Genomic DNA, 144179 nt, shown 5'->3' on the forward strand with positions numbered 1-144179 from the left:
TTTTGTTTCCTTTGTGGTCATTTTGCTTCTCCTTGTGATCTTTATGTGCCTCTTTGTAGTTATGCATCTTTCAGTAGCTTTGCGTCTCTTTGTGGTTCCCTTATTTCTCACTGTAGTCGTTTTATGTCTCTTGATGACCATTTTGTGTCTTTTGTGGTTGTTTTGCATCTCCTTGTGCTTTTGTATGTCTCTTTATAGCTGGTTTGTGTCTCTTAAAATAACTTTTTGCTGGTGAATAACTGCCCTTCAGACCCCTGTGCCTGTTCAGTAATCAATCCAAGAAATTAACGACAATTTATGTTGTCTTGTATACAAGTAGTTTTAGTGATTCAAATTATTATTTTAGGAGGCAAAAAGTTGTAGGTTAATAAAGACACATCTGAAGCACCACTTGGATGTGGAGGAAACATAAACATTTATCAGATTTTCTGTTGTAATTTTTGTGATGTTCATGTCTTTTCTTTTTCTCATAAAGTGCCAGTGATAAAAAAAAAGGCATTTTTAGTAGGTTAATATTAGGGCTGCAACTAATGATTATTTTCATTATTGATTAAGTTGTTGATCATTCACTTGATTAACTGATTAGTTATTTGTAGTAGTGGGAAGTAACTAAGTATAAATACTTTACTTACACAGATTTTTCAGGTACTTTAACTGAATATTTACTTTTTACTTTTGCTCCCTACATTTGATCACACATATCTGCACTTTCTACTCCTTACATTTTCCCACAGAAAAGCCAGTTCCTTGGTGTACCCGTCAGTGCATATCACGAATGACAGAACAAGACAAAAAAAAAAACCCAAAACAACGTGAAAAACGTAACAAGATGAAAAACAACATAAAAGATGTAACATGACAAAACAGACAGACAGACAGGGAGGCTCGAGAAGAGAGAAAAGTTGAATTTCTGTTTGCTTTTGCACAGAAACAGCTGATAGAAATGTCCTTTATGGTGTGACATTTCAGAGCCTGTATTTTTTTTTCCTTTTACTTGAGTAAAGAAGTTGAACCAGTACTTCTATCTTTTTTTTTTTTTTACACAAGTATCTACAACAGCATGTGTGTACTTTTGCCACCTCTGGTAGTTTGATCCCTAAAATGTCAGAAAATGGTGAAGAATATTCACCCAATGTTGAACCGATTTTCAGAACCTTCCTTTAATAAGATTCCTTAAAGATTTTTTGTCTCTCATTCAGAACATATTCAGGACACACAATCTGTTGAGTTTGTTTATGTTGCACTTTGGTTGAAGTTGACCCACACTTGTGAGTAAAATGCCTGGGCTATACGCAAAGTATCCCAAATGGAAGTGGAGACTTTTATTGATGGTCTCTCTCAGTGGTCTTCATCATCACACAATGGACGGATTATACCCTCCTCCTCCATTGTCCATCAATTCAGAGGCAGCAGCCAATCAGCAGCCTCTGATCATTGTGTACAAACACAACATCATGCGCCCTGCAGCCTTTAAATCTCCCTGCAGCTTTGTGCGGACCAGACCAGAGGAGGACACAGCAACAACAGCTTCACCTCAAACCAAAAAACAAAACCTCCAGCAGAAACATTTTCAGGATGAATCCCATCATCAGGCGCAGAGAGTCGGTGTGCAGGAGCCTGTTTGGCCCAGTGGACCACGACCAGCTGCGGCGGGACTTGAAGCAGAGGCTGAAGGAGATCAGTGAGCAGGACAGCCGCCGCTGGAACTTCAACTTCCAGACAGACACACCGCTGGCCGGCCGGTTCCAGTGGGAGGAGGTCCCCGCAGACTGCGCCGCTGCGCTCTACCAGGAGTCCGCACAGCCGAAAGACTGTTCCTCCAACACTGAAGAGGAGGAGGAGGATGACAGGCTGAGCGACCGGGAGGAAGACAGCGCAGGAGCCGACCAGGAGAACTGCTCCAGCATCTCCAACACGCAGAAGTGTCCCGCTGAGCTGACGCCCATCCGGAGGAAGAGGACGCGCTCAAAACAGGCATCCAAACCCAGAAACAACGCACGAATCACAGGTGAGGAACAAGTTTTAACACATCCGTAACTACTTTAATTCTATAACCCAGACTTATCCAATTATAACGACTGAATATTTAGTGAAATAACTTATTTTTTCTTTTTTTGCCAGATTTTTTCGCCAAGAGGAGGAGGACGACAGAAACAAAGAGCATCCTGAATCCTTTTCACTCAAGTTCCACTGAAGCAGCTCAGTGCAAAACAATAAGATGAACAAATGGACTATTTGTATTTTTACACACATTCACATGGACTGGACCAAAGCTGCACCAAAGGATTTTATTTCTTTTTATTTTATTTAATTTCATTTTATTTGACCTTATTTTATTTTATTGCAAATTTTACCACTGTATTTGTGACCCGGGATAAAATTAAACCACTTTTTTATTATTTATTCTATTTATGATTTTTTATTTAATTTCTATGCATTTTTTTCATTGAAACTGTCACAAATATGTTTGTTCAGAAGTGTTTCTTTTCTCATTTTCATCAGTATTTGTTATGTGAATCTGAATGAATTTTGTTTCTGCATATTTCATCCCTTTTGTGATTCTTGTTGGTGAATTTCTGTAACATAAGCTGCTTTTTTAACTGTATAGAAGAGTTCTATTTTGTCTTTCTGTGTGTTTGTCTAAATTAATTGTGATGGAGATCAAAAAGCTTGTAAATGCCTGCAAATATTGCAATTTTAATAAACTGTTTTATCAGCATCACTAACTACATTTTCCGATGTCTACTTGGGGAATAGTTCCACACTGAAACACACATAATAATCCAAATGGTCCAAATTAATTTGTTTATAGATGATAATTAAATTATTTTGTATCTACAAGATCAAATTAGTTGATTTAGTCATGTAGAACATTTGTAACATCTAAATTACTGATGTACATCAGTTAAAGGAGTAAATCTGTGGAATAGTCTTGAAAACAAAATGAAAATATGTAATACACTGAAAAGATTTTTAAAAAATTACAAAAGTATGATTACCAAAAATGAAGATACCCCACTAGTGTGTTGTTCGGAACTTTTGGATATTAACTTTTTTGTATGAGCTTCAGCTTGCACCTTTTCAGTCAGTGCAATTTGCCTTGATTTTATTTGATTATTTACATGTGTTTTTGAGTTGTAGATTAAAAAATGACCAAAATAAACAAACTACACTCATTTTTGGACCACCAGGGGTCTGTGGCCCTCTGCCAGGAGGTCTGCAAAAAGTTTCATATTAATTCATTTGAATTATTATGAAAACAGTGTGCCTTCAAAAGTTTCATAGTTCAACAAATAATGTCTAAAATAGTTCATATATATTAATATATACTAATATACGTCTTTCTCTTGTGTTGTTCTTTCACATAACTAAATACAAGTGTAAAACAAGTGCATAAACACACTTCTTTCGCAGTTTTCTGGAAGCAAAAAAAATCTTTGCATTGAAAAGATTTTAAACTTTCTAATCAAATCTAGTCAAAGATCTTGTCATCCATCCAGCTGTTATCTACAGCAGCTTATCTTCTGCAGGGTTGCAGAGCCAATCCTATATCAACTGTTTTTTCCTGCAGTTTCAGGCACTTAAAGGGACCGTCCACCCCAAAATCAAAACTAAACATTATTTATCAATCTAGACTTTTTTGGTGTGAGTTGCAGAGTTTTGGAGTTATCAGCTATAGAGATGTCTGCCTTCTCTCAAGTGTAAAAGTCACTGGTTACTCAAGATAATCCACAGATCTTACGCTGAGCTGTTTCATGAACAAATTACATTTGTTCTTCAGTAGAATATACTGGAACTATTTTTCTTTCTAGTACAAAGAGTGTAGTTCCTACATGAAACTGGTTACTAAAAGGTCTGTGGATTGTATTGTGTAACTGGGTCATGATTTCTGGACAAATACACTGGTTTAGAGTTTTTCAAATGTATTTTTGGTGCTTTTAGCAGCACAACCCAAACCCAACACTTAACAACACCAAAAACTAAACTGAACTAAAATAAAATAAAATAAAATAAAATAAAGTCTAAACGAATAAACACCACTACAAGCCAGGGGAAAAATATGTATTTTTAATTTTGGAGTGAACTGTCCCTTTAAAATACTCTGTCCTCTTCATGACAGTGACTAATGCTTTTTAAAGTTCTCCACATCTAACAGCTGCTGTGATAACTTCTATAACTTGTATAAAAACTGACCCCGCAGTCCTATAATTATGGTCATTTGTGAACAGAATTTCAAATTATTAGATTTTCAATATGACTGCAGTTTTATGAGAAAGTACATCTTTGGTTTTGTGATGACTTTGTGGCAGCCACAGATGAGTAAACTAATAACAAGTGTCCCTCTAAAGTCGTAGAAAAATCAATTCAAGTTTTGCAATCGAAAGAAGAAAAACATTTTAGAGTAATTGCTTTTTCTGGGTTGTATTATGAGATGTTTCATAACCACAATCATAAGGGCTGTGCTGTCAGGCTTAAAATTATATCCGTTAATATGAGCTGTAACTGCCAAATTAGCCCATTAGGGAGGCCAAATCCCACAGGAAGCCTATTCACTCCCACAGCGTCGGGGTTTCAGCTCTAAAGAATTTCAAGAGGCCATCTGGACGCAGAGCAGGACAATAGCCACAAAGCAGAGTGTGCCATCTATTTCACCTGCAAATCAGCCTTTGGAGCCCTGCGACCCCCCAGGTCTTCCCTCAACTTTTCTCTTTTCACTCTGTTCCTTTTCATAGTCAAAGCAGCTATTATCATTGACATGTGCCCAAACCAATCCCACTAATGTTTATTCTCACTCTGGCTCATGTTTACTTATATGCTACAGGAGCAGAGGGACCGTGTTTGAGCATAAAAGGAAGAGCAAACATCGCATTTACATTTTTAAATGCCTCAATAACAAGGACGGCAACGTTTAACTGTGTTATTTCGGCATTAGCAACAGATGATCTTACATTCTGCTCCAGTGGATTTATGTCCAGATAATCAGTCAAGAAATCAATAATCAAACTGTCTCACAGGTCCAAGAGGTCCCATGGGCTCCTGGTTTTTCCACCCACTACCTCAATTTAATTCCCTTAAAGATGTACACTACAAGCTGCTCAGTACATCACCAGTGAATGAAGCTTTCACAAACAGTGATGCAGTGATTGTGTCAATCACTATCACAGTAATGTTGCTGGATGTATCAGACATGAACCCTGTTCATATAAACCACATTTTACTACTCAGGAATGGAAATTGAATTAATTTGCATGATTGTGGCTTCTTCTAATCAGGCTTTAATCAAATTGTCCAATTAGAAGAAGCAAAATAAGAAAATGGCAGGGAGGGCAGACATTAGGGCTTGCAAGTCCAAAACTAAGTTTCCCTAATTTAACATTTCAGCCATAGCAGCAGTGGTGGAGGAAGAAGAATTCTTTTAATTGAATGTATAATACGCAACATTTTCCTAACAATGCACCCAATGCACTCATACAAACATAATGCCTTTGACCCACCAGAAGTGTGTGGTGGTGTTTGTATCTGCAGAGACTCTGCCCTCTGCCTGTATTTCCTTATTTTTTTCATTATTTTGCTGTGCTCCAGATGTTTTTCACTAACCCAAAACATCAGTATTGCACATCCTGGGAATGAGGGTCAACAATCAGCCATCTTTCTGAAGCAGTTATGAACAGCTGGTACAAATCCTTCTGATACTATCTTGAAGTGAAGGAACTTAAATCACACTGTGAAAATACTCCCCTAAAAGCAAAATGCAAAACTTTACAGAAGTAAAAGTATGTCAGCTTTATCACTTAGTTTACTTAAAGTATCAAAAGTAAAAGCAGTAATGGTCCCTGTCAGTGTTTTACTATTATATATGATGTTTTGGGATTAATATTACTGCTGCGTGTTGCTTTTTACTGCTGTAAATGTTGGGCTAATTTTAATTACTTCATATATACTTGGGTAGTTTAATCTAGAGAAAAGCATCACATTTTATAAGATCTTCATCATACTGTCACTGTCCTGTCAGCTTTGTGATGATGCATGTTTCAGATAATCCAAAAGGGTTTTTAAATAGTTTGTTTACTTCAAGAAGTTTAGCAAACATTTCAAATCAACACAGTTGGAGATACATCACAGGAAAGAAAGGGTATGAAAAAATGTAACCCGAAGAGTAGCTGGTAACTAAAGCACTCAGACAAATGTAACAGAGTACAATGTACAATAAGTATACAGTTGCATAAAGTAGCTCCATTTTGCACTTATACAATATAATTTCTGCCACTAGGGGTCTCTCACATTTAAACAAGAACAAAACACGTAGTTTGATTAAGTTGTGAAGTAGTGTAGGATCATGGGAGTTGTATTCTTCAAGGTTAAATTACTGCAGATGAAAATGACATGATTGAGGGAGAAATCATGTTAATGTACAAGGTTTTGCCACATTTGCCAATTTTCTTCTTCACGGTCTGACGTATCCCGGCTAATAGGAAATGAGCTGCCTCATTGAATAAATTTTGAAGTTCTCTGTAAACAGAGTACACAACTCAACAAAACAGAACATAGTCTAGCATTTTAAAAGATTTTAATGCAGAAATGTTGTATTATAGCTTTGCATACTGTACTTGGGTATATGTTCTTAGTTTACATTGCACCACTGTCTCAGCATGTATAGATTCAGAAATGCACAGGTTTGAAATCCAAAGGCAGTATCATGAAAAATTGCACAGCTGCAGCTTTATACATTTTAAAAAAGATTCAAAATTTTACCAAAGCCAACATCCACATAAAAGGCTATTTATTTTGCAGTGTTTTGGACAAATTGATCCTCTGTATTGAGTGTTTATGACTGTTCTGTCGTTTACAGTCTTCCTCTGCCAATACCCCAAATAAGACTAATTAAAACCTCCACCCACACCCACCTCCTGGTCAGTACAAAGGCCAGCCACCCTCAGCACACTTTAGGAGGGTGGGGCCCATTGTTGTGGACACCAGAGGCAGATGGTCACTTGGGCCTTTTCTCCACATGGCCACTTGTGTGAAGGAATGCCTGGACACCCCATGGATGGCCAGCGGGGAAAAGGTCACCATCTGCTCCCCAAAGGTCAGCTGTGTAAAGACCACGGTTTTAGCCATGCTTTTGGCTATTTCTATAAGTCCGCAAGGACACGACATCACGACCCCCACCTCGCAACAATGACGGAAAATTCTGCTGGCAACACAAGTGATACACGATTATCAAGCAGACAGCGACTTCAATGACTCTCTTAAACCCAAAAGTGCAGCATTCATTTGATTGATGGCTGAGGAGGAGAAAAAAAACTGTAAAAACACTCACTTTTTAATATAAAAACATAACCTTTTTTTCCTTCTCGTCAAACCACCTCTGGCACAAGAATAAAAAAACTCACTGAAACTGAAATATTTAGCTCATTTGTTTCAGTCAGAGATTCCCCTTAAGGCAGCATACACAACACATAGACACTTGGCAATTATCACCACGATCTTTTATTGCTAGAGAGGAATATTTCTAAACATTTACAAAAAAAAGTGAAGTAGGATTAAAACAGTGAAAACAGCATTTGATTAAACAGAAACTTTCAAGTGAAGTATTGAAACGTAAGGCCCCGTCCCTAAGATCAAATTTGTTATTTCACAAGAATATAGGATTATTGAATCACAGCACATGATGCCGTGGCAGTTGGTATTAACCTGAATAAATGTCAAGTGTAATACTTAAGGCAAGTAATGAATCCTACAGAGAAATAAGAGTTTTTGTTAGGTTAAGGTTAAGAAACTAATCCTGATACAATACGCTGAAATATCAGTGTGAAATGTCAGTAATGATGTTTCTCCGTCACGTACAGTATGTCCCCTGTAACCCCGTCTAATGAGATATTTCACATAAATATCATACTGCCAACATTAAGCAAAGCAGCAGCTGATAGATAGATAGATAGATAGATAGATAGATAGATAGATAGATAGATAGATAGATAGATAGATAGATAGAATAGAATAGAAAAGGGTCAGATTTTTTCCCATTTCAACTAATTTCTCTACTGTCTAATCAGTGTTAATAGTAAACGTAGTCAATTCCTCAGTGCAATATTGACAGAGGAAGCTGAGTTCTCCTGCTGCAAAACCTGCTGTATTTGTGGCATCAGCGCCGTCATTTGACGTGTACCATGACGTCATTGGTGTCAAGAAAGAGCAACAGGCTATTTTAGTTCAAATTTTGCTCTCTACTTGTATTGTGAGCTAGTTACGTTCGCAAAAGGAAAAATGCCATCTCAAAACATGAGTGCGGAGGATGCTGGAGACAATGATACATTATACAGTGCTTTCACTGATCCATGTGTTCAGCCATATTGAGTTGAGTCAGAGTATAAGGTCAAAGAAATGCAGCGGAGGCTGAGGCTGATGCAAGAGGCTGGCAGGGACCATGTAGAACCTGAGCTGCCAAGAGCAAACAACGACCGGTTTGCTCAAATTGCCCTCCGATGCCAACAGAAACTAAAAACATTCTCCTGCAATGAATTTCAGCTGGGATTTTTTTGTTGGATGCTGTCGCCGACGCCAACCCTGAGAGCTCATTTGTGCATTACTGTGCATAAAACTTTTATTCCTCACTTGGACAGAGGTGTGCCGGACACCTTACAGGATCTTGAAGATAAACTGGAAAATACCAGAGAGACTGAGAAGACATATGACAATTTAGCGAGTATTTTTGTCGCCTATTATTTGGCTAACAAAGTAACAGATAAACGCTAGGGTGGTGATACATGGCAATGTGGGTGTGGGTGTCAGAAGTACAATGTATCCTGGGGCCTCATTACAAATTGTCACAGATACAAGCAGTCTTGCATACATTTACCGATTGAATAATCAAGTTTACTGCTCTTGTTATTGCCTTGCTAACTCTTACTACTAAAGCAACTTCCTATACATGAGAGGACAACACAGCCATGAGTTTAGGGAGTTGCTTTTGTAATAGGAAGACAGGATTTCTCCTATTTTGGAAACTTATATTTTAAGTTTAAGTTAGGACAAACACTCAAGAAATTTTTCTGTAATGAGGTCCCAGGTGCATGTGCACTGCCATCACAGAGAGCAGGAGAACTCGGCTTTTTTGGTCAATATAGTGCACACTAAGGAACTTAATGCTTCAGGTGACAGCCTTTACCATCAACACTGACTGGACATCCACATAGAACGAGGTGAAATTCCCCTTTAAGAAAATAAAGTTTATTTTGATTATATACAGTTCATAGCTTGTAGGAATTAAATGTATTTGAATTTCTGCTGTCTGTATTCACTAAACATCACCTGAATTCACTAGAGTCAAAAGCTGAGTTACTGAAAAGGTTCATTAGCTTTAGCAGGAGTTTAGCTAGCAAGGAAGTTTGAGTTTCTTTATCATGACTGGACTTAGCCACTGTCTCATTTAGAATAACAGATTGGATTGCCAACATGTCAGCTCCCCAAAATGTTTCGTTAACAGGGTTGTCTGTTCCTATTTACCAAACCCAATCACTTGAATTTCACTGGAGTCAGAGAGTTTAACTTGGGAGTTTTTCATGATTAGATTTAGCCACTTCCTCATTTTTCATTGACAGTGTTGTATCTTCCTTTTTACCAAACACAATTACATGAATTGGCCCTTCACTAAGCCCCACCTGCAAACAGCAACTATCTAATCATAGGTTAGCAACCATAACTAGGGCTGACAAGCTTTCCACTTCTCTACCTGTTGAAGGTGTGCAGGAGGCTCTGGGAAGAGCGATACTCTACGTTTCATGAATCTGGACGGTGGTGTCTTTTTTTGTGAAACATAAGAGCACATACGTGGGGAATGGATTGAACTCTGTCTTCAACTGCTCTTACATAAGCTGTGAACATTAGCATGTCTGGCTAACTAACACTAGCTTACTAGCTGCAGTAACTTGACCTCCAGCTAAACATCTGCATTAGATATGTGGTGGTTTGAGAAGGAGGATGTGGGCTGGTGCAAAATCAAAGTCGGTTGACGTTGATGTATCTCATACTGGCTCGCTGTCTCAGGTCTAAGCCGGGTTAGCTTAGCTCTTATCCCGGTTCACCTCCACGTTCGCAGCCCAGCTGGTCTGGTTGGGTGACCCGTCTCAAGGTCCGCTGTACAAATTGAGTCCCTGCGCTTCCTTTTCCCTCGATAATGAGTGCATTTCTGTCATTTATCACGTAGATATACCTGCCATGTTTCACCATCCAACCATTGTTTGCTGAGATGTAAGCTAGCTTTAGCCTCAGTCTTTTAGCATTAACATCATGTCATGCACGCAGCTGCTAGATAACTTTACATCTACACTTTCGCAGGGTTCTTGTTTTAAAACATGTTGGATGAAAACATCAAAACATCAACTGGAGACTTCTTTGCCAACTCAAGAGGTTAAAATTAGCTTACATCAGCCAGCTACACTCATGAAATCTGCTTGTGAGTCATCACTTCAGCTAAGAAAATCCACAGTTGTCAGCTAGAAATATGAAGCTGCTCTTGTTTACATCACTAAGGAATCTAAGACTTCATGGTTCAAAAACTACTCCCAATTTTGATGTTAAATCTTGCACCGTTATCACTGTAAACTGCATAAGTGCAGTGCAAGAATGGAAAGTTTGGCAGGCTTAGCAACAGTAACCAAGGAGGGCAGTGTTTAGCAAAGGGTCAATTCCACTACAGTCAAAAACTAAGATGGCAGTTCCTGAAATCTAGGTCTAGCTTTAGCAGGAGTTCATCCAGCTATGGAGTTTTTCCATGACTGGATTTAGCCACTGCCTCATTTAGTTAAGTAGAATGACAAATCGATCACCATCATCATGAACATATCAGCTCATCAAAATTTTTCATGAACACTGTTTGTGTATTTCTATTTACCAAAACAAATCACTTAATTTCACTGGAGTCAAAAGCTAAAGATGAAATCTTGGATTAAGCCACAGCTTCATTTAGTTATGCAGACACACAAATTGATTTACCAACATGTTTTCAAAATGTTTAATTAACAGTTTTGTCTGTTCCTATTGACCTAACATTAGCTTTAGGAGGAGTGTTTCTTCATCATAAATGGAATTAGTTAATGCCTGATTCAAACACACAAACACACACACACACAACAACAACAACAACAACAAGAACTGAGAGAATTCAAGTGAAATGTTGAACTACTGTATAAGGCCTCTACCCAAAGATGAATACTACTAAATTTACTGTAATTTCAAGAGAATAAAGAATATTGAATCATAGTATATGATGCCATGACTGTGGCATTTACCTGAATAAATTTCAAGTAATATTTAGAAAAAGGCAGCTAAGGCGACGTCAAGGTTATGAAACTAATGCTGATATAATATGCTGAAATATCAGTGTGGAAATGTCAATAATAATGTTATTTCCTTTTCACATATTTCCCATAATCCCACATCGTCTGGAATAAATATCATAATGCCAACATTCAGTAAAGCAGTTGAGAATAAAGGTTATTTTTTCAGGCTGTCTGGCAAACTGCAGGAAATAGAAAAGATAATTACTTCATTTTCTTTTTATGCTAATTGTTTTACGTCTCCAAATAAATCATGTGCCTTCATATATTTTTCACAGAATGAAAGAGAATAATGTAATATCTACCAAAGGGTTGTGTTTTTTCCAGCTTTCTTGTCTATTTGAGTTAGTTTCTTTGTTTGGACAGTCCATATAGGAAGTGAATGTTTGCTTTGTGTGTACGTCTGTATTTATCTTTGCCTCTCTGTACTGACCCCTTTTAGATAAGTTTGACTTTTTTATTTGCCTGCCTGGGTTTTGACTTTTGCCTGAATTTTGACCACAAGTAAATGTTAACTCTTTTCCTAACATCTGAGTAATGCATCTGGGTTCAAATTGATTTTTCTGAGCCATTATAAGTTCATCAAAATCAATATTACACTTGGTATTTGGCTCTATTACTGCAAATAGTTTTCAAAGAAATTGTACAATCCTATGGCATTACATTATAGGCAGAGCACAAACTGCATTAGATCTGAGTACAATTCATGAATTACACTAAGAAGAGAAAAACTTTGAGGCTGTTCGGTTTCAGTAGCACTCGTCCTGACTGACAGCGGTGTTGAGGGGAGGGTTGGTGCCGGCGGCAGTGCTGGCGGTGTTGGAGGAGAAGGATGAAGGTGATGAAGATAGCTGGTCGTAGCTTGGCAGGCTGTCCTGGCTGGGGAGGACGTTAAAGGTCCGTCCCAGCCGTGGCCTCGGCCTGACCCCACCTTCGCCCTCGCTGATCTCCCTGTGGTCCAGCAGAAAGGTGAGGGATTCTGCAATGCGGTTAAGCGTCTGGTCCATGCGTGTTATCTATGAGAGTTGAATCAAATGTTAACAAATGAGAGCAAAATAACACACTGGCTCAGATTTGGATTCATTCACTCCTGGTTAGCGCAATCATTACTGTGCTTTTTGCTCATTCAAATTAAATTAGGTACTTGAGAGCAATTTGTGACTTCAATCAAATGATAATTTTACAATTATGTCCTTCATGTAATTTAATTACCTGGTGTTTGAGAAAAAGCATTATAGCATTAAACTGTGCCAAACTATTTTATTGCTGTATTGTGGATGCTCTATAATTGTCTAGAAAAGACAAATCACATTTCAAGAATAGAAATGTGTAAATAACAGGCATTCATTACGAGTTAAAGAGCGTTAACAGTGAAAACAGAGCTCCACCAGGTAAGCTGAAAAGAATATTTGGAGGTAACCCTTCTAATCCCCAACATGCGGATTAATAACTATAATTTTAATTTGATTACATTTATTTTGTAACTTAATTACACACATTACATGTAACTGGTTACTCTCCAACATTGGTTGCATACTATTAGACATTTTTGTGAAATTCATAATTATTATCCCTAACCGGCATAAGTTTGGGGGGGGGGGGGGGGGGGGATTATGCGATCGCTTCAGTCTGTGTGCCTGTGTGATTAACAGACCTGGAGCTTGTCTGCAGCAAATCTTGAATACTGGGTTAGCCTGTCAGCCTTTTTTTGTGCGCATTCATGACACACAAAACACACAACAACAGCCTCCCTCCAAAAAGGATAAGCTGGCCAAGCCCTGCCCAGGCTAGCAGTATACTAGCCACGTGCTAGCATTACACCAGCCACACACCAGCATTCCTCTAGCCACACAAAGGACTATGCTAGCCCTACACTAGCCACATGCAGTCTAGCCTGTCGCCACAGAACTAGACTGAACACATGCAGATTGATGTCTGCCAAATGGCCCACTGGCCCTGTCTTGCTGCTCCAGGCCTGATTACTGATTGAACACACCTGCATCCAATCACCCACTGCAGCAGCTGCAAGAAGGGGAGGTGCAGAACCTGGACACAGAGAGCACAGGAAGACACAAACAATACTGTCAGGGCTTTAGGAGACTTGGATCACAGTTACTGTTTAAACTGACCTGCAATGCTTTTTTTTTTTTTCCTGTGATGCTCCTGCAGTGTTTTGTGGACTAGAAAACTAAATCTGACTAGAAGATCACTGAATTTTCATTTTTGGGTGAACCGTCCATTTAATGTTGGGGGAACTTTGCAAATCTCTGCTGGCTGCATCTGGCAGTTGTGGTGGCAATGCAGTAGGTGCTTCACCATCTGTTGTTTGACCGGGATCTGCACTCTAGTCTGGCGTTCTTGAGATATCATGTTCGCAAGAATAAGCAGACAGAAGGTCACAGTGACCTTTGACCTTTGACCATCAAAATCTAATCAGTTCATTATTGCATCCAATTGGACCTGTGTACCAAATTTGGTCATGAAGGCTATTAGGCTAACGTGTCCAGTAGAATGTGAGATTAGCTTTGAACAAGATCCAGGTCTGCTGGTCACGTCCGGTGGAGAAACACATGGGCCCCATAAGCCACACCCTTCCATTTTACTCCAAGTAAAAACTGAAAATCAATTTCACTTCTCAATAAGAAATGAATTTCGTTTGGTTGGTTTGCGAGGGAGGACTGCAAGGCACACTTGAGGAGGGAATTGGGGGAGGGTGTGATTCAACTTTTCTGTTTTTCTTTGTTTTGACACAAGTTAAAAAGAAATGAAAGAAACGGTCTCATTGTTTCTCTTTTTTTGTGCTGAAGAACTGGCACAGGCTGTTAAAGTTTCATGTTTGAATCAACAATAACAGAGCCACATGTCTATGCAGAGATATTTCATGGCTCGGCACACAAAGCCAGTTAAACTTTTGTTCCATTATCCAGAACTATTCCCACTTTGACTGATGACTGAAACCGCAGCAGTAAACATTCTCTTCATGTAAGCTCGTTGCATTTTCAAAAAAGAAAAGTTAAAATTCTGAGAACAAGATAAACACTGTCGTGTAAATTTTTGACTTTGCTCTTTCACAAACAACAGAAATGATCTGAAGCCATAAACGGCGTGGGAATATTAGTCTAGTTTGTGACTGAAGTTGCACAAATCCCACCTTGTCCTCCATCCTGTTGAGTCTGGATCCAATAGAGTTGCTCCCTCTGTCTTTGGCTCGGTCTGCAGAGGGAGGCAACAGTCAAACAAATAATAAGACTGGAGGATTAGAACCGTGGTTTGTTCTTTAGCTACTGTGCTATATTTTGAGAAAGCAGTGGAGTGATTAATTACCTGAGCCCATCTGGAACAAAGTTATCTTCCCTAAAGACTGGTCCAGTCTGGGAGAAACAATAGGATGCTCGGGTTAGAAGTATATACATGTACACGCCGCCTCTGTGTTGCCGCACTCTCTTGCTTTCATGATTTTTTTTGTCATGCTTGCAAAAACCCATCATCTAGCCTTTTCCCATGCATTTTCAGGTGATCTAATTCATTTAAAGCTTGTCAAAGTTAAACAGTTTACCTTCTCTGCAGTTCCTTGATTCGCACCATGAGGTTGAGGTGACCCTGGGAGTATTGCTCAATCACGTCTCGCACATCATATGGCTTACGAGCTTGCTATAACATAAAACAAATGATTACATGACAGTGTTACATCACAGATACATTAACTTCTTGTTGGCCATGCAATCTTTAACTTATCTGTCTTATATATTAAAGCTTTGTTTTCATCTTGGAAAATAATTAGATGCACAAAATTGGATCGATATTTTCAATGTTTTTTCCTCTACTTGCAGAGAACATACAGTGTTTCCTGTAGAAGAATTAACACATTGTTATGTTTATCATGATGACCCACATGTAGACATAAAATACGATGCTTTTCAAAATGTACACATTCATTGGGCAAAAAAGAACTACTGTTGATCTCAATGAAGGCTAAATTGAAGGAATGCCTTTTGGCTCCTCCTTATTTTATCAACTCTGACCAACAATTGCAAGTAGGAGGTTTGCTTGCCATTTTAGGAGCATGGTAGCTGGCCAGCTTTGCCTCTCCTTCATAGAGATATTATATGTAAATGCTGCATTGCCTTTTGAATCATACAGCAGTGTTGCCGCCGTACTGGACAGGGCATGCCTGACCTGTGTACAAATACGTGTTAATGGGGGAGCCGTGTTTTATCTGGATAAAAAGCAGCATAACATTTATTTCTCAACTGACTTCAATCAGTTGTGTTCAGGCCTGGAATTTCAGGGGCAAGGCCACTTCACTTTCATGAGGGCACGAAGGCCAAATGCCGGGGCTGCAAGGCCAACAAAGTCCACAGAAATCCTAAATTTTGATTTTATTTGAAATAGGCCTAAATAAAAAAAAGAACTTTTACACAACATTATTGTTTACAGCTTACCAGTATTTATACTATATATAAACTCCTCCATCAGAAGTTCATACACACTTAGGTTTTGACTAATCAGAGCCACTGGACTCATTTGAGAAGAGTTATGTTTGTTAAGATGAGTGTTACACTGTGTTTTTCTGGATAAAAAACACTCTAACATTTATTTCTAGTTTATATTCAAGAGTTCATGATCTACTTGGAGTAAGAAGGAAAAGTTCACTTCTTACTCCATGTACATCGTTAACCCTTAAATATAATAACAGCCCAGTAAAAGAAGTAAACGTCCCTGTGTTCCTTCTCACTCCTCAACCTGCACACCTGATACTCATCCACTCATCAAGCTCCTGCAGTATAAACATCTATCTCTTCACTAGATCATTCAGTTCACCACCACGGCACTATGCTACAGCCAAGCTATTTTTCTTGTCCAGCATTATCTTGTCTTTTCCTGAATCTGAAATGTCTAATCCTCTGCCTCAGGTTCATTCCTCCCTGTGGTCTCTGTCTGCCTGCCTCACCCAGCGTCTTGCCTGTCTGTCTTCCAGCCGACAGCCCGGCTCTTTCTCCCTGTCCTGCCCTGCCCCATCAACTCTGGCCAAGCTCTCCAAGCCCCACCTCACCAGTGTCTTAACAAAACTGTGCTGAACTGTTGCCAGCCTTTGTCAGAGTTAGTTTGAAATTAACTAAATAAAACCTCCTTACTGCTGATATCTTTCTGTTACGGGCGCATAATTAAAACATCATCTTATCATCCTGTCATATCGTCAGAAATGTTCATTTTGGGTTGATACTATATTTTAATTTTAATTTTAAATTTTTCGGTCAGCACTGTGATGCTGTGGTTAGCACTGTCGCCTCAGAGCAAAAAGGTTCTGAGTTCAAACCAGGGGCACGACCTTTCTGCGCAAGGTTTTGCATGTTCTCCTCATGTCTGCGTGGGTTCTCTCCAGGTACTCCGGCTTCCTCCCACAGTCTAAACACATGCAGCATAATAGGTTAAATGATAACTCTAAATTGCCCGTAGGTGTGAGCGTGAGTGGTTGTCAGCTGGGATAGACTCCAGACCTCCCGTGACCTGTCAGGGATAAGTCATTATGGAAAATGGATGGATATGCCAATATTATTGTGCATCTGTAAATATAATATGTATAATAATATTTTTGAAAGGATTGCAAATGTTTTATGATGGCTGTGGTTTCATCATTCTCCAATTTCTGCTGCTGAGCTGGTATGTTTGCAGAAGTGATGAAGTTCAGAGAGACCAGATATCAGTTCCATGCATACAAAACTTTGTATTCACTCTATGCTACTACAAGGATCTTTCATATTCTGTCCTCCAGCTTCTTTTTAACTGGCTACATAATACTCACTGCAACCTTGCCTGGGAAAATGTGCACACCAACTTTTTTCATCTGATTTCAAGGAGAATCTGACCTGGTGGCAGGCATTAAGAAAAACTATATAGAAACATCAGTCTTCTGCAGATGGTCTTGTGAACTTCTGTAAGGTCGTATAGAATCATCAGTAATAACCTGAGACATTTAATAACCAGTTTAGAACTTTAATAATAGATATCAGTTTTAGCAGTCTGAAATTAACCAACCTTGCAGGTTCAAGAGGGTGATTTGCTGTAACAAACAGTTTGCAATAAGGCAATCAATTTAAAGGAGAAATCTGTATTTTTTTTTTACAGTAAAATGACCATGATATGTCATCAGAGGTTAAGGAAACATGCCAGGTTTCTTCTCTGACAACAACACTGCAGCTGCGATTTCTCCTTTGACAATGCATTTCCGGTCCGCAATTTGTGTGTTTGTTTGCCTGTTTTACATTAACAAGAGTTCAAACCGATGCCGGATGTTTGTTGAATGAGTTAGTGTCTGTTTATGAGTCGTAAGAAATCATTGATAATCTTTAAGAAGGATTAGATGTTTATGATGGTTAAATTGATCCATATGTTAATGGGGTCTGGCAGGCACTTAACTCTAACTCCAGAGCGTGCATTTTCAGAGCAGTGGGCTTTTGTTTTCAGGATAGCAGGCTTAGCTTTACATCATCAGACAACTGACAGTTATAACCAGCTGATCAGCTTACAGTGCACGGCTTGTCCTTGCTTGCTATTGTCAATTTACAGAGTTGCGCTACTGCAGTGTTCCTGCAGCCTGCCTGAGCTTCCTTGAGTCTGGGGAGGTGGGGACAAGGGGAAACAACACACTTCAACAATAGATCGTTTACTAAATAGGATTTCAACCTATTTAATATACAGTCTATGGTTCCAACTCACTATTTGGACTTCTGTAGTCATTTTGTGGACACATTAATGTTACATATTGCTCCTTCAAGTTGTTAAAGCTGCCCTGCTGTTACCACTGCTGTTTAATTCTGCTGCTGCTGCTATCAGCATAAGCCTAACCTGCATCCACCTTTGGGTCAGAATCTATGTTGCCCTGAGGCAAAGTTTTAAGAGTGTAGATGCTAAACATTGACTGTTAATAAAGATGCACGACCTGACAGCTTCCCAAAAGTAAAGGCAAAACATCTCAATTGCCCCCTGGTGGCTGGCTGCAGTTTAGGTCATAATCCCCCGCCCCTTCTATGTTAACAGATAGGACATTGATCAATGTCAAATAAATTCTTCCCAAAGATGGTTTCTGTCATTTTAAGTTTTTGGGTAGATGTTACTACACTATTGAATGTTCAAGAGTTCATTTTTCTCATAAGTTTGGTTTTAATTAGTTATTTGATGCTATGAAAAGGGGGTTTACGTCACGATTGACAGCTGACGTCGATATGTCGCCAGCACAAGATGCCAGCAACCGTATCTGAGATATTTTGGCTTCATTTTTGTACATTATCCATCTCTACTATCCTCTCTATCTTACTGTTACTTGCAATAAGAAGTAATGATAAATAAAGACATTTCATGATTGTTGAACTACTCAAGTATTACCATTAAAAAACTTCACAAAAGTAAAACCACATTGTCTTCAGTGAGCTCATGGGTTAGTCAATTTTAAAGTGCTCCTTTCATTTATAAAGTCATGTCAAAATTAATTGTTTCCCACTGTATAAGTAGAAAAGGTTATTTGCAATAATACAGGGTCATACCCACCTGAAAATTTCTCTTGGCCACAAAATAACGCATTCTCTGGATCACCCGGATGGCTTTTCGGTGTGAATCTGTCAATCTGTGTGTAAGAGATTCATATGAATGTGTTCATATTACTTTGCAAATTTCTCCTGAGGATATGTAATGAATTTGAAGAGTGTGGCACAAATTACTGTGGAAATTGCTTTTAAAAAATGAATTATTACAGAAAGCAAAAGAGACAGAGAGAAAAAACAAGAGGAAACAGAGAGTAACCCTGTCAAACTTTAACATCCAGGTTAATTTACTTAAAACGCTGCATAAATATGCTTTAGGCACCTGTTCAATTTTTCTTGTATGAAACAGGTATCACTACAAACTTTGAAAAGATAGTTGACCATGGCCTTAAAACCCAAACTCCATCCATTTAGAGGAAAACATTCAGTGCATCACAGTTTCATAATTACTGCTCAGTTTGGATCGAAAGCTTCTCACTTCCTTTGAATTCGATCAAGGTGAGTTGCGGTAAAGAACAAAGGATGGATGATTTTTGGGGCATGTGCTTCTCTGAACGTCATGAATAAAAAGCTCAGAGGGATTGTAGTGCATTTAGCCTCCATTATAATGTTGTGGGAATTATTGAGGAGCTATTACTCAGGGTTTCATTACCCTGAAAAAGCATCGAATGAGTCTGTGAGGGGGAGAGCAGCGAGCCAGTTGGGTGAAAAGACTCGAGCAACAAGGTCAGTGTACGTCTCATAATGGACTTTTCACAGGCAATGTAATGGGTGGATTTTCAAATAAAGCTTTCATAACATGTAGTCAAATTAGCACCATATCATGAAATGTAAATTCTGTGCCCCGTGACCTATTATAGAATCCATTTTCAAACACGAATGGTAGTGATATAACCAGAAACAGACAGCGAGGCAATAGGCGGACACAGTTTCTTTTAACTGTAATGACAGATTTTGAATTCTGCTGAAAGTGAAGCTCCTGTAGTGAAAGTGGGTCTTACAGCTACACAAATGATCATGTGTAAATCCTAAACCAAAGTTTAAGGTTAGAATCCTTAAAGGAATAGGTCAACATGCTGTAAATTAAAACTGTAGTAGGTAAAGTACATCAGAAGCAACTTTTTATTAATGTTTCAAGAGCAATCAATAAATCAAATGCTCTGAAAAAAAAAATACACAACTGTGTCTATCCACTCACCTTGTTCTGCCTGAATGAAAGGTCTGATTCTGTATTTATTGCAATTCTAAAGTACTGTGATTCAGTTTTACAATTTATTATGATTTTTTTTAACCTAAAGTTAAAGAAAAGTATACACATAAAAAAGTAATTAAAATACTTTTTGAAGTAAAATGCTACATATACAGTAACTGTTCCTTCTCAGCAAGCTAGTGCTATAAGAATAATACATAGGATAATTTTGTTTGTTTTCCACAAATATCAATGATATAAATATTATATAAAAATATAAATGCAACAAAATATGAGCACACGTCATTTTATGTAAGTAGTAGTAATATATGTATACGTATAGGCACTGGGTTAAGGAACGGTCATTTAACACATTACATTTGTTACAAAAAATCAAGCGTAAAAACATCCTATAGTGTCTTATGTATATACTTCTATCTTTATTCTTTGAGGAAGTCCTAAAATCCAGTTTATGCTGAGCTAAACTCATTAAATAGTTATATATCAGAGTGGTATATATTATCCAGGCCTAATCTACCAGAACATTGCACTATTCCCTTAAAATGTATATGAAAGTGTAAATGTATTTCAGTACGTCATACAGTAAAAATACTTTTCTGAGAAGGTGCAGCCCTTTTCTTCTAGTGATGTTAAATGCTATTTTGATCAATATGTCCTGCCATTCTTTAACATTTCAGAGAGTTGCTGTGTTTATGATCTATTTGGGGGGCAAGATTTTACTGTCATCACATCCCTTTTATCAGACGCGAAAGAGAAAGCTTTAACTTTTCCACCAATTACTGAATAATTGCTATCCTGATGAGAATTACATTATTCATGTTTCAGCAAAACAGCGCTTCAGTGTATTCAATTAAAATGTCTGTCTCAATAAAGGAAAAGTATTTTGTCTTGGATCAATGCCCCCTCAGTGCTTTTGCATCTTTTGTTTTCTCTTGCAACTGTTTCATGAGATAGAAACAAACAATGTGAGAAACATGAAAAAGGTTCCAACGGGGAACTTTTACCTCCCACCTACCTAACTGCTACAATCAGAAATCTAGACTCACTTTAAAGGCCACGTCTGCTGTGTTACCAGAGGTGTAATTTTTGTCTGTTTGTGACAAACGCGTTGTAATTCTGTTAAAACTCTCAATACCTCAATCATCTTCAATTTACCAAAACATTCTGCACTGCAATGTCAATACTGAGGCAGCTGCAGAAATATGGCTTCACATCGAGAATCTGTGCCGCGCTCTTAGAAAGAAGGGTTCTAAAAGGGTTCTCCCTCCAGGGTTGATGGTACTACCCTGAAACATTTGCTTCCCTTTTTTGAAGAAAGGCTTTGTCAGCACTTCCTGACAACACTAAGGGTTCCACTGAAGAACTGTTTAATCCCAAGAACCGTTAATGAAGAATTGTTCCTCAGGGATTGTTGAAATCCATGAAGTCAAGGTTTGTCAAGGTTTCATTGCATCATAATATAAAAGAGTTCTTGATAAAACCTCCTGGGTGGGTTCTGGATAAAACACCTGCCATATAAAAGGATTTTTGGTAGAACCTCCTGTGTTGGGTTCTAGATACAACCCCTTGCCATATAAATGGATTCTCGGCAAAACCTCTTTGGTGGGTTCTAGATAAAAGCCTTACCACATAGAAGGTTTCTTGGTAGAACCTCCTGGGTGAGTTCCAGATTAAAGCTTTGTCATTTAAAAGGATTTTCGATAGAACTTCCTGGGTGGATTCTCGATAACACCCTTGGAATATTAAAGGGTTCTCAGAGGAACCCCCTGGGTGAGTTCTAGATGAGACCATCGGAATAAAAAAAAGGGTTCTTGGGCGGGTTTAGATAAAATCCTCACCATATAAAACGTCCTCAGTAAAACACTTTGGGTTGGTTCTAGATAAAACCCTTAGAATATACAATCGTTTTTGGTAGAACCCCACCGGGTGGGTTCTTCTCAACACCATTAGAGGGTGGAAATATTCTGGATAGAATCCCTAAAGAGGGTTCTGGATAGAACCATTACACCACTGAAGTGTTCTCCTTTAAACACAGTTCTGGGGTTGTGGGTGAAACCTTTCACAGATTGGTCTCGGGTATAACCCTTTTTGTTGGGGTCTAGGTAGAAGCCTCTGAAAAAAGGTTCTCCTATGGGGACCAGATGAAGAACCCTTTATGGCTCTAGTTTGAACCTTGATTTCTCAGAGTGTACATTTATAACAATGACTCGACTGAGCTTTTCTCCCTCCTGGAGACGATTTGGGATTCAATCTGTAATTCAGCTTAAAATTGAATTTTCCAAATAAATTTGACAATCCTATAAATGAAGCACATTTTTCAAGCTTTTTAAACCAGGTGTTCTCTGGTCATGGATAAAACAAGCAGTAGTATCTCATAATGGCTCAATTTAGCATGGGATTTGATGTGGCATTGCGCTATGAGAACAGCTGGTTACGTATTTTGGAGGCAGTAGAGCAGAGAGAGATCTTTGCCGACAATGCTGCTGCATGCAATTCCCACTCTGCATCATTGCCCCCACCATTTAGAAAGGAAGTCCCACGGGTCAAAACTGTCGCTCCATTTGTTTCACTTACTGTGCACTTACATTACACTGCAGTTACTTAACACTCATTTCCTCATATCAGTCTCAGTCTCTCGCTGTGCAAGCGCCTCAGCAAGCACAAGTACTTTCCCCTAATAGAGAATCATTACACAGCAGAGACAGGGGCGCTCTAGGGTTTGGCATATTACAAAGGTTAATTACAAATAGCAAAAAAAATACATGCAAACGTTACCTGACACGCTTTATTAAAATAGACTCACACATGCACACAGCATCAGTATTGGGTGGTGAACTCACTGTGACACTGAGGTGGCAGGAGTCAGTTCACTGTGTCGCTCTGGCTCCAGCTCCAGGTCGTCTGCAAAGCTGCAGTGCCTCTGCAGGGGGCCGGGGGAGCTGACATCTAAAAGGCCAGGGTTTCTTTTCACTGCATGTTTACACACACACACACACACACACACACACACACACACACACACACACACACACACACACACACACAAGAAAATTCAGACGTGTTTATATATCTGTGCATCCAGAACATTCAGAGATGCTGCTGATTAAATGTCCCATGTGTGAGATTTATGGGGATCTGTTGGCAGAGTATGGAAAGAATGGAATATAATACTCATAAGCAGCCTTTGTTTTAATTAGTGTATAATCACCTGAAAATACAATACAGACACCACAGGCTCTTCTTCACACTTGGGAGATACGAGGTGATTGCAATCTGTAAGCTCACCACTAGACGCCACCAAATTCTTCACTCTAGTTTTCCTTTCTCTGCTCTGAGACTGTTTGATGAACAGTATACAGCTCAGGACCAGCGTACGCTCTTAGAAATAAGGGTTTCAAAAGGGTTCTTCCTGAAGGGCTGAGGTTCTACCTGGAACCATTTGCGTCTGAAGAACCCTTTTTTGAAGAAAGTGTTTGTCTTTGGATGATGAGGTGATTCATTAAGAACCCTTAATGGAAAAAGAGTTCTTCAAGAACTGTTGAAATTCTTACAGAACTCTTTTGTTCATACCATAAAAGGGTTCTCGGTAGATCCCCCGGGGTGAGTTCTAGCGAAAACCGTTGGACTATAGAAACGTTTGGAGTAGAATCCCCTGAATGTGTTCTAGTTACAATCCTTGGAATATAAAGGGGTTCTTGATAGACCCCCCCCCCCTGGGCAGGTTGTAGATGAAACCTTTGGAATATAAAAATACTTCTGGGTTCTTGTTTTGACGTCCTTGGTGGGTTTTAGATAAAACCATTGAAATATACAAAAAAGCTCTTGTTAGAACCACCTGTCTCTATTCTAGATAGATTTCCTGTTATTAGCGCCCGTAGAAGGTGGAAAGGTTCTGAATAGACCTCGCCACAAAGAGTTCTGGGTGGTACCATTTCCCCATAGAAGAGATCTCTGTAGAACTTCTCATAAGGGGTTCTGTGTGAAACCTTTCAAAGATGGTTCTCGGTATAACCCTTTATGCTGGGTTGTACATAGAACTGTCTTAAAGGATTCCAAGTGGAACCTGTAAAATGTTTTACCAGGAACCGAAAAGGGTTCTTCTATGGAGACAAGCCAAAGAACCTTTTATGCTTCTAGTTATCACCTTTATTTTTATGACTGTAGGTCATCTGTGCAAGCAGTTTATTATGACCACCTGATTGTCCTCTGGCAATTAAATAGTCCATTGTCCTCATAAGATCCATATACAGGTTGATTTATGTTCCAGTTCAAAGGCAAACATACATGGCAGAAAATCACATCCCTTCCTGATGCATATCTTGGCACTGGGTGCTTTTCATTACGCTGAATTCTGCTTCCCTGTCTCCTCTCTCTTCCCTCACCCCGGAAATTGTTCCCCCGTCCGCCATCATGAAGGCTCTTCCAATACTTTAAATGCACCTGGAGGAGCTCAGAGCGAGGAAACACCTGAGTACCCTACTCAGAAGTCTTTTATCAAGTACATTCGTACTGGTCTGACAGCTGATACAGCTGCATAGCTCATCATAAGTAACTGACGTCACCTCAGACTAATGCCACGGAAATGAGGGTTTCTCATTCAGCAGCCTCGTCTCCTCCGTCCTTGAATCTCTCTTCCATATCCTCACTGCGAGGAGCTAAGATGAGAAAAGAGGAAGCGAGTGAAGCCTAATGCAAAGCACCCACTGACACACCTTTTACCTTTATCCCTATGTTTGCATTCACCTAAGAAGTGCCTGGACTGGTGCTTTGTGTCCCTAGTATCTACAACTAAAAATATAAAGAAATGCAAAACCACCAACACTTCTTTATTGTGTGTTAAATTGATGCCTACCAGTCATACATGTCTTTTTGGGAGTACCTGGCATTCAAACTGTTGTGTTGTTCATGTATGAGGATGTGCTGCTTAAGACTCAGGTCGAGTTCAGGTTTGGCAATTTAAAATGTAGTTTATTTAATTGCTCCCTATTGCACCAGTGGCCTGTATCCTACAAGACTAATGGGAAAAGAGAAAGAAATTAGCCTATGTTGCATTAGTTTACTGAGCCTCAGTAAATGACTGAAATAAAGAAAAGAGATGCTACTGCAGCTTCACAAAATATCTAATGCTTTGGGGACTTTCACTGTGGGAACATTATGAACTTGTGTGACCCAACATGTACATAATTCTGTTTTATGTTATGACAGAGGTGTCATTTTCAAATGGGAAAAGGATCTGAGTTTACAGGCATAGCCACGTATAATACTGGGAAAAGGTGAAGTTGAGCCTCATTTGGACAAACAGGTAAGACAGATGGTTCTTAAAGTGTGATATTATCACGCTGGGCTGCCTTGCCTAATTCTGTGGAGAGCTATGTATAACATGGAAAATCCCAAAATTATTTTCCACCTGTGAGACACATCACTAGGTGTAAAGCTCTCTTCTCTCTTTGAGGAGAGAAAAACTAACACATGAGGTTGGTTTGAATTTAGGTCTAAATTTGGCAATATGAGTTCTCAGGTGTGGGTTTCAGTTTCATGTAAAGTAAAAGCACAAAAACAATAATTTAATAAACAATTAATAAACAATATGTATACAAAAGGGTATTTTGCAACCCCAATTCCAAAATTGTTGGGATATACACTCATTCTGAAGGAGTGCTTCGTAATGCACCACACATTTTCAGTGGGAAACAGATCTGGGGCCCCATTTATAAAACTGTACGTAGGATTCACGTTTAAAGATGGCGTACGGATTAAACACAGAAAGTACTTACGCACAAAAATACTCAGATTTATAAAACAAGGCATAGGCACATCCTACACCGGTTTTCCTTTATAAATCACAATCAACATAAAATGTGGTGCACCTTTTGCAGACATCATGTAACGCCCATAATTGTTGATAAATGGTCAACGAAACGACCCAAATTAATATTCATTCACACTGACTGCATGATGACGATTGTGGCGAACGCTGCAGGAAAGGCTAAAAAAGGACTGTCACACAGAATGAAAACAACATTTTTTTTGTGGAGGTTGAGACAAGGAAAATATGTTATGTGGTGGACACGCTGTGGACATTACAAACGCCAAAAAGGCATCGCCTGGCGGACGCTAAGAATACTGCTGCCTCACAAATACAACACTCGCCGAGACTAATTAAAAAATAAGTAGTCTGACAGAAAAGTATAAACCAGAAAGCGCAGAGCCACAGGCCGTGTGAGTGTGTGTATTTGTACCATGGATAGCGGAAAGACACCTCGTTCATTTGATGAGAAACTTACTGTCAGGGAATCCCACCAGAGCAGAGGAGTGTAATCACGGCTTTTTTCACATAAACAGTTACTGTTTTATTCACTGTGTTGCAGCAGGTCAAAGGTGCAGCAGCTGTGCGCCCTGCACCTCCACCTCGGCTGTGCCGTCTTTACCCTCCAGCAGCGGCCGCGTCCTTATAGAAACAATCTCCACACATTTAAACACAGAGATAAAGCAAACTGAAAGCCATTAAAAATAAACAGAAAACAAAACACTATATATCTGCTCAGCTGGAACACTGAAAACGGCATCGGTACAAAATGAATCATCGAATGTCGCTGATTTCCTGTGCCTGAAAAACTTTGCGGGAGGTCTAAAGATGGTTGAAAGTATGCGTAGGAATGCACACCCTTTTCCAAATATATTTTTTTAATAAATCCCAATGTTGGCGGTGAAAATGCATATGCACATTTCAACCCCATTTCCGCAGTCTTTTTGTGCGCAGCAACCTTTATAAATGAGGCCCCCGGACTACAGGCAGGTCAGTCTAGTACCTGAACTACACAATGTTGACACATGTGCAGAATATGTATTGTCACTTTCTTGCTGAAATAATCAGGGACATCCCTGGAAAAGACACCGTCTGGATCGCCTCCACAAACAATCTAAAATGTGGACTTGTCGCAGCACACTTTTCCACTTTGTGTCTGTCCACCTCAGATGAGCTCGGGCTCTGAGAAGTCTGCAGTGTTTCTGGATGATGTTGATATATGGCTTTCTCTTTTCATAGTACAGTCTTGACTTGCATTTGTAGATGGTTTTTCCAAAGTGTTCCAGAGCCCATATCTTATGTGGATTTTTAATGCAGTGGTGTCTGTGGGGTCAAAGGTCACAGGCATCCAATGTCAGTTTTCAGCCTTTCCCCTGACATGCAGAAATTTATCTGGATTCTCTGAATCTATTAATGACATTATGGATTGTACTTGGTGAGATTCCTGCAGTTTTGTGTTGATATGACGATGAGTCTTTCAAACCCAATCATGACACCATCACTAATTACCATTAACCTGTTTATGTTTTGAATATTCCAAACAGGTGTTTTGTTACACCTGCCTCACTTTTTTGGAACGTGCTGCAGGCTAAAAATTCAGAATTAGTGTATATTACAAAAAACAATACAGTTTATTAGAGCGAAGTCTTAGGACTATACTTAATTAAATATAGGCCGAAAAGGATTAGCAGGTTATTGCATTCTGTTTTTATTTATGTTTTACACAACTTTTTTGAAATTGGAGTTGTAAATCTGAGAGACAGGAAGTCTCCAGGAAGTTTTTGAAATTGATAATGTTGTTGCCATTTCCAGACTGTGTAGAAACCTGCTAAATATTTAATCTGTAGGTACGGTGTTTTGAGATTGCACCAGCTAGAGAAGTGTGATACGACTGGTCTCATGCATGATTTCTGACGTGTGAAAATGAAAACGTGGTGTGAAATGTGTCTGTTTTAAACTGACTTGGAATAGAATGGACTTAATTGGTGCTGTCAACCGAGACAAATATGATCCGACAACCTGTGACGAGATGACTGATAATTATCAGAGTACAGTGAACTGCTTTAACCACTGGGTGGGTTTGTTGGATACTACACCACACACAAATCTGTGATTTAAATTCAAGTGTAAAATTGTTATTTGACCTTTATCTTACAGCAACCCTTCAGTCCACCCGATCCCAGCACTTGAGATATCAATAATTCAAACTGTAGTTAACACTACATTGACCCATGCGATGCAACTATTCACATGTGAAGAGACAAAGCAACATAAAAACACTCATATCAACACATGGTGTTACCTGGAGGCGGTGAGCTGAACTGAAGGGAAGACAAAGATGTCCAGGACTGCTGCAGATCTGAATGAACATGAAGAGAAACACAAACATCGCCAGTGTTTACCACAGGGCAAACAAAGGACAACAACAAGGATATTAGTCAAAAACCATGGACCTAAGAATGCAATTTAATATTCATCTCTCATATACTTCAGCAAACAACTGAACACAACACAACAGGATCGTGCACAGATAAAAACATGCAGTCAGAGCAGTGGTTTTCAAACTTTTTGTGCCCAGGGCACACCAAAGGGCAAGCCAAATCTCGAGGCACACCTGTATTCTATTCTAATTTATATTACATGAATGCATGAATGGTGAAAACTGAGGTTTGCTTTGAAGGAAGGTTTTCAGAGGATTTTCTGGGAGGTATAGAATTTGCCTCTGCACTGAGAAATGAGTGCTGAAAGGTGCAGTTCAAACCAAAGATCAAAAACACCTATTTTTCTTCTGGCCTGTAGCGCTATTTATCCATCTAGATTTTTTTTTTTTTTTTTGGTGAGAGTTGCCGACTTTTAGAGATATCGACCATAGAGATGTCTGCCTTCTCTCTAATATTCCAACTACTTGTTGTCAGCAGTTTCATTTAAGAGCATATTTGCTCAGAACGAGGTCTGTGGATTAGCTTGAGTAACCGATTCATGATTTTTTCATAGCTGTTTAGTTATTCAAATATATGCATGTTTTTGGTGTGGAGTGCCGTTCAGTCCCATTACACTGGAGAGAAGGCAGACATCTCTATGGCTGATCTCCAAAATCCATCAACTCACCAAAACAATCTAGATGGATAAACAGTGCCACAGGCCAGGAAATAGTAAATTAAAAATGAATTAATATGTTTCTGTATTTTGCAATAATAATGTTTACGGCACACTGTTTGGGAATCACTGGTTTAGTAACTGAGAAGGTAAAAAGGAGGCTGTTAAAATGGACAGGAAGAGAGGACAGAAAGTGTACTGAGGACGTGTGCAGGACGCGGACACTAACAGCAGCTCACCGCATCCTCCCAAAGTTTGGGATCCTGATCAACCAGGAACACAGGCAGAGCATCGAGAGAGGAAGGAAAGACACAACCAAGGAAATCAGCAGTAAATTGGATGAAAGTAGCAGGTTTAAAGACAAAGAAAAACAAGCATCAGTTTGGGATACACGTACACTCACGCAACCACTTGGTAATGCATTCACACACACAACCTCACAAGCCTCTGCCTCATAGATAGAAAGCTGTGGTTGTGTGTATGTGTGTATCTATATGCATAGTCGCCATCTGTAAGGGGGATTGGGTTTCATGCCTCCTTATAACTGAAGTCGGAGGTGCAGCGACTTCCCCAGTCTTAAGGCAAAGCAGGAAATATAGTTGTAAAATTACCATAGACTAATGAAGCTTAGCGCAAGTTCAATCAGGAAGACTATCGTTACACCTCATTCATTCGCAACTCTCTCTCTTACTTTCTTCCCTGCTTATTCTCAATCAGCTGATTATGGGTGCTCGCTCGTCAGTTAACCATCCATATGTAGCCGCCGTCTCCATCAGCCGATCACGTCGTTGCCGACAAACTTTAAAATCTGTCTCCCTCTCTGCTGATGTCAGCTGTCATTTCAGTGCAGAATCGTTGCGACCCTCCTCCGCCCCGTTCATCTCCAGTCCTTCATAACCAGAGCCCAGGCTGAGCTCTTCAGAAGTCCAGTCCCCACTACATCCTGATTTTTAGCCATCCCTTCACCACCACCACTGTCTAGACTCCATCAGGGGTTTTCTACATTAATCACTACCCCCATCATGTATGATGTCGTCCCGATGGGGTCTAATCGGCAAAGACTTTCCACGTCTCATCCAGACTGTGCACGTCAATTAAACATATTTTGTACACTCAGAATGAGGTCTCTCCTGATTTAAATAAGTTTAACTGGACCACAGATAAAGTCACAGCATATGCTACATTATTCTTCAGATTTAATTTACACACAGGGCGTTTTGTTATTCTTATGTGATACTGACCTGCTTTGATTTAGTGGTTAACAAGCACACATCAGCATGAACTCTGGCAAAACACCTCTGACCATTAATCCACTTTATACAGTAACTTATGGTTTTATCATCTGAATGAGACACACAACATGATGTCTGCTGTCAGCTTTGTGTGGGAATACTTCAAAATATTAAACAATGAAGATGTAACTTGTGCACTGCGCTGCTCTGCTGGACTGAGGTTTGCTGCGACATTTGAGATCTCAGACAAAAATTCCAAATCAAAGCCCAAAACCTGCAAGAACACTGAATTTATATGTTATCCAAAACACTTCTGGGTGAAATACTGCAGCGTTTGGCTGTGGCAAAAAGCACTCCTCAGTAGGGAAAGATTATTTAAATCCCTTATTAACTTATTAAGCAGGCTAAATTAACCTTGTAAAAAAAATTAAAAGTAGGCTACATACAAAAGAAAACAATGCAATGAGATCCCGTCTCTCACTGGACAGATCATACTTGAAGAAAATGGGATGGCCAATTAGATTTCAGAAGTGGCCAGTGCAAGCAACGCTGTTCCTGCCCCCCTTAAAAAGAAAAAACAGAGTCTGTGGAGGGGTGGCTGCCAGTCAAATCTCAGAAGTGAAGATACCGCACAGGTTCTGTTTTCTGAAAATCCATTCAGGACAATAATGTTAGCTGACAACTGAGCAGCTGAGATTCTGAGCCACCATCAGTATCCATTCAATAAAAGCCCACACCAGATGGCAATGTCGCAATTTAGTTAAATAATTCATAGTTAAAAGCAGACTTTTGTAGATGTTACATGTGCAGTTCAACCTGTAGAATCTGTTTATCTTCAAATCAAAGACACTGATTTTCACTGAACATGAGGCAAACCGACATATAGATGTTTGTATAAAGCTCTACAAACGAGCAAATTAAATTCTGCTGTTGTCTGAGAATTGAGTGTAAAGCAAAATCATTTGCACAGTTACATGTTGGTGGCAGCACTGCAGTCACGCATCTAGGCAGCTTTTCAGGTTACCAGCTGGTGTAAAACAAAAAAGGTTACATAACAAAGCACAACAAAGAGTATGATCCAAGTTGTTGTTTACATTTTAAAGACATGCTAAAAGTGCCCATATTTATCTCCTGGGGGGGACAGACTGTCCTCTCATTTTGTTTATCTACATTCATCTATAAATGTCCTCCATGCACCGCTGATAATATTAATGATGATGATTCATTTTATTCATATATTCATCTTAAAAGGCAGGTTTACAAATACGTGTAAAATACTAAAAGAGGAGAAACATTAAGGGACACAATGAGGGATAAAATGAATAAACATGGAAAATGAAAGGATTGAAAGAAAATGAATGAGGTAATTCCAAAGATGATATTTAATTAGCAAAGTAGTAAAGTGTTACGATTTGATAAAAACAAGCCAGTTACTTTTATTCCAAATCTCTCTCTCTCTCTCTCTCTCTCTCTCTCTCTCTCTCTCTCTCTCCATCTATCTATCTGCATGTAAGTGAGTCATGGCAGAGAGGAATGGAGGACGGTGTTTTTTTTAAAGATGAAGTTAAAGGGTGTTGATGTTATGTAATGGTGTACGAGACGGTTTCCAATTTTCTGTCATTAGGTCAAAAGTCTGAGACATCTGTTGGCAGGGACATGAGAAGACACAGCCCAGACTCACAGCAAATCGTGCACAGACACGTGAAGGTGCAAAGTGCGAGAAAGTCTGTATAAGGAGGATATTGGGGTGGATGGGTGGATAAAACACAGGGCTTTCACCAGAGGACCAGAGTTCAGTACCCATGTGAGGCCAATAACATTATTTGTGTTAAGGAAGTATGTATTTTAACCCAAACATTGGGTTGTCTAACCCTAATAATAAGCCTTTCCCTAAACCTAACTACAGTGTTGTGCGTGAATGAGCTGATTTAAGGTGTTTTCCCACCTGCCTTGTTTGGTCTGGTTAAAACAGATCATGGTCCGTTTTCCCATTTAGTGCAGTTTGTTCGGAAAAGCGCTGTGAATGCTGTCAATGGAATCCCGGTGCAGACCAAAGAACCGGACCAAGTCCACCTGAAAAGGTGGGTTTCGGTGCGATTCCAAATGGATTCTGGCGCGGTTCGTTTGTGGTGTGAAAGCAAAGCAACCAAACACAGGATTTTATGATAGAAGATGTGATTTCAAACGCTAAACTGCAAATAAATCCATCAGCTGATTGTTAAATGTGTTAAGGAGGTGATTGTATAATTGATAAGATTTGTATATCCTATATTAATGAAATTCATTTAGTAAAAGGCAAGTGCATTAACAGGCCAAAAGCTGTTAAAACTGCTGTGCTTGTATCCTACTTTGTGTTCTTTGTCTGATTAAAAAGTGTGTGACAGCGATCCCACAGTGATTCAACTATATGTCACGCATGAAAAAGACGGGTGAAGGTTGGATGCGCTGTCCGCCTACCTCTCTCTCTCTGAACAGGAGAAAACAAAAAATCCTGATGTTTTCTTCTTATTCTTTTCTTCTCCTCCCAAAACCTCTGTAAACTCAATATATAAAGATCTACAGTCAGGCTGTCAGACGCTGTGCTGCAGCGCGCTGTCCCTGTGTGGACGTTACACACATGCAACCCATGGCAGGTCAGCGAGGTGCACACAGGTGCGCAGTGTCCTGTAACCTTCAAGATACCTCCTTTTCATCTTGTTTCTGTCAGTCATTATTCATAACATGCCACAATTTGCAGTCTGTTTCTTTGTGAGCTTAAATATACACATCTGAAGCATTAAAGTGCTGCTGAAACCTCTGCCAGCCAGAATTTGATTTTCTCACCAGTCCTGATGATGCAATGATGATGCAGGATGACAATCACCAAAACTGTCCAATCAAGGAGTTACCTGTCAGTCTGTAAAACTGCATGTTTCCTCCTCTTGGTTAGTTTGTAACTAACTGACCAAATGAACCGAACTATAGCTAAAAACGCCCTAAGAAAAAGTGTGGTCACAGCAGAGGGAGAGGGTCAATGAAAATAGACAGAAGTTGACGTGATATAAATCAGTGAAGTGTATAAAATACATTGCAGGGTGGAGTCTGTTAACAGACAGATAAAAACGTCTATATTTATAGATGGCAATTTTTGTTGATATAATGAAAAAATTATGTCATTGGTGGGTGATGTCATTGTGTTATCCCTATACTACTAAAAATACTGAAAAGAAAATTCTAGAAAAAAAAAATAAAGGGTGACTAATAGCACTGATTTATGAAAAAAAAATCAAAATATGGAGAAACATGTTTGTGCCCAAAAGCAACAATATGTTGTTGCCAACTTGAACCCAGAAAGAGAACATGTGTCCTTTTCACGCCTTCATGGGGCAAAAACGTGACACTGTCACAGTGGACCCATCTGTCTGTTGCATGCTTTGGCATGATACTGGGTTGACACACAAATCTTGTGGCTTTTTGAACAAATAGTTTTGGTTTAATGCATTAGCATGCCAACATTTTCCAATTAGTTATTAACACAAACAACAGCCAAAGCCGATGAGAATCTCATTATTTTTGCAAGCATCTGGTCATAAACCCAAGTATTGGACACTTTTATTTATGATGCCGCTAGATGGAAGGTCAGGGCATCACCAATGTCAGGAGAATTTATCTTCCAGAGACCCTGACTATCTGTTGAAGATTTCCCTGCAAGTAGTCCAATAGTTGTCAAGATAGCTTACTCAAAACCAAAAATGTCAACAGGGCCATTTCTAGAGGTCAGGGTATGTAGGACACTAAGCTGGTCTGATTGGTGTCACCTTTGTGCTTTGTTTCACCTACAATATCAGTAGGAACTTTCACTCAGGAGACAGGTATATGGAGATTTATGGATTTTTGCATATGAAACATTAAACACCATGAACAGTGAGCAATTAACATTCCATTGAGAGCAAAAAATTGGAAGTCAGACGCTACAAAGTGGTGCTATGCCTGTCTCTGCAGCCCCTCTGTGGCTTCAAGTTTAGGCTTAGCTGCTGCAAACCTCAAGGGAAAAACAAGGGATCATCAAAGTCATTAGGATTCAACATTAATGTCTGTATCATATTTGGTACTCAGATGTTGAGATATTAGATATCGATCAGATAAACTTTGGCCTGCTGGTTACATAATTTCATGTCAAACCATCTAATATTTCTTTAGATAGTTCAGTCTGGAGCAAAGTGGTGGACCAGCCAACCATCTGGCACGTCCATCCTTAAAGCCACACTGCTAGTATGGATCGAAACTAGATGGCATCTACTATAGTGAGGTCTGAATGCGGGACTCTGTAAAAACTTTGCCCAGGAGTGGAGCCTTACATTATGTCCCTGATCCACATTCTTGTCAGCTCGCTTTGGTTCGTCTCGTCATTTTCTGGATAAACAAGCAAAACTGTAATATAAAAAGTTGTTTATTGAGCCAATCTTTGCCTTAATCCCAAGATTGAAACATACAGGAGACATCACACTTTAAAAAATTTTTCGATCGCCAAATTATGAAGATGCTGCTGTCATTGCTGCAAATGTGATGAACATTTGATTTTTGAATTACTTTTACCTGCCTGTACGGTAGATGAATTCTCGAATTGACCATCATAACGTTATACTGGAAAATAAAACTAAATCAGGGATGTGCCCCTAAATTAAATAGTGCTAAAATATTAATAAGATTGACTAAATTACGCCCAACAAAAAAGAAAGATGGTAGGATGTGGGGTCTGTGTGAACAGCGCAATGGCTAAATTCCACCAGGCATGGCTGCATTGCCTTACAGCTGCACCGCGGCAGCTGGAGTTGATCGTGGCCAGTCTATAAAATGCTTGTGATTCCACCTGCAGAGCCGCAGTGTCCCAGAAGTGGTTCAAATATGCGCCAAATCAATTTTTGACAGATGCTGCGTCAATCTGCACAGAGCAGATCGAGCAGGCAGGAAGTCAGACACAAAAAAGCAGAGAGAATCTGGTCAATTTCAAAATAAAAGACTCCTGAGCATAAAGACAGACAGAGAAGAAATAGCTTAACTACATGACCTGCTTATCCTTGGAAGAAGCACAACAAACAAGGAAAAAGGATCGAATCAACAAAATGTGAGCAAGTAAATATAATCAGGTGGGCAAACCCTCCGCTGCTGAAACACTGCTGGTGGAGACATGCAGCTGTGTGAAGGACGGATCAAAACTGTGGTGCAGACATGCCATGAATAGTTGAATCAACAGGGTATAAGGATTTCAGACATCAAATAAACTGATCTAATTGTACGAGTGTATTTTTCAGCCTCTAGCCTGCCTAATTTTCCAAGCTTTAGAGATTAAGCCAGGTTGTTCTTTGCCACTCAGTCCAACTGTTTTTTCGTGCACTCAGAGATTTGACAGTCACGGAGCTCGCCCATGAACTTACTGAAGTGTGCACTACTACATCCTGCAAAATGATGCCCATCTGGGCGAAAATATGAGTCCCAGCCGAATTAATGTGTTTCTGTCACCATAGACCGTTTTCACGGCAGCCGTATTTGGCGAAGCTGTTAGGATTGTGGTTTGGACCAAAGTGGAGACAAACTGAGGCAGACTGGTGCAGGTCAGTGATTAAATAGGAACTAATCAAGATCAAAACTTAAAAAAAAAAAAAAGCAGAAAGGCAGGCTGGTACAGGTCCATAAAACAGGTGTCAAACACAACAACACAAAGTCTACTAATATGAAGATACACTGATGAACTGGCAAGGAACAAATGATGAGGTCTGGTAAATGAAATGGGTGGTTGATGAGGGAATGAGGTGCAGGTGGGGAGACAGGAGGAGAAACTTGGGTGAGGAGAGCCAGGAGTGACTGCAAGACAGATGGGAGTGGCAGTGTACGGACAAAAGTCTGAGGACACCTGGTGGAACGTGTGGGAACAGAGTGATCCAAGGGGCACGTTGTGACAGAAGCAGAGCCTTCCCAGTGAGCTCACATGCACAACAGCAGCGCTCAGTTTGATCTGAACCTTAATTAGTATCCTTGGTAACATCTGTGTTTACGCTACAATCTCGTGTCAAAATGGCTGCTGTGAAAAATGTCTGTCATCTGTAAATTCCACAACATTCCACGGTCGCATCAGCACCTGACACCTGTCACAACGCCTACCTCAGTTTAGTCATTTTTGCACATTTCTGCTCCTTCTCTTGTTTTTTTTTTCAGTCATTAATGTCTCCCGCCGTTCCCCACCTGCTTTGTCATTCCCTTATTCCCAGTCACATGATATCCTCACTCACCAGCACACCTGTTCCCCGCTTCCTCATCATCTCCCCTGCATATATAACAACCCTCTTTCCCCAGTAGTACGCCAGATTGTCAAATGTACTACCCGGTCTTAGCTCTCCAGCCTGCGTTTATTTTTCCTGCCTGCCTGTTCCGCCTGCCCGCCCCTCGCCTGCTTTGTTTGATGACTGATTACCTGCTGCCGAACTCTGCCTTGAACTTCTAACCGAGTAAACGATTTATTGCTTTCAACTGCTCTGCCTGTGAGTCCTGCTTCTGAGTCCACATATCTGGGTGCAGGACTGTTACAGTACTGAAGACGTTTGCAAAATAAAAGTCAGCTGCGATTCTGTTCGATTTTTTTTTTCTCTTTTAAATTCCTTCTACTAATACTAAATCATTAATCTGACTTTAATAAAAACTGCAACAAATTTGAAATGAATTGATGGATGCATGTGGAGCTCAGGCTACCTCAAATGACACTGGAAGATGCAGTATTTGATTTGAATTGCTTGTTTATATCACTCTCAGCCCTCCACTATTGATCCAGCAGTGCTGTATGTTGCTGTCTGAAGTTCAGCAGTGCACTGTTGGGACACTGAGCTTTCCCCTTCCTGTGGCTACAACCCCACAACTGAAACTCCAATCGAACATTTTCTTTTCACTGTGTCCTCACTGAATGTGTGGCTTGCAGCCGCTGCAGCATTAGCCATTTATTTTCTGTGCTTATGTGTATTGTGAGTGTTTATTCTATGTACATGACTTCAGAGACTCATTAACAGACATACATGCAGAGACTCTTTAGCTTTTGGCAGAAAAAAAATGTGCAGAGGTGGTTAAAAGTAGAAGTACTGATTCAGATTCTTTACGAAAGTAAAAGTACAGGCTCTGAAATGTACTCCAAGCACAAGAGTATAAAGTTGTCCACTAAAGACGTTTCTTTTAGTAATGTCTTTCAGGTCATGTTGTCTTTTTCATCTTTTTACGTCTTTTTCGTCGTACGTAATTTTTGGCTTTGTGACATCTTTTTCTTCTTGTTACATCTTTTATGTAGCTTTTTGTCTTGCTGTGTCTGTTTTGTCTAGTTACATCTTTTATGTCTCTATATGTCTGTGCTGTCTGTCTGTCCTCTTGTTTTTGCTGACTCTGTCTCTCTTATGTCATGTGATTTTTGTCTTTAATGTGCGACAGGGACCTGCTGTCAACCAGTTTTAACTGAGTCAGGCCTGTGTAATTGTAACTGATTTTGTTATTTACTTTTAATATTTTCCTCTATAATAATAAATGAAATGAAATTCTTCATGTGATGTCTTTTGTCATCATTTGTCTTATTACATCTGTCCTGAGTGATGCACTGATGGATACATCAGGGACTAATCTTTGCTGTGTTATTGTTGATGCAAAACAAAAATCAGCAATAATTCCCCTTTAATGCATTAAAGATTAATTTTTGGGCTTTTGGCTTTATTCATAGGACAGCTGAAGATGTGACAGGAAAGTGGGTAGACAGAGAAGGGATGACATGCAGCAAATGGGCCGCAGGCGGGAGTGGAGCCAGCGGCTGCTGCAGAGGACTAGCAGCATCAGTACACGGGACGCACGCTCTACCAACTGAGCTGTAGGGGCGCCCCTCCCCTTTAATACATTAAAACTAATGTTACTAGACTCAAAATGAAAGGAGTATAAATTACAGATATTTGTGTAGGGAATAAAAGTAAAAATTCAAGTAAAGTACAGATAGCTGACAGTAACATAAGTATTTGTACTTAGTTACTTCCCACGTGTGAAAATGCAGAAGCTCTGTTAAGTGTAACATCAGGTGTGAATTCTTGAATATGCTGTTTCTTCACGCTGATATAAACAGAACTCAACCTTGTACATCAGAGATAAGCATACCTGTGCCCACAGTGCTGTAAACATCTGAGTTCAGCTCCCTCCCACTGTCAAACACAGAGTCATAGGTGATGCTGGGGATTGTGGGAGAAGTTGGACCGTTGTCCTTGTCAATGCTCTTCAACTTCCTCTTTATCTTCACCTGTGCAAGAAATGTAAACATTTCATCTTAACAAAGTGTTCCTGTAGAGGAACACAGGCAGGTATTAGTTTGACACTTCAGTGACATGAAGGATGAACAGCATGCAGAAAAAGAAATCATATTGAAATTATTGTGACAGGTATTGCAGTGAGTCATAATTTTTGCATTTCATTTTCACTGAAAAAAAAGAGATGACGTGATCTTGGCTGGGGTCTCTACCAAACAAGCATGTTCCCTTCAGTCTAATATAATTTGTAGTCAAGGGGCATGTATGTAGCACCACAATGCTTCATTTAAAACGGTATGTTGTGAAACGTTTTACATTTATCAACAAAACTGCAGCTCCTGTGATTTGGATATTGCACTTTCCTTTCTGTGATGTCGATAATATTTTGATAACTGTTCAGCCCTGAGTGGCACAACAGTGAAAACATGTTCACCCTAAGTTTTCAATGTTCAGAGAGAGATTGTGGAAGATAAAGTTTAAATAGTTTTGGTTTTCTGAAATGGAGACGTGTGTTCATGCACTCATTAAATCAGATCAAGGGAAACCTGGTCAACATGGCAACAACACTGTTTCAACAGTGATGGTAATTAAAGGACAAACACACAGATTAAAAACATTAAAACTCGCTCAGATAAAACACTTGCACACAGACAACCTGGAGTTTTCACCAGAGCTTTGAGCTCGTTCAAAGTTACTGGGTTTTAAAGTTGAAGATCAGTCTGTAAATTATTCCATGCATTAGGTGCCTAAAACCTTAACGCTTTCTTTCCCAATTCAGTTTGGGCTCATAAAAAAGTTGTCATTGATATAAGATGAATGTGTGAACACTGAGTAATGATTTGAATGAGCATTGAATGCTGCAGCGGCACAGGAGTTACTTTTACATTTTAAATACATAATTTCAGTGATTTTTCAAGCAAAAATGTCAAATATTTTCTGGTTCCAGGTTCTTAAATATAAGAATTTCTTTCTTTTCTTTGTAATTTATGACAGTAAATGTAGAGTATTTGGGTTTTGAACGGTTGGTTGGGCAAAAGAAGCAAACTGAAGGCATCACTTTCACTTCAAAATAATAGACAGACCATAGAATAATTGTGAAAATAATTGGCAGATTAATCAAGTCTGAAAATGTAAGTTATTGTTATTGTATCTTATTGTAAAATTTGAGAAGTTCGAGGTTTTGACCCTGCATATTCTTTGTGGAAAGGTTTTGACATGTCAGCCATATTTTAAAATATATTCTTAAGTGCTGGCATGGTCTGATACCCAAGTAGCAGTAATATTGAATAATCAATATTAATTTTAAATTGCTGCTGGCTGTTGTCTGGGTTGCATATCTTTTTTCTGCCTTAATTTCTTGTATTTTTTCCCCTTACACACATTTCACACCTATCACATTAATGATGATGATATATTTTTATAACTTAAAGGTCCAATGTGCAAGATTTACAGTGATCTATTGGCAGAATATGACCGAAATGGAATATAATAGTCTGGTTTTCATTATTGTATAATCATCTGAAGACAAGAATTGTTGTGTTTTTTGTTTCCTCAGAATGAGACCTATATATCTACCGCTGGCGTGGGTCCATACCTGTCAACGCTCCTTTTTTCCCCAGGATTCTCCCATATTTTACCTTTCTCTTCTGCCATCCTCCTGTTTAAATATTTCCCATAAATATCCTTTATTTTTTACCTTTTCTTAAGAAAAAGTAGGCATAGCCTGCCGGGTCTATTTGATGAGTTTTCTGCTTTCCCCTTGGGTAAAGCAAAAAACAGAGAGAGCGCAGTGCCCTCAGAGCAGACAGGTGTCAATCAGAGCTGAGGGATTAAAGTTGAACAGTGAAGCTGTGGCAGTAGAAGTACAGTGAAGGTCACACTTTGGCCATGCAGAACACAGCAGAAGAAGTTCAAGAAGGCCCTGTGTCTGGCTTCCCAGCTGCTGAGTAAAGTGAAGGGAGAGTCTGTGGAGCTACAAACCAGAGCAGAGCGAGCTGCTCTCTGGCTGCTCTAGCAGCTCTGCCACTAAAAAATATATCCCCATGGTAAGTCATAAAGATAAACAGTCATAATTAGAAGATAAACAGTTGAAATTATGAGTTAAAAAGTTGGAATTATGAGTGAAAAAGTCATAATTATGAGATAGTTGAAATTCTGAGATGTAGCCATAATTGTGAGATTCTAAAAAAGTCAAAATTATAGAAGCCAGTAAAAAATATATGGCCATAGTAAGCCATAATTATGAGATAAAAGTCATAATTTGAAGATAAAATATGAGATAAAAACTGATAAAGCCATAATTATGAGATGAAAAAGTCAAAATTTTGCATTTGCTTGGCTTCAGTCTACTCTGCCATCACTATGATCTCATCTTCCAAAAATATTATTTTTCTCTTTTGTTCCATGGCTGTTCCTGACTGCATCCTCATCATTTCTGCACTTTGTAAAAGGGAAATCACTAATAGTAATGCTGGTGCCGTCAATATTAAGTTAATTTGAGACTCACAGATAAATGAGTGATACAACTTTTTATCTCAGACAGGTTCTGAGATGAACCTGATGAAATTCTTTTATCAGTCAAACTTAAGCACATCATCAGAAATTATCTTAAGACTTAGTTCAAATATAAATCTAGGAGCATTTTTATAAATGAGGCCCCTGTGGTCTGAGCCCAGCATTACAAGCTCGGAAGGGGAGGGTGAGGCGATGTATTTGAAATCTGCAAGCCTCCTATATGTCACTAAATCCCGCGTGCTGGTCCTTTATATTTCTAGTCCTATACACCAATTTGTTTAGATTAGTTATAGTAATATCAAATACTGCAACATAGATTCTGGACCCTTGAATCTGTCTCACACTGGACAGTTGGTGATAGATTTGATTTATTTTATTTACAGCTGAACGAAAAGTCACAAACCCCAAAATACAGCCTTCAAAATTACCATAAGCTTGAATCAACCACAACAAAAGGAAAACATGAATATAACTTTCATGTAGGTAGGACTGATGGTATTGCAGGGCTGTTGCTTCATACTGCCATTAGTTTTGCCTTTGTGTCAGTAATAAACTGGAAACCGAATATAAGCAGTTACAGTGAAATGTACAAAATGATTACTAACCGATTTCTTGGGCTTGGGGGTGGACAGAGAGGAGGCGTGGAGGTTGGATCTCTTTCTCAAAAACATCTTGAATGTGGCAGAATCAAAGTTCTCCACTGCAAAACATCTCCACGAAGACTGGAGGGGCATGAAAATAGCAATATATTGGTTGGACAGGACTCATTTCATGCCGACATGTGAGCCATGCAAGAGAGAAAGTAAGGGTTACATGAAAGGATGGTCTCAATAATAAGACCGGGGCTTACAGACAGTTCAGTCCCCCGGCTGCGTTGTGGTTGTGTTGCGGTATTTTTTGGTCAAACAGAAAATACCTGAATGAGGCAGGCGGCTGCAGGGATCTGTCTGTTGAAGTGTTTCTGCCTTTGCTTCTGCTGCACCTTCAGGGCGAAGCCTGAGCCCAAGATTCCCTGTGAACAACAGCACAGCACAGTTACTGCTCATTAATTCAGTTTTAATGACGCACTCACAGGCTGCGGCATAATACAGAGGACAGAAATAAACACAAAGTTAACTGAAAGTTAAGGAATAATGTGCTGTTTAATGCCGAGGCATTTAAGTCTATTATTCAGTTTACTCATTAGCAGAAATTACAGCAACACATTAAAATGATAATGAGACTTTTCTGGTTCTTCTTAAATGTAAGAGATTATTGAACCAAAGAATTTTGTTCAATATATCATAATTTTAGACACAGGCTTTTTCTTAAAATGTCTGATGATTGTCTTGATTTGTCTTCCATGTCTGATGAATGTAGACTTCAGTACCTGTTTACAGACAAAGTCTTTCTCTTAGCCCAATTTGTGTTAAATGCCTATCAGCAGCAGACAAGGGCACTTTTTATTTGACATGTTAAAAGGCACAGTGATGTGCCTTAAATACGCTCCACGAGTCTCAGGTTTTAAGACTGTTTGTCATGTAAGAAGTGTACCTTTCTTTCTTTTGCTCTCATTGTATCATGGTATGGTATGGTATACGTCTGTAGTGTCACTTTTTGGTGCATTGCAAAAATAAATTACCTACCTACCAATAATTGATAATGGAAACTAAATTTATCTGCACACCTTTATGCACAGAAGTTGACTTCAAAGCAAGGTCACTGCTATCGTTAACAGAGATGGACAGTATTTCAATTTAATGTATTTAAAATATGAATTTAATTACTTTTGAGTATTTTGTTAATTTGAATTTTGCCGGGCAGAAAAAATAAGATGTAGTTTCTAACATAAATACAATATTGAATGGCTAACTGGGGAGACGTGGACACTGTTTATATGTAAGACGTTACTATCATGTTGTGTGAGAGATGGCCTGTTCTGTATGTCATGTTATCATTATTAGAAATGTTTAAAGTTTAATAGATGTTGTTATGGTAGATGCCACAATGTGCGTAAAGTTTAGAATAACCATATGATTGATAATTTCATTCCCATTCAAGTCAGTGGAGGACTAAACCAAACATTAGCTGGCAGATGTCAACAGAGCACCGCCTCCAAGGCCAAAGCCTACTAAATCCCTAAAATGTGATAATATTAGCAGTATTGTATTTGTATTTTCATGTATTTCCAATCTATAAATTACTTGAAAAAGTAAATAAATTAAAGTCCATTGGATGAGCGAGTATTTGTAATTTGTATCAAGACACTTTTTGATGTATTTGAGCCCATCCCTGATAGTTAATCCTGACTACATATCTCAACCCTGAGGTCCACAAACTGTCCTGGAGCTGAGATGTTCAGTAATGAAAAGGATAAAATCTGATGTAATCCTGTGAGGTGCATTATGTCTTCATTAATAACCTGACAGGGGGATTACACTACAACGTAAAGCCATTGTATGGCTTGTCAAGGTCCTCATAACACTTAAGGCAGAATATTATTAAAGTATCTAAAGCCGTCAGGACTGTTTCACAGAAACTTTTTCAACTCTTTGCAGTAGCTGGTAAAACATGTCATACTTTTGTGGATATAAAGCCTTAATTAGGCACTTGTTGTCTTACATACTTGAAAGACCAAACTAATTACAAATGTGGCTCAGTAGGAATTAATCTGACAGAAACAGAACAGTTTTTGAAACCATCATTCTATCAGGGATTGTTTTTTTTCTATTGGTAACCTGTGGATGCGACAGGAATCATTAGAGAAGGATTGATAATAAGAAGAACTTGAACACAACACACATCATTGTGAGCACATGCAAGACACCTCGGCCTGAAAGATGCCCCGGTTCAGCAATTTCTCTCTCCACTTACTGCAGGCAGAGCAAAGAAGGAAATGGCAAAGACTGAGAAACAGGATGCAATCGTCTTTCCAATCCAGGTCTGTGGCACTTTGTCTCCATATCCGATAGTCGTCACTGTCACCTTTGAAAAAAATATGGGAATTAATATAAGAAGCTTCATTCTGGCAGTTTCATCCTGTATAAATCTGCTGCTAGGAATCTTCCAACACTTCAGCATCTTCAGCATTTGGTTTATAAGAGCAAAAATACAATTTTTAACCTTTTTTGATCAGTAACAGAGATGTAGACCTGAGTTGTACTTAAGTCGCAAAGAAAACATGAAATGTAACAAAGAGTACCGCCATGCTAGCAGCTCTGTAAGGTACAGTGGTGTCATGCTAACTTCAGCATGCTAACATGCATACAATGATAATGCTAACACGGTGATGTTCAGGTATCACCACAGCACTATACAGTGTATGAAGATGGATGACATGACAGCTTTTCAAAAGTGAAGCCAGAACATCTTGATCGCCCCCTGGTGGCTGGCTGCAGTATAGTTCACAAGCCCCGCCCCCTATATGTTAGCAGATAGGACATGGGCTGAACTAAAAAAAATCAAAGTACATGCCAAATCATTGTTTCCCAAAGATGATTTAAATTAAATGTATATTCAAGTGCTCATTTTTCTGACAAGTTTATTTTTAATTAGTTTTTTGATGCTACAAAAAGTGGTTTTCATATCATGATTGACAGCTGTGGTCTGCTCAAAATAGGTGTATGGGTGGGACTTCTTTAATACAAATCTCTCTTTTTGACACTGACTGCTTATCATACTATGCTAGAACATCAGTTTTGTCTCACTGAATGTCGTCACATAGGTTTAGATTCAGATTTGTCTGATACTGTCATACACAGAAAAATGATATGCACATTTGTATACTGTAAATTTATTTTTGTAGCAATGTGTTATGTACAGGTGTGTCGTGGTTAATGCAGAGTTTTTTCTCCTCATTGATTGACACAGTTGATCTGTACATAGATGATTAAACTCACAGCCTCATTTCAAAGACGTGAAAAAAAAGAGTTTGCTTGTGTTTACACCCCACTACACCCCTGGTTACATTTACTGTGATAAAAAAAAAATGTGATTCCTCGTTCATTACTGTCACCTCACAGCTCATTCGCCATCACAAACATTACATAGATATTTATGGAGTCTTCATGTATGTACGGCAGAGTTTGATAATTGGATGCATCATTTTGCACATGACGGCTCAAACAAGGAAAGAATGTTTAAAAGCTGTGAAGAGTCGAGAATCAGCTCATTAGTTTTGATCAGTGAACCGTATTCAACTGGTTATCATGCAAATTTGTTGAGAACTTTGTACTTAGTCTTTTGAAAACATGCTAAAATGTGCAAATTGCTTGAATGATTGAGAAATTTCAATCTATTGTGAACAACATACTAGTTGTTCAGAGATCTGAACTTAATGTTTTGAAAAATATAATTCTCATTTGAGCCAAAGTGAATGAGACAAAACTCTAACTCTCAGCACTACTTTGGTTTCACAAATTCACCAATGATCTTTCATCTTTCATGTAAGTCATATACAACGAACAGACATTTTACAAAGAAATGACACCCACGTGAATCCTAGTTCATTACTGTCACCTGGCAGCTCATTTGCCATCACAGACATTAGATGTCATAGATATTTATGAAATATACACGTATGTCTGACAGATTTTGATGGATCATTTTGCATCTGATGACTCGAAAGACGAAAGAATGTTTCGAAGCTGCAAAGAGTTGAGAATTAACTCATTAGTTTTGATCAGCGAGCCAGGTGCAAGTGATTACTGTGGAAATTGTAGACGAATGCACTGACTCTTTTGGACACATGTGCCAAGACGTATTCAACTTGTTTAAATGAGTGAAAAATTCCACTCTGTTGTGACCTAATTAAGTTAATCTTAAATATTAAATTTGGGGCTAAAGGGTAGGTAAACTATAAAAGTCTTCAGCAGCTGTCCAATGCTATTATAAAAATGAGAAAAACTTAAATCATCCAAATACAAGTCAGATATCAGAGCCTAAAGCCACTGTAACCAAAGTTTATATCCCCATGAATATATTAGTTTCAGTGCTACGCAGAATTGCTTTTTGGTGAACCACATACAAAAAAAGCAGTGTTGTGATTACTTTGAGATGTGCTTTTATTTGAGATACAGTGAGTTCATATTTTTTCAGTGTTACAACTGCTCCCAACCACTGTCACCACTGTCCACACCAAGGGGACAACGGTAACTCTTGCATTAAATTTACTGTTACACTCAAGTTCTAATTGATGAAAATGTATCAACTGTATTATTAATTAGTGCACACATATGTTCTTCATATCAATAGATGACTAGTGTATTTCAAGTAGTTTGTGAGTTATAGAAAAAATGTTACAATTGTCCCCAGTCTCCCCTATCTCAAAACAATGACTTGGTATGTAAGTGATATTTAGAAATGTTCTCATTATTTTTATTCGAACTCTTAATTTAGACGAAGTTTTTCATCATAATGACTTACAGGATTTTCTTTTTCCCCCACAAGGTTGCTCTGCTGCATCACATTGCCTCTGGTACATTGAGGTATTTCTTTTAATCATTTTAAAACTGATGCTGCACAGTTTTCACACACTTCCATGTAGCTTTTACCTGCCGGAGGCCCACACAGAGAGAAAAAATTAGACATAAAGATGAGCAGCATGATGCCTGCACGGTTGTGAGTGGCTTCTGTGGTCAACTGATTCTTCAACTGATTATAATGGAGGCGCTCTGCTGTGGGAGACGTATCGCACCGTGTCGCACCGTGTGCTCCATGTATTTCAGGGTGAGAGGGGAGAGGAGGGAGAGAGGAGGGGCCACGTGCCAGGCAACATTTTGGAGGAGGGGCCAAGATGAAGTTGTGTTCTGAAATGTCATATAAGCTGAATTTGACTCAAACTTTTAAAAATGTTGTGATCACAAGTGAGTAAACCATCAACAAAAAAGGTGAGTAAATGCTATTTTGTATTTTAAAAGGTGTGGAAATGGCATTTGTGTGCATTTACCCCCAACTACAGCCCTGATTATATTGTAGAAATATTAGTTATCATCTACAAACAAAGCATTTTAATATGAAAACCAGCATTTTTAATTTATCATGTATCTCTTGTATCATAAATACGCATCTGATTTTTCTAAAACAGCAAACTGCTTGAAAATTGGACAAATATTCAGCAAGTTATGATGGTTTTAATTAAGGAAAGACCTCCTGCCTCCATACATGCATTAGGAGACACAGCTCCCCTCACCAACGTGACGGCCGTGTTTGGCGCACAAGATTTAACCACGAGGTAACGGAGCGAGCAAAATGCAGTCTGTGAATGTGAATTATGTGAATGCCTGACGCATTCTCTGTTTCAGGTCAATCATGGCAGAGTAGCTTCTCACTGGAGGTCAGCCACCACACACCTCTGGTTAGAGCTCGCTCCACAGACACCCGTCTCATACTGAGGGCTCGTGTGCGTGTGGGGACGGCAGGCAGTGGACCAAACCGCTGTCTACCATATTGACTAAAATGACTTGTGACCTGGAGTTGACCCTATAGATTTAAAAAAAACAACAGTTCTGGTTGGTGGTGATCAATCTACTTCGAGTCTTTGCTGTGGCACTGAGGCCAGCTCTGACCTTTCCACCTCTCCGTCTCTCACTTACATCCTCATGTACTGAGAGTATCCACTACAGACTGTGAATGGACCCTAACCTGATAAAACTCACAGCAGATTCATAACAACTTCTCTGGAAGGTTTACTTATAATATTTACTGTGTGTCTCTGTATGTGCGTGTGTACATTTTTTTTAATATCAGAGTCCCTGAAGTTTTCAAGAAGCAGAGTGGGTGGTGACTTATTGTCTGAAAATAAAATTTCATCTTGTATTCTCTCCACTACTTGTTTTGCTGCTTGTATTAGCGGCCCACTAGATGCGCCCAAGGGTTTAAACACAACTCCTACTGTAACAACAGTAGTACAGATAAAACAGAGTCTATATTTGACCTTTCACTCACCAAATACTGTTTGAAACGAGTCAGTGTTCTCTGCAAAATATTACTGTTGGCAAGATCAGGAAGTCACTAAAACAATATCAAGAAACTGAGAAAATTTCTTCGACACATATTGCATAATATGTCAATTTTAATGTTATGGCAATAGTCAAACATAGTTTTATGTGGTCTGATATCAGAATCGGTTCAGGCTGAGGGCTTCTCATTAACAGACACTTCAAACAATTATAAATAATCTAAAACCAGAGTAATTACCGGAGTTGCATAGGTGCCTAAAAATGTAAAATGTACTTAATAATTAAAGCAGACTCAATTAACTGGCAATTAAAGAAATAGTTTAACCCTTTTGCTGAGAGTTAAATGAGATTATCAAGACCACTTTCATGTCTGTCTGTTAATTATAAAGCGACAGCCAGCAGGTGGTTAGCTTAGCTTAGCATAACAACTGTAAGCAGGGGGAAACAGCTAGCATGGCTCTGTTTTCTGCTCCCAGCCAAGAAATATGCTGTGTGGTAATCACATATACTCCACACACATACTGCAGTACATACCCAAAATGTGTACTATTCTCATAACATTCAATCACTCAGCAGAACAGTTGGGATGTGAAAACGCTCCTGCTGGAATTCATTTTCATAGAAAGAAAACTTTTATTATACGCATTACTTTTCCTCTAGTTTTGCTCTAGTCTCCTGTGTTTGTTTGCCTCATCCATCCACCTGACTTTGACAGCAGATCGAAACATAAACACTAGAGGGGCACTGACCAAGCTGCCATATTTGACTTGTTTGGGAGCAGGGCTATAGCGTGAGCAAACCCAGGTAAACTCAGTTTATCCACCTCTTTGAAATAAGGGTGAGAGTTCACTCACCTCACCTAAAAACACGGGTGAACTTCAGTTTTAAGCCACGTTACCCACCTCTGTATTTCTACTACACCCCTGCTCAGGAGTGAGAACAGGCTGGACACGTACAATAGTGACTGAACCAGGTCTGATTGAAATGTAAATATTGACAGTCTGGTCTAACAGTGGTGAACAAAACACACCTTTGGCCTTTGACCTCACAGCCATTACACAGTGAAACACACAAAAACAGACCGACAGAGAGACACTCCACGCGCACAGGTCCTTACCACTCCCCACCACAGGGCATCGGCGTAGTTTCCAAACTCGGTGGAGCCGCTGCTGTCGACCGCGTCTTTCTCTGCCAGGTAGACAAAGTACGAGGAGAAGATCAGGCTCAGAAAGCCAATGTATAAGGTAGTGATCAGCTCCTGAAATAAATATACACAAACGCATGACATATTTCAAATTCAAAAAACAACAAAGGGATGGTTTCAAAGAACATCATTATATGATATTTGTGAATATACATATTTTTTTTCATACATAATCCCTCCTGATTTCCACAGAATCAGTTTATCAGTTGACTGCCTGTGGTTCAGAGAGACTGTGTCTGCTAATAATACGACATATGGATGTGAATATTCATGTAAATGTACTGTGAATATGATGATTAAAATATTTTTTCTGTCTCTGCAGGTCTGTGTCATTCATGAACTAAATATGGATTCACACTCACATGAAGTACAGTATCTCCCGGTCAGTTTGGCAGGACGATGTTGTACTTAAAGGGACAGTTCACCCCAAAATCAAAAATACATATTTTTTCCTCTGGCCTGTGGTGCTGTTTATCCATCAAGATGTTTTTGGTGTGTGTTGCTGAGTTTTATATTGATATCAACAGTAGAGATGTCTGCTTTCTCTCCAATACAGTGGAACATTTGGAAAACTCAAACACAATCTCTATTTACAAAAATCATGATCCGGTTACTCAAGATAATCCACAGACATTGATGTTATTGTTATTGTGTATTATTATTGTTGCACTTTCATATAAGAACTACTTTCTTTACACTATAGAACAGGGTTTCTGAAACATAGAAGTAATCTTTTTACTTTCGGTTTTAAGGGAAACTTAAGACTTTACTCAATCAATAATACATTTTTTCTTAATTTGCTACTCCAACTTCCAAAACATGTGCTAAAAGTTAAAATAATCTATATTCTATAATATACAGCTTTTGCTGGGGACCTCCTACAACATTTAGTACTGTTCGAATAAAAAAAAAAAAGGTTTTTAAAGACTCAGCAAAATATGATTGACTTGAACAAGCCAGCAGGGACATTTCACCCATACCTAAGGCCGTACCAGCCTGACTGTGAGGATTTAGGCAAGTATATAGGCTACAGAAACAGGCTGAAAAAGTGATGTAAAAACTGTCATGGATATTTGAAAATTGCTTGAAAAAATCAGAACCTATAAAGGTTGATCAAGAGGCAGCAACAGCTCGTCACAGCGCTCAGCACTGGAAAAAGGTCTGATCATTTTGCCATAGGTGGAAAAAAACAATTTTGCTTGCTTGTATTTTTCTATACCAATCACAATCTTCTTGGGTGGTATTAGGCCCAGGATGCAATGACGATGTTAGATTACATTTAATGCTGGCATTAAAATGGCTAATTCACCGCAAAAGAAAAGGTAACAGCTACAGATGTACAATATTAAAAGCACAACATTGATATCAACAGATGAAGGCTTTGAAATGGAATTCTGGGATCAGCTCTAAATGCTGGTATTTCTGCCAGGTAATTTGGCCCAATGAAGGTGACTTTTTATAAAAGCATTGTATTTTATTGTGAAAGCCTTTGCATTTCATGTCTGCATCTGCCAGTGGGCCATCATGATGAGATGATAACATATTAATTCACTACAGGACGTGATGTTCTCTGACATCAGCTGGAGAAAAAATATGTGCACATATCGGCAATCAGCCAAAATTAGTTGGAAATTGATATTGGATGTTTACTGTACTGTGAGCAACCTATGTGGTAATTAGCCACTTCACTGTGTAGGTTGCTATTTTGGAGGCTGTTCCCTGCAGACTTAGCGGATGCTGCAGTGCAGCCTGAAACAAACGGCCAAAGGCAGGCTCATACCCACAGAGTACATCTGGTCAGTACAACTACAAAATCTGTAGCTCCTGCTGCATTTGCAACAGAAAAAAAGTGGCGAAGCAGGTGCAGCACAAAACCGCCATTACAACAATCACTACCCTAATGTTAGCCTCAAACTATCCAAGATTAACATGAAACCCAAGCACAGCATGAGCTACAACACTCATTCCTGAATACATGGGGAATTGAAAAGCCCAGGCAAGGGATCACTTTTCAAAAAAATCAGCAGATTAAATAAAGAAAATAATCATTAGTTACAGTCCCAAATTCATGGTAGGCCTGTTCACTGGATGAACTTTTTAATTCAAGCAGACACTGCACTCTGTTATCCTCGTCAGAAGTTCCGGTCCCCACTTTTACTGTGAGTTGATTTACCAACTGGAAACTGGAAAGTGGGACTAATTAAGCATGCTGCATCAAAAGAATATCAGATGTAGGAAGCTATAAGGAGGGATGAAGAGAGACGCACACAGACGGGGCACGAGATCTCCACAGTCATCAGTGCAGATCAGATGATGCACAATCGGCGCAACCTGTCGTCAGTTATTGATGTTGTGGAATTTACTGTGGTGAACACAGCATGTTTCATAAATGCAAAGCCCACCAGATTCAGCTGGCATTTGAAACAGACTTTACAAGAAAACTTATGGAAAGAGATTTTACTCAGGAGTTTTCGTTCGGTGGGAAAACGTTGCATACCACTCTGTTAAAGATTTAATGAGTTCAAGAACTGTATTTCATGCCAAACTGTAACAGTAAATGTATTTGTGTCATATTGGCATTATAGCTGCAGCCTACAGTTGTAGGAGCTCAGCCAAAGTGAAGCATTGATGGGAAAAAATACCTGATGGCAACAGCGGGGCTTGGTCTGAAAAGACAGGTTCACTTTTGGATCCATTTCAAATACAATGCTGCAGAGAGGAAAAGTGAGTGTGTAGTAACGTTATTGTTGGAAGAGAAGCCCTGCAGCTACAAAATAGCTAGGAAGAGTGTAACAAACCAGAAGAGACACCTTGAGGCACAACACACAGAAAATGAGTTGACATTAAAGACAAGATGCTCAATGACATTATATTACTTTATATTACTAACACAGGAAAATTTGGCACTTTTCATGTGGATGTCCAGTCAGTGTTGATGGTAAATACTGTCAGCTGAAGCAATAAATTCCTCAGTATGTGTTTTTTTCTTACTCACAGAGCAGTGCAGGACTGCCTACATATACCAAAATGTACTGCAGGGGATTTTGTGATCCTCATGTATCACCGCTCTGGCCTACAGCTATTACTTAATTTGCCAAAACATAGCATTAGGTGAAAAAAATACTTATCTAGCACGCCCCCTGGCTACCCAAAGGTGGAGACTAGAAATCAAAGCTGAAGAAGCCTGCAGTTCTTCCTTACATCCAGTGGTGACACTGCATGGATTTTACATGCTGTTGGTTTCTTCCTTTGTCAGTGCATCAGATTTGGTTCAGATTTATTAAAGCGGGCATGACTTGTCACAACATTTCACACTCCAAATTTGACAAAATTACCCATACATCTTACAGAGCTGAAATTTTTTCAGCACATCTGCTGAATTGTGACATTTTTAAAAATGTTCTAAACTAATTAGCATCTATATCTTAACAAATCTTCATTGAAATGCCACAAAAATCTGCACAGACATTTTCTAGGTAGTAGATATCACATGTGTTGTTCAGATCAGTCAACAATGAGTCTACAGTGATATTTAATATCTTACTGTACTTTGTGGTGTATACACATTTTCTTTTTTGCCCAGTGTTTAATCAAACATCACCAAAATACTCAACAAAACACCGGAGACCAGCAGAATATGTGTTTTTTCAGCATTTTGTTGGAAGCGTTCTAAGTTTAAACAGACAAAAATGCCCCAGTTTTGCACATCTGATGTAATTTCCTCAACAAGTGAGAAGGTGTGCGGAAACCATGTGTCCCCGGTGGTGCAGTGTGTAAATCATCTTAAATTTCAAGGGTTCACATCCCCATGATGCAAAGTCCTACTTTCATCCAAGGAGGCAGTTCATGCATGTGTGTGTGGTGTACTTCTTCTCTACGCTTCTTTCTTACAAGCATCCAAATGTTCATAATCTGCTTGGACCCAGTTCATTGCCACTCAAGGCTAGATTCGTTATTGAAATTGCATAACATGTATTCACAAATGTGAATATAGAAAGGTATTGTCGTGGTGTTTTCTCTTATATTGCAATTGAATATCTGGTTGTCTCTAGTAAGGCTTTCAGTGGTGCTGCAACAAGTGGTCTACAGTCCAAATGTTGTGCAGTTTAGAAAACCTAACATTACCCAACCTTTGACATCATTATTATACTCGATATTCAGCCTGAAATCTTGTATATTGCGCATTGAGTGGGTATCAGACTTCAGCATGACACTGCAACACTAAATAGAGGGGTTGCCTAATACAAAAAAAAGCTGCCAAAAGGTACTTCAGTATTTCTACATTTATTCCCAGGTGTTGCTCTTACAACTGATGTGAAAGTGCACCAAAAAACATCCATACCATTACGATTTATGCAGCTCTAAAGACACCAAGTACAGCTGAGTTTAAACTGAAAGTATGCTCAATAATAATCACAAGTCAGTGGATGGTTGTTGATTTACTAACTCATTATAAATTAGTTTGAAATGCAGACAGCTGATCTATTTCGCTGTATATAAAAAAAACTATGAAACATCTGATTGGAGATTCAATAAGGAGCTGCCTGTGATTTGCTGTGGAGGTCTAATTGGGCTTGGCTCTTATCCTGTCTAACTGTAATTGGACAATTGCTTTGTGAAAGAGTCTCTTTAAGTGAATGTTCTCTTTGCACTCACCTGCTACGTGATTTTAACTGTGTTTAACCACTCAGAGTGCCGTGCAGCAGCACTCGCTGCACTCAATCGGACTGAATTCCTGATGAGTGAAATTCTTATTCGTGCCTCGGCCCAAAACTGTCACTCCCAGATTTTTCAGAGCACCGCGGAGGAGCAGCACAGCACATTATTGCAAAAGTGATCCGGGGAAATGGCTGCGTTTGCTTGCCTCCCTTGAAATAACATAAACCTACCCTTACATTACCCTACACAGACAGCACTTATGGTCCTTTGGTTCTCAGCGTGAGTCTGTGTTTCTTCAAATAACTGCACTTTTTTGTGTTTATTTCAGGGCATCAAACCTTTGGCAGGGAATACGAGAGGCTGTAACACCCTCAGCTAACATCACTGCGTGCATCTTATATGTGCATAATCCTCATAAATCACAGCTTTTAATGCATTCAGGTACATCTTCCTTGAGTCACTACCAGAGATTCAGTAAGATGTGTTGTTGCTGCTGCTGCTGCTGTGACCGGGCAAACACATTCAGGAGAAATTCTGCCAGCAAGGAACAACTGTGCAAATTGTGTTTACAAGCCACAAGCACTGGAACTGCTGCTCAGTGTGTATTTAAATGCTGCTGTAACACGAAGACTGGATACTGATTGGAGTGAATGAAACTCCATTGACTTTAAAAGCTCCAGCTGTTAGCACAGAAGGGCTGCAGTTTCATGTGTTTGTGTTAGAGAATGGTAGAAGAAAATATCAAGGCCTCGTGTTGACTCAGCCACGGTTAGAAATTCACCAAGGACCTGTACTGTACTGCCTGTTGTATGCAGGCTTGAAGAGTAACAGATTACATGTGATGGGATTATGTAATTAGGATACAAAAAAAGCTAAATGTATTACAGTTACAGAAAAAAGTAATCAGATCACTCTCACTGAAAAAAATTCTCAAATCAAAAAATTTCAACAACAGCTAACGTTAGCGACCCAGGCAAACCACTAAGGTTAGCTACACTGACCAATAAATCACTTATGTTAGTTATACAGACCAACCTCTGATGTTAGTGACACAGAACAACTGCTAAGGTTAGCAACACATACCAATTGCTATCATTAGCTATATAGACCAACTGCTGATGTTAGCTACACAGACCAACCACTAAAGTTAGCAACACAAACCAATTGCTAATGTTAGCTCCATAGACCAACCGCAAATGTTAGCTACACAGACCAATTGCTAACATTAGTTACACAGACCAACTGCTAACATTAGCTGCTATCACCATTTGGTAACATTAGCCCCTGAAGTTTGTATAAATACAGCCCTAGATTAAGTTTCCGTCAGTGTATCTGTGGTTTGGGTGTGAAGTTACTTAAAAAATACTTTTAATGTACATATTCATAATTACTGCTATTAATCTAAACATGCATTCAGACATGACAAAGGAAGAAACAGCTGGACAAACAATTAATAAGTCTATCAACAAACACAAATATTATATTAAGCTAAACATTTTATCATATGGTAATCAAAAAGTAAAGTAATTGAAATTACATTTCTTTAATATTGTGACACTTGGATTAAGTCACCCTCCCAAGCCTGGTTGTATGATGGCACACTGTATTTGTCCCATTACAGGACTTGTAGGGGTGTGTGGGATCCTGACAGAGCATAAATCCAAGTAAGTAGTGCCAAAAGGAACAAAGACAAAAAAAGAACATGACAGTACTGAGTACCCACAGAAAAGCTCCCTTTACCCAACATGCCTCAGCTCCTGATGCCTTGAAAGCCCAATCAGGACTCAGTATGACCTCGCCTATCTCAAGGTCAATCTCTCTCTGGCCCCCACACACATAACCATCTCCCCTCTGTGTCCATTTGTGTCGAGTGGTGTGAAGAGTGTGCCATATTAAACGGATAGTTGTTTGAGGCACTTCAGTGAGTCAGGCAGTGTATTACCTACAGGACTGAATGAAAAAAAAAATCACATTAGGATTATTTTGACGGATATTGCAATTGTGATATGAAGGAGTGGTCATTTTTGCATTTCAGTTTCACTGAAAAGAATCTAAAAATGATGGTGATGATGCAATTTTTGCAGGTCTCTCTACCAAACAAGCACGTTCCCTTATACGTCTGGAGAATATGATTTAGTATTGGCTTTTTATTTTCCTGAAAACCTTTTTTACTTTACTCCCTGCATTTTAACAGAAATATCTGTAGTTTCTACTCCTTACATTTTCAAAACAGGCTTGTTACTTTAAATTTAATGCATCTGAGGGGAAATTATGACAAACATAATAAGACGAAACAGAGAAGAAAGGGAAAGCTGACAGTGGAGAAAAGGTTCAGTTAGATGCACAGAAAGCCTGTAGAAATGTCCCCCAGAGGACAAGTTTTCACTTTTATACTTTGAGCACATTACAGAGCCTGTACTTTTTCACTTTTAATGAGTAAAGAAGTTCAATCAGTACTTCTACTTTTACCAGTCTTATTTTCACAAGTATCTGTGCTCCTACTTGTGTACTTTTGGCATCGCTGGCCATCAGACAGCGTTTTTCCCAACAGGAAACTGAAGCTGTTATATCAGACTTGCCAAAAAACAAATTTTACTTGCAGAGCACTGTGTCGAATAGTTAGCTTGTTTGTGTTGCTGCAGGGTCCAACATTAATGTTACTTTTCACTCGTCTGGTTGGGAAAGTGGGTCAGAAATTTACTTGTCTGAAATCTGTTTTTACTTGCCCCTGTACAAATTGTTTTATCTATTTGTGGTTATCAAGTACTAACCAGGGCTTAAGTTAACTGTCATGTTTAATTTAGGCTGCAACATGTATATAATGTCAGAAAATAGTGAAAAATATCCATCCTAGTTTTTCAGAGTCAAAGGTGATGTCTTTAAATGTCTCATTTTGTCAGTCTAAAACTGAAAGATATTCAGTTTAATATGATAATAAACCAAGGAAAGCGTGAATTCTCCATATTTGAGAGGCTAAAAACAGCATGCTCTGCCATTTTGAATGAAAAATTACTTAACCCATTTCAAAAAACCTGTACTATCCCTTTAGGATCCATCCCAAGCCAACTATTGTGGAGTAAAACTGGCCACTTAATCACTCAAACAGTCTCCACCACAGCTGACTGCCATGGGAAATGCAGTTGTTGGATAAAAAATATTATTTTGGTTATGTACATAGCCTAATAATGTTGCATCTCATCTTTGGTGTTGATAAATCTGAGGGTTTCACAAGATGATTTATGAAATAAGAAAAAATATATATCTCTGCTACGTAAATTGTGCTATTTTTTTCTGACACTTGACAGTTTTGCTTGTTGTTGGATAGTGTCACCTGTTTATACTGGTCCACCTACTGCTTTAACTCACACAAGCAATCGATACCGCTGTCCGGATAATCGGTCTCCCCACAGAACTAAACAATAAGGTCATCACACACATTGCTACCACAATAGCACAAGACTTCACACGTCCACTCAGTCACATCTGACCCTGATGCTCTCTGGACGCAGGTACAGAGCACTGAGGTGCAGAAGGGCTCGCTTTGGGAAAAGCCGAATCCCAACAGCCGTAGCCACCTTGAATAATAAGCCCTGTTGACTTGCCTGAGTGTATACCGTTGTCATGTATGTTGTTACTGTGTGTTTTTTGTCTGATGAGTACAATGCAGTAGAAACGAATTTCTGCTCCTACAATAAAGTCTAAGTTTAAGTCTTTTGGCCTCTAAAATACTTCAGAAGAAGCAGTCTGAGAGGGAATAAACAAGAAATAAGGGACTCTTCACATCTCAAGCACACAGACAAGAACAACCTGTGAAGAGGGTTACAACCGCCCGCCTAAACTTTTACTATGCTTTCTTCACACCGCCTTCGCCTTTTCATGGTGGGTTCAATATTACAGAATGTGCAGTTAGCTTACTGTGAAATAAAAGTGGCCATGACTTTGACTCTGTTGAAATTTATTTAATACGTCTTACACACATATGCCGGGAGGTCATGAATGGCTGTCCTTGCAATTTTTTAAATGCCACGGTCTCAAGATCATGAGTTATTTATTTCGTTATCTTGAGAAAAGGAGCTTTGTTATCTCGAAATAACGAGATAATCATCCTGTTATCACAAGAAAACAAAAGGTCGTTTCCTGTTATTACTTACAATGTTCATACGCTGCTGGCTGAAGCAGAGAGATGGACGCTCGTCAACCTCTCATCTTTGGCTACTATAAATTGAAACTGCTCTAATGACGTAACTGCAGCAATCAAAACTACACATTTAAGCGTTGACTAAGGTCTGACTGTTACTGTTTTTTTGGGGCCGATGCCTTTGCCAATTTTACAGAGTAAAGAAATTCTGATATCAATCTATCGGCGGTTCCTATTGGACAACATATATTCCAATATCGCTGTGATAAGCCAATATCGGTCGACCAGTCGGGTTCTGGCCTTGGCTTACCGTTCAGTTATGAATCCTCCAACACAGTCATGACAGTGATCTTGAAATCCTAAAATCAGGTCTCATCATAAATTATTTCATTATCTTGAGGAATCAGCCTTTAGATGACAAGATAAATTCATCTGCTATCAAGATAAAACAAACTTTCTTATCTAAAGAAAATAATTAACTCATGATCTCCAGATAACAGGTTAAAGAACAAATGAAATCACAGCCATTCTTGATTATTGTAAAGTACATCCTCCCCTGATTAAAAAAAATTGATGGAGCTGTTGCTGTTTTTTCTTTTCTAAAAATGCAATTGGCCACACACTGTATTTCTCACAGAATGGAACGAGCCACAGTACCCGCTCTCAACTGGGATTGATGTAAAAGCAGAAATACGTCATCCAGGCGCAAGCAAGCTCTCCCTCTTTCATTCAAACAAAACTCGGTAATGGTGACTGCAGGTATTTATTAAGTATTTTTAAAAGCAAGTACTCTAGTACTTTAAGTCCGGTAAAACTTTGACTGAGTAACTTTACTTGTAGTTGAGTAATATTTGACCAGGACTATCTATAGTTTGACTTAAGTACTGGGGTTGAGTACTTTGTCCCCCACTGCTCATAGCATTGCTAGGACACTGTGATTATCTGGTTGTATTGCTACATTCGCTAAATGCTTTTTAATGTTTATGTTGATTTTGGTTGGGTGTCTTAAATAATCTTAAAGGGGTAGTTTGCATTATTTGAACTGGGGTTGCATGAGGTATCCGTAGTCAGAAGATAGCGACTGGCACACCCCCAGTTTGGAAAAGATATACACTGTCTCTTACATTACAGTAACCACTTAATAAGGAATGCACCATCTATTTTATTACAAACAGTGATTACTTGTGGGACATTACTGTACTGCAGGGAAACACAACATAACAACAGTTTAATGAGCAATCATGATCTAGCAGTATCCATGGTGACAGATGTTTCCAAGTCATGCCAAAAAAAAAAAAAAAGTGACTGCATCCCAAAGTTATTTTATATCCTCATTCTGAAGTGGCCTCTGTGGTATTATTTCATGCAGAGTGACACCCCGTAGCTCGCTTCAATACCCCAATATCTCCCTGCACTCTCACTTTCTTTACAGCCAGAGTCAATGACTGCTGATGGTCGGCCTCAGCCAGGAGCAATATGGTCATCAGGCGAGACCAATACAAGGAAACACAGCAGGCGGTGGGCTACTGGATGGGCAACATTCCTGAGGCCCTGCTTTATCATTCTGTGTTTTTGCACAGACATCGAAGACAACCACTGTGGCCACTGAGGGTAATCACAACCACCTCGGTGTCTCAGCTGAATGACTCTCTCAAGGGGCACCGCAGCCCTTTTTTGTCTGGCTTTGCTGAATACTCTTTTTGCTGTGATATGAATTCCCACATGGAGGATCTGCATTTTGTAGTGGTGAAAAATAACATATCGAGGAATGGCTATGAATCCCATGACAGAAAACCTCCAGATAAAGAAGCCCCGATGCTTTTAGACCTGAAATGCGCATTTAAAAGCAGTGTGGTTGTGTACCTGCCGATGGATGAAGACAACAGAGCCCAGGAGACGCCAGGTTCCTCCCTGCCGGTCCACATGGAGCATTCGCAGGATCTGCAGGAAGCGAATCCCCCTGGAGAATAATATGAAAGGGTTTAAACGCTGACACTGTTGTCAGATCAAATGCATGTAGGTATCAATACACACACACTATAAGACCGAAAGTATGTAGACACGCAAACATTACACCGACATTATTGTTTTCACAAATCAAGTCACAAATCAAGTCCCCAGTCAAGACAGGCAAGGAAGTCCCAAACCCTAAACTTTGAGTTTCATGTCCTAAACAAGTCATAATGCACTTCACTAAATGTAATGCCATATTAACAACAGAATTATCGAATTATAGTTTATTGTGCAGCTTCAGATGCCAAATTAAGAAGAAATTAAGAAGTCACAAGTCACAGGTGTTAGTCCAAGTCGAGCTGTGAGTGTTGTGATTGTTGTTTAGCATTTCAGTCTGAAACCATGAGCATTAATCTTCTGCTGCAATACTGTCTGCCTCTGGGAAGGATTTCCACATGATTTTAAAGCCAAGCTGCAGAATTTTCTCCTATTCAACCACATGATTGCGGTTGGCTGCTGATGCTGAGTCTGACCTGGCTCACATTTGGCCAGTTTATCCCACCGGTGTTGGAAGAGGGTTGAGGTCGGGGCTCTGTGCAGGTGAGGCAAGCTTTTCCACACCAAAGTGGAAAAAACCTTTTCTTTGTGAACCAGTGCCCGGTGGCATACATCACCTCAACTTTCAAACGTAAGTTTGTCCCTGAGGCAAAATATTTCCCTAAGCCAACTTAGGAGCATTACATAAAGCCTCTCAGGTTGTCAACTGGCCTCAGTGTTTAGACTAATAAGGCTTTCACAGCAGTTTCTGTCATAATACAGCACAGGTGCACCTCAGTTACCATGGTTATGCTTCACTCACATCATTCTTTAATCGTACTGGACAGCATGGTTGTGTTGGAAATCATTCATCCACTAGTCCCTAATCATGATTTATTAGCAGAGGACTATATAATGAGCTCACTATACATAAGGAAACATTTCTGGACAAAACTCTTTGTGCCATTAATTACGTCATTGCTGCTGTTTTTTTCTTTCAGCACAATGCATGATGGTAGATAGTATTTGATTAGTGACTTTCTGTTGTACACTACTTTTCATGATGTATTGTGAAATAATGTGAAATACTTTGGACTATGCAGCGAGTAGAGAGTGATGTCAGACACAGATCAATATTGTTAGCTAGCTTAGCTAATCTACGTGGTTAGCCTGTGTTAGGGGGCTTCTCTAGAATGAATGAAAGAAAGAATACACAAAGATAAAAAGAAAAAAGAAGATGTAATTTTCCTTGAAGACTTTGGAAAACACAGGCACAAAATCCAACCAAGCCATAAGAAATACACACAAGCAGAAGATGTGGCAAGAAGAAACTGACAAAATCAATGTGAGAAATCTGCTGTGAAATGAACAGTAGAAAAAAAAAACACTGACTGGAGAGTAGAAATAAAACAATATAGCCAACGTGAATGTATGAGTTATTTTAACATTTAGCTAGCTAGCTACAAAGTTGCTAATGCAAACATTATCTCTACTCTCTTTAAAGTTGCACATCGCTCATAGTGTCATAGCGCTCATAGTGGGGTTTCCCTGTCCTGAAAAATGTGTCTTGAATCTTCTCCTCGTCTTCAAGCACAATAAATTGAGCCACCGTCTTATGTTGCACAAATTATTTCATTTTTGAAAGACATTGGTCCCTTAAAAATTTCTGAGGAAAATGGTTACTAAGGATCCTCTTGCAGCGCACAATGGAACACTGTGTTCTATTGGGAGATTCTGCACCACAGTTTTCCTGTAAAACGCCAGCAGTGTTTTGTGGACTAACAAAATAAACCTGACTCTAAATCGGTGTGAGGGTGAATAGATAATGACTGAGTTTTCATTTTGGGTGAACTAACCGTTTAAGATTTCCCTATCAAACTATGGGGCCATGAAAAACAACCCCAAACCAGAAGTACACAAAGTGCCCACATACTTTCAGTCATACAGTTTCCAGCTGCACAGAATGCATCTCTTACCTTACAGCAGAGGTGGCAAAGACTTGGCCCTTGGAGCCCACTGACAGCACAATTACTGAGGCAACAACTACAATCAAATCTGCATTGACAGAAAGTGAAGAGCTTTAATGATAAATGTGGCAGCAGATGTTCAATACAGAGGTGCAGCATAACAGGCACTGGAGTTATCCTCTATATGCGGTTTGTAAAAGTCAAAGGAGAATGTGCATATATTAAAAAAGTGGATGGGAAGTGCTCTATTAAGAAATTATCACTGGTTTTCATTATAAAATGATTCCATAAATCAATTGAGGTGAGAGGGGTTACAAATAATATTACTGCTAATATTCATTGCTGCATATTTTAAAAAAAAAACACCTGGAGGTTCCAATTTTAAGAACAAAAAGGAAGGTGGGAAAATATTGCAGTGACTGCTTTAATTTCATGCTGAATTTGTCAGAGATATTTCATTTTGGGATGAAGCTCAGGATACATTACAGATATTGTTTAAATATGTGTGTGTGGGTGGGGAGTGAGACGTCTGTTTGTGTGTCTGTGTATAGATATGCGCGTGTGTGAGGGTTGTGTGTTCCCACCTATAATAGATATCGGCTTCCTGGCAAAGCGCAGCCGGCCCAAGATGCCAACATATTTACTGCGGCAGCCTGCTGACCAGAGGCGGACAAAATATTCCACACCGAAGAACACCACAAGGACGATCTCCTGTCAGAGGGAAACAGAACAGACAAATGAGGGAGAAAGGACAGGTGGGGGGGGGGGAATCAACAGTCAGATGTTGTTGCAGGTTATTCAGTGCAGCAACAGATGAACAGCTGCTCAGACTACAGCAGAGTGTGCTTTAACAGATATTGTTGAATTATTGATGCTGAGGTTCCTCTTTTTTTTTTATTAATTGCGGCGTCTCTCACAAACCTGTCACAGTAATTCATTAAGGATTATTGATCCCTGCTCAACAGATACACCATTTATCACAGTTTAATTTGCACCATACCACTGATTAATTCTGCATTTCAGCTGCAAAATTCACTTGGACCTGATAGATAAAAAATGGTTATTTATCCTGACAGATAGTTTGATAACATTTATGTGTATTTTATGGAAGCCAAGAACAGCTTACAATTATTTGTCTTAAATGCCTTTATCTTAAGATCACAAGTTAATTATTTCACAATGTAGAGATAATCAAGCTCATCTCTTTATGCTAATAACAGGCTAATTTATCTTGTTACCTCCAAAAAATAAAAATAAATGGCTGATTTTTTGAGATTATGAGATCATTTGAAACATAACAAATGAGATCGAGATCATAGGATAAGTATGGAGAGCTCAAAAATGAGTGTCCGGTTCATTTTCACGCAGCCTTCAAGATTATTGCCCTGACAACATGATATGAACGTTATCTTAAACAGAAAAACAATGCAATATCTAGCAGCTTTACTTGTCCATGTTTGAGCCACCAGAGCCAGAGGATGTATGTTTTTTTTTTCTTCTGTTGGGTTGTTGAAACTGAAATGAGCTGAAGTGAGCTGCTGGGCTGATTTGGACTGAGAGGGTCGCTGAAGGTACGTCTTTAACTGACCATTAGGCGTCATTCATGTGTTGGTTGCCCCAAAAATCCTGAGCTGAACAGAATGTGTGAACAACAGTCTAACGGTCTAACTCCAGAATTCAGTACTATACAGTTCTCAGTCTTTTCACAGGTTTTCAGCAACTGTTTTCATGTAAATGTAAATAACAAGATGCCATCTTTGCATGTTAGCATGGCACTCCTGATCTCTGATAAATATAAATAATACCATGGAAACTACATCTGTCTGGGTCAAGTTGAAGCATGCAGATTACCTTTTAAAATTCTATTTTGTGTATTAATTACATGAATATAAAGTAATGAAATGGACAGCCTCACCATTCACTCAATTTTATCGACTAATTCAAAATACAGTACAGCTCTTGGACTGCTCTCGGAAAAAAAATGTCTTATGTGTCCCAGCAGCATCCCGTTGGCTCAATTTTGTCATAAGGTGTGCGACAAAATGACTTTCTGTCATGACAGGTTACCATTAGTCAAAGTTTATATATAAAAAAAGAAGAGTTGCTTTCGTAGCCTAGACTCAAGATTAAATGTTGGCATAATTTAGAGGAAACATCACTGAGCCTTTGAAGCAGGCTGTAACGATCATTTCTTTCTTTTTTATATATACATCTATAGGCTACACCAGAGTTTCTCAGACTTTTTACACCGTGTGTCACCTACAAAAATACTGAGTACTCCAGGGACCACCAAACTTTTTCAGCAGGTGCTGTGGACACTTCACTGGAGCTTCTCCACCAACAGTTGTGCACAGTTCACTGTCCACTTCATTTTCAACAGTTTTAAAGCAAGTCATTTTCATTCTCTCATTTTTTCCTCCACTTAATATCTCGCCATCACAGTTTAACTGCGGATATGCATGTGACATGCATGATCGTGATTATGTAGCATGTGGACACTGAAACAGGAAAGGAAGGTTATTTTAAATTACATTTTAGCGATCTTTTACGTGATGTGAGTATTATATGTTTTTTAATTAATTTATTTCATTAGAAAAAACACATTCCTGACATACCACTAGTAGTATCACTACAGAGAGAACTCATTTCATGAGATAATAAAAGAACTGACTTGTAATTTTGAAGTAACAGCATTAAAAATATATGAACACAGCCATTCTCAGCTTCCATAGTAGTTTATAAATTTTAATAAGGTGACTTACAAGCAACATTGGAAATTTTTGAAATGCATTTTCTTCTGCCAGCAACTAGTTGTCTTAGCTTGGTGCAAAGACTGGAAACACATTAAAACAGGTAGCCTGGCTCAGTCCAAAGGTAATAAATCCACCTACCAGCACCTACAAAGCTCAGTAATTTGCAAATCCTGTCTCATTTGTTTAATCCATACAAAACCTGTCATATAAAAATGACATTCTGTGCTTTTTACCACACAAGTATGTTTTATGCCAGACTATTTCTTGGCATTAACTTCCTGGAATCTCTTCTGATTGCCTGGCAAACGGCACAGTGATGACAAGACTCCAGGAAATAATCACACACATAATAACCTCCCATAAAACCCAAACATGTCATTTTTTACACTTCAGTCTGTGCAGATTGTTAATTCGTGAATTTTAGAGGTCCCTGCAGGGAGATTTTTTTTTATCTTTAGATAAAGCCATGTCAGCTCTTTCCCTCTGCTTCCAGTCTATGTGCTAACTTAAGCTAACCAGCAGCTGGCAACCACATCTAGATTACTTCCTCATTTGCTCCTGTTCTTATTATCCTCATTAATTCACCTGACAATAACTGGGACAGGCCACAACAGCAGGTGTCCAAAGCTAAACATGAAGCTCATACAATTTAAACTCCTCAATTAAAGCTGCTCTGTTTCAATTCCATGCAAGTTTCCTCCAGTGCTCCTTAAGGACAAGTGGATTCAAAAAATCAATTACTGCACACAATTACACCAACATGTAGAAATTAATGAACTGGTGTGAATGCAATTACCACCACACGTCTCTTAATCATTGACAAGCATTTGGAAATGAAGCTGTCTGAGAGTGAATCAATAGCTTTTCACTGATTTTTAATGGTGACATGATCATTTTGTGGTGAATGATGTGAGGAACACATTGAGGGATTCAGGCAAAAGACGTGTCCCATGTTTTACAGCAGGAGACGTTTCCAGCGCTGAATTAGTGGAGGTGTTTTTCTTCATCAGAGCCAAAGATTAAAACGTCAGTGAATATAAAACAGCACGTAGTGCAAGACAAAAATTGGATTAATAATATGTTAAGTTGTGTTCTTGGAAGCGAATGTGAAAAATGTTGTATTTCTTAATTTATTCAGCGAGGATTTCTTCTTCAAGGTTGAAAAACAAACGGTCTATCCAAGAAAGCAATACATTAATAAACAAGAGCGGATCAAAAGCAGGCACAGAGGAGAATCAAAACAGATGTTTTTAGGTGAGGTTGAACGCTCAGCTGTTTGTTTCAGAGCTTTTAACTGTCTCACCAACTGAAATTTTCCCATCTGTCATTAAACTGCGGATGTTGGCTTAAAAACTGAGCTTCTGACGGTTGATTTTTGACCTTGGAAATAGACAGGTGAGTGATATGTGATATTAAAAAAAAACTTCCAGAACTTCTTCAAACTGCCTGTAGAGCGCCTTCGTGCCTCTGTCTTTTACAGACTGACTAATGGACCGCGCAGTAGTAGTTGTGATAGCTTGAAAATAATAAGGCAGACAGACCTGGGATGTACACTGGATAAAGAGGAGTGGTTAAAAATTCTGTCTGACAGTGGTAAATGTTTCAGGGAGTCCAACGGGGAGTCCATCACCCAGCAGAAAATAATACACAGGTACTGCTGGAGACCGGCCAGACGACATAGAAAGGGTTTATTACAGACCCCCTCCAGTGAAAATCACATTTTTAACCTTTTAAATATGTCCACGTGATGTTTCCCATGAGTTACAGGACATATCAGGAGCAAAAAAAGCAGTAAACACCATGTCTGAGCATTTCTTGCTTTGAAACTGCAGTGAGCAAAGGCTGCCTCAAAAAACAAAAATGATGTCATGAACCAGGGTTGGGCGATTGGATGAATCTATTGCCTATCGACGATGGGCTGAAGCCATCGACGGTTGGATTTTTTGGGCGATTTTTGGGGCAGTATTTGTCATTTTATTTTGCTAATGTAATGGTCTGCAGAGTGACAGCTGCTGCTCCGTGCCGCGCTCTCATACACCGGTGCAGTAACACACACACTCAGCAGGACCATGTGTGTGTACTGAGCTGGGTGAGGAGTGAGAGCCTGTAGAGCTCAGCTCTTTGCTGTCTTTTCACGCGGTTAATTAAGAATTTATTTCAACCAAACCAGAGCCAGTGGTTGTTGGAAGAGTGGACAGACTAACAAAGTCAGTTTTGGTGAGGTTTACATGTTTTTCTATTGAGTTTGAACGAGGTGCGGCGTGGTGGCTCGTCTTAGTTCACCAAAAGAGAGAAACCATTTCTCTGTTTAAAAAGGAAAATAGGTGCGATGATATTTAATTTCTTGATACTTTGTGAGTTTTTGAGAGATGTTGTGAGAGTTGTGAGATTTTGTCCTGGGTCCTGGGTCCTGGGTTGTGTAGAGAAGGTGGAAATTATTTCTATATTCATGAAACCTTGAATATTTAAATGAAGGCAAAGTGTAGAGCTATATGTAAGCCAATTTAACAAGGTATTTGAACTTATTTTGCACAAAAAAACATATCAAACACAATTTATTACTTCTTGCAGAACATTTTTCATTGTTTAAAACATGACTGGAGGTGAACTTTAACTAATAACTCATGTTGGAAATGCCAGAAGATCATTAACACTTTGCTGGAGTAAAAGTCTTAGACACATGAGTAAGTGTCTGGGTAAGATGTTGCCGGTGTCTCCAAGAACGTGTTTATTAGGAGACAGATCACAAGTATGTAACTTGTCAAGAGAAGAATTCTCAGTTTTTACAGCTGCTAGAGCAATACTCAGGTATTGGATATCAACTAAACCCCAAGAAATGAAAGAATGGGTCAAGTATATGATAAAAACTGCCTCATACAAATCAATGCTGACCTGGATGACTAACACAAACCATGTGAATTATATTACGCTGTCTGAAAACCCTCAGATATGATTGTTGCCAATGGAATGTCTCAGTTGATATGTAAACCTGCCAACCCATTCAAAATCAATAAAAATTGAATTATAAATAAAGAAAAAGTTCCACAACAACCGAGAGCGAAGCGAACCTCGAGGTTAGATTGTTGTTTCCACCATCAGGAATGATCGATGAAGCTCGTCTTTTTGAACCATCATAGATAAGAAATCCTAAAAGCGCTCAGAATAATGAAAGGTTTGAACACCTACAGCATGAGAAGTGAGTAAATTCCATCTGCTGATGAAGATCGATGATACAAGTCCTCAGAGGTCCACTCAGTTCTGAGTGGGAGTGGGCAGAAACTATACTCTGACTAATGCAGCCCGTCCTCACCAGAAACACAGCAGCAGAGGTTACCAGTGCAAGCAGATTTTTATTACCCATATTTACATTTATGGTTCGGCAGCGACCTCTAGTGGCCATAGCAATTATGACAGGTGCAGTATAAACTTGCGTAACGTAACATACTAATTTTGACCACCAAGCATCTATAGCGAAAATCACACCTGTAGTCTTGTCACTCCTAAAATATTTTGCTCAGAGGTGGTTTGATCTGGTCTAAAGAATATTGTAGATCCGAGAAGAAACTGACAGGAGGGAGGGGCTTAGAAAAAAAAGGCTACTTCAGCACCACAGACAGCACCATGAATTTATCAGTACACAGCACTGTTATACTACTGATATTCAAGGCCATGGTCCGGACCATTGATTCGTACTTGCACAAATGTCAGTCAGATAAAGGGACAACGAGTCAGGCAGAGTAACATATTCAACTAAAGAACCTCTGCTTTCTAAGGGATGGTGATGGAGTACAGCAGGTTAACAAGGAGGATGCATGTTGCTAACAAGGACAGTCATCATTCTCATTCATACCTGTGCCTTACACCTTTGTCTTCCACATCTCTCAAGTCTCACATCCCTCACACCACCAGTCCTTCGATCTCTGCTTCCTCACCTCCTTCTCTCTCATTACAGGAGCCACAAATGGGACGATACAACAAGGATACTTCATCTGGTCATTACACTGAGTCTCGCTCCCCGAGTTCCTCTCCACAACCCATCATTGATCCCCGTTCGACCCTCGGTTCATCCCCTCGTGCTCAACCCTCATTTTATCCCACCATTCGATCACAACCCCTGTCATCCCTCCTGCCCCAAACCTCATTTATCCTCCCTTTCCAATAAAGTAATTTGCATTCGTAAGGGTTGATAGCCTTTGTTTGTGAAATTGCGGGTAAAACATGTCGTTTTGGCAGGACTTTTTAATAGTTCACATCCATTTTAGATCCAAAAAACAAACAAGTTCTTTTGAGAATGTGAATCCTTTGGGCACACTGCCAAGTATCTGGCCAAACATACTACTACAAACACTGTCAGCCAGCGCTGCATCTCCAAGTAAAGAACAGAGTGGTCTCTGTTAACCTTGAATGTGCAGGAAGAAAGAAACAAGACAAAGAAGATGCTTCTGTGATGGGGGAGGAGAGAATGAAAGAGTGGCAGGGTCAGAGCAAATCTCTAAAGTAGAAAGCGCAGAGAACAAAACAGTCCCGTTGGGATGGAGGCTGGAAAAGATAAATGTTTGGATTTTGGTTGGTTTAGAAGCATAGCAAACATTAATTATTCATTATCTGTGTAGAAGAGAAGAATAAGAAGATTAAATATCTCCAGAGGGTGAACTTAAGGCTGAAAAACACTTTGCTATAAAATGTATATTTCATAATATAGTGGTATTTATTAACAAAATTCACAGTTTTCTTTTTAATTACTGCTCTGACTGATACACAGGAGCTTGCGCAGCAGCCTGAATCTCTATGAATCCGGCTCTGAACCTGTAGGATTTGAGATTCTGATTCCCGGCTCATGAAAGACCATGACCATTTCATCCTATTATCCTCAGGCCAAGGTGAACTTGTCACATGTGGCACGCTGTAGTCCTCCTTTAAAGAAAATCCTCCAGCCCTTTTTATCCTTTCTTGGGGTTTTCTTTTGTCTGAGCTTGAGTGACTCAGCCATCACCCAAACAGTTCCTGTGCTCAGCAGCTGGTGTCTCGGGGTTAAGTTTATCCCATTTACTATTGATTCCAGAGGAGGAGCCTTCGTCCTCTTGGGCCAGCGGGACGCCCTGAAACTGCTCGGAGAAAAAGCAGGCTGTGTAGTGTCCCCAGATTGTTTTGTGTGAGGCAGCGGCAAGATCAATCAAACCATGAAATTGCTTTTCGAACAACATAAACTGAGTTTTGATACATGTTGTTTTAGCAGCATCTTCAATGACCTTTTAAATATATAAAGTCAAAAGACTGTGATAATTAATTCAACATCTGTCTACTCCTACTCTGTGCTTTATTAAACAATTCATCCAACAGTGTCATCAGATTTCTGTTTCAGCTCAGTATGCAACACAAAACTGAGTACCACACTCTGCAACTGGATATTGGACTTCCTCCCAAACAGACCCCAAATATTTCAGATTGGCATTCTCACCTCCTTCACTCCAGTGCTCAACACCGGAGCCCCCCAGAGCTGTGCGCTCAGCCCCTTCCTGCTCACTCCGTAAACCCAAAACTCTGACCCCCGACACGGAGAGATCTCTGCTGTCAAGGTTGTGGATGACACCGCCATGATCGGCTGCGATCAGACTTCATTTCAGAAGGAGTCTGTCTCGCAGAGTGGTGCGCAGAAAATAACCTACTGCTTGACATCAGCAAAACCAAGGAGCTGATTGTTGACTGTGTGAAAAAGCAGACAAAGACGCACACACCCGTCTATGTCGGTGGAGCTGAGGTGGAGCAGGTGAACAGTCTGAGAATCTGTCATGAACATCACACATCTCCACAATAACAGACTCAGAAATTGCAATATTTCCAGCCTGCTGTCATTCCCAACTGAGACTGCTTAATTCACCCTTAGCAATCTACTATTACAACCACTTTTATTTCTATGGCTTATTGTTCCCTCAACCAATCTAAAGCATACGGTATAATCTTTGTACAACTTGTTTTCATGAGTAGCGAAATGAGAACTTAATAATATTATCCAACCCTGTGTTGTTAAATGATAAATAAATCAACCCCGTGCCTTGTATTTTAAAGCACTACAATGACTCAGTGTCTATTAACTGCGTTTTTTCGTGACAGTCATTGTCATTTTCAACTTATTTAAATGGGTTTCTTGATGTGGAATGGGAATAAAATCCCTCCTTAACTACTTAATATATCAGAATCAGGCCTGTTTGCAGATGCCAGCCAACAAAAACAGACAAAACAGAAGTGCTGAGCAGATGGTGAAGTCAAAGGAAAGATCAGATCAGGAGACAGCAGAGGGAGAAAAGGCTACAGGCTGTATCTACACTGTAAACACTGCTGTTATAAGATAAAAGGTGCATCTTGCTCTTGAGATTTTAGATTCTTTCAAATCTCAATCACACTACATTTATCTCTTAGACACATGCGGCTCATGGACCACTGATGAGGATCATTAGAGATACACTGTGGAGATTTCTTGTAAACAAACAGCTTTGTTTACATTTGTTACATACATCTTCACAACCTAAAAAAAATACATGGCAACATGATGATTGTTTGATATTTTTTATGTTTTGAAACCTGCGTTATTTACGTCTGCTGGCTGTCTTCTTTTCATCTCCTTAGCGTTCTGCAGCCTCTCATGTAGCATCGCTACCATCAGCTGTAGAAACGCATACTGTGTGTGGAATTGCATGAAAGTGAGTGATACACCTGCTATCATCACTTTCACTTGGTAGATATGAGCAGATTTTGCTATTTATGCGAAACAGCATGGGGCAGTTTAACATGCAGGAACACAAGTTGTTTTGTAAGTGCTACACTAATCCCTATAATCTTTATGGGAGTGCACTGCAAGTCTTGAAGCTGCTGCTGAGGCAGTTCTTCACTTTTTTTAAAAAAACAACAAAAAAAACTTCCCTTAGCTGTTGCAGAATAACTTTCAGATTTCAGTCTTTTAATCTTTGATTGCTTCACACTGGGTGGAGCAAAAATTCACACAGTGGAAGAAATCATGTCTGGTTCTTCAGCCTTAATGGGTCTGGTAACACCTGCATTTAAAGCAGATGCAAGGGAAATCAGTTCATTTAAGGGAAATGACTGCAACCCATAGATTCAGTCTCAGAGGCAGTAGATTGAAATCCTCATGGAGCTTTTGTACAAAGCACAATAACTTCAGAGGTCACTCCATAGAACTGCTGAAAACTCTTTTAGTAGTGCTGAACTTTTAGAGCAATGAGACCAAAAATGAGAAAGCTATCGCATCAGGTGTGTCACTCTATCCAACCTTATAATCCTGGCCTGACAGTGGAGTGCTGCAGGAAAGAATCCTAAAAAAAACATGTCAAAAAATGTTGTAACCCAGCCTTGTTGTTTTGATGAAAATGCAGGCAAGTACAGTATTTGTATCACTGCAACACACATTGACAAGCCTGCAAAGACTACGCAGCGGAAGTGTGCTGGCCTGGGGCAAATGGAGCGGTAATTACCCTGGCAGGGTCCAAAGAGGACCCAGACTGCTTGAAGAGGAAGTTTAGTGAAACATGCAATCCGCAAAGCAACAAAACAACGGAGAGACACAACTTTCAATTAAGACACCAGAAATGATGTGAGAATAACAGAGCTAAAAGTTGCCATTTTGGAGACTTGACTGATGCGCTTATCTGTGACAACACCAGTGACTCTTTAAGAAAATCTCTGTTTAGAGATAGAGAGTTAACACTTGCCAAAACCATTTCAATCTGTTGCATTCACGGGATGACATGACAAGAGTGGCTCGCGTCATAACAGACAGAGGAGTTGGCACATTGTAAATTACTGACATAATCTTTCATGCACCATTAGTGATTTTCACATGCCATGGCAATGCCATAATACACTGGGTAAGGGACAGTCCACAAAAAATCCGGATGATCGTGTACACCACAGATGCAGTTTACAAACCTAGTAACCTAGCGTTGCTGCTAAGCCTCCAAATTTTCCCAGCAGCCATTTGGTGTTGCAGCGAAAAATTCCCCTACCACCCAAAAAGCATTCCTTCCATTCCCTATAAGCCACCATTATAAAAGAAAAGTCTGTAAAACCGTTGACAGTACATCCCAAACTGCTAACAAGCTCAATTATGACTCTTTCTATGATGAATTTTTGATCCATGGAGGTTTTGTAAAACTTTCCTTAAGCTGAGAAAAACGGACGTCATCACAATGTGAGGTCTATGGGACAAGCCGAAACTCACTGGTGGGGTCAAGGGGGGTAAATACCACTGTGCATATTCAGTGGGCTGTATATCCAGGAAGTAAACTCAGAAGCTGGAAAACTTTTCTAGCTCATGCACCGGTTGAGCAATAGTCATGGGACTGACTGGGCACCATCTTTGCGTGTTGTATGTAGTGTAATACATCTATGATCTACAAGGAAGAAGACTATTTGCAGGAACATGGCTGATGAGGACCTGTTTTTGTCCTGTGTTCTTGTAATGTACTAATATACATTAAAATTATTATTAAAAGAGCATTGGGCATCTGCAGTCTTGTGTCTTGTGCTTGGTTCAGTCGCTCCATGTGAAAGCATCTTTCCTAAGATGGACATAGCCTTTTATGCTTGTCCCTGCAATGTTACTGCTTCCCCTCACAACACAGGCATACGTGCATTTTCCCAGACATCTAACTAGATCTTGACATGGGAAATTAACGGTATGGATTTCCCTGCATATCGACCCCTGCTCACATTCACACGTGACCCCACGCAGGAAATGCTCCTGAATATTTCAGGCATAAACTGCATGTGTGAAGGAGCTGAATGAAATAAGTTAAATTATTGTCCTGTTTGTGACCAAGCTGTCCAGCCCTATAAGTAATCACTTCATCTCCAAGCTTCTAATACAACCTATATTTCAAGTAGCCTATGTGCAATATGCTGTATGCATTCGCTTCTGTAATTGACTCAATGTCATTGTAAATCAGGGTAATAAAGAATGAATGAACTCACTAATTAATTTACACACAGCCACTTTCTGGACTGACCAGGGCTTCAAAGTCTCTAGCATTGAATGTTGATCCAATATTCCCTACAGCATAATCTTCATCCATCTGACTACAAACTTTCTGTCAACTCTGAGGGTCAGGACGCTCCAAATGGGATTAAAATCATCTGGTGTGATCATTACTTTTTAATCTAAAAGTTCTCTCAGAGTTTGATCAACTCAGACAAAAGAGACAATTTAGGGAAAAACTTGTTTTTATTGTAAATCCCAGGCCAGTCAATCAAATTTAACACTCACCACCCAGAAGAGTGTTGTGTGAGCCAGGGCCTGGTACTGGTCGATGGTCGACAGCACGCTGAGGATCAGACAGGCCAGAACTATGAGAAACCTGCAGGAAATAAAGCAGATTATGTTTTAGTCTTAGAAGTGACATCATTTGTTTAAAAGAGGACCTATCATGCTCATTTACAGCTCTATATTTTCATCCTGGGGCTCCACTAGAGTAGCTTTGCATGATTCACAGTTCAAAAATGTCCTTATTTAACTTGCACTGGCCCATTCTGCAGCCCCACTATTCACCCACTGTCTGAAACAAGCCGTTTTAGCCATTTTTTTTTGTCTCCTTAAGGCCCTCCTTCCTAAAATCCCACTTTCTTCTAATTGGCCAATTTCCTGGAAGCCTGCTATGGGGCAGGACCCTCTGCTGCTCTGCAACAACAGACTCCACTGAGAGCAGAGTGTTGGGCTGCAAAAACACAACTTCATTCACTTTCCACGTTTTGGTGTAACTTGATTATATTTCATGGAGAAAATATTTTCTGGTCTTCCCTGTGATGTCCTCTGGCTTCGCTGACACAACTTTCCATGACTTACACTACAGATTTTAAGACTGCCAGAGAGATGCACATGTTGTGAGTACAACTTTAGCTGCTAGCGGACCAGTTAGCTTTGAGATCGGTTTGGCGTTCTGAGACTAAGGCACTTAGGGCTACTCAGCACCATCTTAGCATGGAAGAATCGCGATCAGACCACCAATGAGTCAAGAATTCAGCTGTAAAAATGATAGAGGCAGCTGGAGCAGAGTGTTTCCGGGGACTGATTACTGTACACAAGCACACAACTTTCTAATTTTATTCACTGATTTTGCTGAAACTAGGTCACATTTTATGGACAGAATATTTTGGGCCTCAATATTTGGTGATATACAGAGTTTACTGATGGATAAAAGGTTTACTTGTTGTCAGCAATCTGCTCGTTAGCTTAGTTAGCTTACATGTCTGGACTGGGGGCTCAAAATACTATCTTCTTTAGCAACAAGTAAAGACGCCTTTCCATCAGAAACTCTGTAAATCATTGAGAGCTGAGCAGCCTCAGGACATCAGGAAGAAAACCAGACAACATGAAACTCTTTCACAACTGAAAAAGCACTTTCTGTAAGACATCCTGAGCAGAGCAGTCGAATGAAGACAGACTGAGTTGGTGGGTGTGTTGTGCACACTGTGCTGTGTCTTTAGTGGACGACCATATAAAGAAATCCACAACGTGCCAATGTCAGCCAGTTGCGTCAAGTCGTCAAAAGAAAATGGTGAGAACTTCGCATTTACTGTAGATCGGTCTGAAACCTGAGCGTTTTGCTGAAACAGATCATTTTTACATACCTCTACCTCATTGTTTTATACAATGGCCATGTTTCTATGAACATCCAACACTGCATATAAATGGCAAAAAATAAGGACAAGCGTTATAGGTCTCCTTTAAGTTCTATATTGGTGATCATTATTTTTCTTATATATTCTTATATAACAGACTCACTTTTGAGGATCATGTGGAACACATATCAAGCAAACTTAAGGTTAAAATTTTTGCATAGAAACAAATTATGTTGCTCCTCCACCAGTCAAAAGGCTATTCTTCAGTCTACAATTTCGTCTGTACTTGATTATGGTCATATTGTTTATATGAATGCTCCTCCCTCCACCTTAAAGCCTCTCGACTCAATATTTCACAGTGCATTGCGGTTCATAACAGGTGACACATTTCTTATTCAGCACAGTCTCCTATATAAAAAGGTGAGCTGGACCTCCTTAACAAGCAGAAGGGAGCAGCACTGCATGTTGTTTATTTATAAAGCTCAATTGCATAAACTGCCAAATTACCTGTGCTCTCTGATTACATATAGACACAGTACTTATGATAACAGGTCTCAGGATATTTTAACTTTAGCTGTACCTCCTCTTCACACTGACTTTGACAAAAGAGAGTTCAAACACCAGGCTGCTCATAAATGTTACAAGCTCCAGAAAAATATGAAGTTACATTCTCTTATTTCATTTGAACTATTTTTTTTTCTCTTAGGTATTTTTATTATTGGAGATGTAGGTACAAAACCAGTATACAAAATTTACAAATTTCTCCATGTTTCATATTTTCGAATAAGGCCAAACAAAATAAACAGACCAGATAGAATGAAAGATAAACCCTCCCTTCTCCCCCAGCATTAGGAATATCAGGAAAATAAAATAAAACAACTGTCACAGTCTCTTCTGTTTGCAGTAGGTTACAGACTGACATCAATAAAGTAAATAAATTTTAAAAAATGGAAAATGGAAAACCATATATTTGTCTCACTGAAAGATAGTAATTTCACAGGTACAAACATATTAAGTCTCATAGGCCTGAGTGTTGAACCATAAAAACGTACTTATGTACTTGTAATCACACTTGTGATTGTTTCTTTTTCTCTAAATGTTTAATGCTTGTCTGTAAATTATCTATCTGTGTTTAAACTGCATATGTTTGTTTTTGTACAGGTCTCTCTTCCAAAAGAGATTCCAATCTCAATGAGACTACCCTGTTTAAATAAACGATTAAATAAATAAATATCATTCAATTGGATCATGACTTCCAACCGTCTCTTTCTATCTTCATTTTCCTCAAATCAAAGCTTTACATAACTTGTCATCAGTCAAGTCATGCAAGTACGAATCTTCTAAATCCACTTTCCAGCACCCCACCTCATATTTATGCCAACATTTTAGACTTTGATTTAAACAGCAGAACTTCAGTCAAACGTCTGTGTCTGGATCGAGTCTGAGCTTCTGAACAACTTTTTTTTTCTTCTTCTTCTTTAAAAAGTTTCAAGACAGCATAACATTACTTTATATTTTTGTCATGAAAGTATCTGACTAAATTTGAGCAAACATTCAAGGACAGCCCTCTGGAGGAAATTCTGTGAACCTTTTGAACTCCAGCATATGAATGCAAAGCACATGATAAAGTTGTCAAATAATGAGCGCACAGGTCTGCACACACACACACACACACACACACACACACACACACACATGCACACACAGTATCAACAAACATTAAATTGCTCCTTAACATTCTCCTTATTCCCCCCTCAAGGTCACAAATGTTTCAACTGCAGCAACAATAAGACGTCTGTAACTCCTCTACCTACTTAGGGAGAAAGATATTTTATTTCTGAGATAAGATTTCCAGCTGCTGTGACACTACACCAAAAAACACTCTCTTACGTGGGCTTGAGGTTTTTTTTTTTCACTCTTAAACTTTTCAGTAGAAATGAACAAATCTAAAGACTAAAAGGATTTTATCGATCTTTTTATGACCATGTTTTCGCTATTTGAGAAAAAGAGCAGCTTGTATTTACAACACAGGCCTCTACATAGCACCTTGTAACACCAAATAAATTTTAGTGGTCATTTTTCACAGCTGTTCATAAAAGTAAAAAGGAGAAATCCTGTTTAATTTGATGGTAGTGGAAGAAGATGGGAAACCAGGGCCGACCGCAATATAAGTGATGAGCCGTTCTCCGACTCATAACCTTGTTCACACTTGTTTCAGCCCGGCGTCGAGCCAGCAGCAGCAGCCTCGGCTCCTGCTTTTATTTTTGTTACTGCAGTATTACCTATCAGAGCTGAGGTTGTGTTTCAGTGTTTGTCTGTTAGCAGGATATCTTAGAAAATTTAGAATTAATGTGCATTTGACTTTGACACTGTGGCGAGGACAGACTTTACTTCTCATTTCCGTTGGCAAAAGATGTGGTGGTGAAGGGCAGAACTTCTGAATGGATTCACTTGACACCACCTGAGTTTATTTGCCAATCAGCTGACAGAACAAACTTCTATTATCAGCCCAATCAAAAATAATGGAGGCACTGGAAAGCTTGTTTCAAGTTACGTATCTTCACTGTCTTATACTTCGACAGTTTATGACAAACTGCAACTTTCTTGACTTCTAAAATTATCTTTTAAATTGACAGATATCTGTATAGTTCAAGGAACAATTCAAACAGTAATAAAAATGTAGTTGTCTCTTTCTGTTGACTACAGTTCATAATTTTTCTTAAATAATGTCCCATGATGCACGCTGTAAGAGGAGGGACCTCACCTTGATTGTAGCACAGAGCAAAAAGCGGCAAGACTTTGTCAGTTGTGTGGGTATGAAAACTGGCTAAAATGCTTGAAATTGGCAAATTCCACCATGCAACTTTTTTTATTAAATAGAAGACAAACAGACAAACTCAAATCACTAGAGTTATATCAAGGACACTGCAGTTACAATAGTGTGAGTCAATCTGAGGCCACCTGAAGTCCCCAAAAATTGGCAAAAATCTGAAAAATCACGCACCATTGAAAAAAAGTTGGCCATGGAACAAACCTAGTATTGAACTGGCTTACCTTGAAAATACTGCACAGTGTTTTTCTCTACTGTCATCCATTGACACTGTTTTAAACTTTTGTTGAGAAAGCAGCCCTTAAGAATCACTGTCTTGTTCCTATATGAGCACACTTGATGGAAACTATGTGTAGAGGGAGTTATACTTTCCAGTCAGTGTTTGCACCATGGAGGCCCTTATCACCACACGCTACAGCCTGAGTTTATTGAAGACTGGCCAGGAATCCAAATACCCCCCTTCAAACTAACACATACACACACACACACACACACACACACACACGGGCATGAACGTGCACGCCACACGTCAACACAGATAAAAGACAGAGAGAGACAGAATTGCTCAGGGAAGATGGACTGGGGTGTAACGCAGCTAACAAAGCAGCAGTTCCTGTCTGAAAGAAGAGAACAAGTAGACGATACAGCAGAGCAAAATGACTCTGTAGTTTGGTATATGCGAATTCTGCAGTCTGCTACCTGTGCAAATGGGAGCAAATTAAGAACAGCAGGGTACACTGAGCAAAAACAAGCTGGGATGCAGTGTAATTTATAAAATCTTATGCTCAAATGTGACGGGGGGAAGATCAAAAGAAAACACAAATGAACATCAAACTTTCCCAACCAAACACTTCGGTATGCTAATGGTTGTAATTTGTCAGAGAAACTCCGCTTAAATGATTTCAGAGCACTTGAAATGCCAGTAAACACACACATTCAGTATGCAGAGCGCAGTCTTCGGCTTCACTTTTAATCCATCTGAGGCGATCCGACTCGTCAGTCCCTCTCCACTAACTGCACCATCACATTTCACTTCCTTTACCTCCAGTGGGCTTGGTGCAGCAACAGACAAAATAATACATTGGCTCGGCTACATAGGCACCACTGAACTCAAAACAAAAGCTCAAAGCGTTGCCCCTATCTATTATTGATGGACAGATTCACTTGCAGCGTGTTGTGCAGTGAGTGTAGAGACAAAGCAGGGGACAGGATAAGAGTTAGTAGTGACGCTGCAGAGAATGTCACCGGCTGTTACCGTCAACCCTCCTGTTTGCAAGAACAATCATGCTTATTTTATTCTCATTTTTATCCCTGTTGTTAAGTGCTTCATGATGATCAAGGCAAATAAGTCAGCCAAAAAGCAATTTAACACAAAACAGGTTGAAAGAATAAACTACTCTAAAAGATAAAATAATGTATTGCATAGAAAAATGCATTTTTGAGATAGTTCATATTTTTGGAGTGGGGTTGTATGAGGTGCTTATCAGTGGTCAGTGTTGTAGATGGTAGTTGACACGCAACCAGTTTTGAGAAGCAGCAGGAGAACCAGTGTAGGAAGCTGAGCAACATACTGCTGTGGACAGAGTCAGCAGTAAAATGTATTTTAGCCACCTATAAACATCAATATCAATATAAGTTTAAGTGTACGCTATATTTAGATTATTTTCACCGCTTTCTCTGACCGTCAGACAAGGGCTGAGCGATTAATCGAAATTTTATGAAAACTGCAATATGACCTGCTGCAATTTTCAAATCTAAGGACGCAAAATAATCGTTAAGAACAAAATACGTGTCAAAATACCGTTTTGTTGTGCTGAGATGTCCTGACCTACTCATCTGTCTTTGTTTGGTTCATTTTGATGTGTTTTTCAATGAAACATTTCCATTATCATTTCCTCTAAAATCACAAATTATATCGCAAGTTAAATTAGGGGTGAGAATCTCTAAGCATCTCCCGATTTGATTACGATGCAATATCAATAACAATTATTGATTCATCATAGTATTTATATGATGCATGATACATGATACATGATACTTGCAACAGCAGTATGGCTCTTGTCCAGGTCCTTTTTTCTTTCAGTGTAACAGGTACAAAAATTCTTCCATATGTTAGCTTTTAAGTCTTTAGGGTGCTGGTCGGCAAAACACTGCCAGCCAGCATCCCACGCTTAAAAAGAGCTAGCTCAAAATTCAGTTCACACAGATTAAAATGCAATAGTTTTTTTTTTTTTTTCTCATTAGTTTAATTTTAAGTTTCTTGTTTCAACAAAGGGCTGCACAGTGTCAAACGGGGTGCCAACTATTCATTAATTATTGATAAATACATTTTAACTGGTTAAATTCTTACTGGTGATTAATCAATTATTCATTAATCATTAACAGTGGTACTCTATACACTATATGGATAAGTACCAAATACACTTGCTTCAAAACATCCAAACTATCCCTTTAAAGTGAGGTTTGAAGGCCTCATCAGCTGTTGGCTGTACTGTGGACAGTAAATAGAGGCTTTTGTGGGGGCCTCAGCCAATGCTTGGCTAGTATGGGGTTAACAGCTCAGAGATATAAGGTGGTCACCGTGAGTGACCTTGTCTATGTGCTCCATTAAGAATCTGAGCCCCTGTGTTTTGCACAGAGAGGGAAAAGATAAAAGCACAGATGCTTTTTCCTCGATTACTAAAATATAGGACAGAGTACAAACCACTCAAGTAAAAAATGTTGCTCAAATTGAAAAGAATAACAATGCCTGCACTCTTAGCCTGTTTGTTAAATCAGAAAAAACTGTGTATGAATAGACTTCCTCCGGCTTGATTCTGTTTGACAGAATATCTAGTTCAGTTTAATGGGTGTCTGAAAAACACTCTCTGATTTGAGTTTTCTCTTAACTCTCCTAGTAGACTGATCTATAACCAGCATGTGGGCTGGATCCACGCTGCTTCAGACTAAAATACTGCTGTTAGACTGGAGCACGCTGCAGACAGACATCCTGAGAGAGAATCAGATATACTTTATTAATTGCATAAAGCTAAATTTATACCACGTTCACTTCCAGGGAAGTGAGCTATTGCTTTTTTTTTTTTTTTTTTTTAACTCCAGTCCCTGTAAGCATACAGTATCACCACACACACACAAACTGACAAACATATGCATGTGCAAATACCCTCACACAAGGGTACGTCTGATAAGGACTTGGGTCACTCTGACGTTCGAGTTCTGGGTCAGTGATAAGGCCGTGCTTGTTCTTAACTGCTTTTCTCCCGCTCAAACACTTGCAAAACAAGGTAGTGAACTGACCCCAAAACCCCGCTGGATGGTCAGACATCCCAACAACATGCTGCTACAACATTTGCTGATGCAATTTTACAAAACTACAAATCTGCTTACACCTTAGTGTCACATATTTCGTGGGTTTCCAAATGAATGTTTTTTTTAAACCTGGATCAGTTAGGTTACAATAACACTACACTTCTGTCCTGCATTCTCCCATTCATGTGAACTGAAGCTCACACAATGGTCGCATTCAAGGATGCAGCCGCTTATTTGGTGCAATCTCCTGGCTGGCTCCAATGGACTTGAAGCTCACAAAAGTACGCTGGAAAAAGCACTGCTGCTGTTAGCCTTTCCTGCTCAGCTTACTTCAGGGCCAACCCCCTTCACTTCATCCAGCAGCTGGAAAGAATCAGAGAGACTTTTCTTGGTCTTGAGAAGCTGCAGACTCGCTGTATCCTGTACTGTACATTTACTGCCGGACTGACAACTTACAGCTAAATTCTCCCTCCACTTGCAGCACCATTAATCTCTGTCTGACACTTCCTCTCCTTAACTTCCACATAGCACACACTTTACGCACTGGAATATGTTGCTTTTTTTACTGTGGTGAGAAAAAATCCATACTGTCACAGCCCTACTCTGACTTGGTAAGACTTGACTTAGACTTGAGACAGATGACTCAAAAGGACTTAACTTTTTATTATTATTATTATTATTATTATTAAATATTAGCATTTTTCTAGATATTGAGAAAAGTTTGGGAGATTTTCTCAGAAATTTGTCACCCTACTAGGACGCAGATTACCAGCAATGGTCAACACATGATGCAGCTATCATGAGGGCTGGCTATCAGTACTCAATCTAAGTAATTATTTTCAGATACTAAGTCACTTTAAGATAAGTAAGCCATTGCTTTGAGATAAGTGAGTCATTATTGAAATAATACAGTATCAAGAAGTATTGAAAGTTCTCTAGTCAAACGATACCTGCATTCAATCCTTTTGGTATCCAGATCTAGAAAAAATGAGTATTTATATGGTTTTGCCCATAACAAGCCTTCTTTATATAGCAGAACCTTTGAAAAAAAGATACTCGATTGGTATCAGTATCACTTTACGAGTAGTGATATTGGTACTGGTATCAGAATTTTTAAGTGACACCTGCCCTTGCTATCATGGAGGAGGCTAGTCGTCTGCAGGTCAAAAATCAGTGACACAGTGACTAAAACGCCTAACTACATGCGTCACTACAAAACCCCCCAAACAAAAGTATGTGAATGTGATATAACCAGTTAAATGACTGATACTTTTATTGTCAGAATAAGTCTGAAATTTGTCTTGCACCATGGCAGCTCCATTCGACAACAAACGTCAGGACAAGACACAAAATACATACATCCAACATGACATAACAATCACAGTTGTTAACCAATATTAATATGTTGTTTGGTAGGCTGATTTATAGAGTTTCTACAAAGGTTGGCCTTTGCAGTGAACAAACACTTGTACCGTGTAGCATTAAAGTGCTGTAGAACCCTCATAATCACAGAGGTAAAAAAAAAAAAAAACAGAGAACAAGAACTTGTCTACTTGCCCCAGATGTCCAATACCTGTATGATTTATAAGTTGTAAACAAGCTGGAACAGTTTTCATTTATGCTGAAAATAAAACTTTTCATGGCTGCTGTCTTTTAACTGATTTAAATGCTTGTGCTTGTGACTTACAGATGTGTGACTTACTCCCACCTCTGGTTGTAGATGCTGGAAACAGAAAAATATGATGTCTGAAGCAGGGCTTACGCCTGAAATGTCACATGGCTGTATGTCAATAAATGTTTATGGGAGCAATAACTAGTGTACGGACTCTATTTCCTCATCATTCCAGCATGTATCGTCAGCATGTCTTGTACAAATATCAGACTACAAACTGCAGCATGGCTCTCACAGACTATTTACAGTCAGTCACTCTGCTTAATATTTATTACAAACAGACAGAGAAAGTGCTGACATCCTGTCTTTTTAAGGGCCCAAGCGCGGGGCAATTTCATTCAGCAGTAGGCTAATGTGACCTTTACCTACCTTTATTTAATGAAACCAGAAATTTCAAATCTTGGCAAACAGAGCCGGCGTCTGGATGGAGCTGAGTTGCAGCAAACAAACATCCATCATGGCTGAGTGGGACAGACTGAAAAGTCAAGTCGAGGCAAAGGGCAACTTCAAAACAGACTTGCCTCAAGCTCAACATCTTAATGAAATAAGAATTTTCTAAATTATCACACACAAAAAGAAATACATTTTGCTACTGATACTGTGGCTTATGGAAAAACACTGGGATGTTTCCTTTTCCTTTCATGCAGTCTGAGCTTAGAATCAGCGTGTAGGGGAAATAACAAAAGGTTAACACACCTCATCTTGCAGGTTTGCACCTGATGTGCAGTCAGATAACATAAAGAGATCTTCCTGTAATTATTATAGCAGCCACTTGCTCCCTTAGTATTGTGCACTGTGCAGTTATTCTTGGTAATGTTCTAACATGTTAGAGTTGCACTGTGTTGGCTCATGCTCCCTTTGAGTCACTGAGACTCTAACCTGCTCCGACAGGCTGCGTTCCCCTGCGTCCCCTCCGACACTGTGGGGTCACAGGGTGGCAGCGCCAGACAGGCCCGCTGCCTCCTCCGTAGCACACACACACACACTCTCATACACACACTCTGCCAAGTTTAGCTGCCTGCTATCAGTGCCAGCAAGTGGGGACAGACAGCACACATGGGGGTGAGGCGGAGGATCATATCCCACATTCCTAATCTCTGCCTGAACACTCCAGTCTGGATCCACTGGACTGTCAGTTTCCCGGATGTGGGTTATACCAAGAAAAAAAACACAACAGTTGAAATCTGTCCTGTATCCCATTTCATCAGCTGTGTATAGACAAGGATTTATATAGATAACAACATTTCATTTGTAAAAAAAAAAAAAAAAGACAGATTTTCATGCAAACTGACTAAACTGTCACATCAGTTTTGGGTGACGAACCGTAATGTGACATCTTCATGATACTGCAGCTTTAAAAGATAAAACTCTACATTGGATTCCCTAAACTTTTATCTTCAATACTACATTATTTTCCTAAACACAGGTTGTCTCACATACCTGTCTTACTGTCATGAAGGAAAAAACAAAATCAGAAAATGACAATGAGTGTATTAACTCTGTGGTATGAAGCAGGTCTATACAGATAGCGGCCTACAGGCCAAATACAGCCCAATTAAAATTTTTCATGCCCAGCAAGATGCTGCCTGATGATCAGGCTGGGATGCATGTGATATGATAAATAAAACAAGCAACATATATCTGAGCTACTGTGAGACATCTGAACCACAGATCCATTATCTGAACCAATATGGTGTTTGTGTTGGGCGATTTCTACTTAATTGGCATTCTACAATGTCCACAGTGAAGCATCGTGATGGATGATGATAACGCTGTTGTGCAAACACACAAACAGCAGCTCACAGAAGAGAAACACTGCTGCCACAAATGTGACTGACTGTCCTTGGTTCCCCTAACCGACAGGGTTTAATAAGATACTAATAACTGGACATGGAGACATAGTGCAGTGACCATCTGCAACAGCTTCTTTATATTTTCTCTCCCACATGTCAAAACAGAACAACACCAGCAACTCCTGCCTTGCAGCAACTCTGTTGGCACTGGCTCAAATAAATTCTGCTGTTAGGACGGTAGAGAGCTCAGTGGCCGATGACAGTCAGCCATCGCAACGTGTGATTGTATTGTCCACCGCTCTAGCCCCTCGTCTCGCTAAAGCACCCGTGTGCTGTGATTGGCTGCAACAGGATTACACCTGCTTCGCATCTGCCTGTGGCTGGGTACTGAACTCCAAACAAAATACAGTTTTTCTGGCTTTTGTGCTTATGAAAGGACAGCTGTAAAGATGACAAGAAATGGGGAAGAGAGAGTGAAGGGATGACAGCCTCACTGAGCTACAGGGGTGCCCCGGAACTCAGTACTTTTAAGAGTATCGACTGAATTATTTCAGTGATACCAAGCATCAATTCACATTAAATCCATCTGAGCCAAATTTCAGTACCTGCATCTGGGTCAGACAGCTATAAATTATAAAGAGTATAAAGTATAAAGAAGTATAAAGAAAAGAGAAAGAGAGAGAGTGACATCACTGTTGCAGCTTGTTCAAGTTACAGAGTCAATGGCAAGCCAAAAGCAGTCGCAGCTGTGGTTAAACTTTTCAAACCTCGATGCTGACAACACTCTGCCATGTTTATGATGCAAAATGCAAAACTCACAAAGGCAACACATGTAACCAAACACAAAACACAGTGGATCTAAACGCTAAAGAGCACAACGTTTTTCATAGCCTGACAGTCAAGTCCCCCGCAGCAGCTGCAGCTAACATTAGCACACCTGCCGCTAGCATCGAAACAATGGAACGCGACCCTCCATGGACAACAAAACTTAAACCGAGACGTGGACAACTTCATGGACATCTTCAGGTGATTAATTACCTCGCTGGATAAGTTTTTGTTGGAGATAACTGGGTTTGTTTCACTGTCTTGGTTGATGTTACCTTAGCATTTTTATTAGCATTAGCCAACACTCAGCCTCTCTGGCTATGTCAGACGTAGAACATTCTTAGCCAGCTCTTATTGAAGAAATATTACAGTATGAAGGACTGCGGCAACAACAACAACATAACAGGAAGATTAAATGCCCTGGTGACAGACTGACAGGCTACAGGTTTTCAGGATGAGTTACAGAGGGAAGTATGGAGGGATTTTAGTTTGTGTGGTCAAATTGTTCTTGTTGTTTCAGTGTCGACATTGAGAAATTTGAAATGACCATTACATGTACTGTTCAAGTATCCAGTATCAGTACCATATCACTTCAAATGTGAATGGTACTCAACCCTACACCTGCCATTCACTCAGTTAAGCCTCATGTTGCATTCATGGGCTGCTGGAAAATCAAGTTAGCTAGCAACAAGATTCAAAATGTCTCTCTCAAAGCTAAAGGGACACAAAGCCGAATGTGAAAATCACAGATTCAAGAAAAGATGTACTGCTTAGAATTTATTTACTTTGCCAGCCCCAACAAATAAAACACTGGTGTGTTTATTGTGCAACAAATGCATCGCAGTGATGAAAAAATACAATATGAAGAGCAACTTGCAGTCAAATCACAGCTAGTTTTCTGACAGTTTTCCTGAGGGCTCGAAAAAATATATCTGTCATTTGTCAGTGCTACCTGACAGAACTGTCACTTCAGCTTTGGGTGGTGAACCATAATGTGACGTCTTCATGATACTGGAGCTTTAACAGATAAAATCCATTCTACACTGGATTCCTCCGAGTTTCGTGGTTATTACTATCTGTTTTATTTACATTTTATTATGTGATCAGCTAGCAGGACTTCACAGTTAATCAAAATATTATCAATATCACAATATGGCCAAGAGTAATATCCAAACTACAGATGCTGCAGTTTTTTTAACAAAGGAAATTTGTGTCTCAAAACAGCATTATAATGAAGTACTGTGGTGCTGCAGAGGTGCCCTGACCTCCAAATCATGATCCTCAGATGAAGCAAACTCCAACAGATGCCACATCATAGTGATTTTAATCGTTTCTTTCAGTGAGAATTAAAATTGTTATGCAAAATGAGCATTCCCTGTCACTGTCTGTCATTCACTTGTCAAAAAAGACAGAGTTTTACCTGACAAAATCAGCTTTTAGTGATGAACCATAGTTTGGCATGTTCATGATATTGGAGCTTTAGCAGATAAAATCCATCTCACACTGGCTTCCTCCAAGTTTTATGTTCATTACTGCATCATTTACATAGAAGCAGGGAATTTCACATACATACCTGTCAAACTGTCTGGTCTGATCTGATCTGATCTGTTGTTTTAGATTCACTGAATGCAAACCCTTCTGTGTTGCTGCACTCAAACTGTTCCGGAAAATTAAATGCTCAATGATGCTGAGGAACATAGCCTCCCACATGAATGATCTGTATAATATTCCTTTACTACTCCTGCGAGGACATATTTTGTCTGAGATTCTCTTGTCTGAGATGAATTATATGGTATTTTTTAATCTGCTCTGGCTAGACTAAAATATCCCTTTAATATTCCTACAGGGAGCTCCAGTTGTGCTGTGATATCTGTGCAGCATCTTTCTAAAATTCATAGGATTAACAGTTCTTTGTTGTGAGGGTTTCCAAGGCTCTACATGCGCAATTAACTCCCTGTTTAATTAGGATCTTAGAGTTGCAATTATACCCTTGAATACCCACTGGATGCGGATGATTATGAAAATAAAAACACTCACACTGTGAAGTGATACACGAAGCATTTCCAGCCGGACGGCCTTTCCAGAAAGTTATACACGCGTCCTTGGATGTAGGCGCGGGTGAGGACCGGACGGACCCCGGTGCTGTACACTGACATCCGCACAGACATCCGGGGGTGAGATAAGTACGGGTGGAGGTGGATGGGGGGTACCTCGGTGGGAGTGTTACGGTCCTCTGGCATTTTGTCTCTCTCGGAAAACGAGTCCACAGGTGTCCCCGGCTCAGGCGCGCTGAACGTGGTTTCCGACAGCTCCAAATCCTGTGGTCTGTTTCCACGTGAGACACCAGAAGCCCTCCGTGTGTCTCCCTCAGGGGGGGCAGAGTTAGACATTGCACCCTCCCGCTACTCTTCTGTCGCTGGGTTAACTTTTTGAGTAGTTTTCCGGTCACTGACTTAAACGCACAAATGTTAGCCCATGTGCGCTCACCTTCTGTTGTGCGCCTTAATCGCACCAGGGCGCAAATAACTGCAACACAAACTGAGTTATTAATGCTCTAGATCACCAGGACGGTGTTTCTTTAATTTAACTTTACAGCTCTCTGGGTTGTTGAGGAGATGGCGAGACTCAGCCCTGAATGAACATCCCCCTACCTCTCTCGCAGCACTTATCAGCCTGGAGAGCTGTGGGCGCCAGGCGGTGCGCTGCGAGTCGCCAGCTGTTAAGACAACTTAATGTTTCTGCAAAACTGCTTAAAAGCAATCTGGAACTGATGGGCTCCATCCTCAGAAACAGCACTCCATTAACTTTTTCTTCCAACTAATGAGTAAACGCACAAAACACAAACATAAAACAATATGTTTGCAAACCTGCAAACACAAATGACACGTGGTTGACATTTTATATATAAACAAAGTCATACTAGTCAAAATAAATTTTGATGATATAGTCATGTTAATGAAATTATGTCATTCACACATGCATTTATGCGTTTCTGAATTTTAAAGATGCATAGTACTAAGACTCAAATTATATTGCAATACTGTAAAGCATCATAATTATACACTTAAAGGGACAGTTCATGTAAAAAATCAAAAGTACACAGTTTCCCCTGGCCTGTTGCTATTTGTCCATCTAGATATTTTTGTGTGTGTGAGCTGCAGACTTTTGGAGACATTGACCATAGAGATGTCCACCCTTTTTCCAATAAAATGGGACTAAATGGCACTCGGCTTAAAACACTGGTTTTCAAAAATTCTTTCCAGAAATCATGACCCAGCAATTCAATATAATCCAAACGCTTTGTTGTGAGCAGTTTCATGTAAGAACTTCTACTTTCTTTCTGCAGTAGAATCTACCAGAACTACTTTTTTCTACATTCTTTCTAAGAAAGTACTTCCTACATGGTTGATGCACATACTTCTTTGCTATTTTTCCAAGATATATATATGGTATTCTGTATGTATATACACATATTTGCTGCTACAAATTAGAGAAAAAGTCACCAGTTTGTTTTTAAACATGCTTGTGTATATATATTTCTGTTATACAACTGTAATACTAATTTTGTTAGTAAAATGTACATATTTTATATACTGATTTTCTATTTTCTTATTTTCTCTATGCTTAAATTTTTGCTATTCTTGGATGGGAACATCCTTAATACGAATAACTTCCTCCCAGGAATCAATAAATTATTTCTGATTCTGATTCTGATTTATTGTGAAACTGCTCACAACAAAGTTTTTGGACCATCTTGTGTAAGCGGGTCACAATTTTTCTTAAGAGACTGTTTTTTAATTTTTCAAATTATGTCTCCAAATGAAAACTTTGTCAATATCTGTTTTATTAAATCATAAAATGTTTCTTTTCTTTTCTGTTCATTTCATTTACATCATTTTCATTGCAGCAAAATCAGATTGTCAAGCAGACACACTGACTGACACTAACACTGACCATGACTGCTGCTGACCTCTGAAAAAGCAATTCATTTTCTTTTAGCACCAAAAAGTTTAATTCAATTAATTGATTTCAAATTTGAATAAATATTATCATGAAAAATATTGTGATAACTTGCTGTATCTGTTTAATCCCCCTGTATATACCCCAAGTTTACCACTGAATTGTGTAATGACGCTCTAAAAAGTTCTTGCATCAACTCGGGTAATCATACTTAAACAAAACAAAAGGATGACTTCATTTCAAAATGCAAGATTGGAACCTGCTGTCATTCCTAAACTGCTTAACAGCTCATTTAATATAATGGAAAACAACAAAAAACAAGCTATTGCTGATTTATCATGCAGATAAAAGGTTTGTTTACATAATAACAAAGCGGGAAAACGTGTCTGTAACTAAAATTATGACCAGATAGATAGACAAAATGTTTTTTAAATGATGTAAATAGCCTTCATACAGGATGTTTGTGGTAAAAACGATAGATGTGGGCTTTAATGAGTATATTTGAGGGGTTTTTTTTGTGTATGACAAATAACAGATATTTTTTACAAGTTCTACGAAGAAAGTACCTTAGCATTATACAAAGATTTCTAAGTTATACGTTAGCAAAGGAACTTCTTTTCCCACAAGTGTTTCTCAGACTGTCCCTTGGCGGGTGCTCTTAAGGAGGAGCTGCTAAAGTACATCATAAGCTGTGCACTGTCTTTCGCCACAGTGCACGCATCGATTGATCCCTTGTAAAGGCTCATAAATAAGATCATCTGCTAATCTGGAGAAGAGTTCTTTGTAATAGTTCCATAAGGTATACCTTATGGCTGTGAGAAACAGCCCGTAAGCTTTGGGGACCTTAAGGTACACCTTATGATGCTCGTAGCGCTAAGGAGGCTCCGGGAAACGGCCCTGGCTTGTCACAGCTCTCAGTGGAACAAAGACCGGGGGGCAGAGACACTCACTGAGACAAGGTTGAGTGCAAAATAAAAAGTCTTTACTGACAGTCCAAAACTGGCCAACAAAGCAGGCAGGGAGAAGGTAAAAAAAATCCATAAACCAGGAACTAACAAAGTAAAAAAAAAAAAAGCACTAAAGCAAACAGGAAATAACACTAGAAAACAGAGAACACATGAGGGAACAAAGCAGACAATCTGGCAAAGAGGCATGGAAACAGGTGAGTATATATACACAGGGTTGACTGTGGGGATGATCAGGGGCAGGTGAGTATCTGACAACAGGTTTAGGAAATGATGGGCGGGAAAACACACAAAAACAGGAAATGAAGCAACAGAAACATGAGGAAAGACAAAAACTGTGCACACGTTGCACACTATGTACTTACTTGCTATCTCAAATCGAGGACGGCTGATTGCAGCTTCTTCTTCTTCTTCTTCATCGGTGAACTGATGCTGGGCGTTCAGTCAGTCGAGCCTCATGTTGCGCTCTGGACTGGTGAGGCACAGAAAATCTCATTTTAGTTAAGCTTCAAGCTTCAAAATCTCTCTCTCAAAGGTAAAGAGACATGAAGTTCATTGTTCATTCCAAAGCGAATGGACTGACATTTACTTTGCCAACCAATATGTAGTAAACCAGTATTTTTATTGTGCACTGAATGCGTTGCTGTGATGAAAGGACTCAAATCATGGCAACTTTTCTGACAGTTTTCCTGAGGGCGCAGAGGAATATTGTATTGGTATTGTACTGTATTGGCTAAAAAACTTGTTTTGCAGTTATGGAAGTCTGATGCTGTACCCTCAGTTGAGATACAGCTGAGAGAGTTGGACGAGATCCTCCACTTGGAGAAACTAAAGGAGAGAGCAGAGTGTTTGATAAGGCATGGGGATCGGTGTTAAGACATTTAAGTGGTCTGAGGGAGGCGAAGGTGTGGGATGAATGACTGACATTATTAATCCAGTAACATGTGTTTACTAGGGCTGCACGTTCTGGTTAAAAAAAAAAAAAAGTTGAACTGCTATTTCAATATGAAATATGATAAGGAGGAATTGTCACTTTTGCAGTAAAGTTTTTATTTGAACTGGAAAAAAAATCGTGATGATGTGATATTTATTGGGGTTTGTATCAAACAAACATGTTTTGCTATATATTTTTTAAGCCAGTGCATCTCTGCAGCACTGCAGTAACTCATCATAATGCTGTTTTCTTGCACATTTTTCCTCGGAAATTGCACTTGGCCATATTGCAGCCTTAGTATTTACTTCTACGTTTTATACTTTTTACTCTATTTGTTTTCTCCTCATTTGTCCACTTGATTTTTAACATTAGTCTTGTGTTTTATTTACTTTACCCACTGATAACTATAGAATCTGGCATACAATTTATAACTGTATCTTCTTTTATACTGCAATGTTGTCCTTGTAAGAAAAAGGAAAAAGATTATTTTTATGTTCCAGAGAGGCATGTATCCTACATTAATCTGCAATAAAAATACAAACAAAAAATACAAACACCGCACTGTAAGAGTTATTTGTAGTCATTTACTGACAAAGTATTCACTGCAGCCTGAGAGCTCCAAGTGATTTTCCTGTTTGGCCCACTTGCCAAACTAAAGCTGAATAGCCCTGATATAAAGTGACAGAAGATTCATTCAGGGTTGATTATGTCATATTGTCAGTATTGTGTGTTTCAGTTGTTGATGCTCGTATTTTCGGTGACAAGATTCAGACAAGACCTTCAATATTTAAATGGATGTCTAATTAATTACCAATGTGTTTTCAACATATATTTAATATTTAATTTGTACATTGTTGTTTATGAGTTCAGTTATTATTCAGAAAATATGAGTCTCTAAAGAAAAAGATTGTTTGATGGCCTGAATTCATTAGTGCAGAAGTGTATAGAATGGTCTCCCATTGTTTGAGATGACACACGGACTGTGAGTCATTTTCTCTCATTGAACTGTCAGTTGGAAGTAAATTAGAAGTAACTGTGATTGTCTCTGGCACGTTTGGAAGCTACACCCTCTTATCCTCCACATACCTGTCAACAACAGTTGTGCAATTGCAGAGACTGTAGATATTATTAGATGGAGCGACTCTGAGCAGCCCTGCATTGTGTGCATATAGATTTCAACTTTCCATTCAGTTTTTCACCTTAAAACTACTTTCCTCCTCTCTGAGCTGCTCAAAAGAAGAAAAAGAAACACCTCCAAACTGATGATAGAATACAGATCATTCTAACTTTGTTACTAAGCAGGAGTAAGACAACATGTTTCATCAAATCTCCAGAAAATCATGCCCCTCTGCTGACGTGTGTGTGATTTATTGCACCTTGAAAATAAAAGTCATCAGCGCTTGTGTTTGTGTAATCCAAGAAAACTCTGTGGACGCATCGCAGCAGCTCAGTTTGACAAGGTCACCCTGTCAGTTTTTTTTTGCATTGACCTTGGCTCTGCTAGTCCAAGGAGGAGGAAAGGAGTTCGCTGCAGCGGATTTTAATAGGAGTCGAGTGGCGCCCATGTGATGACAGGATCTGTTGCCAGGTAGAAATTAAATACAACTTGAACAGGTTCCTGCTGTTAGACATCTACCTACTACATTTGAGTTTTTGTTATTAATACGGAAAGGGGCAGCTATCTTGAAGGTCATCCATGTTTATTTGACTGTGTGATGGAAATGTAATATTTGATTTTTCAAGGACATGTCCAATATAAAAACACAAGTTGATGTTTAGAGATGAAGTCATTTGTTTATTTCAGTCAGACAGCTCACGTTTAAGAAGAAAGTTTGTTGCAGCAGCAGAACATAGAGTTTGGCGTCTAACTCTGTCCTCATCACTCCTCACAGATTATGTTCACACTGAGATATTGAGGAGTGATGAGCACACGTGTTGGACCTTCTGTTGGAGCCTGCAGGTGGATGTTGGGCTGGTGGTGGAGCTGCATGAGCAGGCAGGGATGCTGTTGTAAGGCACCAATGGCACTGACATGCAGAGGGAGAGATGGGAGGTTTTAGTTTGTTTAAATAGACCGCCAGATTGGACGAGTGTGTTTGGTTTGTGCTACAGAGTGAGGCGTGTCACGTCACGTGTGTTGTGGCACAGCTCGAGTTGACTGACTGAACTAGCTTGCAGGCGTCACTACATTAATCAAATAAGAGAAACACTGTTAACTGTTAACAGACAAAACAAGTCTTTTGAAAACATGTATGGAGCCTATAAACAAAAACATAAAATAATACAAAGGTTATCAGAAAAATAAATTGAGTAATACTATTAAATCTTTCAAATAAAAATACAAAAAAAAGCCTTTTAATTTCTTTGTCTTTACCACAACCATTTGATCAAACAAAGTATAACTGAATTTATATTACCCTTATTTTTAAGAGGGACAGGAAAAGAGTGAATAAGCTGGTTAAGAGGTCCAGCTCTGTCCTGAACTGCCCTCTGGACTCTGTTAGTCAAAGCTGACATCAATCATGGACGACTCCTCTCACCCCCTGCATGAGACTGTAGGTGCACTAAGCAGCTCTTTCAGCAGCAGCACCGCATGTGTAATGTAGCTCTGTTTATGTGTCTGTTACATCAGTAGCTCAGTCTGTAAGGACTTGGCTTGGGATCCGAAGGGTCGCCAGCTCAAGTCCCACGCAGACCAAAGGAGCTGGTAGCTGGAGAGGCGCCAGTTCACCTCCTGGTTACTGCCGAGATGCCCTTGAGAAAGGCAGCGAACCCCTAACTGCTCGGGGCGCCTGACTACATGTATATGTGCAGCCCCTTCGCTCTGACACCTCTCTCAGAGGCATGTCTAAAGGTCCTGTTTGTGTATCTCGGACCTGTGTATGTATGTACAAAAATTACAACAGAGTGAAAAGAATGTAATTCCCCCTCGTGGATTCATAAAGTATGCCTTCTTCATCATCCATCACTCACAACATCATGGAGCTTATTTGCACTATTCTCCATCTCAGGGTGCATATCGTACTTACTTAATACTCATACATACTATGGCATAGAGTATCCTCATATATTTCTTATGCAGACTGTCAATCCTTCACCTCTAATGTGCAATTACTTTCCTCATCGGTGCAATGTATATTTTTCAATCATCACTGTGAAATTGTCTCTGCCTGTATTCTGTCCAATTCAATCTGTTCTCTGTGCAATTAACCTTTAGAAGGCGACACTATTTACATTTCATTCTTGTAATTTAATGCTACACATCTGGTGTATTACAACATCACCCTGCATAATAATCCATAAATCTAAACATCTACATATATCTGTATAAGTGAAAGATGTATATTGGCTTGAATGCATAGTTGGTTAAAATTAATGCTTTATATTTTATTTATATTTATATTTATATTTATTTTCTTCCTGTACTTTTTCGAGCTGCTGTAACATGTGAATTTCCCTGACGTGGGATCTGTACAGTTTATTTTATTTTATCTTGCATCAACAGTGTTTATTATCCCTAGTGCATTAATACCGAGGTAATTTTCTGGTTTCAGGTGTTCAATATCTCAAAGATATTCATTAAGGTTCTCAGCCTCTTCCCAAAAAAAGCCTTTAATTAATACAGGACACTTAAAAAAAAAAAAGTATGTGTATAATTAGCTTTTTCTTCTCCACATCCTCTCCAACACCTGGTCTCTACTTGAGGGTAACATTTGCCATAGTCACAAGATGTGATAAAATACCTCATGCTCACTTTCCAAGCAAACTCCCTCCAGACTTTGGATATCTTCAAATTTCTGTTTAATGAGTTTTTTCAGTCTTCTGCTGATATACTCATTTCTAATTATTTTTCCCATTCTTCTGTTACCTTATCATCAGCAGTGGTGAGCTTTTGCAATATTAAAATATATTTATTTAGTGTTAAGTGTTCATTAATAAACAATCGGCCACCCACCTCCAGCCTATGATCCAGTGGGATTCATTAGTAAGCACATCTGAGGAAGAACATTTGATGTATCTTGAGTTGACTCTATTTTTTCCTCTTACAAGAAAACTGAGAAAATAAGAGACAATTTAAGAGAAGGCCCAATGAGAGCTTTCTCAACCTCTAAAGGAACATTTAATCAGTAAGTTTATCTGTTAATTCAACATCTGTTACGCTTACTTGTCGGGACTCAAGTGCAAGACGAGGACAGAGCTGAGTTTGCAGAAAGAGTTGGGTTTTATTTTAACGGGAATAATGGAGTGTGGGATGAGGTCCGGGGCGGCTGCAGAGCGAGGATGATGGTGGTGGAAGCGTCGCTGGCGTGAGCATAGAGACGGCAGCAGGCAAATAAACAGAAGGACAGACAGGTGAGTGGTGATCCTGAAGCACACAGAGACATAAGAAGAAGAATCACTGAGACAAAAAGGTGAGCTGAGCCTGAAGTGTACTTCAACAGTGATACAACAATCTGGTGAGGAGCGGTTAGAGAGCCAGGGTATATATTTACATACTGTCACTGATGAGCTCGATGAAGAGCAGGTGAGAGAGACTGGGGGGGGGCTGATGAGCTGCATGCTGCCAGGTGTGGAATGAGCGCAGCCAGGAGACCGTGGAGGAAGGACCACACCCACGCTGGCACACAGACCAGACAAAACAAAAAGAAAGGACACGGGGAACACAAAGGAAGTGAAAACATCGGGACAGAGATATTCAACTTGCTCTGCTCAGGGGCCACTTTTGCAAAATGAAACCAAACCATGTTTCAGTTAATTTCAGTTTATTTTAGTTTGGACTTTCAGATCTATTACAGGGAATTATGACAGGACATCATCAGAGACAGAAGAAGGAAAAAGAATGCACCAAAACAAAATGAGCTGCAGCAGCACATGTGGACACATGGACTTTATAAAGAGTCAACTGGACCAAACCTGGACACTTTTCAGTTGTTGTTCACTTTGGTACGGCTGGTGATAGTGCCACATATTACAGTGACGATGCAAATTTGTTCATTGATCTCTCATCATAAACGGCCACTGAAGTCTTCGGCTACCTGCAGAATTGTAAACACCCCGACGTCAGATGCATGCTTGCCTGCAAACCAATCAATATCAAATATAGGTAAATGCAGCCCACGTAGGTTATGATAACAGGACATAGGTGTGACATAAAAAGTTCTTTAGTCCACTAGGATAACTGCAATGTGAGACCAAAACTAACTGGACAAAATGTTAACAGTGTCTTAAAAAATTAACCTTGGTCTGGACTTTTAGGATGTGAAAGCACCCCTAATTAACTTGGTGCAGAGATTGAGAGATAACTCAGATATCTTACAGCATTTTATAACTGCAGCTGTATTTTAGCTGTAAATGCTTTGATTACATTTGAAAGAGTAACCAGCTGGAACCTCTTCCATCAAGCAATCACTGAAATGTTGGAATGATTCATAAACATTAATGATAAACACAATCCTGTTGGGGACAGACTGAAGAGCATATTTAAGCTCTTTTAGTCTGAAATACACATTTATGGGCTCTGAATTATCCTCATTTCTGTGTAACTTTTCTTCCTCTTCAGCTAATAATTTAGTTGTCTTCCCCTGCGGAGCTCACAGTCTGATCCTGCTGCACTTTGCACAGCCTGAAAGGCCATTGCACAAAGATCAGTTTGTAACAGCCTCATTTATCCCACAGCACAAAACTGGCACATCTGTTCCTCCTTCTTGGGAAAACAATGTGAATCAATTTATTTTCACTGTGAATTAGAAAATGGGCCACAAGTTGAATATCACTGCACTGGGAATTTCATGGACTGCAGCCATGACTGCGACAAAAGCATCACATTTGGAGGTGGATAGTGATTAAATGTCAACTTAAGATCCACGAAATTTTGATGATGGACATCTGACACTTATAGCTCAGATGATTAATCAAGAAAATAATCAGCAGATTAGTAAATAATTCAAAAATTAATTGTAGCCATATTGATGTTCCGCACATTGATGTGTAAATGTGTTATTTCAGAGGACAGCAGTGGAGGATTTAGTGTTCTCCAGCAGTGAGCTTGCAGATTGCACACCTCATCTCATTTTAACCGTCACAGGGTGTAGGAGATCTTTTGGTGGCCCCGAAACTGCAGCAAAATCCATAAAGCCCTATCCAGAGCCAGTGTTTGGTTTATCTCCTGCAGAAACATGGCAGTGCAACATTTCTGTGAAAATGAGAAAGTTGAGAAAAGTCAAAATTTCAAGGCAACTTAAGTTTTTTTTTTTTTTTAGTTTTTTAGAGTTTAGGTCAATTCAAACTGAAAAAGTTGAAAAAGTTTTACCAACTAATAATTTTTTGTTGAGATAATTTACTCAACTTCTTTAAGAAACCCCCAAAACAATTGTTGAGTAAAATCGTTAAAGTAAAAGTGAATAGTGGTTAGTAATTTAATATTTTCCATTGCAACCATTTAATTTCCAAACACAGAAACAATGACAAATCAGGTTCACAGCTCACTGTGAACAAATTTTGAAATGCAGATTATTATTTTTTATTTTTTTAGGGGGGTTCTAAAACTCAAAGAAGTTTATCAAAATAAGAAAATTCAATTATCTCAATTAAACATTATAGGCAAAACTGTGCTTAGTTTAGTTCAAAGCTTTGTTTCAAAACTCCAAATTTTGAAAGAGAGATGGTTAGCAAAAACCAAAATAAACTCTCTCATATATACACACATATATACTGTAGTCAAAATCGACAAATAGACAAAATTATGAAAGAAGACATCCCCTTATACCCACTGCTACTTTTGTTAGTCTCTCTAAAGAAAAATATAGCATGAATCAGATGTATATTCTGAGGTTAGTTCTATTCATTGCCACAGAAATTATTCTGGAAAGATGCAAAAGCAACAATACAGAGACTCAAAAGGTTAACCAAATATGAAAAATGTGCTGTATTTTATAACTTTTTATCAGGTATTATATGTCTTTTTGACAATTCACCTATTCACCCCACACGTCACCTACAACATTCATGTTGCGTCATCTTTTACTCATTCTCCCATGAGCGAATAATGTCACACATTTTAACCCGTGTCCAACAAGCAATTTGGAAAACTGGCTTCAGCTAAAGAGGAGAAAGTGTCCTGCTTCAGTTGACACCAGAGGGCAGTCAGAAATCTATTGGAGTCTGGTGTCATTCATTGCAATAACGCTGAAGAAATGTAGCAGCTCATCTCACTCTGCAAGGGCACACAAAGCAGGCACTTTTTTATTAACTGTTATTTGCCCAGGCTGATCCAGATGAGATTAAGGGATTCTTTCTCCAAGTCCCGACTGACACAGCAGCGACGCATAATTTAGTTTGCAGAGGGGAAACAAACAATAACATTCCATAGTAATTAATTGATGATCTCAAATAAAAGAAAATGAAAGGCAGAGAGAAAAAGAAACAGATACAGAGATAACATCCTAAAAAAAAATACAACTGGAATATCAGCAGTTTCCAATGCACTCATCTTCCTTGTCATAAAATGCTTTGAACTCATCGGCCGTTACATAAGGTTGAAATGTTTCTGCAGGGTTCTCCACAGACAGCCTTTCCAAACAGGCTCTGTCCAAGCGTTCAGGCAAGTCAGTAAAAATTAGTCATGGGATCTCAGACTGTATTGTCCTCCATATTTATGAGTAATATAAACACATAAAGGGACGAGGAGCCATCCCTCGATGGCCGTATAAACAAATTATCAGTGACTAAGCCTATTCATGTAAAGACATGGACTAATCAAGCCATGGCGTACAACGTGCAAAGATGGGTAAGGGTTTTTGCATTTCATGATATAACCCAATTAATAATGATGAAGAGTCTCCAGCATGTGCATCACTGGGTTGAGGTTGTTGTGCGCATATTCACTGTGGCCCAATTTATGGGCTACATCTTTTGAAGTCCGCGTTTCTAGACCAGATATGACAAGGCTGTCCCCTTCCAAAGGCTCCTCTGAATGCAGCTGGAGAAGTGGGTCCCACTTATGCTTGAATTTGAAGGACACACATCCTGTGTGACCCTCATATGTGCAGATATTTGAGGCTGAAACACACTTGAGGCTGCAAAACAAAAGGGTCAATCATTTTCCATTTTGAATTAAAACGATATTGGTGCATAGCTTTAATTTGCATTGGCTGGAAAATAGAATAGAATACTGCCCTGTTTTTTCTTTTTATTTAGTGTGTGTCGCAGCCATATGACTAGCCAATCAGAGACCACCCTGACATGTGGCTGCTTTTAAAATTAAGTTGTTATTATTAAGTTGTTATTGTTATTCCACTAAGACTGGGACCATAGACTAGAATCAGTGGATGAAGCCACTATGACTGATCACCAATTGGTTTGCATTTTTGCAACCAAATCATGCGCAGCACCGGTGAGACATACTGCGACTTCATCAGTGCTTGGTTTTGACTGGTCACAACTTCAACTAAAGTAAAGGTTTATTCTATGTCTTATTCTAATTGGACAAATCATAATTATTTGTTAGTTGTTTGACATGAGAGGTGAGAAGACCACTCGTCAAAATCCATATAGTGATCTAGTGCAAATAATGTGATTTGAACATGGACTATCAATGTTTAATACATGTGGCAGTTAGCAGAGTACACTCAGTAGAGTGCAGGTCCTTCCCAGGCAAGAGGTGTTGAAGCATCTCCTGCAATGCCGCCGCAATTGCCAGATGAATCCAGCAGAGATTTGCAAAGTTCTGTCAAAATTAATGTGACCTCCACATACATTGTCCCAGCTGAAACAAGATTTCAAAGCTGTCGCTCATCACTTGTGGCCCCTTGCAGCCGGATGAGAAGAGAGAGAAGACAGTCGTTATTGGTCGTATAAAACAGAGCAGTCAAAAAAATACAATTACTACCAGTCGAGTAGCAGTTTACGTTCATGTCTGTCAGACTCATATGATGTCTCAAGTGAAGGCTTTGAAGGAATTTAATATGGAACTAACCACTATACTGACGTGTAACTCTGAAGGGATGTAATGAAAGGTATTATTAGTGGCATATTTTTAGGGGAAATAATTTCCAGTGGGAAATATGCTGTCTTTACTTAGAGACTATTTTTTACAGACGAGTACAGAAGAATGATAGAGTTGAAAATTATAATGACACAGGGAAGGTAACCTTTGACCTTTTGGATATAAAATGCCATCACTTCCTCATTTTATCCAGTGAGATATTTGTGTGTAATTTTGCTGTAGTTAGCATATGGATTCTTGAGTTATGACCAAAAATGTGTTAAATGGGCTGACCTTTGACCACCAAGAAAATCACTCATTCTTGAGATATTGCCCTCACAAGAATGAAATGACCTGAAAACACAATGGGCCTTATGCAATAACCACTCATACGAGCAAATTTGTTCGTCAGTGGTTTGTACGAATGATGTCAGGAATGGTCCAGACCTGTCGCAGAGTCGTGTGCAGTCAGTCTGCTGTTATCCAAACTGAAGTGTTTCACTAATGACCTCAATATTCCATTAGTTTGAGGACATTTTCAGTTTGAAAAATAAATTACGCTTAATTATTATGTTGACATTATCCCGTTTCACTGCATTTCAAATTATAATTGTAAATTTACACATAAAGCCTATCATCATTAATTTAATGATCTATTATTACCTGCTGTCAGGGGTATCGGCCATATATCTTCACATGCAGGTTTATGAAGTCTCTGTCCCGGGGAACAGCTTCACTTATTCTGTCTTCCATCTCCATGATGGAAACTTCCTCTCAACCCTCTCCTCCAGCTTCAGTCATCAATCGCCTTGCTGTGGCGAGACTATTTTGTTCTTTCAAGCCATTTTCACATTGAGACGTTTCCTCTTTATTTCAGTGACAGTCCAGCCCTCAGGTAACACTGCATTAACAGCACTTGTTTTTTTTTCCCATTCTCTTATTTTATCAGGTCCCTTAATTCCTCTGCTGATGTTGTTAAAATGACTGGATCTCTGAAAGCAGGATGTCAAACTCCAAACTCATAAAGTTCTTCTTTTTACTCTTTGATGCCATTTTCATGAATGAACACTTCCTGACAGATGGGGCAGGGAGTGTAACCTTATATGATATTATTGGGGTGTATTTATGCTCATTTATAGGTCTCATGCACCTGCACTCAAATGCACACAGATGGATCATTTACACAGTTATCTGAAGTTAAGAGCATTTGCTGAATCTGAACCCTTCATATAAGAAAAAGTAAGAGAAATTTAAGAACACCAAAGTATTCTTGCATGCGGCCCAATGCCTCTGACCATAGAAACATAAAGGCAAAAAAGTCATAACAAAAGGTTTTTCAAAAACCATGAATCAGGGGTCCCTCAGCGTGTGCACTGAAAAAAATTAGGCTGATCAGTTCAGTTGTATTTGAGATTAGCTGTGGACAAGCTGAAGGTCCACTCACTCACTCACTCACTCACTCACTCACTCACAGAAGCTATTACATGCCAAACTTTTCAGAACTGTTCTTTCAGATCTTACTTTGTGATTTATTTCAGTAGAGTAACCAGTTTGAAATGCATTTCTTTTCTATATAATCTTTGAATTAAGACTTTAAGACACATAATGTTTTGAACACGTTCAAATTAATTGAATTAAATTAAATCTGATTAATTTATTTCATTTGTTGACAGTGACTCAACATGATAAAAATGGTATTATGTAAGCCTTTACAATGAACTTATTAATAAAATCAGATGGCAAATTTACACGTAATCATATTCTCAAAGTTAAAGCATGCATTTTTGGCATAATGAGGTTTTTACTGATAAGGTTTGTCAGGATATGACGGCTGGACTTAAAAAAACTTTTAAGGGTTTAAGGCATGTGATAGGCACAACTGCTCACAGCCCTTTCATCTTATCCATCTGTCTGCCACAACAGAGGAGTGTGGGGGTGTGTGTGAGTAATCCTCATTACTAATATAATAAACAAGAAATACACAAGAAAAACAAGCCCATTTAATAATAAGGGAATACACATTAAAGAAAGCAACTAACTCTCAGTGGAACGGGTCTGTCATCCAAAGTACTGAGTGTGCAGCACGAAGCCTCGCAATTTCCATGTAGCTTCATTATCAGACTGAACAAGACTCTCCAGCCATAGCTGATATAAGCATGAGTAACCACCACGTATCGAAACAGGCAATAAGGGACTAGTTTAAATACACTCTCCTTACCATCAGCTCGACCACATAACAGTCTTTAATACAGTTAACTGAACAGTGCACTCAATCTCTGTCATCCTTGCACACAACAGGCAAAGTTAAGTGGAAAAAGTCCTTTCTCAGTGACAGACTGAGGAGCCTGCTGCTGCTGCATGACATGGGGGATTTCTGGAGCCTGTCTGGGCCGGTGTTGCTATGGTGATTAATTGGTTGCTAACAACCACGCTGCCAGAGCCTTTCCTACCATTGCTGTAATTAAAATATTCTCCAAACCTCTGCATTACCTCCCACATCTCGGATTTGTGCAGCTAAAATAAGTCTGGTGTTGTGCCCACTGATGGCTGTTTCCACCGGCTACAGAAACAATGGACCAAAAAGAGCTTTGTAGGTCGGATTAAAGCTACAGTATGTACCATTTCCACATTAAATTGTCTAAAAACGCATTACATAAGTTCATACACAGAGAAATCTGTAAATCATTCGAGGTAACAGTGAGTTTCCTGCTAGCCATTACTAGCTAATTGATAGTTGCTATAACTTCTGGTTGTTTAAAAGTGAAAATGGCAACTCCCATCATCGCGTGCCTCTTCACAACGTCATCAAACTACAGTTTTTGTAATTGTTTTAATGTTAGAATGACCTCTAGTAGCTCAGACTGCTGCTAACTATAGTTGCCGTTAGCTAGTTAGCTCAGTTAGCCATGCAGCTAGCAGGCCGGGGCACCAAGAGAGTGTTGATGTTTACACCGTTTGCACAGGATCTTTGGATCACCAAAGGAGGAGGTTCTCAGGTCCAGGGTAGTGGGTACCCAGAGGGGAATGCTGGAGGCGAGCAGTGCAGGAACTTGAAGTAGAACGGGAGCAAGAGGGCAACAGCTTCCCAGTGAATACAGCTGGACTGGGGTCAAATACAGCCTTTAAGACCAACAGAGGACAGTTTGAGGGCACGAATTACAGTACTGAGGTGATTTACAGCAGCTCTGTCCAGGACTCTGACTCTTGGCACTCCCAGAACTTGTCCCTAGAAGCCTGCCTACCTGAATAATTGAGGTACAAAGTGATATTATGAGACTTCACCTGATATATTTATTTATGTCTTGTACTTCTATATTTATATTTTCATATTTTTCATTGTCTATTTTTCTTTTTATATGCATGTTGTTTAATAGCATTCAGAGTGGAAGGCAAAAGAAGGATTTCATGGTACAGGGAAACTTGTTTTAACTGTGCGTATGACAATAAACGCTTTGACTTGTCTTGTGACAGAACAGCTAGATTAGTCACTTTAATTGCACAGGGTAAAGCAAAACAAAACACCCCTCGCTCACAACAAGAAATAGCATCTTGAAAATGAATGATTTTGAATGAATAAAGTAATAAACAAATAATAAAATAAATAATAAATAAACAAATATTGAATATTTACCGTGGTCGTGGCAAGCCAATTGTCCATCATGTTAAGGTGAAATCACCCCATTATTTATGGTACATACTTTAAGGAACAGATTCAGCAAAGAGCTGTTGCTGTTTCACAGACATCCCACATTTCCTGCAGATTTCAATCCGCTGTAACTCATCCCTCAGGTTCTCTGCTGTGTTGGAATCCAGCAACTGTGGAGGCCATTGGAGTAAACGTAAGTCACTGTCCTGCTGCATTTTCTTCATGAAACTATTCATTTGGAAATGGGTAAAAACTGCGACCACAAGGGGAAGCTCCTGGTTAGTAACAATGTGAAGTTATGGTGTTGTATTCACTGAAAAAAAAGAAACCCTTACTGCCATCAGTCAAGATGCATTACTGTAGATTTTTGTCTCATCTGTCCAAACAAGGTTTGTCCCCATTATCACTTTACTAGCATAGCTTTGCATTATTGCTCCTCTTCTTCTTTATGAAAACAACAAACACCTGAGCCATCAAAGCTCAGGACTGGCAACCACGAAGGAACCACAGCTTTTTTGTCGTGCAACAGGCGCACATAATACCTCTTCAGCAACCAAATTCATCCAAACATGGATTCACAATCTGCTCTACCTCCTATTTTATCACACAGAAAACACATCTTTGTGACAGCTAAATATACTTTTTTTAATCCAGCTGAAACCACTACATACTTTAAACACAATTGAATTAGTCTATGATATGCGATTAAGACACATCAGAGAACAGGAGTAGCAGCTGTGCAGGAATCCAGCACAGGAGAGAAACACACTGAGCCTGAATGGTGGACAGGTGGGAAATGTCAGCATCTGAAAAAGAGACATAAACACACAGAGAAAGAGAGGCCAGGGATGAGACTGACGCAGGAGCAGCTGTGACAAACATAAAACTTGCAACTGTATTGTGGGAAGTAAAGAGATTATTGCGACTCCAGGCATTGTGTGTCTAAACATTTGGCATGTGTGCACCCTTTAGTGCTTGCAATGATCTTTTGCATTATTGCAATATTTTGTAATTACAAAATTACTTTATTTAAATAATTTTCAACAGACATTTTAAACCCTAAATTAAGGAAATGCAATCCTTTTCTTTTAAATAAATGACTTCAGGATATATGTTCTTATTGCATCACTTTACTGTGCTGTGTTTTGCATGTTTTTGCTGTTTGTAAATGTGCAGCCATATAAGCCAGAACCTCCACAAAACAGAACTGTAAAACAAAATGTACACCACAAATACATTTATCTGACTTGCAAAACATCTGAATCTTTTCTAAGCGCAGGAACTTGCAGTGCAGGAACAGTAAATATTGATTTAAGGTCCATTGTACGGATATTTTCAGTTCCCAAACGGCCATTTTAGGAACTAATGACACCTTTGTTTCCTTTAACTGTAGGGAGTGTAAATGTATAAGCATTGAAGGCATCAGGAAAGAATGCAAACATCCATGGGGGCCATAGTTTAAAGTGGGAGTGTAAGATTAATATAGCAGGAAAATTTTCACTTAATTAACAGCTGAAAATGCAATATAGAGCCTTCAATCATAATCAGTAAAACTGCTGTTTCACTGTAAAGTTCCCTTCATACTGTGCCATTACATATAAAAATATCAATTCATTGTGTTTTGCTCCTTCAGCAGAGAACAACAAATAAATGCACATTATGAAGAACAATTTACTGTTGTTAGCAACTGAGCATAATTAGCTGATAATTAGCCTGATCAGCCACTGACAGTAATCAATACACACTTTATTAAACCATTAATCAAACAAAAACTGATCGCAGTCAACATCAGAAAACCTCATCATACTTACCACATCAGTTAGTGTTTCTGTAGTGGTGACAAACATTAAAAAATATACATATTAACAGTCTTAATTTAAACTAAACCTCCCTGCTCTCTATATATTAACAAATACTATTTACAAAAGGTGTCATATGTTGACAGTCTCCCCATCGATTCAGCATTAACATAATCCATAAAGATAAACTATATTTAACTCTACCAGCCCCTGTTGGTTTGCTGTGCTATTTTAGTGGCAGAAAACCGTGAGAATAATTGTCAAACTTTTTCAAAAATTAAGATTTCTCACTAAAATCATTACCTCTACCTCTGTCCACAGCGCCCAACACTGGAGAAAGGTCTGCTAATCTGCTATAGGGGAAGAAAAACACCCTGCCTTGTTTGCATTTCTTTAAAACAATCATAAATGTCCTGGGTGGTGTCAAGCCAAGGATGCAGCAATGGTGCTGCTGCAAAAATGGTGTTGAGGGACAACTTGTTTTGGTGGAACATTTGCACATCAGGAGGTGAGCCTGGCCATTAAAGTGACAACATCACTACAAAAGAAAAGGTAACAGCTGTTAGCTTGTCACCATTCCTATTATCAGTAACCCAGGTGCTAATTTGCCATTATCAGGGTGTAGGTTGCAGCTCGGAGGTTGTTCTTGTTTCCCGGGGACACCGTGATGCAGCTTGAAATAACTGGCCAATGGCAGGACTCATACCAGCAGTGTGCATCCAGTGAGTCAGGCTAGCTGAAAGCTAATGCTGCCACATCTTTTCGTTGTGCATACCCTCTAGAGCAAAGCTGAATGATCAAAAAAGTGTGAGTGCAGCTGCACCATTTGCTTCATTATTCAGGGACATATGCAACCATCCATGCAATCTAGGACCCTGCCATTACCCAGAGCCCATCCATATACCTGACTAAGCTGCAGAAAAATTCAAAAGGGATGTTTTGAACATTCTGCCCTTGAAATCAAACCTGAGAAACTGTCTGTATCTATTCCACAGCTGGAGACTTGGTAGTGATAAACCCATAGTCCACGCTGATATGTTGTCTCATCTAGTTAGCATGCTGTGACTCAGAAAGCAGATTACCACATTTCTTGAGCCCTCTGAAAAGCACAAAGGAGAACAGCTCTTGTTCAAAATAGTAACTCTACTTGCTTGTTGTGTTGGCCCAGCTCCCTGATAGCCCCCTCAGGCAGAGATTTTAGCACTTAACACTAGTCTATGCTACAGGTTATTTCTGAATCAGTTTCCTTGTCACTCAAATGCCAAGAGTTAAGTGTAATTGCTGCTGTTGCGTCCTCAGGGTGCTAGTGCTCCCCATGCCGCCTGTGCAGTATGGCCTGCAGAAAGGCAGCGAGGGCAGCCTGCGTTTATGATACTGTCAGGAGAGAAACTGGAGAGGCTGTGGAAACATATTCTTAAAGCTGATTTCATTTTGTGTAAGACTGAATGTCTAAGAACCAGACAAATCTGCTAGCTCGTATTTTATTCGCTCTGGCAGACAGATTTCCAGCCGCCCTGACCCTAGTCTGGCCAATCACAACTGTTTATTCAATACGGAGTGAGTTTGATATGAAACAATCAAGATGGCTGCGAGAGGGAGGTCAAGCATCAGAGGGGCAGCGTCTGCAGAGAGAATATTTTCACATCTAATTTGGTGAATGGAGGATTTATTTCGACCAGACCAGAGTTGGTGATTGCTGGAGCAGTGGAGAGACAAACCATGATGTTTTTGGTCAGCTTTATTTTGTTTCTGTGTGTGTTTTATGATGATCTGTGAGGAGGTTTTGTCAATAGAGTCTGGTGGCTCCGAGGAGCCTACAGACTCATCAGACTCTTTTGTTTAATGTTTTAATGGGAGAGTTACAAAACTTGTAATATGTATGTGTATTAATCCTCCTCCAAAAATAGTCCCCAACAAATGTGCTCTACTCCTGTCTGAGTAACATCTGCCAAAAACTACAGTCCCAAACCATTTTAGGAAATTATTTTGCCCTTTTAAAATATATTGGTTACCCACTTTTATAGACGTACATTTCCTGTAGGAACAAAATGGATTGGATGATTGAGTCTAAAAGTCTGAAAGTACTGAATGTCGAACAGAAGCATTGTTGGGTTTGGTCTTTTCATGGGATTTGATGACTAAGGCTAATCTTACCCTTTGTGACAAGCACATCTCTAGTTCTTCTCCCAGTGTGGAGTGGATTGTGCAGAAACTGCTTAAAAATACAATATTATATTTAAAAACTTAAAACCAAAAATCTGTCAACTAAATCTCTCTCAAAAGGAGGCATTAATGAAACTATAAATCCTAATCACAGGTAGAATGACAAAAGCAATGTATGTATATCAAGAAATCGCTAAAACTGTCTGACAGTGGCTGAAATTTCCAGATTTTCCCCTCAGCTTCAAATGCATTCTGTCATTACTCTCTAGTAAATTGCAAATCTGGGTATTCCCTGAAAATATATCCGGCTGATAGAAAAATAGATGAAAGGATAGGTGTCGTTGCAGATTTGGATTATGACGGATTATTTCATGCTCAATGTGAACGTCCCTTTAAGCTCAAGAAAGCCAACTAGTCACAGAGCTTGAGAATTTCTCTTCTGTCGTCACTGATCGACTTCATTGTAAAACCGGCACCCTGCGGTAATGATGATAGCATCCAGCTGCAGCAGCGAACACTGTCATTCCCCTTTTTTTTCAAACAAGTTCTATATTTAGCTCGGGCCTTGTTTTGTGAAATAGAGTTAAAGCCATATGAAGCCGAGATAAACGTTGTATAAGAAAAGATTGATGGGGAAATGGCAGCACTTAGCTGTATCATTTTACCTAACAGAGTGTTGTCTTTGTAGGTGTCCAATCTAAAGGAACAAAATGGAGCCAGTTACTGCTGGTTTCCATTCTTGTCATCCAAATCTACTGTAGGGACATGTCCATCTGATTATCCTACCATCCATAATGCCATATAATGTGTTTATTGTGCAAATCCCATTTCCAAAGAAGTTGTGACACTGTGTAAATTTAAATAAAAACAGAATGCAATCATTTATCAAAGTAACAGTTTAAGTATTTGTGCACCAATTACAACAACACACTGTCAGATCAACTTGGTGCGATGTGGTGATTCATAGCCAATTAAAAAACGTTCTCTGGAGAATTAACCCTTTGCACAAGCTCATGTTCAGAAGCAGAGAAAAAGAAAACTGTATGGAAGATATACAGCAGGAGCCACATCGGTTCAAGCCTTAAAAGTGATCAGTCAAATATTAAAATCAAATCCAAACCTAACAAGCAGTTATTAGCAGTAATATTACCAGTGTTGCATTACCTACTTACTGTGGGGCAGTCCAGATTAATCCGATCAAAATGACATAAAAGCATTAGTCTGTGTCTTTAAAAGACACGACTAATCCAGTTATTGCCCGGTATCCGGGATGATAGAATGACCTGTGTGTGAGGTAGCCGCTCAGTGTGTTGGCCAAAGCTTAAACATGAACAGGTGCACTGCTGGGGCCTGAAAGAAGAGAAATGTGAAGGTTTTCATGTCTGTGAATCACCGTACAAATGATAAAATGGTTGCATTCAGTACGCTTTGCACAGTCAGAGTTTTTATTGAAATAAAAGAGTTTATGGGCTGTACAGCGGTCATTTTAAGACATCTTACTGATTCAGCTTGTCAGACGTGTTCTCAACTCACACATCACTCACAGCATTAACAACAACATTATGCATATAACTGCAATCCAAAGCTGCTTTCAAGCTTTTTTGTCAGTAAGTGTATGATTGTGCACTGGGATGTGAGCTTCAAGTGTGCAGCAGCACTGTGGCTGAAGGGATTTTATTTTAATACTCAGAAGCTATTCTATGGAGTAAGTTACCTAAATTCATGAAGGAAATTGACCTAAATTCATGAGATGTTTTGAGTATTGACTGATGTAATTTTCTTCTCTCCTTGTGTTGCATGTAGTGAGTCTTATATGGTCTTTAGTGTGTTTTAGAAAGTATGAGCTGTATGTATGTATGTATGTATGAGCTGTTCGTCACTTGCCGGCGTCTGTCCTTACCCACTTCCATCACGGACCACAGTGGAAATAAGCATACTTTCTTTTTTCTTGAGTTATCCTTGACAATTTTCAAAAATGAACATGGAAATCATATCCTGTATTTATTTCAATCAATCAGTCCATCCATATTAATATACACAAACACACACAGGAAATAATTCTGTAGTGTTTTTTTCAAATTTCCCACTCAGGGAATGTAAACAGCAACAAGGTAGTGATCATAATTTGGTCAAAATATTTACATAAAAAGTTTTGATATTTGGGACACATCGTTCATGTGTCTCATGCTCTGATTGTTAAGAGCACAGTCTGACAGTCAAGTGGTGGCCCAAGGTTCAATGTTCAAAAAAATCAATCAGTGGAGGATTAATTAACGGAGGCATTATGTATATGTTGGTGGCGCTAAATGAAAAGTCAGAGGGTCAGAGGGTCAATAAAAACGTTAATGTAAATCCTCTGGGGACCACAAATATCTGCACCAAATTTCAGTGCAATAGTTGTGGAGATTCTTGGACAGAAGGACCAAAAGATGAACGGCTGGATTATTCAGCTTTGCCATCCCTAGAGGCGTGGCGTTGGCATGCCTAAAAAAGCAACTGACAGAGGAACAGAGTATTTTCTTTTTAGTTTGGCTGTTCTGTATCTTTAAAATGTGGAAAGATTCGGTGTGAACTGGTCATGGTCCCGAACTGACCCACATGCATAAAAGAACATCAACAAAGACTTCACACTCTGCATGCTGTCGTAAAGACACAAACATGGAGGCCACCGAAGTCAGTGCTTACAGTTTAATTTATAAGCTGATGTGCAGTGGAAGCCAGTGGATTGCTCAGCAGATAATAATGAGGATGAGAGACAAAGAATGAGAGACAAATTTTAAATTCTGGCTTTTTATGGAGCAACGGCTGCTGCCTCTGTGTGGAGGAGTGTGTGGATGGGGGGTCGGAGTCAGGACTGTGACCTAAATGACTTCACAGAAACAGATTTCATCCAAAATTTCAGGATGTCAAAGGTTACTTTTAACTACATCTGTCAGCACCTCTCCACTAGAGACTTCAGGCTAGTGAGTGATGTAAAAGTCAGATGAATTCAGATGTGACGGTTCACACTGAGGTCACATTGCAAATTATTTTTGTCAATTTATTATATGTTTTGCCCAACAGAGTAACAGCTGTAGGCTAGGGTGGTGATAACACTGCAGCATAAGATTCATAAGCTCACCTGAATGCATCATGGGACATGTAGGCAGTGCTACACAACTCCTTTAGCAGAAAAACTCAATTTTCTTGGTTAATATAGCTGCACTGAGGAATTTGTTGCTTCTGTTGAGAACCAGTTGTATCACCTTGACAACTGTGTAATAGTATCGTGTTTTGCTGTAATGTCCATCTTTGCCCGGTTGGAAAAGTGGAAGAAAAAAACATAATTGACTGAAACATGTGAGTTAGTCGAGGCAATCCAAAAGATACTCAGAATTGCTCAGTCTGTTGAGTGGATCTTTGTGTTCTGAGCTCAATGAGAGGGACAAACCTATGATGGTGCTTGTTTCTAGAAGCATTATTGCCTGAGTTTCCAGCTCTTGTCGGTGCTTAGAAGGATTTGGATAGCAGACTTTTGGCTTGCTACTAAACCTCTTTTCCCGGTAATGATGCACTTGTGTTTTCACTTTAGTGTCATTAAATTTTTTTCGCCCACATTACTGAGGTCAACACGAGTATCATATCAATATTACTGAGATGCAAGATATGGCAAAACGAACAATTAAGATATTTCTCTTAAAATGCGTTTACAGGCATCACGTACAGACAGTGTGACGCAGATTTCATTTCAATGGGCTGTTTACAAGACTGAAAATGAGGGAAACAATGCCTCAACTGCTTGGCAGAGAAATTTGTAAGACTGTGGGCCTCAGCCCTGTGTAAGCCAAGTCAACATGCTCAGCTCTCTGAGATGTGCATTGTGTGGGTTTTTGTCTTGTCTTGTGCTACGGAGCAGAAGTAGTCCCTTCCTATCCTGACATCACACAGTACTGTCCTGCCTGGAATGGGAGATGAGCAACTGCGGAAAGGAAAGTGAGAGCCAGAAAGAAGAAGAGCCGGATGACAACAAAGAAATGGGAGCATGATGTATAATGAATAGTGTAAAATAGAACAAAAAAATGAACCGGGGATTTTTTTAAAGAGAGAAGACAGGGAGAAGGCGAGAGCGAGGATTGTTTGTGCGAGATAGCTACAGGGAGAAACTGCAGCAAGTGTAACACTTCCCAACGCAGAGATGTGGACTCAAAGAAGCAGGACTCGGAGGCAGAGCAGATGAAACCAATCAATCATTTACTTGGTAAGCGGTCAAAGCAGAGGCCAGTATCAGGTAATCACTGAGGGAGGGCAAATGAGCAAGACAGGGCTGGCAGGCAGAACCAGGAGAGGGCTGTGGTCAAGGCAAGAAAGAGGCCCAAAAGCTGGAAAGCTAAAACCAGGTGCATTCGACCAGTGGTTCTCAACCTTTTCAAATTCTGACCCACAAACTGCTGTTTGCAAGCCCCACAAAAAAAAAATCCATATTGCATAAACTCAGGGTGATATCTCTGGAGCTTGGAGGGAGCTCTAGGCTCTGTTGGAAACTCTGTCGCCTTGCAGTTCTCAGTTTGGGATGCACTTGCCTTTTTCTGACAGAAACAGAGGCAGTCATCATGGTGGATATTGTAATTAAATAAATATTTAAACAAAAATCTCATACACAGCATTGACAAAGATGTAAGTGACAGTGACAGGCACATGGCATAGTGAGCTGGTGAAAGGACAAATGATTAATTGAATAAATAAAAACTCACTTGCACGATTCTTTGGCTGCGTCTCTGTTTTGTTGAACTTTTTTTTTGTCATCGATCAATCAGTTGTTTGGTTCAAGATGACATCCTCAAATGTCTTGGTTTCTCCACAACTCAAAAATTCAGTTCCAAATTCAGTTTACTCTCAGAGAGGGATAGAGAAACCAAAAAATATTCACATTTAAGAAGCTGAAAGAGAATTTTGACTTCTTTAATTAAAAAAATATGAATGAAAATAATTGATTATCAGAATAGATGTAGATTAATTTAATCGTCAGTTAATAATAGATTAATTGTTGCAGCTCTGAGCATTTTGTGCTTGTCGATAGGTTTATTAGTTTGACCCACTGTTCCTTCCTTCGTTGTACACAGTTTATTGATTGATCAGTTGGTTTAAACACAAAAAAATTAGATTTTTTTTTTTTTTTTTTCACTAGAGGGCATAATAATGAATTGGCAACTGTGTACAGTGTGTGGTAGTATATTGTTCTTTATTTTAGAACAGTAATCCAACTAATAATCCCTATTTTTACTAAACGTATCTGGAATCTGATTGTCTTTTTTTTTATCCGTAACTGAATGGTATAAAGTTACTTTTGTTTTGTATTCAGATGATGTAATCCTGTTACGTGTAATCCGTTACTCCCCAGGCCTGGGTATGCGGCGTTTCCTCCATTCTGGACACACAAGAGGTGCTGCACCTGAGAAGAGTGTGGTTTGCAAGCCTGTGCGACACTCAGCGAGGCAAACAGTCCGCATGAACACGCAAACGGAGTGGGAGTGAGTAGGGGGAGGGTGTAGGGGCCGGATTGTAACTGGGTCACAGTCTCTATTTCCTGTCCAATCTCCTGTTAGTCTGAATCACTGGACATTCTCTTTGGGTATAAGTTTGCCATTGGATGCTTGTTTGAGTCGGCACTGTGGCATCTATTGTCTGCGTTTTCAAGGTCCGCCTGTAAACAGCCTTGTTCACCCGAAGAAGGTTTCTGGTGACAATATACTGTGGAACGCTGTGGGGAGAGGTCTGGCTATGTGATACAAGCCTCCTGTCAGCCCGAGTCTTGAGCTGGAATACTTTTTCTGAGAAGCCATGACTCCATAATAGTTGTTCCATTAGCTACAGAACTGACAGTAGCTGCTTTGTTAAGAACGGTTCTGTGGCACAAAAGCATCAAAATAAGCGGGGTGTGTGTGTCAAATCAGAACTCATGCACGCACACAATTCGACTCTCACAAACACACTCAGTAAAATCTATTCTAAGGCACATTACATCACACAAACCATTTCCCATCATGCTTGCTGGACTGAGTAATTTGTTAAGGCTGTTATTTTATGTTACAAAATGCAAATGCTAATTTTTTTGGTTAGTGTTTATGTCTGTTCAGAACATGGTGGTTTATTTTTGCAGTTTTTGTGCTGGTTTATAGTTTTAACCATTAGTGAGGTGGCTGCATATTTTTGAGAGCTTGTCTCTTATGTTGAATGTCATAAAGGGGCTCACTATAGACATATATTTAATCTTTAAATCCAATTTCAATGTCACCTCCATATTGGACATTTTGGCCAGTAGTCAAATGCATGTGAACAAGGGAGCTGCTGTTTTTCTGAATAAAGAGCACTACAACATGTACATGGTTTATTATCTGCCTGGAGAGAGTTAGCAAAACAAAACTTTTTTTTCTCTTCTAACAAGATTATAAACTCTTGAATTCATAGCAGCTTGTCTAAAAATTGCAGTGCATGTTGCAGTTTTTGCAACAACATTGCAGGAGCAAGTAAAAATTGAAAAAAAAAGTTGAGATTTTGTTTTATAATTCGTTAAAATCAAATGCAAACTGTTTCAAGGAGAACAAAACTGCACTCTGTTCTGAGTAACCTTACCAAAAAACTCTAACAAAACATGTTTTATTTGTAGATGAAGAGGTGCACCTGGGAGGTGTACCACAAAAGCAAAATCTTTTTGAGCTCAAACTCAGTCAAAACAACACAAAATTCTCAAATAAAAGGGCACAGAGCGTTGATAAATGTCAATAGCAATGACAAAACTTCTGTCCATACTAGTGAAAAAAAATCAATTGATAGACCTCAGGGGAAGCAATGAAGAGTGGTCAGGTTTGGACAAAACTGCAAGGTCATGTTGAATTCACAGGGATTTGTTGAATTGTTGCGATAGCAACTTCCTGGAGGGACTGATTGAAATCGGACGAGAAATAAACACTGAAGTGCTTTTTATCCAGAAAAATGGCATCTCCCCTGTTCAGTGTGTATCTGTTCACCGGCCAGTCTTGCCCTTGCCTTGGATAAATATGGCAGCGACACTGATGCATTGTAGCAATGCAGTGTCTGTGGGTGCTTTTCATCGCCTCTCTCCTCTCTCGCTCCTGGTTCACCATCACAAAGACTCCTCCAATTCCTGAAATGCACCTGGAGGAGACGAGGAGCGAGGAAACACGGGTGTATCCTTCACAGAAGTGGTAAAAATAGTTCTTAAATAAGGGTACCAGTCTATCATACCCATCTGTTTGACAGCTGATACAGCTGTGCAGCTCATCATTAGTAACTGACATCACTTCAGACTGACGCTGTGCAACCGACAATTTCTCTTTCAGCAGGTTTGTCTTCTCCACCCTCGCATCTCTCTCCTGTGTCCCCTCTGGGAGGACATGAAGAGAGGAAGCGAGTGAAGGAGATAAGGAGATGAATTTTCCAGATGAAAAGCAGCCTTTGTACATATCCCTATAGGGCTGATATCGCTGAGAGCTGCTTCCTGCCTCCTCCATCCTGTGCAGCCTCCCCACAACCATCTGGTGACCCCCAGAAATTATCTCACAACCTCCTCGGAGGTCCAGGCTCCTGAGTTGAGAAACATTGCATCAGACGATTTGGCAAATAAGTGGGGAGAGAGGTCTGGTATATATTCAGTGGAGATAATGAGGGAATTGCCAACAGGTGTGCTGGTGAGTGAGGGGATGAGTGGCGGGAACACGCTGAGGGCAACTACAGGTCAGGTGAAGAACGGCGGGTGTCTGAAATGACAGGAAAGGTTAATGACTGGAAAGACAGGAAAACGAGCGAAAATGACTAAACAGCAGTAGCCATTGTGACAGTAACAGAACAATGGACTGTCTGGAGAGACGGTGACTCACTGTGTTTTCACTGAGATCCCTTTATACCAAACTGCTAAGCTAATTGGATCAAGTCTGTACGTGGATCACAGGCCAAACCTTGACAAAATCTCTGATAATCTGAGGTGCTGCTGTAAGTGACATGAATATTTAAAACCTATGGGAATCCAAATGTTCAGAGTCTTATTGGAGTCTTATCCATTCACGTCTTATAGCGGTGTTTCATTTTGATGCTGTCTTTAACCACCGATCAAAAAACAAAAATCCGACCAACTCACGAGGCCTGAAGGCAACAATGTCCCGTCTGAATATTTAAATAGCTGAATATGTGATAAAATTAAATAAACGGCAGCTGAGGAGGTGAACGGAGGTGATATACTCTTACAATTAAAGGTACCAACTAAAGCTATAAAGGGTTCTTCTGCTTGTCCTCAGGAGAACCTGTGTGGTTCCTGGTAGACACTTTAACTTTTTAAGGAACCCTTTCAAAAGGTTCTACATACAATTTAACGCAGAGGGTTAAAATCAGAACTAGGAATGAAAGGTTTCACCCAGAACCTATGAGGTTCTGCAGAGACCCTTTCTGTTGTGTAATGGTTTAACCCAGAACAAGAATCCACATTCTGGGTGCTAACAAGAACCCACCCAGAGGGTTCTACAGAACTCAGTGCATCCTATCAAGTTTCATTAAGAGCCCACTCAGTGGGTTCTACAGACAAACCTTTTTATTCCAAAGGTTTCATCGAGAACTCACCAAGTGTGTTCTACCAAGAACCCTTTTATATTCCAGAGGTTTTATTTAGAACCCACTCAGGGGGTTCTTGACCTCAGGAGAACCCTTTTGGTTCCTGGTAGAAACTTTTCCCTTCAAAGGTTCCACTTGGAACCATTTCAGAGGTATCTCATCAGCACTCAACACAAAGAGTTATATCTAGAACCATCTGTGAAAGGTTTCACCCAGAGGTTCTACAGAGAACCTTTCTATGATGTAATGGTTCACCCAGAACAAGAACCTTTCCACCTTCGGGTCCTAACAAGAACCCGTCCACAGAGTTTTTTATATTCCAAGGGTTTTATCTAGAACACACCCATGTGGCTCTAAAGAGAACTTTTATGTATCCCAACGGTGTTATCTAGAACACACCCAGGAGGTTCTACTGAGGCCTTTTTATATTCCAAAGGTTTAATCTAGAGCCAGAACTCTTGATGAACCCTTGGAGAAAAAGTTGTAAAACGATCCTTGAAGAACCCTTTCTTTTAAAAAGGGTTTTTGAATGAAAATGGTTCTTTATGGAGCCTTCAGTCTTACAAAGAACCCCTGAGAAGCCTTTCTTCAACAAAAGATTCTTCATAATCAAATGGTTCTGGGTAGAACCTCAGCCCTGCAGACAGAGCCTTTTTGTAACCCTTATTTCTGAGAGTGTGCAGACTTGGTTTTAATGGATGTTGAAAAAGTGGCAGCTCTATATTAATATTTTGTAGTCGAAGTGTTGTGTATCTTTTACTTACTGAAAACAAACACATGGCAGGTGGGGATAAGCAAAGCGGAGACATGGCTGAGAAGGTTCAACTGAGGCTGAGGGTCTGTGCGGTTATCTGAGGTACCACAACTGCAGAAAGAACTGAACAGCACAGTTTAATGCAATCTCTAGCTCCTTAGCCTCTCCTTACACATGTACTGCATAGACAAAATGGTATCTCCGGTTAGATAAAAAAGGTGATCATGTGAGTCATGTTCGGAAGAACCCTCAGGCTGATTACGCTTCCCAGGTGGCATCCAGATACACAGCAAGAATATTAACTCAGACCGAACAAAATATTTTGCAGCCTGTAGTGGCTGTTTTACTATATTCTAAGCTCAGAAGGCCACCTACACTGCAAAGGCATGTCTTAGTTTTTACCATATCTGTGTTCCACTTAATGAAATTAAACTTTTCAGTGGATTAAACCAGTTTATTCACATTTCCAGGAGGCACTGAAGATTTTAGCGAGGTGAATCCAGGTGAATCTCATCCAAAATTTACATCTCAGACTGGTCAGATACCGCTTTGATGTTCTATCACGTTACATGCTATCAAAGGTCCGGTGTGTGAGGTTTAGGGGGATCTACTGGCAGAATAAAGAGAATAATATTCATAATTATGATTTCATCAGTGCATAATCACCTAAAAATAAGAATTGTGTTTTTAACTGCCTCAGCCCTCTATGGTACACATCGTGATGCCAGGCAGTAAAAACATAAAACAGTCATAAAACAGACCAAGCAAACATAATTTAAGGTTCATTTTAGGGTGAATTACGTTAAAGCAACTCCCTATCATAATGGTAAAGAAAAGAAAGTTAGTGTTTAAACTTTGTGTAAAATTTTTACTGAAGGAAAATATTCAGTTGCCTCACCAGTTTTAAAAATTATGCCCTTTGAAAATGAAAAAAAAAAAAAACATTAAAAATGAACTGTTTTCTTAAGTTTACTTGTCTGAATGTTACCTTCAGGCAACATTGTACCTTTGTGGAAGAGCCTGCATGTGGTAAACAGTAGAAGCATATTTCAGCAAACTGTTCATCAACAATCCATCAAAGCAAATTATTATAACCTTCCTCAAAACAAGACAGTGGGTCACATCTCAGTGTTTCATCATTTGTTAATTTGTTTTTTTTTGTTTTCAGTTTCCTGACGTGTGTCTTTTCTGACATACACTGTGTTTGTTGTGTTACTGCCATCTTTGGCTCATTGCTTATGGGTTACAATAAAATAGAATAGTTATTAACATATTTTACATCCTATCTTATATGACCAAAGTACTAAAACTGTCACGATGGTAATTCATAGTAATACAGTGTAAATATTCAAGGCAGCATTTACATTTTAAGCACTTTTCATGACTTAATTATCAAATGAAGTGCATTTAACAATTAAAAATTATACTTTGTTCATCTATTAATGTGAAAGAAATCATGGAGTTGAGCTATGTGGTGAATACTGTAAAATATGGATCAACATGACCTCCAGAGAGTCACGTGACAAATTAAAACACTGCTATTAGTTTTCTGAGGGCCCTGCCTCTTTTTAAAGTTTTGCACAATAATGAGGATTTATTGTTTGAGTGTAAAGAACAAAAAAAATATGTGTGTTACCCAGAGGCAACACTGGTTCCACAGAGGTCGCCATGTTGGACAAACCAAACTCTGGCTCCAGATGAGGCTTCGAGTTTTGTGCATTTTTCACAGCCTCTGCAGGTTCTCCTTTATGCTTGGGAGGGGAGAGCAGAATGAGGTTGTTTGCAATCTGCAAGCAACAGGTTTTGGTGATTTTTATAACAGAGGAAAGATGGTTTTGGTGAGTTGTATTTTTCTTTCTGTCTGAGCTTAAATGAGGTGTGTTTACAGAGTTAACAAGGCAACTGAAGCACTTCTTAGTTTGGTAACAGAAGAAGGTCGGTTGCATTTTTCTGTCTAATAATGTCTTTCATGACAGTTTGGGAGTTTATTTTGCTGAGGCTCACACACATCTCCCAGCTTTCGTTTTATTGCAGTTAACCATAGCTGAGCAATTTTGAGCCATTACTACTTCAGTTCTGGCACCCAGCAACACAGCGAGATGATATTTTCTCCTGGTTATGCAGCCTGCTACTCTGAGGTGATTCGTGTTTGCCTCCAGTTCTTCCTTCGTTTTGCCTCCAGCTAACGCAGTGACGTGGTCATGATGTCGGCAGAAAAAGGGAAAAATGCCCTGAGATCACTTTTGTGATGATTTAGCGCCATTTAAATAAAACTGACTTGATTTGACTTTGCTTGACCGCCTTGTGGCATTTCCTCCTGTCATAAATAATAAAATATAAGCACTGGTATTCTAGCACCCGAATCGGGAAAAATACCAAATAGTTCACTCACTATTGAAAATGCACATTAATGTATTGTATGAACTTGAATGACAATGAAACGTGTTATTGAGAAAAACAATGTGCCCCTAATTTAATAATTTGTGCTTTTGAATTAATGATTTGTGCACACAACTTAGTAATTTGAGCTCTCAATTGAATCATTTGTGTGCATGAATCAGTAATTTCTGCTCTCAATTAAATATCATATTATATTTTTTGCCTCATCGCCTCTTGGTGATGAAACAGACATTTGTGAAGCGCACCAGAACCTTCAGTCTGAGTTAAATAGATGACATCTACAGTATCATCAAGGTTTTACCACAACACAGTTCATTATCATGTGAACTATGTTTGAAGGAACTTATTGATACACACAAAACCACAAGACTAATGGCATGAAGGTAGTAAGTTATGATAAATAGACAGCATGAATTATTAAATCATGCATATAATTTAATTTTTTCCTCCATTACACCTTCCTGCCTCTGTAGAATATAGCATGTGACAGTGTAAATAATTTAAACAATTTATACAAAATGTGCTTAAAGGGTAATTCCACTGTTTTTAAACATGGGCAACATTTTTACATATTTTAGGATGTAATTGAATAGTCGGTAGAAAAAGTTTCAGAACTGGTCCAGTAGGTCACCTACACCACACACACATAGGCTTCATTATTTGTTTCTGTATCTGTGTCTGTTCAACCAGCAAAATTGTCTGTATTTGTGTCTGTGTTTAGAAAGAGGACTGGAAGTGGGTGTGGCCTATACCAGAAGTCGGAAAATTGAGTAATATTCATCAGTAATGAAACTGTCGTGCCTTCTATACATCAAGTTGATTTAACTGTGGCAGATAATCAGTTATTAAATATATTTCCATATCCTCTTAAAGTACTTTTCATATCTCTCTCTCTCTATTTTATTTTAAATTTTAACTTAACTAAGTTTTATGAGCTGAATCTCACCACCACCACTTGGGGATAATTTTAACTTTAACTTGGGGATATTGAACAAGCAGAAACGCTTGCATCATTAATATGAACTCTTTACAGTTAAAATATAAAATATACCCGTCGGCGTAAAAGAATAATGTTAAAATGCTTTGTGTTATCTTACTGCAGTATACATATTTAGTAATATTATATTGTAATAATACAGTGATCCAAAAGGTTGGGACAGAATCATTCATAACAAATACTGTTTCAATAAATTGCTTATAATCAAGCAGTCCACTTAAATTTTTCATTTTGGGTTTTTTCATACATGAGAATATATGGAAAACAATTCTAAAATTACAGCAAGTCATTTTTTTTTTTTTTTTTTTTTTTTAACTTTACTCCAAGGATACTTTGCCTCACTGTAACCTGTCTGCTTCCAAGTGGATACCTGAGGCTGGTGGTGGGTGCACATTGAAATCATGACGGGAAAAACTTTTCTCTCAAGAAAAACTTAGTCTGAAACTTCTGACAAACTCCCAAGAACGAGCCAATGAGATGCAACAGAAGCTTGGTGTTCCTCAGGCTGCCTTGTTTAGTCAAACAGCAAGAATGTCTGCTAGTGATGGGGGCAAAAAAGTCACATAATGCCTCCTTGAGTGGGGCATTGGTGAGGGAAAAAATGCAGAGCTGTCTATTTAATTACTATATATTCATGTTATAAACACACAAGTGTCAATTAGATTGGAATCTGCATGAGAAATAAAGAAAAATAAAACAATTCAGTTATATTAATCATCCACTTGAAATGATCAGTTTGACGCAGCCAGACATGTTTTCACTGTATTTGTCTCACATAGCCAGACCTCTGCAAAGGTGTGGCTCCATGCATACACATTCTGGTATACAAGAAAATGTTCTGCCTTGTTTGCATTTCTTTAAACCAATCACAAACATCTTGGGCAGAGCTAAGACCAAGATGCAGCAACGATGCTGCTGTAAAATTGTGTTGATGGGAAACTTGTTTAGGTGAAACATTTGCTTGCAAGGAGGCGAACTCTGGCATTAAAATGACTATATTATTGCAAAGGAAAAGATAACAGCTGCAAGGTAATAATTTGCCTTTAATTTATAGGACAGCTGAAGATATGACAGGAAGGGGGGAGAGAAAGTGGAGGATAACATGCAGAAAAGGTCCATAGGCAGGAGTCAAACCCACGGCCGCAGCCACTGCAGCCTTGGTACATGGGGCAAACGCTCCAACAACTGAGCTACCAGTCAACACCAGCCGTTAGCTTGTTTACATTCATACCATTAGTGTCCTAGGCACTAATTTGCTGTTTTCAGCGTGTAAGCTGCAGCTCGGAAGATGTTCTTGTTTCCCAGGGACTTTGAAAACATAGCGGACGCTGAGGTAACGCTTGAAACAAGCAACCAATGGCAGTCTTATACCCGCAGTGTGCATCCAGTGAGTCAGACTACCACTGTATTATAATATTAAAATTTAGTACTTGTGTAAAAATGCATTCAGATAAAAGTAAAAAGTAGTACACGTAACTTTACTGCATTACATTTTGTCTGTCAGATTGTCTGACAACATTACGGAACACGTCCCTAGAAAGACAACCCTTTCTGCTGCAACCTGAAGCCGTTATATCACTCTTTTTAAAGTCACCAAGCTGCTTTGACATAAACAGTATTTTATCTGTTAGGACGCAGGAGTTGTTAGCCTATCACTGTCTTAATCTGTTAGTGTGTGTTATTGTGTGACTTTGGTGCTTTAAAGGCTCAGTTTGGATCCAAACTGACGTGTTATTACCCGTGAAATTATCCTTTAACTGGCTCTTACACTGTCCAGATCTCCCTCTCTCTTTGGTGAATCTATATTGGAAACTCTTCTGCACCACTGACTGCATAAGATGTCCCCAGTTTGCAGACTTGTAGAGCCCTTAAAAAATGCCATTATGTCCACATAATGAAGGGTCATGAGTTAACATTTACATAACCCACTATGCAGGATTTGGTGAGGATTAAAGGCAGTCTTTGTCAGCTGTCAAAGGCCATTTAGGAAACCATTCACTGTTCCTTTTGGAAGTGGCTCGCTTCAGAGTTGAAAAGGTCAGTCAGTGGGAATTAAAATTTCTGCTTAAATTTGTGTGGGTAAAGGCTTATAATTTTAATTTCTTCTGTCCTCTGTGTGACTGCATTGCTGTATGTGATAAAACATGTCTTACCAAGAAGAGACCTCCTGTGGAGCTCGTGTGTAATCATTTTACTTTGATGTGACTCATTTTTTTCCCATGGATTAGTACAGTAACAAATCAAACTACGCTATCAAATAGCAACGAATTCAAGCAAAACGGTTTCGTGCTGCTTTTAACCATTACGGTCACATTCCTTTTCTTTCAATGTTTTCTTTTCATATTTCCCTGTCTGTCACCTATCAGACAAGCTATCTCATGTAAATAAACTTTAATAAATTAAGCGATTTGAGATTTGCTTCTCATTACATAAATCCATCATGTGTTTAAAACCACAGCTAGGGAAGGTGTAAATGGTAACAGCGAAGTTAGATATTGAAAACTGACTTTGTCTGAACCATGGAACTTTATGTAGACTGTGTCTATTTTAAATTCTTCCCCATGAGAATATTTTCTCTTGCAATAAAGACAGGATGAATACCGAATATCAACTGAATATTGTGTTATACTGAGAGGTGTTTCCAAAATTTAGTCCCACATCCACATCAATGAGGAAGTCATTTCACCTGACAACACAACATTCACTGCAGAAATGAGAGAACTAAGATTAAAAAAGATTATCTTTGGCCCAAAGTTGTTTACATCGCTTACAACTACCTTCCTGCATGTACTTGTTGTACATTCATTTTAAGTTAGCACAAGTTAGTCATTATTAACATTATTTGCATTACTTGCCAAAATCAATCGTTAAACCTGTTGATTTTGCTTTGTTGTTCTGGAAAATACAACTCGCCACCCACAATGCACCTTTTCAGTATCCACATTATCCTGACACGACACCATTTTGTTACTGCACAGTCCTTGAAATTCAGAGAGCAAAGAAATTGTTTGTTTTTTTTTTGTTTATCTTACTCTTCAAACAGAGGTCAGCAGCAGCTCGCTGCGCCCACAGAGTTCAATGCAGGTCCAGTCAAAGTTCAACAAATTAAAAAAAAAAACTTTAAACACAGAGTAACTGTGTGCAAAAGCTGATTTTTCCATGATAATGTGAATATGCCATAAGGTGGTCTGTATATACCAGACCAGCCTCATGTTATCATGGGGTGTGGATGACCAGATGAAAAATATGGTTGAGGTGAATGAGTAAGGGATAATGTACATATTACAAAATAAACACCACAATGTCCCACTCCCTGTACATTACCCCATGTATTACATGGTTGCTTATCCCCCAAAAATCAATAATTTTGACTAATTAATCTGTTCTTCATAGCAATATTATCTGTTACAGGGAAATGCTGTAATTGACCAATCAGAGAATTTTCAAGAATTTCGCAAAGCCATGTAATAAGTGAGGGATAATGTAAAGTGAGTCATTAAGACCCCTCTGCTTCATGTCAGGATTTATTTCACAATTACCACCTGCTCACTGCACATTATCCCACTTGGGATATTATGATAGATAGATACACTGTTACTTTCTAAAGAAAACACATTTATATGACACAAAATATTATTTTTAAAATTATTTTATTGCTTTATTTCGGAGTAGAGAGCCGTTCACTGTATCAAAAATTAATAATTTGGCACTATTTTTTTTAATTTTAAAATGATTTTAGTGATTTTCCTCCAGAGTCAATAATCACACAGGTCGTGAACTTTTGTTGGCTTCGGAAGTAGGGAAACTGCGTCACAGGTGCACGTTTGAACCACCTGCTGGAAACACTGACACCTGCTGCTGATAAGGAAGAGCAGAGACAAGCTAACCACGTAACTTCTGGATTATTTGTGGAGGAATTATTGTGTTTTTTTGCTGCTTTTGCTGGACTCGTGTTTTCTTGGTCGGCCTCAAAGACCATTTTAAGGCACAAGAGGAGTTTAACTGCTTTTGGACGTTATTCTGACGACATGGCTAACGGTCAGTCCCTGGTTCACTACGTCAAGGTAAGAAGGCTATTTGGCGCTGTTTGCTAACATGTCGACTGTTAGTGGATATTTTGGCTGTGTTGATGTTTGTTTGGTAGCTGTTATGCTACTGAGGCTTCTCGCTGTTGTAGCGTTGTTTTATAATGCTAATGCTGGCTGCTAATTTGTGCTGACATGCTAGCTAGTCGAGCAGTATTTACGTTGACATTGATTGGTAATACATTATTTTTTTTTAATGTGCCTGTAGTTTCTAAAAGCGTATGTAATGCTTCCGTGGTATCATTCATGTGATAAACAGTACATTGGCCCTGGATTATTTGATGTAGGGTTGTATGAGGTAACTAACTCTAGTATGTGTATTAGCTACAGAAGATGGTGAATGGCACACCCCCAGTTTGGAGAAGCAGAGGGGAGTACCAGTACAGAGGCTAAGCAATGCATTTTAGGTGCTTAAAAAAGGCCCAATTTAAAAGAAAAAAAGTGTACGTTACATATAGAGTATGTTCACTGCTTTGACTTGCTGTGAACTGATGTTATCTAGGCCAAATGTTGGTTTCTGTATCAACAAAACTCCATAGGAAAAATCAGTCATTTTACAATGCAGAACAAAGGAGCCGCTGGTCCACTGCTCCCTTGATTTATTAGTTAGTTTGTGTTATTGTTTGACTTAAGCAATGTTTTTAACACTGAAGTTGCCCGATTACACAAACAAACAAACAGAGAGGCAGCGGTAATGCTAGCAACATCTGTCTTCTATGAGGTAAAACTACTGATTTTGACTACAGAGTTTGGTTGTGTTAGAGAAAGCAATATTTGGCTTATATAATGGTGGTTTCCCGTCAAAAAGGCTGTCTGACAGCAAAGTAAAGCAGTGAAAATATTAAAAATAAAGCGCACACTTAAACTGATAATGCTTTTTTCAGGTGGGCCTTTTTTATGTAAAAGAAAAACCAAAACAAACCTACAATGTAAAAACTGAGATGCTGTGATAGAAGTCATTGTAGTGTGTAAATGCAGTTCTGTTTTAATATGAAATTAACCTACTTAGAGAAGTTTTACAGGGTTTAAATAATTATAGCCCATAGAATAAGGAATAAATATGAATTAGTGACACTTGGCTGTGTCACATCAGTGGGCTAAACATGGCAGACTGGCCATTAAATAAAATCATTTCGCTAATAAACTGCTTTTTTAGTTGGAAGAAGTCATCTCAAGATGAGGTTATATGTGGTAATATTTTTGATTCCACAACTGGTTATTAATTGATTAGCCAGGAGACATAGAGCAGAAATGACCAGCCAATTATTTCTTTTTACCTCCCTAATTATTATTCTGTTGGCTAAGTTCCCTGTTTAATAAATTCATGTGATTTAACATTTTTATTTTCCATCAATAAAAAACAGTCGCAACCTCTACAGTATATTTTAGATAACTTTATTCACACTGACAGTATTAAATCATACCTTGGGAGTTTAAATACCCTGGTATACTGTAATACCTTGATACCGCCCAAGCCTATACCTCACACAACCCACTTTAAATGATCCGAACAATCTCTTTAATGATATAATCATGGTTGTTGTACCTCACAGGGCCCATTCACATACTTATTTCTCTTTAATATTGGCTTTTGTCACATACGCACTATAGAAATTCTCATTTTCCACATTTCACGTTCTGCCTCACATTAGAGAAATGTCTTAACTCAAAGCAATGCGTTTATGTGACAGCTTGCTTTACTGTTCTTCATATCATAATTACATCTACACTGCTAAGCTCCTGTTCTCACACTGCTGCTTCGCTCAGCTGCCCTCTTTGTCAACCTGAGGCTTATATCCATGTACTGATGGTCATCTGCTGCTTATCAGCACTACATAACATTTCATATGGAGAGGCTGTCTGCTTTAAACCATGTCTTGTTGTGATTTCGATATGCTCAAGTGAATCATTATCTGCTGCAGAACTGGCGTGTTTTAGGCTGCTGCTGCATATCATGGTGGATTTCAAGCCAGATTTATCCATCGCACCTCTAGATAGAATATTCCCAGCAACGTTTGGCCGTGGTTTGTTTATAATCGTCACTTTCCAGTCTCTGCTGTGCTGAGCTTAGTGTTTGCTTGTGGGTATAGTGACAGAATAGGTGCCAAATATCAACTCCACTTACTTTGTATTCACACAACAAACCAGTTGTATGAGTTGGCTGGCTGAACTAATGCTAAGTTTTGGCTGTTGAGAGTTTTCCCCAGAAAAATGGGCAGAAAATGCTGTAAATGTTGACAAGTATTATGCCTAAAACTTTTAAAAATGGTTTTCATTCACACTAATAATTACTGCAATAAATATTTAGAAAAATAGTGTTCAGATGATGACAAGTTGAAAGGAATAGTAATGTGTTACCAGCAGAAAATGTTCATAATGTCTCTAAATAAAGTGTTATCAATCAATAGTAGTGACTCAAACTTCACTTGTGTCACAGATGGGCCCATTAAGTGAATTACAAGATATAGAGGGCTGTAATGGTTGTTTCTTATAAATTCTGGGTAAAAAAAAAAAAATCAATTTCTAACTCTTTGGACTTGGTCAGCTGTGTCAGATCCTTATGACGCATTCTGTCTTGAAAAGGGGGGGAGAATAAATGAATGAGAATTTGAGGTTCAACTGAAAGAGAAGTTTGTTGTTCTAGTTCGTCTGAGTGGGCTGAATGTCTGGCTGAGTGTCTGTCTTGTACAGTGCCCAGCAGCCATGTCTGTAAATGTATAGCGTGCTTTGTTTATTTGCCTGCTGTCTGTGTCTGAGAGGTTTCAATGGAACAAATTGGTCAAATGGCAATCCATCACTTCAGTAATTACAGTAATCAATAGCTTACATTGCTGAGGGGTGTAAACACATTATGTCCTCATACTTGAGCAACTCTTCTAAATTTCATGCATATTTTATTTAACTCAGTAGGAAAAAAGCAAATTAAAAATTGTTTCTGTTGTAAGATTACACATTAGAAACCAGAGTTTATAATAGACCTGGATAAAAAAAAAATGGGGATTGGTGCTGTTCTTCAGAATTCTAGATGCATAAAACAACTACCTGACATATGTTTTAAATAGCTCTATCAAGTGAATTTCTTTATCTTTTCTTCATCCAGGCCCACAGGGGATGATGATCATATGTAACATATAGGGATGTAACGATACATTCAACTCACGAGTTGATACGATTTCCAATACTGGCTTCACGATACGATTTTTTCACAATTTGTTTTTAATAGAATGAGCTTGCAGACAAATTATGACTGAAAAATATTCCTGTATTTATTTCTCAGACAAAAAACACAACATGTCTGAGGTAGGGTGTAGCTGCAAAATACAAACTATGCAATGAATGTATATTTAAAAAAAAAACAGTCTGACAGCCATGCTGGATCAAAGCCAGACTGACGGTGGTGACCCGTCTGCAGCTTTTTACTGCGTGCTTCGGTGGGAGGGCTGGAACAGGTGTGTTTGGGTCTAGTCGTCGCAACATAAACAGGGGCAGGAGATTGGCAAGTGCTGTGGTCGGGGCTGGGAGAGATGCTCTCATTTTGGCTAACGCTGGCCGCAGAGCTACCTGTGCTTCCCGCCTCGCCACGTATGGTTTGTTTAAAAAACGCCGATATTTTTTCTTGGCAGGGCGAACGGTTGGGGAATCTCCATTTACAATTTTTGTTTGTTTGTTGTTGTTTTTTACTGTAACGGTCAGAAACTCTCTCCTCGGCTCTCTGTGTGTGGGTGGGTGTGTCTGTACCGGTGTATGGGTGTGTGCTGTGAGAGAGGAGCGAGACCCGCCTGTCACAGAGAAGAGGAGAAATGCATTGTAATGAATGTAATGAAATGATAGCAATGCATTCGACTCTGAAATTGCACAAAATAGAACAACACCTGTTATAGGCCCTTTTGATTAAAATAAAAAATTAAATAATGCAATTAAAAAAAATCCACAACTTGAATTTCTGGGTGGGGGTCCTGTTGGCAGGGCGGGGGCGTCTGTTGGGGGGGGGGGGCACCCCTATATATATATATATATATGTATATCTATGTGTGTGTATATATGTATACACACACACACACACACACACACACACACACACACATATATATGTGTATATATATATATATATATATATATATATATATATATATATGTATATATATATGTATGTATATATGTATGTATGAATAAATGGAAACGTCCATTGTAGAAGACAGCGTGTTTACTTGAGGCAGGAACTATTTTTGACATCCATGTCTTGCCTAATCTCGATATTTAAAATTCTGTTAGAAGAATACTTGAGTGACACACACACACACACACACACACACACACACACACACACACACACACACACACACACACACACACTCTCACCTAATAGCCTAGACATATTTTCAAAAGTGTGAAGAGACTCATAATTTTGAAGTAGCCCTTAAAATTGTCTGTGCTGGGTCTGGGATGAAAGGACAAATATATCTTGACAGTGGTTCTAGCTGACGCATGTGCACTTATTTGGTTAAATCATAAAGAAAAACATCAGCACTGTTTTTGATTTCCTAAATGTATTTAATAACCAAGTTTTCTTAACTGACATGCATGCAAGTATGAATAAACTAAAGAAATCTTGCTAAGAGTGCTATGCCCTAAAATGACCATGGCAATTCATTCTAAACAGACACTAAACTGACTACCTTCAGCTGGGTTTGGTTTTTGCCCTGCTAAATCCAATGTGACAACATCACATAAGTGTACCTACATCTGAGATTTTCACTGCACACTTGAGGATTGCACTTCTGCTCTTTAGAGTTGACTTCACTTTTCTGAGTGCCATGAAATGAGATGTGTGAAGATGATATATCGTATGAGATGAAAACCCTGACAGGGACAGGGACAGGACCGAACTAACCAAAGACATTCCCCCCCTGCATGCCTGACAGCCAGGCAGTGGCATAATGTGGCTTGAAATACAGTACAGCCTACTTTATTTTCAGGAGGCTCAGCTCATGCTGCCAAGTCCCCATATTTTCACCTGAAAATCATGAAACCACAGGAACCTCAGTAACACTGTGATGCTTCCAGAGTGCTGAGTGTTGTTATAGAGAGACTGTAAATTAGATTGTAAATGAACCATGGCAGCAGCATACAGTGTGAATTATTAATTTTATCAGCAAGATAAAGTGTTTTCATGAAAAGGACTTAAAAAAAAAATCCATGTGTCAAAGTCTCATATTCAGCCTTAAAGACATTTTCCTAATGCAAGAAAAGCAATTTCAATTGTGTCATGTAATTTCATTTCACACTGCAGTTTTGCTCGTTTCAGTAATTTTATAGAAATTAGTGTTTGCAGCTTGAAACAAGACATGTATAGTAGATGGAAAATTTGTCTTAATTCAATAAGAGAATCTCAAAACAAGATGAATTGTGTTGACAGGTGGAATTATATAAATTCACTTAGAGACTTTTAGTTGTTTTAAGAATAACTGGATATGATTTTTGAGATTAACGTTAATGGCGCTGAAAGAATGAGTTGGTTATGTGACAAATCAATCAACAGAAAATTAACCTCTGTGAATTTCTAAACATTGCCCCTCAGTGTTTTAATCTATTAAAATAGCAGATGGCTCTAAAAAAATCAAATCAAAGTGGGAAAATATTTGGTTAACAATACCCTTGACAGTCTCATATTTGGAAGAGCCCAGCGACCAAAATACATGGGAAATGGACACGTGTGTTCATTATAATCCATTATCCAATATAATTAGCTGAAGCTGCTACACTGACCAAACTGTGTGGGCAGCAAGTGGCTCAGCTCAATTTTTACGTGGCTGGTCTGTTTTTTTTCTTTCTACATGTGGCTCTGTGGCCCCCCAGCAGATAAAAACTACATATTTATGTGTAGAAAATGAGTAGAGTTTGAAAATAGATACTGTATTTTACTAGTGGCAATGCAGTGTTCTTACATTGCAAATCAATCAAATCCCATCTATGACTATGTAGTTAAAACAATGTACTAAATTAATTCAGTACCAGTTACTCTAGCCTGTGCTTCCCAACCCTGCATAACCAACTGCATTATCACGTGGCAAAACTCAATATTAGCGGTGTCACAATTTTAATTCTAAATCTAAAAGTGATTAAATGATCAGAAGCAGGTTCTGTGATTCTTGTATTATTGCATTTTCAATAAAATGACCTTAGTATTAAATGGTGGTATGACACTTGATACCATATAAATTGTATTTTTATAATTTGAAAATGTAAATGACATTTGTCAAGGTATAAAACAAATGATTCATTGATCTTTACAAATTAATATTCTAATTATGTTCTAACAATTGTATGGCCATATGTGCTTAAAAAAAAAAAATCAAATCAGAACCTTAAAATCGAAAGTCAAATTGAATCAGAGATTTGGAGTACAGCAACACCGTTATTCAATATACACCCAGTGAAATTGATCATCTATATCATCCATCCTACATGGCTGGCTTGCAGTCGTGCTACAAAGTAGAGGCTGTGTAGCAGGTAAAACTACCCACTTCACCTTAGCGATGTGTCCCTGCCCCATGTATTTTGGCAGTAACAACATAAAGAAAAAGTGGTTCCCCCTTGCAGCACCAACAATGTAATGGAACATATCATGGAAGGCATAAAAATTCTAACATGTTAGTCTTTTTGATGGGATGTTGTGAGGTGTCCCAGATGCGGTATTAATTGTTGTCCATTATGACACACTGCATGGGATAGAACAACAGGTTGTTGTGGCCAAAGGGCATTAAAAGAAGAATTTGAAAATGTAAATGATAGTGTCAGGGCCTAAAACCAATGATCTGTTGATTTTTACAAATCAAGACTTGATAGTCATCATCATCAGTGCTAAAAAAAATTGAATCGTAACCTTAAAATTGAGTCAGATTGAATCATGGAACTGAAGAATTCTGACACTCCTGTTCTCAACCCTGCATAAGATGGTGAAAGCAATTCTACGGCACATATCAGAAAGCTGAAGCTAGGCCTGCAACACACGCAAAATATTGCACCCATAATTAAATTGACATCACATGTGTACTATTAATATATTTACCACAAATCATATTTTTGGTGCTGAAAGTGGAGCTCATAGAACTGGTGCCATGTTATAAAATATTGATTTGTTACAATCAATCTACATCACCGTCTCTCTCTTCCCGTCTCCTGTATGTGCATAAAACTCATCTGCATGTTGTGCAGTCAAGTGTAACATCTTACACTGCAGCTCTGCTCCCTCTGACAGATTATGATCTACTGTTATATTGCGATGAAAAGAGCAATGCTTAGATTTCAAGTTGATGTCATGCTGGAGGGCTTACACAGTGGCTGTTCAGCATTTTCTCTGCAGTGATTCCTCTTTTATCTCAGCAGAAACAGGACAAATTCATTAGGGCTGTGGTTTCTACATGACTCCTCTTCACAGCACAGCTAATGTGTGTGAACAAAAGAAGTGAGACACGATTGTGAGAGAGGCAGTGTAGCCTCATGGTGGTACTAGAGGAAAGGTCACGAGGTCACCAACCTTAACAGTGTGGTAATTTTCAGCATGAATACACTGTTAATGTTTTATGTTTTTTGTCAAGATTGCAAATGCTCTTTAGGCTGTTTCATGTAAATCTTGGGAATCTCTTGGTACCTCATAATTTGCTTCGATTCCTATTCAGAGGGTTATGATTTGATGATAAAACAATTCTCGATCCATCAAAATTTTAAGCTTTTAAGTCAGTGTGTGCTGGTCAGATTGTATTTATCTGCAGCTGCTTGTGTTCATCCATGCTTAAAGTCAAGAAGTAGCGTTGTTTAGAAGTAAACATCATGTAGTATCAGTTGTATATAAGCATGGGAGTCTTTTTTGTCCAGTTTGATTCAGAATATATTCTTGATTGAATGGACAGAAAAGGTGGCACAATTTTCAATGTCTTGCTCCAGTTTCCATGAAATAAAATTTGAAACCTAACTGGCAATTAAATGATCTGAAATGTCTTAATTTTAAAAAGTTAAGTGCGTTAATGAATTCATCAATTTGAAAGCATCACACAGTCTTCTGACTGTATGAGAATAAAAAATGTGACGGGGAGGCGGAGTGCTCTGCTGTGTTGTTAATGATGTGTCCTCAGTGGCGGAGAGCGGCCTCTGCATCGTCAGCTCAAGGGAGACAGATTGTAGTCCAACACAGAGCTGGTGCAGAGTTATGGAGGTGAACAAACTGAGCATTTTCTTCACCACAGATTTGGTTGAAGTTGTTTAATGCTGCTTGGCTCCGTTTATGTCAAACGTCTCTGGGTGATGGTAAAAATTATTCACAATACACTTCACGTTTGTCTCGCAAATGCAGTTATTTAGAAATCATAACATGATTACAGCTGCTGCCTTTTGAGAAGATTACAGTAAGTACATCTTTCCCTATTACCTGCTGACAACTGTAGCGTGTGTGTGCTGTAGACAGTCTGGGGACTGCGTTGCCCTTGTATCCGAGTTCTGGCTTTTCCAGTCCATCAGCAACATGTTAGTTGACGTTTAGAAAATTGATTTTTGAAATGTATTCATAATCTTTCATGTCTGCATTGTGATGCATTTAAGAACTGAGTATTTCCCCCACCCCTAGTAATTGAGTAAATGCCCAATTTTCATAATTTTTACCACTTCCTTTGTTGTTGGAATTATTTTTCTTAAAGCTATGCTTTGAAAAAATACATAGGCCCATATTAAAATAATCCCTCTCAGTCATCACTTATGATTCACTAAAAATGTGTGGTGGTGTCTGCATCTGCAGAGACCACGCCCTGGCTGTATTTTCTTATTCTCTCATATTTTCCTGTTTTATCATTGTGTTCATTTGAATTGTTTGTGCGTAATGGGGTAATGTTTCACATAGCTAATCTTTAGAATTGTTTAAATAACTGAAGAAGTGAGAAAAAGATGTGCTTATTCAATCTCAATTATTAATTAATTAGTTGATTGTTCACGTGTTCAACTGTTGGTTAAAAAATAATTGAAACTGTTCAAGAAAGTTGTTGATTCAACTATGTGATCATGTTTGAGCCTGAAGACTGTGGCTCTTGAATTGTATTGTGTTATACTGATAGTTTTTTCTAATATTCTGTCCTCCTCACCCTCCTTAAAAAAATCTTAGTTATTGTCCATATAATGATCAGGATTTCATCTCCAGAGGAAAGTAGATTTCATCATCTCATTTGTCTCTCCTTGAGTTTAATGTAAAACCACTGACATTCATCGTAATTGTAATTTCTTCCCTTGAATTGTCTGTCTTTGATGGGTGGTGCTTTTTACTCTCCTCTTTCATTATTCTTCCTTGTCTTAATTTGTACTCTAAAAGGTCATCAAAAAGAAACATCTGTAAAATCTAGCAACAATCTCTGAGCCATCAGTGACAAATTTTTAATCATGCATAACAGATATTTCCAATTGTTTTTGTCTCAAGCACTTCTTAAGGAGGCACTCTGTTGCTATTTGATTGGATATACCTGTCTAGGACTGGGTAGGATATTGTCTCCATGACTGCCTGAACTGGGGGATAGATTCAACACAAGACACTTTGGACTCTGCTGACTTGACAGCCTCACAGAGTTTCTGCAGATTTGTTACCCTGATAAGCAAGCTGCAAATATATCCCCATCTCATCTGAAAGTTTCCCTGTTGTGTTTGGAGAATCTGTACTCCATTCTGTCACAACTACCAGCCAAGACATTTGACACTAGACAGGATTCATGGATTTACGCGGTTAACTTTCCATCTGAAATGGAGATTTGTCATGTCAGTCAACTTTTCCACTCTTCAGTCATCCAGTTTTTTGCCATCACTTATCCACTGTAGCACTATTGTCATGCTCATTGCTGTCAGGAGTCCTCTGCTGCTGTAGCCCCTCTGTTTCGTGGTTCAATGAATTGTGCATTCATAGATGCCCTACTGCACACAGTTGTTGTCATGAGTGCCTATTTGTGTGCTTGTGGCCTTCATGTGTCCAGCTTGAAATAGTCTGGCCATTTTCTCTGACGTCTTGTCGTCAACAAGTTGTTTTTGCTAACAGAGCTGCCCACTGACAGCATGTTTTTGTATGTTGTCGCATTCGCTGTAAAAACTAGACATATGTAGTGCCAGAAAATCCCAAGAGGCTGAAGGCTCAGGGGCTGAAGTCAGGAACCTACAACCAAAAATAATGACAGATTTACGCTCACAGACATCATGTTTCTCACCATACCTGACCAGTAGTTTAATATCTTGACATTGTCAACATTTTATAATTAGGCTTTGTAATTCACAGTGTGAGCAAGCTACATGTTGTTTGCATTAAGAATTAGTATAGAAGTATGCCCACTTTGTGTGTGTGTGTGTGTGCATGTAGGGATGTGTGAGTGAGTGTGTCTAGAGATCTCCAAGGTGTCAGACCTGCCTCTGCACATTCGGTGAAGACAGTAAGGGTTTCAGAGCTCTGGATAATTGGAGACTTTGTCCTTAAAGGTGAACCTGACATGTATGTGACATTTTTTGAGGGACTGCAGCAGGACCCTGAGCAAAAACACATCACAGGGCCACTGTTACCACCGCCAGCACACCGCAAATGGACATGTTGGTCAAGCAACTAGAGGGCTACCAGAGTTTAGAAAAATACTGTCTAAGTAAGGCAGGATCTAACAGTTATTTTCATAATTAATTAATCCTCAGATTCTTTTCTTGATTAATTGATTACTTGTTTTGCCTATAAATGTCAAAGAATTATACATTCAGTATACTCATCACAGTTTCTTAAAGCTAAATGTCGTTATTATCACATGACACTAAAAGACAATCAAAACAATCAGTTGATTATAGTGATGTCAGTTTCGGTTAATTTTGCTTTCAGTAGCCAACGGCCTTTAACCGGCAACTTAACGGTTACAAAAATGTAAAATGGCGTGAAATACTAGAGGTGCCCTGGCCTGGTGCTCCCCTACCTCACTGAGCTTTGGCACAGCAGTTTGAAGCATTATCCTTTTAGAGGTGGTGAAGTTTTTATATTTTGTAGTGTAAATGTTGTCCCTTTATTTTTGCTGTTGGATTTGCTGAAGTTTATTCACCAACTTCATGCATTAAAGCAGAACAGTAGTCAGGATTGGGCTGTGCTCTGTGCTGTCCAACAGGCTGATCCCACTGCTGGAGCAGAGAAGCTGTCAGTGTGTTTCTCCCCTGTGCACAGTAATAGGAAAATCTAGGCTATTAAATAAATGGACACACTGTTCCAAATGTGTTCTTCATTGAAGAGGGCTCATTTGCTTTGCTGCTATTCAGCAAAGACATGAACTCTGGGTTTTGCTTTTTCTCCCTCTTGTTTTTTTATCTCCTTTTCCCTCCGTAACTTAACAGTGAATTTCAAGAGAATATTAGTCCACATGTGTAGGTCTACACTTTGGCTGCACAAAATGGTAAAAAATTCATATTGCAATTATTTTGACAGAAATTGTAATTGCAATATGCAACATGGTTAGTCAGAATAATTATTTTTGTGCAACAATTTTTGTGCTACAATTGTCATTTTTACTGAAAGAAACCCATTGATATTTGTTGGGGTCTGTACTGAGCAAGGATGTTTTCTTTCATCTAGAAAACAAGATTTTTAGCATCTCTGCAGTACTACAGGACGTCATTATAAAGCTGTTTTCTCGCACACTTTTCCTTTTCCCAAAAAATTGATTTCGTTCTGGCTCTGCGATTTTGATATTGCACTTGGCCATTGTGCGGTTTCAGTAATATTGGGATTCATTGAGCAGGCCTAGTCTACACTGTCTTTTTTAGCCTGGTGTTTGGCTGCACTTTGTTTTTGTCACACTATGAGCACCAATCAGCTGCGCTGACAGCACACTGGATATGCTGCTGTGTGCACTGCTGTAGCCTGTGTGTGTGTGTGTGTGTGTGTGTGTTTGTGTGTGTGTGTTTGAAGGTGGAGGAGACAGACAGAGAGGGGGAGAGGAAGATAGCAGGTGGACAATTGCACGCAATGTTCCCGGAAGTTATTAATAACTTACTCTGACTGCTGCTTTTTCACTTGACCCATCTGCCTGAACCCGTGATATCTTTTAAGAAGTCAACCACCACCTGCCTGACCTGCAGGTTAACCTACGCATCACTTTCCATTACTTGGCAGCATATTAGAATCACTTTTGCATTGTCAAACTCAATATGGACAAGGTACTGATTTTTAAGAGGTTTAAATGAAGTAAGTTAGGCCTTAACTGCACCCAATCTGATTTGCTGTTAAGCCAAGCACAATGAAGAAACAAGGAATAGTAATTCACAAATCTATGGTTCTTTTCTAGACAGGAGTTGTGTGTGTGTGTGTGTGTGTGTGTGTGTGTGTGTGTGTGTGTGTGTGTGTGTGTGTGCATGTGCGTGTGTGTGAATTAGCTGATATACAGCTGATATACATAACTGGTCAAAAACATTGTCAGCAGTTAACATCCCTAATTGATTAGAAAATAGTTCCTGATTAATTTTATGTGGCTCGACTAACTGATTGATCAACTAATCATTGCAGCTCTACATCTGGCACTGACATACCTGCAATATCATGTCATGCAAGTTGAGAAATTTCTGTCCTGAAGTAGAGCTGCAATAATTAGTTGATTAATCGATTAGTTGATTGAAAGAACGTGAGCTGTCAGCCATTTCAATCAATTAATCAAACTAATAAATTGTTTCATTTTTCCATTATAAATGTCTAACATTATGTGAATCAAGCTTTTAATGTGAGGATTTGCTGCTCTTCTCATTTTGTCATTTATGAAAGTAAATCTAAGTCTTTGGGTTTTGGATTTTTCATAATTCTTTGACATTTAACAACTAATTTCCCAGTCGATTAAATAGAAGTCGACTGGTCTGGAAAGAAAGAAAACACTCAAACAGTTTTGTATTGATTTGCCAAGTGTGGCCAGTGTTAGCAGTGCTAGCATTAGCAGCTCGCTCACCTTGCAGATTAACGTCCACATGCCTGTGCTGAAAGAGGCCATGCATTGCTCTGGCTGAGTATTTTTTTTTTTTTTTTTTGTAAGTATTTTCATTTTCTAGACCAAAATACTCCCAAACTATGCTGGTTTAGTTATCAGCATTTTTCACACTTTTGATCTTGCCGGTTTACATCTGGCATTAGTGTGGGGAGGCTGCTGCCTACTGAAGCTGCAATCCAGACTAATGGTGGAAAATTGTGGAACATCTGAGACACAACAGTTACTTTACTAAAAATTTAAACAATTGGGTTAACCAGGTAGTGTTTCTTGTACTGATTAGTGAGGGTAGGCCACATTTAATTGCGTAGTCAATGCTAATCCCTATGACTGCAACAAATGATTATTTTCATTATCGATTAATCTGTTGGTTAATTTTTTGATTAATCGATGAATTGTTTTGTCCAAAAATATGTCAGAGAATGGTGGTGAAATTCTAAAGCCCAAGGTGACGTCGTCAAATGTCTTGTTTTGTCCACAACCCAAAGATATTCAGTTTACTGTCATGGAGGAGTAAAGAACCAGAAAATATTCACATTTGAGAAGATGAAATCATTTTGACATTTTTTTAATAATAATGATGATGATGATGATGATGATGATGATGATGGTGATAATGATAATAATAATACTAATAATAATAATAATAATAATAATAATAATGATAATGATAAGACTCAAATTTAACTAATTAATATTTCTAGCCCATTATCACAAATCATAATTTGCCTCAAAGGGCTTTGCAGTCAGTACAGTGAAAATATTCAGTCCTGTCCTGAAAAGATGCACATTAAATCTCCTTTTGAAGAGTGTAAGTGCATTCAGTTAGCACATTTATTTGGTAATTGTGTGTCTTAATTGTGGCCCTGAACAAAACTTCACCTCACGCATTAATATTATACCTTAAGAGGGTGTGAAAGCAGAGAACCTCATTATTCCTCATTAGATGTAGTTCTTGTAAGTGCATTATCACGAACTCAGAACATTAACAGTGCCCTGCCTGATAAAATATTTGATTTCCCAATGAGATGAACCTTCACTATTAGTAATAATGAGAAGAGAGGTACTCATTACATTCAGCAGTGGGAAGATAACCCTTGCTTTACCTTTTTACTATTAATGATAAAATGTCAGGACAATGGCTTTGTTAATGTACATTCTTCTTCATTACAGACTGGCCAAGAGCTTTTATCACCATAGGTCATTTCAGTGCAATGCAGCAACTGTATAATGAGCACTTCAGTCAGTCATTTCGGTCACTTTAAATGTATTCAGTGACCCAATGCATGTCACACCTTACATGTGCTCTTGAGCTCAAAGAGTCATCACAAGATGCACGGATATGCCACTGATTCTTCTGTATGATTGAAATTCACCAGATCAGCTTAAAAAGTTGATTGATATGTTGTATTCCAAACTTGTTTCCACTGCCATCCAAATGGCCAAATAAAAATGTCTCTCTGTTTGTTAGTCTCTATGCCTGTTTTTAAGTCGGACCGCTGACACCTTGTAAAACCAGCACAGTTTGGCAGTATTTTGATATAGAAAATGGAAATAAGGTTTAATGTAGACTGTGACAGAATGAACTGATATAGAAACACTCGACTGGAGCAATGTGTGACCATATTCAGCACAGACACAGACATTAATCTGCAAACAGAGCAGGCTGCTGCTGCTAGCTGCTAATGCTAGCCACACTGTGTAGCAGGCTGGCCGCTAATATCAGCTCCAGGGAAACAATGTTGTTTACCCCAGACACTGTGATCCTTTTTGGTCTGAAATTGGCATTTAGTGAGTTGTTGTCATGTTTCATAGGTTAATGTGCAGTTTTTGTATTGTACAGTGCAAAGTGGCACACATTTCACTGGCATTTAAAATACGATTTGACGGGTGTAGACTGTGATTAATAGCTTCAAATGGCTCTTAGTACACACAGTATTTTTTTGGACAGTGTTTAACATTATCATTTTGATAAACTGTGCTCAATTGAACTGCTTTCTGAATGTTTTCTTACTGTTAGACTAGTTGATTAGACTAAATTAAGTTTTGCGTTTAGTCAACAGGGAAATTAGTCATCAGGAACATCCATATTGCAAAGCACCTTTCAACTACAAGACAATTCAAATATCTGTACATAAGGTCTAAGAAGACATAAGGCAAGATATAAAAGAAATGGCAGTCAGTATAAAAAGATCAATATAAACAGGATTTCAAAAGAGTAACAGTTGAATTATGAATATTTTCTTTTTAGTTCTTCATCATCCAGACATCATGTAACATCATGTCAGTGTATTTGCTTTGAGAAAACTCATAGAAAACTAGTGTTCCTCTGTCAGTTGACAGCCAGCTTTGTTTTGGTGGAGCTCTCACTAACTGCACTTTAAAGAAGACGTTTTGCATTTGGCCTTTAAATTTTAATTCATCCTTTCTGTCAACCAACAACATTTCTTCATGTGTCTGCACCCAACACTGGAACACAAACTACAGCCACAACGTTCCCAGTTTGATTCTGGCTGGGAACCTTAATTGACCCTTCATTTTTGCAGTGCGCATATGCAGTTTACGCTGATAATGGTGGGAGATTTAACATCGAAACTGGGAGTAATTGTTGAAAGACAAGGTCTTTGAATCCTTTAGAGATGTAAACAAAAGTTTCTGATTTCTAAATGACTCTCACAAGCAGAGTTCCTATGTGTAGCTGCCTAATGTAAGCTAGAATTCTGTCTCCAGCTGATTTAATGTTTGCATCTGACATGTTTTAAACAGGAGCCCTGTAAAAACCATGTGAAACTGTATATTGTTGCTGCCCTGTAAAAAATACAAATTTCCAAATTTGGTGATTTTTGCTTAAACAATATGCATAAAGTTCACTTCATCCTTATTTTTTTTCACAATTAAGTTTTATGCTTAAAAATGTGAAAGTGACCACCTTAATGAGCAAATCACATAAGTCTATACAGAACTTTTAAAAGTAGACATTTACAAGTGGAGGCAACAGGAAGTCTTTATGAGTTTCTTCTATTCATTTTCAATATGCATCTATGGGTAATTCCTGAGATATAAGGATTCTGTGGTTTGAGGTTAAACTTGGAATTGATCAAAATCTGAATGGTTTGGCTGTGAGAGTTGTTAGTTTTTCAGTTGCAGTTATTTATTTATTTATTTATTTTTTCAAGCTGTGCCAATCCCCGATTTTAACAATGATATCAGTGAGCATTCATCAGTTGACAAAAGTATGAATGATAGACCAGGGTTATAAAACTGTAATTCACTTTCTGAGTGCTTGGAAAGATATTTTGAAGGCATATCAGAACACTCATATATGCTTTGAGTTTATAGCTACTGTAAAAACTCTTCTGAAATCAGAAATCTTTTCATTAAAGCAGTGGGGACTTTATATCTTTGCCAAACAATAGCCAAGTTTGCAGAGCATGTGTGTTTGTGTGGAGAGAAAAATATTTAGAGAGGAATATTCTTTCATCCTGTACCCTAGGTGCTCACAATACACACAGGGTCTATTTCCATGAAAATAGAAACTGAAATATGAACCAGAGTTGTTACTTGGAAAAAGTCAGTCAGTCATCATTAATTTCTATACTGCCGAGTCTTGTTGAAGTTAAATGGTTGTACTGCTGAATAAATCCTTTGCACACATCGGGCCCTGTTCACAAAATATACGTGTGCAGAAATTTGTACTTCAACCGCACAAATTTTGAACTGCTTCAGACCATGTGTAAGCACAAACGATGACAGCCCGACTGCTCTATTACATGCACCGCTTCAGTAAAAAGGTCTTGGAAGTGTTTTTGTGGGTGATTTATCTTGTTTTATTTTTGTTGTTTTTTAGGTTTTATCATAATCATTACGTTGAGCACTTTGTGTTGCATTTTATGAATGAATTGTGCAATAACAATAACAATCATTGTCATTATCATCGTTGTTGTCCTTGCTGGATGTCATCTCTTTCACCCTCATTTCTTATCCCACTAATGGATAGTTCCAATATTGTGGTGAATGTCTTATCTTGAGCTGACAGATCAGGTGCTCTTTGTGCTCTTTGTACTTCACCTGTTTCCTTTTTTTTTCTTCTGGTTGTTCTTTTTTTTTCCTGCCTCAACTTTGATATCAAACTACTTCTCCCCCCCCCCCCCCCCCGAGACATAATCCATGCCTCTCAACATGCACATTATTTCACAGTAGTTTTGATTCTGTCTGAATGTAACATTATAGCAACTCAACTTCCTGCTGTCTCAATGATACCTTTCTATGCAAACGTATTATCTTATATAGAGAATTGGAGCCGTGGCAGTTTGCAGACAGCAGGCATGAGCCTGTCAGTTTAGAATGATTCTAATTTACTAAAATACACATGGTGGTAAGAAGAAAATTAGCCGGTGTGCACATTTCATGAATCAGACGGTAATATTGCGTGGGGACTTATTTTGTGCAGACAGTAAGAATATTTCTATGCTCGTGTTAGTGAATGAGGCTTATTGTCTGCAAGTAAGAATTAAGAATCATGAGTGCAGATTCATCATGTTGACTCGTTGCTCTCAGCGGTATTTCCTGCTGGCAGTTACAGCTTTCTAAAGCAACCAGGCACTGTTGAAATCTGGGGGTTAGGGATAGACCATTAATTCAATGAATTTGGTTAATTAGCCAACTGCCTCATGTCAAACACTTAATAAAATACCCTGAGACCTATAGTCAGAGGTTGCAAATAACTTTCCATTGCAGCCTTGCCCTGTTTAAAAGCAGGATTTGTTATTTTACAGCAGTGTAGTGGGATTCTCATTTAGAAAAGGATCAGTGTTGGGGCAGTTTGACAGATGTTCTCACTCAAAAAAAGCTGTTATGTCAAGGTGAATCCATATTCAATACCATCTGTGCTTGAACTTGGATACATCTGGAGAAAATCTGAGGGGATCAATTCTTGATGCATCCTATCTTTACTACAGACCTTGATCCAGGGCATGTACCTGGCTATGCAAAGTGGCTATGGGAAGCATTATATTTCACTTCTTGCTCTGTTTCTGTATTGGTGGGGAGATGGTTGTAAAACAAAGCATTTAACCTCAACCTTGAAAACACTGACTGGCAGGATGGCATAAAGAGAAGTGTTTTAGTGGGAAAAAATCTGATGGAATTTAGTCTTAACATGTGCTTACTAATGTGAAACCCTGTACGAGAAGGCTACACAACAGCTACATGAAAGTGCACTTACCAAGCTTCAAGTAAACAGCAGATTTCCGACTATGTGTTACTTAAGAGGCAATCACCATAGCTGAATGTGAATGTAAAATGAAGGTAGCAACAAACAACAGACAGCATTTCTTTGAAATAATACATTTATGGGTGCACACAACAAAGGACTTAACCACCACAGTCCTGGGTTTGCGTCCAGACTCCTGCAACCAGAGATCAAACTAACAATTGTTTTTATAGTTTATTAATCAATTATTTTTTTGAGTAACCGATGAGAAGTTCCATAAAATGACAGAAAATGGTAAAAAATGTTGATCAGTGCTTTCCAAAACCCAAGGTGACCTTTTCAAATGTTTAGCTTTGTCCACAACCCAAAGATATTCAATTTACTGTCATAGAGGACTAAAGACACCAGAAAAATGTCACATTTTAGAAGCTGGAAAGAGAGAATGTTGACTTATTTTCTTAAAAAATTACTCAAACAGATTAATTGATTATCAGAATAGTTGGCAATTAATTTAATAATTGATTATTCAATTAATCCTTGCAGCTCTACCTAGTAAGGTAAGGAGATATCAGGTGCGTTCCAATACTCATAAGTACTATACTATTTAGTCTGAGAAGGATTTGGTATATCGCAATTAGAGCTGCAATGATTAATCTCTGAGCATGTCATCTTGGGCTTTGGGAGACACCAATCAGCATTTTTCATCATTTTCTGGCATTTAATAGACCAAACAAGTAATTGATTAATTGAGAAAATAATCTACAGATTAATCTGCAATGAAAATAATCAGTAATTGCAACCCAATCCTGATACATAGTATGTCAAATGCAGTATGCCAAAAATGCCATTATATGATATTATATGATCGAGGCAAAGTGAATCTCTATATTGTATTTAAGGTGCAGCTTTATTTTGAAATTCCCATGGCATGTCTGCAT

The 144179-nt window shown here is 39.0% G+C and overlaps 2 protein-coding genes across 4 annotated transcripts; one reads left to right on the forward strand and one right to left on the reverse strand.

Moving 5' to 3' along the window:
• Positions 1-1489: 1489 nt before the first annotated feature.
• cdkn1ca (cyclin dependent kinase inhibitor 1Ca) lies at positions 1490-2273 on the forward strand. The gene is made up of 2 exons (XM_084723531.1): positions 1490-2008; positions 2122-2273. The coding sequence occupies exons 1-2, from the start codon at positions 1576-1578 to the stop codon at positions 2220-2222; spliced, it is 534 nt and encodes a 177-aa protein (XP_084579657.1). The 5' UTR covers positions 1490-1575; the 3' UTR covers positions 2223-2273.
• A 9678-nt stretch (positions 2274-11951) lies between these two features.
• Positions 11952-88383, reverse strand: kcnq1.1 (potassium voltage-gated channel, KQT-like subfamily, member 1.1). 3 transcript variants are annotated; one of them, XM_084735206.1, is made up of 18 exons: positions 87773-88382; positions 73955-74045; positions 62509-62635; positions 61934-62012; positions 59832-59928; positions 49085-49225; positions 43883-43993; positions 41946-42041; positions 41635-41751; positions 38370-38508; positions 29229-29252; positions 28196-28252; positions 22928-23057; positions 18885-18960; positions 14896-14990; positions 14664-14710; positions 14491-14552; positions 11952-12355 (listed from the first exon to the last, which is right to left on the reverse strand). In XM_084735206.1, the coding sequence occupies exons 1-18, from the start codon at positions 88123-88125 to the stop codon at positions 12089-12091; spliced, it is 2109 nt and encodes a 702-aa protein (XP_084591332.1). In that variant the 5' UTR covers positions 88126-88382; the 3' UTR covers positions 11952-12088. The 3 variants fall into 3 exon arrangements, 1 of the variants encoding a protein (XP_084591332.1); XR_014771803.1 differs by adding an exon at positions 13336-13385 and having other exon boundaries at positions 12218-12355; positions 14491-14710; positions 87773-88383; XR_014771823.1 differs by lacking the exon at positions 29229-29252 and adding an exon at positions 13336-13385 and having other exon boundaries at positions 12218-12355; positions 14491-14710; positions 87773-88383.
• Positions 88384-144179: the final 55796 nt, after the last annotated feature.

This window comes from Lutjanus erythropterus, chromosome 1 (genome assembly GCF_056507025.1).
Source record: "Lutjanus erythropterus isolate fLutEry1 chromosome 1, fLutEry1.hap2, whole genome shotgun sequence".
Classification (NCBI taxonomy): Eukaryota; Metazoa; Chordata; class Actinopteri; order Lutjaniformes; family Lutjanidae; genus Lutjanus; species Lutjanus erythropterus.

Coding starts and splice junctions, on each gene's coding strand:
- cdkn1ca (XM_084723531.1), top strand. CDS start 1,576: ATGAATCCCATCATCAGGCGCAGAGAGTCGGTGTGCAGGAGCCTGTTT. Junction 2,009..2,121: donor AAACAACGCACGAATCACAG/GTGAGGAACAAG, acceptor TTTTTTTGCCAG/ATTTTTTCGCCAAGAGGAGG.
- kcnq1.1 (XM_084735206.1), bottom strand. CDS start 88,125: ATGTCTAACTCTGCCCCCCCTGAGGGAGACACACGGAGGGCTTCTGGT. Junction 28,253..29,228: donor CCAAACTTTGGGAGGATGCG/GTGAGCTGCTGT, acceptor ATGTTCATTCAG/ATCTGCAGCAGTCCTGGACA. Junction 14,991..18,884: donor TGGCCAAGAGAAATTTTCAG/GTGGGTATGACC, acceptor TTTATGTTATAG/CAAGCTCGTAAGCCATATGA.